This window comes from Aotus nancymaae, unplaced genomic scaffold (genome assembly GCF_030222135.1).
Source record: "Aotus nancymaae isolate 86718 unplaced genomic scaffold, 86718_ANA_hifiasm-v0.15.2.pri h1tg000015l_0, whole genome shotgun sequence".
Taxonomy (NCBI): domain Eukaryota; kingdom Metazoa; phylum Chordata; class Mammalia; order Primates; family Aotidae; genus Aotus; species Aotus nancymaae.
In genome coordinates, this window is record NW_026988426.1 from 2,885,089 (window position 1) to 2,996,753 (window position 111,665).

The 111,665-nt window shown below is 44.3% G+C and overlaps 4 protein-coding genes, 2 non-coding genes and 1 pseudogene across 15 annotated transcripts; 4 read left to right on the top strand and 3 right to left on the bottom strand.

Annotated features, from left to right (window-relative positions):
- Positions 1-3,104: 3,104 nt before the first annotated feature.
- Positions 3,105-49,884, bottom strand: PMS2 (PMS1 homolog 2, mismatch repair system component). Of its 8 annotated transcripts, none has more exons than XM_021671691.2 (15): positions 49,415-49,884; positions 46,214-46,353; positions 43,459-43,545; positions 42,872-42,974; positions 41,359-41,542; positions 37,599-37,766; positions 36,470-36,567; positions 34,691-34,790; positions 31,959-32,043; positions 29,496-29,651; positions 18,016-18,877; positions 14,364-14,531; positions 9,814-9,914; positions 9,074-9,243; positions 3,105-5,385 (listed from the first exon to the last, which is right to left on the bottom strand). In XM_021671691.2, the coding sequence occupies exons 1-15, from the start codon at positions 49,435-49,437 to the stop codon at positions 5,242-5,244; spliced, it is 2,589 nt and encodes an 862-aa protein (XP_021527366.2). In that variant the 5' UTR covers positions 49,438-49,884; the 3' UTR covers positions 3,105-5,241. The 8 variants fall into 8 exon arrangements, with proteins under 8 accessions (XP_021527366.2, XP_021527365.2, XP_064232512.1 ...); XM_021671690.2 differs by having other exon boundaries at positions 46,214-46,348; positions 49,415-49,596; XM_064376442.1 differs by lacking the exon at positions 49,415-49,884 and adding an exon at positions 46,961-47,107.
- LOC105719430 (cofilin-1-like) lies at positions 44,469-45,745 on the bottom strand (annotated as a pseudogene).
- On the top strand, positions 49,671-62,405 carry AIMP2 (aminoacyl tRNA synthetase complex interacting multifunctional protein 2). Of its 2 annotated transcripts, none has more exons than XM_064376448.1 (4): positions 49,671-49,914; positions 54,395-54,601; positions 56,987-57,218; positions 61,876-62,405. In XM_064376448.1, the coding sequence occupies exons 1-4, from the start codon at positions 49,780-49,782 to the stop codon at positions 62,262-62,264; spliced, it is 963 nt and encodes a 320-aa protein (XP_064232518.1). In that variant the 5' UTR covers positions 49,671-49,779; the 3' UTR covers positions 62,265-62,405. The 2 variants fall into 2 exon arrangements, with proteins under 2 accessions (XP_064232518.1, XP_064232519.1); XM_064376449.1 differs by having other exon boundaries at positions 49,671-49,794.
- Positions 55,794-55,929, top strand: LOC135275134 (small nucleolar RNA SNORA42/SNORA80 family). The gene has a single exon (XR_010342850.1). It is a non-coding gene; the product is annotated as a small nucleolar RNA SNORA42/SNORA80 family (small nucleolar RNA).
- EIF2AK1 (eukaryotic translation initiation factor 2 alpha kinase 1) lies at positions 62,401-101,920 on the bottom strand. 2 transcript variants are annotated; one of them, XM_064376447.1, is made up of 15 exons: positions 101,803-101,920; positions 96,750-96,908; positions 92,488-92,621; positions 91,408-91,445; positions 89,378-89,477; positions 88,471-88,551; positions 85,458-85,557; positions 84,410-84,467; positions 82,610-82,937; positions 79,592-79,703; positions 78,089-78,189; positions 69,909-70,023; positions 69,606-69,688; positions 67,396-67,629; positions 62,401-63,372 (listed from the first exon to the last, which is right to left on the bottom strand). In XM_064376447.1, the coding sequence occupies exons 1-15, from the start codon at positions 101,918-101,920 to the stop codon at positions 63,241-63,243; spliced, it is 1,893 nt and encodes a 630-aa protein (XP_064232517.1). In that variant the 3' UTR covers positions 62,401-63,240. The 2 variants fall into 2 exon arrangements, with proteins under 2 accessions (XP_064232517.1, XP_064232516.1); XM_064376446.1 differs by having other exon boundaries at positions 84,410-84,470.
- On the top strand, positions 71,296-76,866 carry ANKRD61 (ankyrin repeat domain 61). The gene is made up of 3 exons (XM_064376450.1): positions 71,296-71,511; positions 72,754-72,851; positions 75,760-76,866. Exons 1-3 carry the CDS (start codon positions 71,296-71,298, stop codon positions 76,703-76,705), a joined length of 1,260 nt encoding a protein of 419 aa, XP_064232520.1. The 3' UTR covers positions 76,706-76,866.
- Positions 100,362-100,469, top strand: LOC135275130 (U6 spliceosomal RNA). Its single transcript, XR_010342847.1, has one exon. It is a non-coding gene; the product is annotated as a U6 spliceosomal RNA (small nuclear RNA).
- Positions 101,921-111,665: the final 9,745 nt, after the last annotated feature.

Sequence of the window (111,665 nt, forward strand, 5' to 3'; positions counted from 1 at the left end):
TGGCCTCCTAAAGTGCTGGGATTACAGGTGTGAGCCACTGCACCTAATAAAAAAAAAAAATTTTTTTTTTTGAGACGGAATTTCGCTCTGTCGCTAGGCCTGAGTACAGTGGCTTGATCTCGGCTCACTGCAACCTCCGCCTCCCAGGTTCAAGTGATTCTCCTGACTCAGCCTCCCAGGTAGCTGGGACTAGAGGCATGCACCACCAGGCCCAGCTAATTTTTGTATTTTCATGTTGGCCAGGATGGTCTCAATCTCTTGACCTCATGATTTGCCTGCCTCAGCCTCCCAAAGTGCTGGGTTTACAGGTGTAAGCCACGGCTCCGGGCCAAAAATTTTTTCAGTTGGAACCATTGTCTAGCATTGTTTACTGAAAGGTAACTCTATCATGAAAAAGGATATGTAACCTCCCAGGTCTTGCATGTGGCCAGTTCACACCTTAAAAGCCCCTCTCTGGCCAGGTGCGGTGGCTCACATCTGTAATCTCAGCACTTTGGGAGGCCGAGGCGGGCGGATCGCGAGGTCAGGAGATGGAGACCATCCTGGCTTACAAGGTGGGTGAAACTCTGTCTCTAATAAAAATACAAAACATTAGCCGGGCATGGTGGCATATACCTGTAATCCCAGCTACTCAGGAGGTTGAGGCAGGAGAATCGCTTGAACCTGCGAGGTGGAGGTTGCAGTGAGCTGAGGTTGTGCCACTGCACTCTAGCCTAGGCAACAGAGCAAGACTCCACCTCAAAAAAAAAAAAAGCCTCTCTCCTTATAGGTTAGCATTATAAAATGTTCAAGAGCTGGATTCAGGCTCCTGCATTGTCCATTATCAACTCTATTTTTTGGTTTTCTTGTTTTTTGATATGGAGGTCTTTCTACATTTCGCCCAGGCTGGTCTCGAACTCCTGGCCTCAAGCAATCCTCCCACCTCCCTCCAAAGTGCTAAGATTGCAGGCATGTGCAGGCATGAGCCACTGAGCCCGGCCAAGTGCTGTGTTCTAAAGCAAGTTGCTTCACCTCCTCTGCCTCACATATCAAATAGGAATAACAGTACCTTGTCTCATAAGGATGAAATAGATGACACACAGAAAAATCCTTAATTACAGGACACAGAGCAAAGTCAATAAATGGAGTGATTATCTCATCCCTTTGCTGGGAGTTTCGCTCTTGTCACCCAGGTTGGAGTGCAATGGTGTGATCTTGGCTCACTGCAACCTCCATCTCCCAGGTTCAAGCAATTCTCCTGCCTCAGCCTCCAGAGTATCTGGGATTACAGACATGTGCCACCATGCCCAGCTAATGTTTGTATTTTTAGTAGAGACGGGGTTTCTCCATGTTAGTCAGGCTGGTCTCAAACTCCTGACCTCAGGTGATCCGCCCGCCTTGGCCTTCCAAAGTAGTGGGATTACAGGCGTGAGCCACTGCACCCAGCCTTGTGCCCTTTTTTTTTTTGAGATGGAGTCTTGCTTTGTTGCCCAGGCTGGGGTACAGTGGCATAATCTCAGCTCACCGCAATCTCTAGCTCCCAGGTTCAAGCGATTCTCCTGCCTCAGCCTCCCAAGTAGCTGGGACTACAGGTGTGTACCACCACGCCCAGCTAATTTTTCTATTTTTAGTAGACACAGGGGTTCACTATGTTGGCCAGGCTGGTCTCGAACTCCTGACCTCGTGATCTGCCTGCCTTGGCCTCCCAAAGTCCTGGGATCTGTTTTCAAACTTGAAATCATTGGTTTCCTACTCCCTCTAGCATTGCCTTTGATTGAGTGCCTCTCATATGCCAGACAAGCAAGGGATGGTGTCCTTGAGTTGTGTTTCCAGCACCTGTCTTTGCTTGTCTGGCATATGAGCTGTGGTGCAGTGTTTTCATGGCTTTCCAAAGCTGGCCCTGTGAAAGCGCCCTGGTCCATCAGGCAGGATGCATAGGTGAATCCTGGGTTGAAGGCAAGGTCTGGTTCCTTTTCGTGGGCCTTGGTGCAGTGGGCACTTCTGCCCTCTTCTGCTTGGATGGCATCCTCTGGACACCCCGCCCTCCAGCTCCACCCACCTCCAGCCTTTTCTCTTCCTCCATTATTTATTTATTTATTGAGACACGTCTCACTCTGTCACCCAGGCTGGAGTGCAGTGGCATAATCTCGGCTCACTGCAACCCCTGCCTCCGGGTTCAAGCGATTCTCATGTCTCAGCCTCCTGAGTAGCTGGAATTATAGGTATGCACCACCACACCTAGCTATGTTTTGCATTTTTAGTATAAATGGGGTTTCGCCATGTTGGCCAGGCTGGTCTCGAATTCCTGACCTAGGTCATCTGCCCGCATCGGCCTCCCAAAGTGCTGGGATTACTTACAGGCGTGGGCCACCGTACCCAGCCAAGCCTTCTCTCTTCCTTTAAACACTAACCTTACTCCTTCCCACTCCCTCGCTACCGTCTCAGCGAAGCGCCCCTGGGTCATCTAGCCCAAGCTGCTTTCACCTCTACATTTAGAGGGGCCTTTACTATAGGCTTTTTGGTCCTCTGTCAGTGAACTACAAATAAGTGAAGTATAAATCGAGCCAATTTCGTTTCTCAGTGCGTGTTTCCTAATGTTTCCTCTGTTTTCCCGGGCTTAAGGAGAGGCCGTGTTATCACGCGCGGCTGTGTCTACGACCAGCCCAGAATAATGGGCTCCCTGCACTGGTCTGCCCGACCTAGGCCCTCCTCGCCCATGACGCACATGCTCGGGTCCTGGGAGGCCGGGAAGGAGCAGGACTCGGTCGCCACGGCTGTTCCCGCGTATGCGTGACCGCGGCCTAGGGCGCTCACCTCGCTCCAGGAGCCCAGGGGCCTTGCCAGGCTCCAGCCGAGGTGTGGCAGGGCTCTCCGCGTCTCAGACTCGACTCGGGTCTCCAGGCAACCGTAGACGCCGCCTAGCCCATTGCGTGCATTTAAAGGGGCCGCGCACCAGCTCCAAGCAGGGTCCTGCCCTTGCTGGTCCTGAAGACCAGGGGGAAAGGATGGGTGCTGGCGGCACTAGGCCAGGGTTGTCCTAGCTCTGCTAACTGCTTCACCATAAAATAGGAATAACGCAGGCATTCGTTTTCCATTGCTGCCGTAAACAAATTACCATAAATTAGTGGCTTGAAACAACACAAATTTATTATCATACAGTCTGTAAATTAGTCTCCAGTGCTGGTTCCTTCCAGAGGCTCCGGGGGAGAATCCGTATCCTTGCCTTTTCCAGCTTTTCCAGAAGCGGTCCCCAACCTTTTTGGCACCAGAGACCCGTTTCGTGGAAGACAATTTTTCCACGGATGGGGGTAGGTGAGGGATGGTTTCGGGATGATTCAAGCACATTGCATTTATTGTGCACTTTATTTCTATTATTATTACACTGTAACATACAATTAAATAATTCCACAACTCACCATGTGGACTCCGTGGGAGCCCTGAGCTTGTTTTCCTGCAACTAGACAGTCTCATCTGGGGGTGATGGGAGACAGTGACAGATCATCAGGCCTCAGATTCTCATAAGGAGCACCCAACCTAGATCCCTCGCATGCGCAGTTCACAATAGGATTTGTGCTCCTATGAGAATCTAATGCCCACCACTTATCTGACAGGAGGCAGAGTTCAGGTGGTAATGCCAGCCATGGGAGTGGCTGTAAATACAGATGAAGCTTTGCTGGTTTGCCCACCACAACATGCTGTGCAGGCTGGTTCCTAACAGGCCATGGGCCAGTACTGGTCTGTGGCCGGGATGTTGGGACCCCTGTTCTAGAGGCTGCTTGCAATGTTGACTGGTGGTGCCTCCTTCCATCTCCAAAACCAGCAAGGCAGCCTCTCTCTGGCCAGCAGGGAAAGGTCTCCACCTTTGAAGGACTCACCCAATGGACTGGACTCAACCAGACAATCCAGGATAATCTCTGCATTGCAAGATCCTAACTCAGCCAGGCACAATGGCTCACGCCTGTAATGCCAACACTTTGGCAGGCTGAGATGGGCGGATCACCTGAGGTCAGGAGTTCAAGACCAGCCTGGCCAACATAGTGAAACCCTGTCTCTACTAAAAATACAAAAATTAGCCAGGTGTGATTGTGGGCAGCTGTAATCCCAGCTACTCGGGAGGCTGAAGTGGGAGAATCACTTGAATCTGGGAGGCAGACGCTGCAGTGAGCCGAGATCACACTATTGCACTGCAGCCTGGACAACAAAAGTAAAACTTCGTCTCAAAAAAAAAAAAAAAAAAAAAAAATCCTTCACTCAGTCACACCTGCAGAGTTCCTTGTGCCATGTGAGGCAGCGTGGTCACAGGTTCTAGAGATTAGGACACAGCTATCTTGGGGGCTGTTATCCTGCCACAGCTCCCAATCTGCAGAGTTCTTAAATGGGGTCCTGCAGACCACGCCGGCATGGTGCTGGCCACGATGACACAGTTACTACTGACTGCCTCTTCCATCTAAGGAATTCTAAACCAGGAATGGGAGCCCCATCGTCCTTGAAGACCACAGTCCAGGGAAGGGATAGGGTAGCAGGGGGAGTCACATTTGTCATCTCTCGGCCCCCAAAAGGGCATCTTCATTTCCATTTTTAGCCCAGTTCAAACAGGACAAGGTTCCATGAAAACTATCTGAAAAGACACACAGGTACATTTCCAGAACCATTCAAGGCCAGTAACTAGAATGTTCTACAGTTCACACCCTGAGGACACCAAATCACAGAATCAAATTGTGGGAAAATCAAACTCTTTTTGTTCCTCTGCAGGGACAGTACTTTGCTACCTTGGCCGCACAGAGGCATGTTTAAAAATAGTGACCCCTGTCCCATCCAGTTATTTTCTTCCAGCCGGGTAGAGAATCCCCTTGTTTAAAAATGTAATGTGAATCAGGGCTGAGAATCATGAACCCAAAAGGACCCTAATTTTAAATGTATGAAATTAAACAAGGATAAATTTAATTATCGTTAAGGGTTGAAAGTTATAGACTAAACTATGTCCAGCCAGAGCAGAGGCCTGAGTAACTTCCAAAGTGCTCTTGTTTTTATAACTGTGTTTTTGCCTGGACACACACACATACGAGCACATGAAAACCAGAAAACAATTTCTGCAAGCAATGCTCCATCTGGTTTGAAAAGGTTCTCAAGATCACTTTTAAATGGGTCTGATATGTATTTTTTTAAGTAGCAGGTTCATTTTAAAACATAAAAGGTTAAGATCCTGTCTTTCAAAACATAAAAATCTGCAATAAAACTGATAATTCCATCCAGTGACTAAGGTCAGTTCTGAGAAATGACACCCAGGTTGGCTATGTGTCTCATGGTTGGCCTTCCATGGGGACAGTTCCAGGGGTGATCCATCTCCCCCATGTGGGTGATCAGTTTCTTCATCTCGCTTGGGTTAAGAGCAGTCCCAATCATCACCTGAGTACGAGACACAATGGTTCAACGTTTTAACAGTTTCTTGATGTCAGAATGGCAGCTCTTCAGAAACAGTCTTCTCTAAAATAAGACTGGACAAGATTACAGCTCAAAAACCACCTTCCCTGAAAAACCTTCTCCTAGAGAAGCCTCCGTTCTAGACCTCAGCCCTCCACCTTTCTGTGAAATCCAGGCCCTTCGTGGCTCCTTCATGGTGGCACAGCTTCCACTCCAGACGCTGACCATATCTGTTCAGAACACAGCCACTCTCAGAGGCCACCGTGACCTCTCACCCTGGCAAGTGCAGCAGCCTCTGGCAGGCCTCCCTGCCCCACTGCGACCCCTCCAGCTGCTCTCTACTCAGCAGCCAGTGATTATTTTTAAAGGGCTATCAGGTCCCGTCATTCCACATCGCGGCTCTCCCCCCTCACCTGAATAAAGCCCCTTGTCCGTCCCCCGACTTGGTCCTCACTAGGCTGTGCCTGCACCCCACCTCTGAGCATGAACACCTCCCTTCCTCATCCCAGCTGCACCAACACTCCCTTCCTCTTGCACAGGTCCATCAAGCAAACACCTGCCTCTGGACTGTGGCACCCCTGGGACCCTCTCCCCGAGTAGGTGCAGATGTTACTCCCCGTCTGTTGGGCTCTGACCCACTGCCCATAGCACCAGCCCTGGCATGCTGGCTCTGTGCCATGGATCCTGACAGGGAGGAGAGGAGACAAGCCTGAAGGCTTCTGTCACCTTCCTTCCTCCTTCAGTACCCTGAGGGCCCGACACCTGCCAGGCACAGTCGGAGGGCTGGGGTGACAGCAGGGCTCCACCAGGTGGGAGAAGGACAGACCAGTCAACAGAGAACCAAGACAGGCAGCACCCAGGAGAGGTGACCTGCTCAGGTGTGGGGAGTGGGTGAAGGGTGAAAGTGGCGAACCCAGGTAGAGAGGAGAGCAGGGAGAAAAGGCATAAGGCAGGGAGGAGACTGGGTGGGGGAGGAACTAGAAGGCAGTTGCATGGCTGGAAGCATGGCAGGGAGGTGATGGGGCTGGAAGGGTGGGCAGGGAGTGACAGCACCAGAGACGCAGGAGTTGGCTAGGGTTGGAGGGAAGGAGCAGCCTGTGGCTCCCCAGGCCCCTGAGTCACACTAAAGACCCAAAACATCCAAACTGCCCGACTATGAGCTCAGCTCCACACTCTTACTCACAGACTTCAGGACTGGAAGGTCCATATTAGGTCTTTTTTTGTGGTGGGGAGACAGAGTCTGACTCTGTCTTCCAGGCCAGAGTGCAATGGTGTGATCTCGGCTCGCTGCAACCTCTGCCTCCCAGATTCAAGCAATTCTCCTGCCTCAGCCTCCTGAGTAGCTGGGATTATAGGCGCCTGCCACCATGCTCAGCTAATTTTTGTACTTTTAGTAGGGATAGGGTTTCACCATGTTGGCCAGGCTGGTTTCAAACTCCCAACCTCAGGTGATCAACCCACCTCTGCCTTCCAAAGTGCTGGGATTACAGGTGTGAGCCACCACGCCCAGCCCATATTAGGTCTTTATGAAAGAAACACTGTGGCTAGAAGTCAGATTCTGGGCCCTCTTCTAATTAAACTCTGCCCTTGAGTAATTTCATCTAATCTCATGGCTGTAAATTACACCTGAAGCTCACACAGCAGGCTCCGTCCCGCCCACTCCGCATGTGGCACCCAGCTGCTGCTCTCCCCAGCGGCTGCGCTCATGGCACCCCTTCCAGTCTATTCTCTCCCGTGGTTCCTGCCACACACAGCACAGACCCCCAGGGTCTAGGCATGACTGGCAACACTCTATGTGGCTGTCTGCTGGACGCCACTCTGCTCACTCCTATCTCCTCTCCAGGCACACAATCGGCCTCTGGCTTCACTCTTGCCACTTCCTCCACTTGGAAAATTCTTACCCAAGAGGGCTCCAGTCTATCTTTTTTTTTTTTTTTTTTTTTTAGAAAAGGTCTTACTCTGTCATCCAGGCTGGAGTACAGTTGTGTGATCTTGGCTCATTGCAACCCTGACCTCCCCGGCTCAGGTAATCTTCCCACCTCAGCCTCCTGAGTAGCTGGGACTACAGGCACATGCCACTACGCCTGGCTAATTTTTTAACTTTTTGTAGACATGGGGGTCTGCCTGTGTTGCCCAGGCTGGTCTCCAACTCCTGGCCTCAAGCAATCCTCCCACCTTGGCCTCCCGAAATGCTGGGATTATACACATGAGCCACCATGCCCAGCTTCCATCCCACCTTTTGAGTGGCAGCTGAGATGCCACCTGCCCAGATGCTGTTCCCTGACCACCATCTCACCTGTCTCACCTAGCCACATTTTTCTGTAGTCATTTCCTGTCCCAAAACACTGTCTGACTCTCTTGACTGTGCTCGCTGGCATCTAATGGGTGTCATTTATTTGTGGGGATGTCTATTTCTGCCTACTGTCAGCTCCACAGGGCAAGGGCTGCAGCTGCCATGTCACCTGTGTGTCCCCGACACCTGGAGCAGGGTGGGCCACACAGCAGGGACTCAAGGAGCATCCACTGGATAAAAAGGAATGGCATCCTGGCCTTTCCCAATGGCCAGCTGATACAGTCATTTTTTTTTTGGCTATCAGGCTAATCCCCACTGCAGGCATAACCACTGCTACCACCTTCCAACACCAACCCAAGCAGCGGCAGTGATGCCACATGCAATGACAACCACAACACCCCTGCTGCCTCGATGACTCTGCAGTATCTTGTCTAATGTCACCGAGTCCTGGAAGCAGCAAATCTTTATCTACCAATTACCCATAAGGTCCACAGACGAACAGGGTGCCTCAACCGCTCACTTAACTGGGGTCAACAAAGGCTCTAAGATAGAATACTGGCTGAGCATGGTGGCTCACACCTATAATTCCAGCACTTTGGGAGGCTGAGACAAGGAGCAAAAGAAGACCACGTTTCTACAAAAAATTTAAAAATTATCTGGGCATGGTGGTGCACCCCTGTAGTCACAATTGCTCAGAAGGCAAGGGCAGGAGAGTTGCTTGAGCCTGGGAGGTCAAGGCTGCAGTGAGCTGTGATTGTGCCACTACACTCTGGCCTGGGCAACAGACGGAGATCCTGTCTCAAAAAAAAAGAAAATACTGCTTAACAGAGGTAACAAAGAGCAATAATTATGAGTTCAAGGTCACAGAGAATGCAGACAACACAGATGCTCAGCTATGATGTTCTACGTAGTTCTCTGTGTAAAATGACCCCTGGCAATCATAAAGGCTTTTTTTTTTTTTTTAAGATGGAGTCTTGCTCTGTCACCAGCTGGAGTGCAGTGGCGTGATCTTGGCTCACTGTAACCTTCACCTCCTGGGTTCAAGCAATTCTCCTGCCTCAGCCTCCCAAGGCCTCAGCCTCCCAAGTACTCAGCCTCCCGAGTAGCTGGGACTACAGGCATGCACCACCACACCCAGCTAATTTTTGTATTTTTAGTAGAGATGGGTTTGACCATGTTAGCCAGGGTAGTCTCGATCTCTTGACCTCATGATCCACCCACCTAGGCCTCCCAAAATGCTGGGATTACAGGCATGACCCACTACACCTGGCCAATCATAAAGGCATTTAATAACTTTGACCAAATCAGGAGCTGAACTGAGACCTTCCTTAGACTTCGAGCTTGAGCAGCTGAGCTGACAGCCAGGCTTTCTTTACTTACGGATTTTCGACAGGCTCTGGAGGCAAACATCTGCTTGACTCGGGAAGGCCGGCACATGACCCCAGGGCTGTCACTTAGCATAAAGATCAGCTCATCTATGTCCTGGGGTCCGAATGTCCAGTTTTTACTAGTTGGCAAGGAAATCAGTTTAGCCCTTTGAGTGACTGGAGCTAAAAGAATACAATTTTGGGGGGAAAAAAAAAAAGAATACAATTTTGAAACAAATCCAATACTTGAGGAACACATTTCACTTGAAAGCTACTTATAACGATGAGTATCTGAAAGAGAGGACAGCCACAAAATGCTTTTTCATCTTTTATAAAATAAAAACACTGGTCTATATGACCTGAAAGATTATTCCCAGCTCTAAAACGACAAGAATCTATAGTTCTTATTTATTTATTTATTTATTTGAGATGGAGTTTCATACTTGTCACCCAGGCTAGAGTGCAGTGACATGATCTCACCTCACTGCAACTGCTGCCTCCCAGGTTCAAGCAATTCTCCCACCTCAGCCTCCCAAGTAGCTGGGATTACAGGCACCCGCCACCATGCCAGGGGCCTGCCACCATGCCCAGCTAATTTTTATATTTTCAGTAAAGATGGGGCTTCACCATGTTGGCCAGGCTGGTCTCAAACTCCTGACCTCAGGTGATCGGCCTGCCTTGGCCTCCCAAAGTGCTGAGATTACAGGCATGAGCCACTATACCCAGTCACTATAGTTTTAATTAATAACTTACCACTTTCATCGATAATAAAATCAAAGCCATTCTTTCTAAATATTTCCAGATTTTCTATCAGAATAGTTTCGTTAACAGCAGTTAAGTTGAGAGTCTGAGGTCTGAAAAACACAAAAATGATTCAAACCATATCCTGAAGTCAAACATTTAGCTATAAAGCAGAAATAAAATTAAAACAATACTATATTTTGAATTCATTCAAAATAACAACACTATTCAGCTAAGTGTCATAAAACTTCCTGAGAAGTTCCTTTAATCTTCTTTTTTTTTAAGTTCTTTTTAGAAGTTAAAGTAGCAACAGGCTGGGTGTGGTAGCTCACACCTGTAATTCCAGCACTTTAGGAGGCCGAGGCAGGCAGATCTCTTGAGGCCAGGAATTTGAGACCAGCATGGTCAACACAGCAAAACCCTGTCTATATTAAAAATACAAAAATTAGGCCAGGCGAGGTGGCAGCGCACGCCTGTAGTCCCGGGTACTTGGGAGGCTTAGGCAGGAGATTCACTTGAATCCAGGAGGCAGAAGTTGTAGTAAACCAAGATCATGCCATTATACTCCAGCCTGAGCAACATCGCAAGACTCTGTCTCAAAAAAAAAAAAAAAAAAAAATTAGCTGGATGTGGTGGCTCATGGCTGTGTCCCAGCTACTCAGGAGGCTGAGGCACTAGAATTGCTTGAACCCAGGAGGTGGAGGTTGCAGTGAGCTGAGATCGCACCACTGCACTCCAGCCTGGGCAACAGAACAAGACTATGTTTCAAACAAAAAAAAAAGTTAAAGTAGCTACAAAAGTAGTTTGCTTTTTCCTCAGCCGCCACCCCAATGACTCCATTTTTTTCTGAATCCTTTCCTTAAGGATAACAATATCACAAAAATGCTATTTTCCCTCCTTCTAATGGAGAATTTGAAACACTGGGTTAGGTCATTCCAGCATTTGTAAACAGAATGAACAGACAGCATTTATTTTGCTATCCTTCTCCTTCCTCTGCCTGTATTATATCTCCATCTTTCTCTCCTCTTGGATTTACAAGGGTGCTTTTTTTTTTTTTAAACTTTTTGCTATTTTTTCAAAAATAGCGACAGGGTCTCACTATGTTGCCCAGGCTGGTCTCCAATTCCTGGACTCAAGCGATCCTCCCACCTCGGCCTCCCAAAGTGCTGGGATTACAGGTGTGAGCCACTGCACCTGGTCCTGAGTGCTGGATAAGACAAACACTGCTAAAGGCAGGAGACAGCCGGTGAGCAAACATATGCTTGGTCCTGGAGCTAACAGATTACTGGGGAAGAAAGACATTGAGCAAATACTCAGGCAAGTCGATCATGATGACAAACGGCAGGAAGATCAGGAAGAAAACGCAGCCAGTGTCTTAAGTGAGACTTCACCCTGGGGTCAGGAAGTGACCTTTGAGCCGAGTCTGAGGATGAGTAGGAGTTAATCAAATAATGGGGGAGAAATGGGTGCAGGGTGCAGGACAAATGATCTAGGCAGAGATGACAATCTGTGTCAGGCCCTAGGGTGGACCGCTGATGTGTGCAGAGCCACACATAAAGGTATCCTTCATTCTGCTTAGTGGCCACATAGGGATTCCTCAGGCCACCAAGGGAAAAAGAAAAACAGCCCAAGAGGCTCAAGTACAGGAAACAAGGAGAAGAGGGATGGGAAAAGCTAAAGAGGTCAACAGGGCCACCCTATGCAGGGGCTGGCAGGGCAGGGTGGAATTGGGTCTTATCCTTTCAGCTTGAAGTGTGGTCCATCTAGAATCCAAAGTGGTCTGTGATTACCTGGGCCAACTTGAAATGTCATAGATGAAAGGTTATCTTTCCCACACGGCTAAAAAATACAAGGCCTCAACAGGCACAGTGGCTCACGCCTGCAATCCCAGCACTTTGGGAGGCCGAGGCGGGTGGTTCACCTGAGGTCAGGAGTTTGAGATCAGCCTGGCTAACATGGCAAAACCCCTTCTCTACTAAAAATACAAAAAAACACAAAAATGATTCAAACCATATCCTGAAGTCAAACATTTAGCTATAAAGCAGAAATAAAATTAAAACAGTACTATGTTTTGAATTCATTTCAAAATAGCAACACTAGTAACAACACTATTCAGCTAAGTGTCACAAAACTTCCTGAGAAGTTCCTTTTAATTTGCTTTTCCTAAAGTTTTTTTTTAGCAGTTAAAGCAGCTATAGGCCGGGCACAGTGGCTCATGCCTGCAATCCCAGAAGTTTAGGAGGCCGAGGCAAGCAGATCTCTTGAGGCCAGGAGTTTAGAAAAAGCACCCAGTGTCGTAAGTGAGACTTTACCCTGGGGTAAGGAAGTGACCTTTGAGCTGAGTCTGGGGATGAGTGGGAGTTAATCAGGTAATGGTGGCAGGCGCCTGTGATCTCAGCTACTCAGGTGGCTGAGGCACAACCATCACTTGAACCTGGGAGGCGGAGGTTGCAATGAGCCAAGATCGCACCACTTAATCACTCCAGCCCGGGCAAAAGAGTGAAACGCTGTCTCAAAGGAAAGAAAGAAAAAAAAAAACCAAGACTACTATTAAGAGGAACAGGGAAGGGATATCTCAGGATTGTAAAGTATCTTACCGTCTTTATTATTACCATTGACTCCTACTGAGAATAGAAACAATTCATGCATTCCACAGGAAAGAGAGTACTCAGTAAACTAGATAGGTTTTTCCAGCTGTTCAGTGGCACATTTCTATATGTGGGATATACTTGCTAAGATCTGAGTTTACTTCTCTACGTGGTTTAATTTTCCAGATAAAACTCCTCTTCTTATAACTTTGCTTAAGACAAGACTTTCGTTTTACATAATATACTATCACACCTGACCTTTGTAAAGTAGTCAGGGCAAAACATTCAGTTTGGCAGAGGAGAGAGAAATACAAAATTCTGCAGTGACTATCTTAAAATAATTTTTATATTTTATTTATTTATTTGTGAGACAGAATCTCACTGTCTCACTCTGTCACCCAGGCTGGAGTGCTGTGCAGTGGCACAATCATGGCAGCCTCAACCTCCTGGGCTCAAAAGATCCTCCCACCTCAGCCTTCCAAATAGCTGGGACCACAGGCATACACCGTCAAGTCTGGCTAAATATATATATATATATATATATATATATATATATATATATATCACACACACACACACATATATATACATACATATATGTGTATGTGTATATTTATATGTATGTGTATATATCTATGGCTCACTGCAACCTCCACCCCCTAGGTTCAAGTGATTCTCCTGCCTCAGCCTCCTGAAGAGTTGGGATTACAGGTGCATACCACCACAACTGGCTAATTTTTGTATTTTTAGTAGAGATGGGGTCTTACCATGTTGGTCACGCTGGTCTCAAACTCCTGACCTCGTGATTCATCTGCCTTGGCCTCCCAAAGTGCTGGGATTACAGGCGTGAGCCACCGTGCCCAGCAAATTTTTTTATTTTTTGTAGAGACAAGGTTTCACCATGATGTACAGGCTGGTCTCAAACTCCTAAGCTCAGTCGATCTGCCTGCCTCAGCCTCCCAAAGCTCTGGGATTACAGGCGTGTGCCCCTGCACCCAATCTGCAGTGACTATCTGACTGCTGATTGATTACTCTACTCTAAGTAAAGACTGGCGCACAGGCTGTGCTGTCTTTCTGAACACACATATTCCATACACTATCTGTACTAATACTCTGTACTATAAACTGCCCTCATGAAAAGGATCATCTGGCTCATCAGTGATCCACATTTTCAATAGCTAAAAAGGTTTGATACCTAGAGAACATGTTAACTGTGTGAACTTGGGCAAGTTACTCAGCCTCTCTGTGTATGCCTCAGTTTTATCACCTGTGGAATGGCGAAGGTAACAGTAACAACCTCATAGGTTTTTGAGGATTAAATGAACTAATACACACACATTATTTCAACAGTGTCTGGCAGATACTAGGCATTTAATAAATCCTATCACTATTATTATGTAAAAAGTATAAAAATCTGCTATATGAATACTTACAGAAAAATACATATATACATATACATATATATAGACACATATAAACTACTAGATTTTTTTTTTTTTGAGACAGAGCCTCACTCTGTCGCCCAGGCTGGAGTACAGTGGTGAGATCATGGCTCACTGCAACCTCCGTCTCCCGGGTTCAAGCAATTCTCCTACCTCGGCCTCCTGAGTAGCTGGAATTACAGGCATGTGCCGCCACACCCGGCTAATTTTTCTATATTTTTAGTAGAGATGGGGTTTTACCATGTTGGCCAGGCTGGTATCGAACTCCTGACCTCAGGTGATCCGCCTGCCTTGGTCTCCCAAAGTGCTGGGATTACAGGTGTGAGCCACCGTGCCCAGCCAACTATTAGATCTTTTTTATTTTTTACATCCCTCCTTCCTAGATCTCTTCTTTTTTAAAGTAGATACGAGGTCTCGCTATGTTGCCTAGGCTGGTCTCAAACTCCAGGCCTCTTGCGACCCTCCGGCCTCAGCCTCTGTTAGATCTGAAATTTGAGGGGGAATTTGGGAACTAACACTGAAAGGAACTCACGCTATAAGCCTCTGCCCCTGGAGCACGGTGTGCTGCTGCAGCATCTCAAAGTTATATTTCTCATCTGTAGCATGCTGGTCCACTATGAAGATATCCTCATTCAGTTTGGTTATAATAAATCCCAGGTTAAACTGGCCAATGATTTCCATTTCTGCAAACATCGATTTACTGCAGGTAGAAAATGTTAATTATGAGACATTTTACAAGATTATTTTCCTGATTTTGTTATGGAACACTGTAATAAAAAAAATACAAAACCATAAAATAAAGTCCCTAACCACCCTGCCTTCTAAAGATAGCATTAATTATTCACTCATCCAGGGTAGGCGTGGTGGCTCACATCTGCAATCCCAGCACTTTGGGAGGCCGAGGTGGATGGATCATGAGGTCAGGAGATGGAGATCATCCTGGCTAACACAGTGAAACCCGTCTCTACTAAAAATACAAAAAAAATTAGCCAGGCATTGTGGTACACTCCTGTAGTCCCAGCTACTCGTGAGGCTGAGGCAGAAGAATCACTTGAACTGGGAGGCAAAGGTTGTGATGAGTTGAGATCTCACCACTGCACTCCAGTCTGGGCAACAGAGCCAGACTCCGTCTCAAAAAAAAAAAAAAAATTATTCACTATCCAACTCTCTGGAGAAGACATCAGTTGCCACTGTTAAGAAATTAAATGAAATATATTATTCCAGACCCTTGTCTCTATATATAAATTTTTTAATTTTAAAAAACAAAAATGAAATCTTAATTCTCCATACTGTACTATCATCACATAACAAATCTGAGAGATGTTTTCAAATCTGTACACATAGATCTACTTCATTTTTTGTTTGTTTGTTTTTTAAGATGGAGTCTCGCTCTGTTGCTCAGGCTGGACTGCAGTGGTGCAGTCTCGGCTCACTGCAACCTCCGTCTCCCCGGCTCAAGCGATTCTCCTGCTTCAGCCTCCCAAATAGCTGGGACTATAGGCATATGCCACCATGCCCAGCTAATTTTTTTTATTTTTAGGAGAGATGAGGTTTCACCATGTTGTCCAGGCTGGTCTCCAACTCCTGACCTCAAGTGATCTACCTGTCCCGGCCTCCCAAAGTGCTGAGATTATAGGCGTAAGCCACGGCATCCGTCCTACTTCATTCTTTGTAATGGCCATATAGGAACTCATTGCATGGATGTACCATAATTTGTCTGACAAATTCTCTAAAAAAGGACATTTCGGTTGTCTCCAATTTCAATAGTACACACAAAGCTGCAACAAATACTTCTGTACATAAACCTACTCACCTGTGGGTATATTTCTGTGAGACAGACCCTAGAGTCAGGATTACATATGTACTTTCTGATGGGAAATCTGTGAAAATTCACACTCCTACCAACAGTGTCTAAGAGTACCTTTTTGCCAATGCTGGCTATCAATCCTTCTACTCTCTGCCAGGCCCACCATTGGGTCCTTTGCTGGGTGGCCTCAACACCTAATGCCATTAAACACTATCTTAATCAATCTGGACAAAAAATGGACACCACCCCTAACCTTCACATGAGAAATTGACACCGTAGTTCTCAGTCCCACACAATTAAACCTGGTGAAAATGGATTTTCCTCATTACCAGCACTGTGACTACAAGAAATGACTGTGAAAGCAGCCACGGACGTTCTCTGGGTCTCACCTGGTGGCCTGAGCTGAGGATGAAAGAAGCTGAGATTAGGCCGGGCACAGGGGCTCAGGCCTGTAATCGCAGCACTTTGGGAGGCTGAGGTGGGCGGATCATTTGAGGTTGAGATTTCAAGACCAACATGGTGAAACTCCATCTCTACTTAAAATACAAAAATTAGCCAGGCGTCGTGGTGGGTACCTGTACTTCCAGCTACTTGGGAGGCTAAGGCAGAAGAATCGCTTGAACCTAGGAGGCAGAAGTTGGAATGAGCTGAGATCATGCCACTGCACTCCAGTCTAGGTAAAAAAGCAAAACTCTTGTCTCAAAAATAAAAATAAAAAAAAAAAAAAAAAAGGAGCTGAGATTGTTGTTTCTTTCTATAAATGCTCCAGGAAGACCCAGTCCCATGCCTCCATGCTCATGATCACCACAATCAACCACAGGTGACAGTTTGGTGAACTGTAAGGCCTCTACATGCCATGGATTACTGAGCTCACATTTCCTACTGGCGAGGAGCTCAGTACAGAGCTCAAGTCCAAGTCATAACCAAACCAATCCCCAAATCCTATCTTTGAAAGTCTGTCTCCTGGTACCAATTCCATTACCAATTTTAACAGCTACAGCAACCTAAGAGGCTGACACGTTCTGACATGTCAAAGAACAATCAAGAGACAAAAACCACACCAGTGATTTTAACAGGGATTTTTTTTTTTTAAGACAGGGTCTTGCTCTGTCACCCAGGCTGGAGTGCAATGGCATGATCATAGCTCACTGCAGCCTCAAACTCCTGGGCTCAAGTGAGCCTCCTGCCTCAGCCTCCTGAGTAACTGGGACTATAGGCATGCAGCAATGTACTTGGCTAATCTTTTTTTTTTTTTTAAGAGATGGGGTCTCATTATATTGCCCAGGCTGGTCTCAAATTCCTAGCCTCAAGTGATTCTCCTACCTCAGCTTCCCAAAGTGCTGGGATTACAAGGTGTGAGCTACCATGGCAGGCCTGAAGAGGAAAAATGTATAATAAAGCATTACAAACTAGTAAAAGGTGGTTAACTACTATGCTAGGAAATACAGGAATGGAAAATGCTACTACCTCTAGAGAAGAGGGAGAGTGCTCACAAAAGAAACTCTTGTAAAAGGCCCCTACCCGCTCAGGTTGAGCTTCAGGCCTCCTTGGAGCAGGAGTGGCTGCAGCCTGCTGGATGGAGAGAAGCTGCCAGAGTGAGTGATGATGCAGGGACTCCCGCATCGCAGGAGGGAAGGAAAAGGACATCTCAGAAGCATGCCAGAAACCAGCACAAATCTCACCTCCCCTGGGGCTGATTCTAGGTTCTCCCAGGAACTGTCTGAATATGCCTTGGTTCCCAGAACATAGATCATCTTCTCAAAAGTTGGTGCTGGCCTAAAAGACCCAAGTCTTCCATGTTTTTGAAGTCTATGTGCTGCCACAGAGAACAGCATCTAGCTGGGCGCAGATCCTGGAATTTCAATAGGCACCACCGTGCCCAGCCAATTTTTTTGTAGGGATGGGGTCTCCCTATGTTGTCCAGGCTGATCTTGAACTCCTGGGATCAAGTGATCCTCCCTCCTTGGCTTGGCCTCCCAAAGTTCTGTGATTACAGGTGTGAGCCACTTGCACCCAGCTTCAAAATACTCTTAAGAAAAAACTACCTGGCCAAGTGCTGTGGCTCACACCTGTAATCTTAGCACTTTGGGAGGCAAGGGTGGGCAGATCACGAGGTCAGGAGTTCGAGATCAGCCTGGCCAACATGGTGAAACCCCTTTCTATCAAAAATACAAAAATTAGCCAGGCGTGGTGGTGCACACCTGTAATTCCAGCCACTCAGGAGGCGGAGGCAGGAGAATTGCTTGAACCTGGGAGGCAGAGGTTGCAGTGAGCTGAGATCACGCCACTGCACTCCAGCCTGAGTGACAGAGCAAGACTCCATCTCAAAAAATAAATAAATAAATAAAAATTAAAAATTAAAAAATTAAAACTTTACCTTATCTCTTTTCTTAGTTCATCTTCAGCTGCTTGATTTTCTCCAGGGCAAATCTTTGCCCTAAACTTCCTATAATTCTGTTCACCTTCACTTTGCTTTGCTTTATGATGAAACTGCTTTATTCGTTTAGTTAAAGAACTCATAGAAAAGTCCAGGGGCACAACTTTCTTATCAATTTTAACAGCTACATCAACCTGAGAGGCCGACACTTTCTGAGTATTTACTAACTTTTGACGAATGTCAGAATTTAAAGGAATTTCTTCTTTTTTAAAGCGCTTTGTGTTTGGGGATGCAAGATTAGGTGGCTGAGGCAAAACTCTAAATTTACATCCAGTATCTTCCTGGTTTAAATGGCAGTCCACATCTGAAAAAGGGTTGTCAGTTTCAGGCACTTTCTCACAAGAGTCCACAGATTCCTGTGAGCCCCTGTCCTCAGGGGAGCTGGCCACACACTCGCTGCTGTAGTAACTGCCTGTGTCTGGGATGCTGAACCCCTCTGAATCCACGGAAGCGCTGCCATGCCCAGAGTCCTTCTCCACCTCTGCTCTGTCTGCAGGGTCACTGGGTCCCTCACTGGAACTCACTGCCTCTTTCTGAGGTCCCAGGAAGCCTCTGTCAGAGATGGCATCTGAAGTGCTAAAAGATGGCATACCCCTTTTCTGCCCTGGAGAGCTCCTTCTTGGTTCTGGAGTCTTCAGGCTGTGAAACTTGTTCTCTGCTGTGTGATGAAGAGAAAAGGCCTCTCGCAGTCTGGAAATGGACACGTCCCTTTTTTCTTCTTGAGTCCTTGATGAAGGGGAATTATCCTGCTGTTCTGGCAGGGGCTTTTCCAAATCCGCAGCATGCATTTTCATTAAGTTACCTAAGTAAACATGAACGGAGAAGAGGGTCAGGGACTATCCTGAAATGGTTAGAGGATGTACTTATGTGAACAGACACTTCACAAAAGAGGAGAGCCACATGCTAATTAAACAGATGAACACAGTTCACTGTTCAAAATAAAACTATAATATCGGCTGGATGTGGTGGCTCACGCCTGTTATCCCAGCACTTTGGGAGGCCAAGGAAAGCGGATGGCATGAGGCCAGGAGTCTGAGACCAGTCTGGACAACATGGCAAAACCCCATTTCTACTAAAAATACAAAAATTAGCCAGTTGTGGTGGGGTACATCTGTAATCCCAGCTACTTGAAAGGCTGAGGCACAAGAATCCCTTTAGCCTGGGAAGTAGAGGTTGCAGTGAGCCAAGATGGCGGCACTGCACTCCAGCCTGGGCAAACAAGAGCGAAACTCTATCAAGCAATAGATTAGTCCAATGTGATGTTAGGAGTTCAGCAGAATGAATAGAATTTGAGATAGTTAGATGTGCAGCTTGAAGGGTTTCTTTTCTTTTCTTTTTTTTTTTTTTTTTGAAGCAGAGTCTTGTTTTGTCACCAGGCGCCAGGCTGGAGTGCAGTCACGATCTCGGCTCACTGCAACCTCCGCCTCCCAGGTTCAAGCAATTATCCTGCCTCTGCCTCACGAGTAGCTGGGACTACAGGCGCGTGCCACCACACCCAGCTAATTTTTGTACTTTTTTAGTAGAGACGGGGTTTCACCATGTTGGCCAGGATGGTCTCAATCTCTTGACCTCATGATCCGCCCACCTCGACCTCCCAAAGTGCTGGGATTACAGGCATGAGACACCGCGCCCGGCCACTTGAAGGGTTTCTTAATTGGTGGCTGCTTTTAGGCCAACTACGATGATAACACTTTTTACTCTCTGTAGAATGGTTGTTTCCTAGGGTCTAAAGAACTGTCCCTCTTTAGACTAACAGTTAACTTACAAGGATATTAACTAATTCTGTAGATAAGTTTAAAGTTGAACTAAGATTCTGTCTGGACAACCAGCTATCATCAGGCTTGGTAGGTTTGTCCCTACTACTCATAAATGTTCCCACTATTTTGCCACATAGATGGGTATGCTCTTTTAGCTAACCTTGAGTAGCTCATCTAGTTTCATAGGACTTGGCTATGGTTCTCTAGTTAACATATCATGCAGAAGGTAAAAGGGTTTGTCTTTGCTTTTTAATGCTTGATTTAGTTCTTTCATCTTTCCCTTATAGTACTATCTCTAATGCACCAGGGTGAGACTTTACGTTGCCTATACTTTTGTTTAAGGTAAATGGTTTGGTTAAGATAATTTGATAATATTTTTAGTGAGATTTAGGGTTAGAGTTGGCTCAATGTGATCAGGTCGTGATGAAATCTTCCAGGTGTAAGCTGGGTGCCTTAGGTTGAGCTACACTTTGGTTTGTCCAAGCACACTTTCCAGTATACTTATCATGTTAGAACTTATCTCCTCTATATGTGCGTATAGAATTTTTTAGTAGCAATAATTTCTTTCTTTTTTTTTTTTTTTTTTTGAGGCGGAGTTTCGCTGTTGTTACCCAGGCTGGAGTGCAATGGCGCGGTCTCGGCTCACTGCAACCTCCACCTCCTGGGTTCAAGCAATTCTCCTGCCTCAGTCTCCTGAGTAGCTGGGACTACAGGCGTGCGCCACCATGCCCAGCTAATTTTTTGTATTTTTAGTAGAGATGGGGTAGGGTTTCACCTTGTTGACCAGTATGGTCTCGATCTCTTGACCTCATGATCCACCTGCCTTGGCCTCCCAAAGTGCTGGGATTATAGGCGTGAGCCACTGCGCCCGGACAGTAGCAATAATTTCTAAAAGAACATTTGAGGAAGGTGACGGGCGGTGTGTGCATGCTTCATGGCCTTATTCGACAAAGCGCTCTGTTCTTGGTTTACTGCTAAATTCTCCTTGGGTCTTTAAATTTCATAAAGGTTATCACGAGATTTTCTAAGGGGTAGAAAATGTAGCCTACTTCTTGCCACCTCATGAGCTACACACCTTGACCTAACGTTATTATCTATATACTTATGCTTACTTTATGACCCTTTTAGGGTTTGCTGAAGATGGCGGTATATAGGCTGAGGGCAAGAGGTGGAGAGATGTATCGGGGTTTATTGATTATAGAACAGGCTCCTCCAGAGGGATATAAAGCACCGCCAAGTCCTTTGAGTTTTAAGCAGTTGCTTGACTTCAAGTATTGTAGTATTCTGGCAAATGGTTTTATTGATATAACTATTAGAGTTTAGGGCTAAGCACAGTGGGGTATCTAATCCCAGTTTGGGTCTTAGGTATTGTGTCTTCAGGGTACTAAAGCCACTTTCGTAATAGATTTTATTTCGGCTAGAGTTTTTTACAACTTAGATGGAGGTTAGCTTTATTGAGGGCAGACCTTAAACACTCTTTACGCTGAGTTCTATTAGCTTGGGTTAATTGTATGGCCGCGGTGGCTGGCATGAAATTGACCAACTCTATAGATTAGTATAGTTTACTTAAACCTTTGTTTATTGCTCAGTGTTTATCACTGCTGTTTCCCGTGGAGGTATGGCTGAGCAAAGTGTTTTGAGCTGCACTTAAGGGTGCCTGATACTTGCCCCTCTTGATCTGGGTGATCTAGAGTGCATTTTCACTAGGACGGGGGATGCTTGCATGTGTAATCTCACTAAAAGTTAACAAAAGGCCAGGACCAAACCTATTTGTTTATGGAGTTGTGTGTACCCATCTGGACATTTTCAGTGTCTTGCTTTGAACAGTTAAGCTACATTAACTGTGTAATATATAAATGTAAAGCTAAAAAATGGGAAGAAGGAAAATATAAGTAAATAACTGTATATGGTTCTGGGGGCTTAGGATATTAAAAATTGAATTGACAGAGGTTTGGTTAACAGTGCTATTTTTTTTTTTTTTTTTTGAGACGGAGTTTTGCTCTTGTTGTCCAGACTGGAGTGCAACGGCACGATCTTGTCTCATCGCAACCTCCACCTCCGGGGTTCAAGCGATTCTCCTGCCTCAGCCTCCCAAGTAGCTGGGATTACAGGCATGCGCCACCAAGTCCGACTAATTTTTTGTATTTTTAATACAGACAGGGTTTCTCCATGTTGGTCAGGCTGGTCTCGAACTCCAGACCTCAGGTGATCCACCCACCTCAGCCTCCCAAAGTGCTGGGATTGCAGGCGTGAGCCACCACACCTGGCCAAGAATGCTATTTAAAGTTAGGTTATGGTTGATTTAGAATATGAGACATGGGGTAGCACTTTAAGAAAGGTATATTTAAGGTGTTATTATAGTATTGGGATAGAAATTAGTTGTTGCATTTATTATACAAGATGGAGTTTTAATTTAGTAGGAGGGATTTAGGATTTTTAGGAAAATAACATCAATTGAGGGGTAGCTGTTGAGAGAGTTACAGCTAAAATATAATCTCTGGGTTTTGATTAGGTTGCATTTAGTATCTTGTTTTCAGGGTTTACGAGAGTACATTAATTTAGATTGAAGAAAAAAGTCAGAGATGGGAGGGGGGTTTGTGGATTTTTATCTGAAAGAAGTTGTTAAAAGTAGGCATACATGTGCTGGCATATGCACCTATTGGTTAATTACTATGTCCTACAGGCATGTATTAATTAACACCTTATGGTTGTAATGCTAGCTCGGAATATGCAACATAGGCGTGATTATTAACTGGTTTGGTAGGAATCACTCCCAATTTCATCTACAGCTGATTTGGAGGGGACCAGGCCTTCCACAATGTTGAGTAAGAGCATCCCCAAAAGATAAAAATACCAAATGCATGGCAGTGCTCCTGTGACTGATTAATAGGGTGATAGTCTCTGAACCATTGAGATGTCTTATTTAAGAGGAATGTATGGGCGATCTTAGTGTTATGGTCATGAGGTAAGAACCAGATGCCAGGTATAGTTTCACATTAGTCACCCTAAGCATTATGGGCCTGAAGTGAGGAGGATAACACACCCAAGCGGGATGATGATTTTTCTGGAGGTTGATAGATTAAGAGACCAAAATTTGGTAGGGGATAGTCATGTTGGCGAGAAATTCCTTGACTAGGATACGCTACATCCAGTGAACGACAATATGTACTATGTAACGTTAAGGAGGTCTAGTATGGGTCAATATCCATGTGGAGAAGGTCTAGATAATGTGGGCGGTAACAGTTGATGTGAAGATGTGTTAATTCATGCTTACATGCATGTTGGGGAAGTTTTTATGTACTTTCATAGGTAAATGTACTACGTACGAGTAAGCATGTGTAGTACTATGTATTATTCATGGGGACTAGCAGTAATGCACAAAGTACATAAAGGCACTAATGTATTAGTGGTAACTCATTAATACTAACATAATAGTTAAAATGCATCTAGAGAAAAGTTCAGGGAGTAGTTTAATTAGAATTTCAGCTTTAGGTGTCGACAGTGAAATGAGAACACTTTTTTCCTGAGTTGTCCTGGGGAAAGGATCTCCATTTCTGGTTTACAAGACCAGAGTATTGAATTATACTACAAGGACATTTTCACTTAAGTAATTTCTTTTTGATTAGGGTAGTAAGTGGTATGAGGGTAAGGATGGTAGAGAAATATATAATAGATGCGGTCTGTCTGATGACAATAAAAGGGTATTCGACTGGCTAACCTCCAATTCATGTAAGTGTAAGTAGGTCAGCTACTAGGATTCAGAATAAGCATTGACTTAATGGCAGGAATATTGTACTTTGTTGTTTAGGTATGTTAAGTACGGGAATAATTGCTAGAATAAGAACGGAAAATATGAGGGCTAGGACGCCTCCTAGTTTGTTGGGAATGGATCATAAGATTGCATATGCATACAAAAAATATCACTCTGGTTTAATGTGGGGTGGAGTATTGAGACGGTTAGCTAAAGTGTAATTATCTGGGCTGCTCAGGAGGTCAGGTGAAAACAGTACAGGCATTAGAAGGAAAAGGAGAAAAATTAAACATAGAATGTCTTCAGTTGTCTAGTAAGGGTGAAAAGTGATTTTGTCAGGGTCTGACAAAATCCCTGAAGGTTGTTAGATCCTGTTTCACACAGGAATAGAAGGTGAACAGTTGCTAGAGCTGCAATGATAAAAGGTAAGATGAGGCCAAGTGCGGTGGCTCAGACCTGTAATCCCAGCACTTTGGGAGGCTGAGGCAGGCGGATCATGAGGTCAAGAGATCGAGACCATCCTGACCGATATGGTGAAACTCCATCTCTACTAAAAAATACAAAAATTAGCTGGGCGTGGTGATGTGCACTTGTAGTCCCAGCTACTCAGGAGGCTGAGGTGGAAGAATCACTTGAACAGGAAGGCGGAGGGTGCAGTGAGCTGAGATTGCGCCACTGCACTCCAGCCTGGTGTCAGAGCGAGACTCCATCTCAAAAAAATAAAGAGAAAAAGGTAAGATGAAATGGAAAGCAAAAAATCATGTGAGGGTGCTTTGTCAACTGAGAATCCACCTCAGATTCGCTGCACAAGGTCAGATCCAATGTATGGGATGGCTGATAATAGGTCTGTAATTACTGTAGTGCCTCAGAATGATATTTGGCCTCGTGGGAGTACGTAGCCTATAAATGCTGTTGCTATGATTGTGAGTAGAAGAATAATATCAATATTTCCAGTTTCTAGAAATATAAATGATTCCTAATATAAGCCTCATCCAACGTGTAGGAAGAGGCAAATAAAAAATATCGAGGCACTGTTAGCATGGAAATATCGGACCATTCAGCCGTAGTACACATCTCGATTGATAAGAGCGATTGAAGAGAAGGCGGTTGAGGTGTCCGGTGTATAGTGCATGGCAAAAAATAGTCCTGTGATGATCTGAAGAATTAGGCAGGCACCGAGAAGTGAGCCGAAGTTTCATCATGTAGAAATGTTAGATGGTGTGGCAAGATCAATAAATAAGTGGTTAATATTTTTTGCTAATGGGTGTGTTTTGCAGGTATTGGTCATTAGTATCCTTACAGTTGAAATACAACAATGGTTTTTTATATCATTAGTCATGGTTATAGTCCACATGGGAATAATGACATATGCTATGTTTTTATTGTGTATTCTCTTGGTTATAGGATTTGCAGGCTTTTCTTTGAAGCCTTCTCCTATTTATGGAGGTCTAGGGTTAATTATCAGTGGTGCTGTGCGTTGTGGTATTGTTTTGAATTTTGGCGGGGCTTTCGTGGGGTTAATGGTCTGTTTGATTTATCTGTGTAGTATGATAATTGGTTTTTATTATACTGCAGCAATGGCTATTGAAGAATATCCTGAAACGTGAGGGTCAAGTATTGACATTTGAGGGGCTTTATTATTAGGATTATTAATGGAACTAGTGTTAGCTTGGTGGATAGTTGAATACAATGGAGTAGTAACCATGATTAATAGCGTGGGGAGTTGAATAATTTTTGAGGGGGAGGGGAGGGATTATTGCATGAGGATTCTGTAGGTGTGGCTGCTTTATACAGTCATGGATGTTGACGAGTGGTGGTTACTGGTTAACCATTATTTGTAAGTATTTATGTTGCAATTGAAATTACTCGGGGTAACAGGTTAGACAATCAATAGTAAAGTTAAAATAGGTGGAATTAAAAAAGAGAGGAAATAAAGTTTAAGCCTTTTTCAGTAGATGCAGTGATGGAGGCTGAAATTTGGGTTTGTGAAATCATTTTTGGTATATACTTTTCTAATCAAATTAGGTCTAGTAGAAGTGAAGCCATATTTTGATTTGTGGATAAGCTTGAGTCGGGGGGGTTGAACAGTGGGTTGTGGCTGGATAAAAACTAGCATGTTAGAGAAGTTGAATATGTGTAATAGGTGTTTAAGTTTGAGGTTATTAGTAATAAGATTAAGCTCTATTGCTAGCAAGAGGCCCAAGACGGTTACACCTAGGGCTGTGAGTTTAGGATGGAGTGGCATAGTTGTTTGAGGGGGTGAAGCAGGAATAATACTGTTGGTAATAAGAAGTCCAGCAAAGATGCTACTGATTGCTAGGCGGTTAATTGAGTTAATTAGGAATTGATTATTTTTGTTAATAATAATAAGGGTTATGAATCAGAGTTGTCCTATCTGAGAGCTGAGAGAAGAAGATAATGCAGCTACCCAGACAGCCGTCAAGTAGGTGGCAATGAGAGTGATAGGGCTCAGGCATTGACATATGACATTTGTCTCAAAAAAAAAAGAAAAACATGACAAGGGAGTTAAAATGCAGTCACTGTAGACTCTTCTAATCATATATCTTATATTACATCATCTGTTTACAATTGACAAAAAACTGGAGGTACCATTATAGCCAAAAAAAGACATTACTACATATTCCTCTGTGTGTTCATGCCTCTTTATAAACAGATGACCTTAAATCTGCAGCTACATACCTTCTAGTATGACACAACCTCTACCTAAAATAGGAGACTTGCTAGTCATGGTGGCTCACATCTGTATTTCCAGCACTTTACAAGGCTGAGGCGGGAGGACTATTTGAGCCCAGGAGTTTGAGACCGGCCTGGGCAACAAAGCAAGACCCTGTCTCTATAAAAACTTTTAAAAATTAGCCAGGTATGGTGGCACGTGCCTGTAGTCCCAGCTACTTGGGAGGCTGAGGCAGGAAGATGGCTTGAGCCCAGGAATTTGATGCTACAGTGAACTATGATGGCGCCACTGCAGTCCAGCCTGGATGACAGAGCAAGTCCCTGTCTCAATAAAAACATTAAATAATGACAAAACAGGAGAGAGATCCAAGATGGCTGATTACTAGCAATTCAGGATTGTAGCTCCCAGTGAAAGCGCAGAGAACGAGAGGATGCCACACTTCCAGACGAATTTTTGTTGCTCACGGACCAGGAGATTCCCAGCAGAGGAGCCCCATGGGTCGCCAGTGTGACTCTTGTGGCCGGCGCGGCAGTTTCGCTGGCACCTCGGCGCGGCAGTTCTTGGTGCAGAGTAAACGGGACTGGGTCCCCTTTTGGTCGACGTTTGGAGCTCCGGGAAGGCAGAGTCACCCATTCAGCTGATTGAAAAAGGGACTCAAGAGGGAAGCCAGACTGGAGATTCCCAAGCAGAAAAGCACCATGAATCTTAATGCCGCTGTTTTAGCCGGCGCAGTGGGTTGCTCAGATTCTGGCGCTGGGAATCAACAAGTTTGACATCCACTCAAAGACCTAATTTGAAAGTCAGTAATTACAAAGACGACAGGTGGATAAATTTACAATGATGGGAAGAAACCAGCATAAAAAGGCTGAGAATACCCAAAATCAGAATGCCTCTCCCTCTACAGGGGATCACAGTTCCTCATCAGCAGGGGAACAAGGCCTGATGGAGAACGAGTGCATTCCATTAACAGAACTAGGCTTCAGAAGGTGGATAATAAGAAACTTCTGTGAGTTAAAAGAACATGTTCTAGCCCAATGTAAAGAAACTAAGAACCTTGAAAAAAGGTTTGATGAAATCCTAATGAGAATAGACAATTTAGAGAGGAATATAAGTGAATTAATGGAACTGAAGAATATAATACGAGAACTCCGTAAAGAATGCACAGGTTTTAACGGTCAAATTGATCAAGCAGAAGAAAGGATATCAGAGGTCGAAGTATGAAATGAAATGAGAAGACAAGATTAGAGAAAAAAGAGTAAAAAGGAATGAGCAAAGTCTCCAAGAAATATGGAACTATGTGAAAAGACCTAATTTACGTTCGATAGGTGTACCTGAATGTTATGAAGAGAATGAATCCAAGCTGGAAAATATTCTTCAGGATATTATTCAGGAAAACTTTCCTAACCTAGTAAGGCAGGACAATACTCAACTCCAGGTAATACAGAGAACACCACAAAGATATTCCTAAAGTAGAGCAACCCCAAGACACATAATCGTTAGATTCACCAGGGTTGAAATAAAGGAGAAAATTCTAAGGGCAGCTAGAGAGAAAGGTCAGGTTACCCATAAAGGGAAGCCTATCAGACTCACAGCAGATCTTTCAGCAGAAAACCTACAAACTAGAAGAGAGTGGGGGTCAATATTCAATATCCTCAAAGAAAAGAATTTTCAACCCAGAATCTCATATCCAGCCAAACTAAGCTTAATAAATGAAGGAAAAATAAAATTTTTCGCAAACAAGCAAGCACTCAGAGATTTCATCACCACCAGGCCTGCTTTACAAGAGCTTCTGAAAGAAGCATTACACACAGAAAGAAACAACCAGTATCAGTCATTCCAAAAACATACCAAAAGGTAAAGAGTATCTCTATAATGAAGACTCTATATCAACTAATGGGCAAAATAGCCAGATAATATTAAATGACAATATTAAACTCACAAATACCAATATTAATTCTAAATTTAAATGGATTAAATGCCCCAATCAAAGACACAGACAGGCAAATCGAATAAAAAGTCAAAACTCATCTGTACGCTGTATCCAGATCCATCTCATAAGCTAGGACACACAAAGACTCAAAACAAAGGATTGGAGGAAGACTCACCAATCAAATGGCGAGGAAAAAAAAAACAACAAAAAAAAAACAGGAGTTGTAACTTTCGTCTCTGACAAAATAGACTTTAATAGTAACAAAGACTAAAAGAAATAAAGAAGGACATTACATAATGGTAAAAGGATCAATGCAACAACAGGAGTCAATGATCATAAATACATATGCAGTCAATATAGGCGCACCCAGATACATAAGACAAGTTCTTAATGACTTATAAAGAGACTTGGACTCCCACACAATAATAGCGGGAGACATTGACACCACATTGTTAGTATTTGATGGATCAACCAGATAGAAAATTAACAGGGACATCTATGATTAGAACTCAGACCTGGAACAAGTAAACTCAGTGAATATTTATAGAATTCTTCATCCCAGGTCCACAGAACATACATTTTTCTCAGTATCACATTACACCTATTTAGAAAGTGACCACATAATTGGAAGTAAATTACTCTTCAGCATTTGCATAGCATTTCACAGACTTAAATGAAATATTGGTTAGCTGTTTGTTTGTTATTTTCTTCCCTTATTCCTTCCTGTCTCCGCTGTTAAGCACAATTATCGGCATAAAAGAGGTTTTTAATACCTATTTTTAGATTGCATTCCAGCCTGGGCAATAGAGCAAGACTCCTGTTCTCTCTCCCCATTTCTCTTTCTCTTTCTTTCTTTCTTTAAAAAAAAAAAAAGACAAAATAATATAAGAGACTTTGTTTCACATCAAAAAACGTTTACAGGTTGGGTGTGGTGGCTCATGCCTGTAATCCCAGCACTGTGGGAGGCCGAGGTGGGCAGATCACCTGAGGCTGAGAGTTTGAGACCAGCCTGACTAACATGGAGAAACTCCATCTCTACTAAAAATACAAAATCAGCGAAGTGTGGTGGTGCATGCCTGTAATCCCAGCTACTTGGGAGGCTGAGGCAGGAGAATCGCTTGAACCTGGGAGGCGGAGGTTGCAGTGAGCCAAGATTGTGCCATTGTACTCCAGCCTGGGCAACAAGAGCGAAATTCCATCTCAAAAAAAAAAGTTTACCTTGGAAAAAATAAGGAAACACATTAGCTAAAAGCTTTAGAAGCTGGCTGTACACAGTACTTTTCTTACCTCCAATATCCAACAGTGGCTGCTGACTGACATTCAGCTTGTTGACATCACTATCAAACATTCCTATCAAAGAGGTCTTTAAAACTGCCAACAAAAGCTTTTCCTCTTGTAGTAAAATTTGCCTTTTATCTGGAGTAACATTGATATCAACACATTCTAAGGAAAAAAAGAAAACACATTTATTATGTTTACATTCACTTTCATTTTATTTATTATTATTATTCATTTTTTTCAGACAGGGTCTCACTCTGTTGCCCAGGATGGAGTGCAGTGGCACGATCTCAGCTCACTGCAACCTCTGCCTCCTGGGTTCAAGTGATTCTCCTGCCTCAGCCTCCAAAGTAGCTAGGATTACAGGCACGTGCCACCATGCTGGCTAATTTTTGTATTTTTTAATAGAGACTGGGGTTTCATCATGTTGGCCAGGCTGGTCTCAAACTCCTGACCTCAAGTGATCCCCCTGCCTTGGCCTCCCAAAGTGCTAGGATTACAGGCATGAGCCACTGCGCCCAGTCAAATTCACTTTTAACAATAGATATTTCCCCATCTATTATTTCATTCGCTTGTATCTATCAAAAGTACCATTAAAAATATTACAGTGTCCAGATTAAGAATCATAAGTTATAAAATCAGCTTTTTCAAATAAATGAGCAAAAGATAATTTTTCAACAGACAAAACATAGAAGGGCTTGAATAGGTAAACTGGAGAAAGAAAAGCAAACAAACACATAAAAATAACTTTAAGTATGCAAATTAAAATAAGATATTTTATCCCCTATTGAGTTTAGCTTAACAACTATATTCCTAGTACACTGTTGGTAGGCGTGTAAATTGATACGTCTAGAATACAACATAGAAAAGTCTTGGGCCGGGCGCCGTGGTTCATGACTGTAATCCCAGCACTTTGGGAGGCTGAGGCAGGCAGATCATCTGAGCTCAGGAGATTGAGACCATCCTGGCTAACAGGGTGAAACCCTGTCTCTACTAAAAAATTCAAAAAATTAGCTGGGCGTGGTGGCACTTACCTGAAGTCCCAGCTACTTGGGAGGCTGAGGGAGGAGAATTGCTTAAACCCAGGAGGCGGAGGTTGCAGTGAGCCGAGATCGTGCCACTGCACTCCAGCCTGGGCAACAGAGCGAGACTCCATCCCAAAAAAAAAAAAAGCCTTAAAATTATCATATTCACTAACCCAGTAATTCTACTTCTAGCAATTTATCTCAAGAATAATTGAAGATGCGGGCTAAGCGTGCTGGCTCACACCTGTAATCCAGCACTCTGGGAGGCTGAGGCAAACAGATCAGTTAAGGTCAGCAGTTTGAGACAAGCCTGGCCATAATGGCAAACCCCATCTCTACTAAAAATACAAAAAATTAGCTGGGCATGGAGGCAGGCACCTGTAATCCCTGCTACTCAGGAGGCTGAGATGGGAAAGTCACTTGAACCCAGGAGGCAGAGGTTGCAGTGAGCTGAGATGACACCACTGCACTCCAGCCTGGGAGACAGAGAGAGACTCTGTCTCAAAATTTAAAAAATTAAAAAATTAAAGAAATAAAGATGTAGATAATGATTTAATTATACGAACAGTATTTATAATTTCCAAAAACTAAAAACAACTTATATTTTGAAAAATTTAAAAATTAAAATACCAAAGTATAACCATGCATTGGAATATAATTCACCTATTAAAATCACATTTCTGATTAATTTTTAATAACATGGAAAAGAAAACATTCACATCTAAGAACAAAGAGCAGAATACAAAATTATTTCCTCATCTCAAAGAATATGAGAGAGAGAGGAGAGAAGATATTTCTTAGGGTATGTGCATATGTATTTCTAAGTACCTAGAAAAAATACTGAATGTCAATAAACCAGAATTTCAACAATCAGAAAATTCTATATGAAATGAATTATTTCTGAAATTAGGAAGAACATTTAGTCTACTTTCTCCCTTGGTTGACATAAAAAAAGTTACATTGTCCTAATAATACAGTTAACATAGTTTCAAGTAGAAAGCGGGAACTCTGTTTAAAAAAATAAAATTACGGCCGGGCACAGTGGCTCATGCCTGTAATCCTAGCACTTTGGGAGGCTGAGGCGGACGAATCACCAGGTCAGGAGTTTCAGACCAGCATGGCCAACATGGTGAAACCCTATCTCTACTCAAAATACAAAAAATTAGCTGGGCATGGTGGCGAGTGCCTGAAATCCCAGCTACTTAAGAGGATGAGGCAGAGGAATCACTTGAACCCGGGAGGCAGAGGTTGCAGTGAGCTGAGATTCATGCCACTGCACTCCAGGCTGGGGGGCCGTGCAAGACTCCGACTCAAAAAAAAAAAACAAAAAAAAAAATTACATGGCCATAAATCGTTATCTCATTCCGATCATAGCAGAGCTTTATAATTTCATTTTCTTCTTTGAGGCATTAGTCACTAGTTGTACTGAAATGCCAGTGGAACTTACCTGCATCAACAGAAATGTTAAGAACAACAAATGGATATTGATTTCGATTATACATGTGGTAGACCTCATTCACAAGTCTGGAGACCTGCACAAAATACAAAGAACAGAAAAGAATAAACGAGAAATGTTCCCAGCCCCCAACATCCTAACAACATGCTATTCTAACCAACTAGCATGTTCTTAGAAAGGGATACTTTTTTTTTCTTTGGAGACAAGGTCTCGCCTTATCATAGGCTGGAGTGCAGAGGAGCAATCACGGCTCACTGCAGCCTCAACTTCCTAGGCTCAAGTGATCCTCCTGCCTCAGCCTCCAGAGTAGCTGGGATTACAGGCACACGTCACCATGACTCGCTAATTTTTGTATTTTTAGTAGAGACAGAGACAGGGTTTCACCACATTGGTCAGGCTGGTCTTGAATTCCTGACCTTAGTTGATCCACCCACCTCAGCCTCCCAAAGTGTTAGGATTACAAGGGTGAGCCACCGTGTCTGGCCTAAGGATACTTTTCTTTTCTTTTTTTTTTTTCTTGAGATGGAGTTTCGCTCTTGTTGCCCAGGCTGGAGTGCAATGGCACGATCTGGGCTCACTGCAACCTCTACCTCCCAGGTTCAAGCAATTCTCCTGCCTCAGCCTCCGGAGTAGCTGGGATTACAGGCATGCACCACCACACCTGGCTAATTTTGTATTTTTAGTAAAGACAGGGTTTCTCCACACTGGTCAGGCTGGTCTCGAACTCCCTATCTCAGGTGATCCACCTGCCTCAGCCTCTCAAAGTGCTGGTATTTGATTATAGGCGTGAGCCACTACGTGTGGCTATGATACATTTTTTAACAGCTTTTACTGAGCTATGACTGACATGGAATAAACTATACATATTTAAAGTGTGCAATTTAATAAGTTTTGACATATATACACAAACATCTGTGAAACTATCCCCACAATCAAGATAATAAATATATCCATCACCAAAAGTTTCCTCACACCCCTCAAAGTGATATTTCTAATCATGGATTCCTAAAACTAAATCTTTTTCCAACCTAAAGTCGCTCTACAAGAAATTTTAGTGAAACGCAGGCACAACTTAAATGTTCATAAAACACATTCAATGTACATAGAAACATATTTGTGACATATGTCATTAGAAATAAAACAAAATATCACATTAATTGTTATAATTAATAAATATTAATCAATCACAATATAGGTTACAAAATTTAGAAACTGAACCACATCTGGCAGATTACAAGTGAACTCTAAACTCTCATTGAAAAACAGAAAATAGGCCAGGCATGGTGGCTCACGCCTGTAATCCCAGCACTTTGGGGGGCTAAGGCGAGTGGATCATGAGGTCAGGAGTTCAAGACCAGCCTGGCCAACATAGTGAAACCCCGTCTCTACTAAAAATACAAAAATTAGCTGGGCATGGTGGTTCGTGCCTATAGTCCCAGCTACTCAGGAGGCTGAGACAGGAGAATCACTTGAACCTGGGAGGCAGAGGTTGCAGTGAGCCAAGATCATGCCACTACACTCCAGCCTGGGTGACAGAGTAAGACTCCATCTCAGGAAAAAAAAAAAAAAGAAAACCAGAAAATATTACTGAGGTACAATGTTGTGTTGCTAAGTTGCAAACTCAAAAAACCCATGTAACCAAATCAAAATGATCAGTTTAAATTTGAGGCAGAAGTAATCCAAGCCCTTATTTTCCTAGGAAAGTAGAAAGAAGAAAGAGAAAATACAGAAACCCATAGAAAATACAGAAACCATGTAATCAGTCTATACTGAAAGATGACACAGAATGTTATAAAATGTTTAATTTCTTCAAATAACTATAGTTTTTACAATAATAAATATACTGGTAATTAATATGTGTTTATATATTTATATATAAATAAAAACAACACATATAATGTATATATACACATAAGAACATACATATATGAAATTTTAAAAAGTGTACACAGATAAATGCTCCTTGACTTATGATAGGGTTATATGCTGATAAACCCATAAACTGAAAATATTTTATGTCAAAAATGCATTTGTGATAACCTAACCTATGGAATGTCCTATCTTAGTCTTGCCTCAGAATACTTACATTAGTCTATAGGTAGGCAAAATAAAACACTTATTTTATAATAAAATGTTGAATATCTTCTGTAATTTATTGGATACTATACTGAAAAACAATGGTTACACAGGTACTTAAAGTACGGTATCTATCGCATAAATAACTTGCACAACATGGTAAAGTGGTAGAAAAATCTTTTTTTTTTTTTTTACCCAGGCTGGAGTGCAATGTCGACTCAGTAACCTCCACCTGCCAGGTACAAGTGATCCTCCTGCCTCAACCTCCTAAGTAGCTGAGATTACAGGTGTAAGCCACCACACCTGGCTATTTTTTTTTTTTTTTGTATTTTAATAGAGACAGGATTTCGTCATGTTGGCCAGGCTAGTCTTGAGTTTCCGGCCTCAAGTAATCCACTCGCCTCAACCTCCCAAAGTGCTGGGATTACAGGCATGAGCCACTGTGCCCAGCCAGAAAAATCTTCAGTTGAAACCACTTAAGTTGGGGACCATCTGTAGTAGACTTCTGTAAATGCCCAAAATAAGGTAATGTTACAGCCACATTTCTCAAAGTCCCAAATTCCATATAAACTGCCTGTATCAGAAAAAAAAGTTGTCAATGAAAAGTCAAAGGCATAAAGAATCAAATACAAAAAACTTTTAAATACCTTTGCTGGGTCACAAGGCCGCCGATTGATAAAGAAAAACTGTCGGTCTGTTGAACTCCTTCCAACTCCATGTGTGCATTGTGAAATGAAACCTGAGATGCTATTCAATAGTAATACGGTAAGGGCAGGATTCCAGAGTGAAAAGAATTAGAAATACAATCACATGGCACATTCTTAAAGTGAAACGAAAACAAAACACCAGGTGACATGCTGATAAGTATCACTACTGCAGTTCATGGGTACCTATGCTCCAAATCTTTATGCATTATCAAAGAACCAGACCTTCTGTAATGCTCTAGAGCTCCTACAGTCAACCAATGCACCACAGGTGATGCAGTGTGTCCAAAACTGATGTATTGCAGCTCTCTTATCACCTTCCTGATAAATCCTTGGCCTCCATAAAAGGAGTGGGTCTCATTCAAATGCATTCTCAGAACCCCGATACTGCCAACCCGGTTTATCAGTGAAGTCTAACCACCTGTGCTCAGGATTTTGCCCGTACTCCCTCCCCTTTCAAAATCTCCTGGATAGCAAACTTATATCTCATGTCTTGGTAAAGTGCTTGTTTCACATGAGATCCACCCCAGGGATACTGGCATTTCCAGAAGAACACCACCTTCACATAAAGACATAAAGCTCCATGTTTACAATTTCAGCCATAAGCCAAAAGCAAGTGATGGAAGAGTAAGAAATATAAATCTAAAAACAAAAAAAAAAACAAACAAAGAGATCTTAGGCTGGGCACAGTGGTTCATCCCTGTAATCCCAGCACTTTGGGAAGCTGAGGCAGGCGGACCACCTGAGGTAAGGAGTTCGAGACCAGCCTGGGCAACATGGCAAAACCTCATCTCCAATAAAAATACAAAAAAATTAGCCAGGTATGGTGTGCACACTTGTAATCCCAGCTACTCTGGAGGCTGAGGCAGGAGAATCGCTTGAACCCAGGAGGCAGAGGTTGCAGTGAACCAACATCACACGCCACTGCACTCTAGCCTGGGCAACAGAGTGGGACACTGTCTCAAAATAAAGAAAAGAAAGAAGAAATACAGATCTTTACAGAACCAATCCTATTTATGGAAGTGTCTATTTTCTTATACTAAAAGTAATGATGCTGAACTGCCTTCACTAGATGCCAGAAAAGTCAAAATCATTTAAAATTATAAAACAATTTAAAAGCTAGTCTAACTAAATAGAGCCTTAAGGAAGACTAACTCAACAGGAAACCACCTGAAATGTACCAGTTACCCAGAACATGGTGAATTAAGTAACTGAGTCCTTTGTATAAATCATCTTTCTTAGCAATAGCACTGCTCACAGTTTTATAAAAGACATAACCAATTACTAGCCCTGGCCAGGCATGATGCCTCACATCTATAATCCCAGCACTTTGGGACACCAAGGTAAGCAGATCACCTGAGGTCAGGAGTTTGAGACCAGCCTGGCCAACATGGTAAAACCCCATCTCTACTAAAAATACAAAATTAGCCAGGTGTGGTGGTGCATGCCTGTAATCCCAGCTACTCAGGGACTGAGGCAGGAGAAATGCTTGAGCTGGGGAGGCAGAGGTTGCAGTGAGCCAAGATTGTGCCATTGCACTCCAGCCTGGGCAACAGAGCAAGGCTCCATCTCTTAAAAAAAAAAAAAAAAATCCCAGAACCTAAAGTAAAATTAAAAAAAGAAAAAAGAAAAAGAAACGATTACCCCTAAAATCACTATCTTTAAAAAAAAAACAACTCTCAAAACATTCAATTGTAGTTCTCTTGCCAGCAATCTACTTACTAAAACAGATTATGCAGAGCATCCGAACAGCTCAAACCGTACTCTTCACACACGGAGTCACTAGGGGGCAGCTGAACAAAAGGAATGAGGCTTTGCAACTAAAAAGAAAAAAAAAATTCAGTTACTTCCTATAAAGACAGACTGAACGTACTTGTTTTCCTTCCTAGTCAAGCTACCCACCTTACAAGTGCAAAAAAATTCAAGGAATCTTTTTTTTGTTTTGATTTTTGAGACAGGGTCTCTCTCTCTTGCCCAGGCTGGAATGCAGTGGCTCAATCACAGCTCACTGTAGTGTCAAACTCCTGGGTTCAAGCAATCCTCCTGCCTCAGCCTCCCGAGTGAGTAGCTGGGACTACAGGTGCACACCACCATAACTAGCTAATGTTTTTAATTTTTATTTTTGTAGACATGGGGTCTTGCCTTGTTATACAGGCTGATCTTAAATTCCTGGGCTCAAGCAGTTCTCCTACCTCAAAATTGTTGGCCCAGTGGTTCAAACACATAATCCCAGCACTGTCTTCTCCCAAAGTACTGGGATTACATGAATGAGCCATCAGGACACCACTTTTGATTTTACAACATGAGAAAGATGAAACAAGTACCTACTTATTCATAACCTACACATTGCCCACAGAGTGAAAAGATGCAGTATATGAGTGTCTCTGGAAGAATGAAAAACTTTCAGCTTTCGAACATTAATTTTTGTGATAGGTACTTTAAAAATTGATTCTTAGTCTAGGTGCAATGGGTCATGCCTATAATCCTAGCATTTTGGGAGGCCGAGGCAGGTGGATCACTTGAGGTGAGGAGTTCGAGACCAGCCTGGCCAACATGGTAAAACCCCGTCTCTACTAAAAATACAAAAAATTAGGTGGGCCTGGTGGCACGTGCCTGTAATCCCAGCTACTCAGGAGGCTGAGGCAGGAGAATCACTTCAAATTGGGAGGCAGAGTTTGCAGTGAGCCGAGATGGTGCTACACTCCAGCCTGGTCAACAGAGCAACACTCCATCTCAAAAAAAAAAAAAATCAATTCTTAGATTTTATTCTCCATTCTACTGGAAAGGACAATGGAAACCCGCCCTAATCACTAGAGCAGTAAGAAGTGTTTAAGTAACCGGCCATCACTACCTGCTTCTGCCCAAACACAGAGCCGATATTTTCCTTTATGCTGGGGCTTCCACCTGTGCATACCACAGGCTGTCGTTTTCCTTGTCCAAGCTGATTGGTGCAACTGACACGGATGCCTGCTGAAATTATACAGTATGCATGTAAGACCTGGACCATTCTGGCATACTCCTGTTTAAAAAACACAAACACAATATTCTACATTACTTTCATATTACAGGAATTACACAGCTCAAGTTATAACATCCAAAGCAAAGTTCTCACATCACCTCACAAATGAAGGGAAGTACTGTTGACAGAATGATCTGCAAAGAGGTATCTTCCTACATTCTATGGAAAGCAATGCAGAGCTTTTGCCTCCTGGTCTCAATTCTCTAACTTGCCAACATGCTATGTGTCCTGGTAAAACAATTGAAAAATACAGCCTGTAATCCCAGCCACTCAGGAGGCTGAGGGCAGGAGAACTGCTTGAGACCAGAGTTCAAGACCAGCCTGGGCAACACAGCAAGACCCTGTCTCTACAAAAATTAAAAAAAAAACTAGCCAGGCGTGGCAGTGCCTGCCTTTAGTCACAGCTACTCAGGAGGCTGAGGTAGGAGGATCGCTTGAGCCCAGGAGTTTGAGGCTGCAGTGAGCCACAATCACACCACTGTGCTCCAGCTTGGGTGACAGAGCAAGGCCCCATCTCTAAAAATGAAAATTAAAAAACTGAAACATACATTCTGTTTGATTTTATAATCTCTCCTTTTGAATTGTGTCTTTGTATAATAGAAAGACTGGCACAAGCATTTTGGTGTACAGAGATACAAAAATGTTCACTGAATCAATCTCTATGAAAAATCAGAAACAACCTAAACAAGCATCATCAAGGAGTTAATTAACTACAGTATACCCATATCGCAGCAGAATGACAAAAAATAAGGCAGTGTGTACTGACTGAAAAAGACAATCACAATATGCTAAGTAGAAGTCAGTTACAGGACCAGGCATGATGGTTCACGGCTATAATCCCAGCACTTTGGGAGGCTGAAGTGGGAAGGTGGCTTGAGCCCGGGAGTTTGAAACCAGCCTAGGGAACACAGAAGGACCCATTTCTTTACAAAAAAATACAAAAATTGGCTGGGCATGGTAGCACGGGTTTGGAGTCTCAGCTACTTGGGAGGCTGAGGTGGGAGGATCCACTGAGCCTGGGAGATCAAGGCTGCAGTAAGTTGAGATTGTGCCAGTACATTCCAGCCTGGGTGAAAAAGCAAGACCCTATCTCAATTAAAACAAACAAAACAAAACAAAACAAAACAAAAAACAAAAAACAGCTGGGCGCAGTGGCTCATGCCTGTAATCCTAGCACTTTGGGAGGCCAAGGTGAGCAGATCACCTGAGGTTGGGAGTTCGGGACCAGCCTGACCATCATGGAGAAAGCCTGTCTCTACTAAAAATACAAAATTAGTCGGGCATGGTGGCGCATGCCTGTAATCCCAGCTACTTGGGAGGCTGAGGCAGGAGAATCACTTGAACCCGGGAAGTAAAGGTTGCAGCCTGAGCAACAAGAGCGAAACTCTGACTCAAAAAAAATAAAAATTTAAATTAAAAAAAATTTTTTTTCAACCACATACAATTCTGTATTACTTGCATGCTGTACATTCTATATTACTTGCTTTCATTATATTAATTTATGAATTTATCTTGAAAATTATTCCAACAGTTATAAACACATGAATTTAAAAGGAGTCTGAACAGATATACAAACTGTAAATGATAGTTATCTCTGACAAAAAGTTCTACATTCCTATATTTTGCTAAGGCACATTTTTTTTGACCATAAGATGCAAAAAAAGGTAAGTTCTATTTTAAAAATTAAAAATTATGAAAAAATGTAATAAAGTTAAAATTAGCAGCCAGGCGCAGTGGCTCACGCCTGTAATCCCACCACTTTGGGAGGCTGAGGCAGGCGGATCACTTAAGGTCAGGGGTTCAAGACCAGCCTGGCCAACATCGGGAAACCCCCGTCTCTACTAAAAATACAAAAATTAGCTGGGTGTGGTGGCATGCACCTGTAATCTCAGCTACTTGGAGGGCTGAGGCAGGAGAATCACTTGAACCTGGGAGGCATAGATTGCAGTGAGCACCACTGCACTCCAGCCTGAAGGACAGAGTGAGAAGGCTCCGTCTAAAAAAAGAAAGTTAAAATTAGCACCAATTGCTTTACAAGTAAAAAAAGTTTTAAGCAGCATATGTTTAGGTAACTTTTTAGATTATAAAAAATACACGCACAAAATGAAAAAGCAAAAAGAAGACAGCAAAAAGTGCATGAGATCTCACATCCAAGGATAACCACTGAGAACATGAAAGTGTTGACTCTTCCAGCCTTCATACCATACACATTTAGGCCTGTTGCCTTGTTTTTATAAAACTGTAATCATATAATACAGTTTTTTAATCTGCTTTTTAAAGATAACAATTATACATTTAGCTGTTTCATTTGCATTCAAATTCATAAGGGTTACAATAACTCATTTCTCAGAAAATCAAGATAAATATTCTTATTAAAATAGAAGTATGTAAGTCCAGGCGCAGTGGCTCACACTTGTAATCCTAGCACTTTGGGAGGCTGAGGTGGGCGGATCACCTGAGGTCAGCAGCTCAAGACCAGCCTGGCCAGCCTGGACAACATGGGGAAACCTCATCTCTACTAAAAATACAAAAATTAGCCAGGCATGGTGGCGCATGCCTGTAATCCCAGCTACTTGGGAGGCTGAGGCAGGAAGATCGCCTGAACCTGGGAGGCAGAGGTTGCAGTGAAAAGAGATCGCGCCACTGCACTCCATCCTGGGGGACAAAGAGAGATTCTGTCTCTAAAAAATACAAAATAAATAAATAAATATATATGTATATATATATTTTTCCAGACAGGGTACCACTCTGTCTACCAGTCTGGAGTGCAGAGGTGACATCATAGTTCACTGCAGCCTTGAGTTCCTGGGCTCAAGTGATCCTCCCACTTCAGCTTCCCAAGTAGCTGGAACTACAGGTACATGCCACCATGCCCAGTAAAATTTTTAATTTTTTTTGTTTTTTTGAGACACAGCCTTGCTCTGTCGCTAGGTTGGAGTACGGTGGCATGATCTCTGCTCACTGCAACCTCTCCCTCCTGGGTTCAAACAATTCCCTGCCTCAGCCTCCAGAGTAGCTGGGACTACAGGCACAGGGCACCACACCTGGCTAATTTTTTTATATTTTTGTAGAGACAGGGTTTTACAACATTGGCCTGGATGACCTCGAACTCCTGACCTCATGATCCGCCTGCCTCGGCCTTCCAAAGTGCTGGGATTATGAGTGTGAGACACCATGCCAGGCCTTTTTAAAATTTTTCATAGAGACAGGGACTCACTGTGTTGCCCAGGCTTAATCAACACTATGTGATGAAAAGGAAAAACGTAAATCATCCTAAAGTTAAGTCTTTAATGGAAAGACGAAAATAAAGCATTTTTCTTTTATTTATTTATTTATTTATTTATTTTGATTTATTTTTTTTAAGATGGGGTTTCACCATGATGGCCAGGCTGGTCTTGAACTCCTGACCTCAGGTGATCCACCCACTTCGGCCTCCCAAAGTGCTAGGATTACAGGCATGAGCCACCACGCCCGGCAGCATTTTTCAATAAATTATGAGAAGAAAATCAACTGAAGAAGAAACATCTTTAGTAAATCTTTTGCTCATGTATAGTAATCAATACTCTCGAAAACCAGGATTAATTTACTGTACCTTCTTAATATTCCTTTGAAATTCCTTATGGCGCACAGGTAGTGTATAAAATAACTGCTGCACGCTGACTGTGGTCCCTCTGGGGCGGGGATAGGGGGTTTTCTGGATGATTTTCCCGTTGTGATCAAACACCAGTCGAGTCCCAACCTTCACCGATGCATGGCAGGTAGAAATAGTGACATTGCTGTGAGAGAATACCAGGGACGGTGGGTTCAGTTAGAGACCCATGATGCTGGACACTGACTACTCTTTTCTTCACTTGCTTTTCTCTCAAAACTTTCTTAAAAAGCTGATGATCCTCGAGGTGGGTGGATCGAGGTCAGGAGTTCGAGACCATCCTGGCCAACATGGTAAAACCCCATCTCTACTAAAAATACAAAAATTAGCCGGGAGTGGTGGCGCAAATCTGTAATCCCAGCTACTCAGGAGGCAGAGGCAGGAGAATTGCTTGAGCTTGGAACTCAGAGAGTGGGTAGGAGTTGCAGTGAGCTGAGATTGCACCATTGTACTCCAGCCTAGGCGACAGACCAAGACTCCATCTCACAAAAATAAAGAAAAACAAAAATGCTGATGATCCCTTTGAGATAATCAAGATCTAAACAGTTGAGGACTCATCATAAAACCTAAGGTTTGGCATCTAAAAGATAGTGAGACAGAGAGGGCTAAACATGCTTTGTTTTGATAAAAGTTTTGATTTTGTTTTTCAGCTTGAACTGCAAAACGATAAATGATCTCAAGATTTATTTATTCACAAATAGAGATTTCTGTTTTGTTACTACTCTTGGATCAAAATTTTTTAAAAGAATCCAAAAGATATTATAATTAAAATGTATATGTAGGACAGTGTGCGGTGGCTCATGCCTGTAATCCCATCCCTTTGGGAGGCCGAGGCGGACAGATCACTTGAGGCCAGGAGTTCAAGACCAGCCTAGCCAACATGGCGAAACCCCATCTCTACTAAAAATACAAAAATTAGCCAGGCGTGGTGGCGCACACCTATAGTCTCGGCTCCTCAGGAGGCTGAGGCACAAGAACCACTTGAACCTGGGAAGCAGAGACTGCAGTGAGCTGAGACTGTGCCACTGCACTCCAGCCTGGGCGACAGAGAAAAAAGAAATATATATATATATATATATATATATATGTAATTATTTACAAAAATTTAGAATCAATGATATAATTATATAGTGCTTTGGCGAAATGTTTCCCTAAAAGTTGATAATGAAAACTAATGTAACTATCATTTATTAATCTGTATGTTATGTTAAAATTGAGAAGTTACTGTTTTAATAAGGGAAAAAAATTTTTTGTACAATACTAGTTGCTTCATTTCATTCATTTATTGCTGACATTTCAGAAGTATTATGACTTAGATCGGCAGTGAGACAAAACAGAATTCAGAAGTTAGAAGCTGAGACACTGAGACACAGAACTGTAAACAGTAATGATCCTAATTACTTTTCAGAGAGGTTTTTTTTAAGGGTCAAGTGAATGGATAAAAATATTGCATCACCTCAGTGCACAAAGTGAGCTCAGAGCTTCCCCCCGAAAGCCAAAAGTTTCGACCTGAGTTAGGTCAGCAAAGTCCTGAATCTTCGATGTGTAATGTTTCAGAGCTGAAAGAGAGTATAAAGTAAGGACCACAATATCTCAAGTGCTATAGCAACGAATATACATGCTATCTACCACAGTAAGTGACTTTAAAAAACTGTTTTTGCGCCGGGCGCGGTGGCTCAAGCCTGTAATCCCAGCACTTTGGGAGGCCGAGGCGGGTGGATCACGAGGTCAAGAGATCGAGACCATCCTGGTCAACATTGTGAAACCCCGTCTCTACTAATACAAAAAAATTAGCTGGGCACGGTGGCGCGTGCCTGTAATCCCAGCTACTCAGGAGGCTGAGGCAGGAGAATTGCCTGAACCCAGGAGGCGGAGGCTGCGGTGAGCCGAGATCGCGCCATTGCACTCCAGCCTGGGTAACAAGAGCGAGACTCCGTCTCAAAAAAAAAAAAACTGTTTTTGCGTTTCCCAAGAGGTGCTACTAAAAATGCTGAGACATCTGGCCCAATTATTTTATAATAGGATTAGAAAAAGTCAACTTACTTAAGCCTTCGAAGTTTTCTTCTTCTACCCCACATCCATTGTCTGAAACTTCAATGAGATCCACTCCATAGTCCTTAAGCTTTAGATCTAAAAAGTTCAAAATATTTACGTATTTCTTCAAGATTGACTCATGCTAAAAGTTTTTATATTGATATAATAACATAGTGCATTTTTTTTTTTAGATGGAGTCTTGCTCTGTCACCAGGCTGGAGTGCAGTGGCACAATCTCAGCTTACTGCAACTTCCACCTCCCAGGTTCAAGCAATTCCCATGCCCCAGCCTCCAGAATAGCTGGGACTACAGGCATGCACCTCCACACCCCCACTAATTTTTTTTTTTTTTTTAGTAGAGACGGGATTTCAGCATGTTGGCCAAGATGTTCTCAATCTCTTGACATCATGATCCACCCGCCTCAGCCTCCCAAAGTGCTGGGATTACAGGCGTGAGCCACTGCACCTGGCCCATGTAATGCAAATTTAAGAGTTGTAACGATAGCTGTAGTTAAACGTACTAGTGTCATTTTGTATATTTCATTTTTTTTTAAAGTCCTTTCTGGTTATTTCCTAGCCCAGACTAAATAGTTCAGTTTTTTCGTTCTGTCCTCTTTTTTCTGCCCCCTAGGGCTAGTCGAGTGAAGCAGTTGCAGTGGAGAAGGAACAAAAAGAATCTGTAACTGGTTGTGATCAATTAGTTGTACACCATCACATTTGGACCAGAATTTTCTTTTGAAAGAAATTATGTTAATATAGCCATTAAAGAGAACAGGTTCTAGAATCAGATTTCCTGGATCCTATTTGATTAGCTTTATCATCTCAAAAAAAAAAAAAAAAAGAAAAAGAAAATTTCCTGTCCCTTAATTTCCTCATTTGTAAAATAGAGATAATGATCACTTCTAGCTCATAGTTATTCTGCAGATTAACGATTTTTTGTTTTTTATTTTATTATTTTCTTTTTATTTATTTTTGAAATGTAGTCTCGCTCTGTCACCCAGGCTGGAGTGCAGTGGCATGATCTTGGCTCACTGCAATCTCCAATTCCCAGGTTCAAGCGATTCTCCTGCCTCAGCCTCCTGAATAGTTGAGATTACAGGCATGCACCACCACAGCTGGCTAATTTTTGTATTTTTCGTAGAGACATGGTTTCACCATGTTGGTTAGGCCAGTCTCAAACTCCTGACCTCAAATGGTCAGCCCACCTCAGCCTCCCAACGTGCTGGGATTCCAGACATGAGCCACCACTCCAGGCCTATTTTATTTATTTTCTTTTTATTGTCTTTTTTTTTTTAATCGAAGGTCCCTTAGTGGTCCTGCTTCCATGAGTAGCAGTGACCAGGGGAAAAGGGAGAGAAAGCAGCTGGCACAGGGAGGGGTCATCTCCACAACATTCCATTTATACACAGGACTAAACAGACAAGCACAGAGTCACTATTGCGGTTAGAAGTTGGCAGCATGGGAAGGGGGAGGAACAAGTGGGGACTGGGGATGTTGTTAAAAAAAAATACAGGCTCCCCCTACAACTGGGGGACCTGAGGGGAACTTGGTCTGCTTCAATCTAAGAAGAATCAGAAGATCAAAAGCAGTTTGGGAAGGCTAGAACCATTAGGGATGGAGGGAGGAGAAAAATCCAGGGGGTGGGGGGGTCTGTTTGGCAACTGGGTTGAAGGGATTGCCCTCCCCCTGCTGGGATCCCCCCAGCCCCTCTGGTCTGGCAGGAAGGGGGCAGCCTGCAACCCCCAAGGGCAGGTGTGGGGCTGCCAGATGCTCCAGGCAGAGGGCCAGAAGGGGCTCACAAAGGCTTGCCCTCCAGGGAGATGACGGCACTGCCTCCCAGCTTCTCTGCCAGGGTGCAGCAGTCCTTGACCTCCTCTTAGCAGTTTGCTTGCAATTCATGCTTGATCCCTGTCAGCTTCTTCTTGATGGCGTCCTTGGAGCTGGCATAGATCATTTTGCTCTTAAAGGGCACAGACTCAGAAGCCCAGAAGATAAAACACCAGGTCCTCCTTCTTGCTCTCCTTGGTCTCGTAGGTTGCAACATAAAGGGTGCAGCGGCAGTCCTTATCTGGCAGCATCTTGACAAAGGTGGCATAGGGGTCGTTGACAGTTTGGCCCACATCGCCCGCCAGGATCTCCTTGCCCTCCTCCAGGATGATGTTCTTCTTGTCCTCACTCAGGCAGAAGAGCACAGCCTTCTTGCACTTCTTCACCTCCTCCGGCGTTGAAGACTTACGCACCTTCATGTCATTGAACACCTTGATGACACCATCAGAGAGAGCCACACCAGAGGCCATGTTTCCGGAAGCGAAAAGGAGAGGGCAAGGAAAGCCGCAGAAGAAGAGAGCACTGCAGCCGCTGCCGGGACCCGACTCTATTTATTTTTTTAGTAGCAACGAGGTCTCACTATGTTGGCCAAGTTGATCTTGAACTCTTGGCCTCAAGCAATCCTCCCACCTCGGCCTCTCAAAGGGCAAGGATTACAGGTGTGAGACACCACACCCAGCTATTCTACAGCTTAAATCAGATATTTCTGCGTAATTCTTAGCAAAACACCTGCCTGGCACACCATAAGAACACAATAAAAGCTGTTATTATTACTACCTAGCTAAGTACTAGGCACATAATGGGTGCTAACTTTAACTTAAAAATAATAATTTATTACTACATCAATACTTGATTGTCTTCTTTCAATAACAAATGTTTCTTGAATATAACAACATATGCTGATTATTTCTTGTGGCTGAAAACTCTCCCAAACTTACCAATATTAGTGGCACCAGCATCCAGACTGTTTTCTACTAACTCCTTCACTGCAGTGCTTAGACTCAGTACCACCTGCCCAGAGCAAATCTGGTGGACTGACTTCCGATCGATAGGTCTGATGGCCTTAGCAGGTTCTGTACTAAAGAAATCAGTTACAAGAAACAAAGCAAGTATTCAGCTATATATTTTCATCCTGATTTTAACTGTGGGAACTGACTCAACACTGTAAATAGTTTATGGGTCAAATCTATTCATTTATTGTATTAACAAATGCATTTATTTATTTATTATTTATTTATTTTGAGACGGAGTCTCACGCTGTCACCCAGGCTGCAGTGCAGTGGTGCAATCTTGGCTCACCACAACCTCCCTCACCTGGGTTCAAGCAATTCTCCTGCCTCAGCCTCCTGAGTATCTAGGATTACAGGCACCTGCCACCTGGCCCAGCTAATTTTTGTAGTTTTTAGTAGAAATGAGGTTTCACCATCTTGGCCAGGCTGGTCATGAACTCCTGACCTTGTGATCCACCCACCTCAGCCTCTCAAAGTGCTCGGTATTACAGGCATGAGCCACCAGGCCTGACCAACAAATACATTTATATATCCAGAAATAGAAACATTGTTTTACAATCCTTAAACATGTACCCAAAATAATTCTGGAGAGACACTTCAAATTCAACAGATACTTACTATCTAATTATACTAGGACCCACATGGAGAAAATACACATTGTATCCCTCAAATTACCAAAATCTTTGGCAACAATGGTGTCTTCTTTCTTGAAAAGTGAAAGCATGACCAGGTGTGGTGTCACATGCCTGTAATCCCAGCACTTTGGGAGGCTGAGGCGGGTGGATCATTTGAGGTCAGGAGTTCGAGACCAGCCTTGCCAACATGGGTAAACACCATCTCTACTAAAAATACAAAAAATTAGCCAGGCGTGGTGGTAGATGCCTGTAATCCCAGCTACTCCAGAGGCTGAGGCAGGAGAATCGCTTGAACCTAGGAGGCCGAGATTACAGTGAGCCAAGATTGCATGTTGCACTCCAGCCTGGGCGACAAGCGAAACGCCACCAAAAAAAAAAAAAAAAAAAAAAGTGAAAGCAACATTTCCACATAATTCGAAAAACCATGAGTATGCTGAGAGTATGCTGGGAAATACACAGTGTCTGAGTCAAAATCATCTCAGAAATTGCATACCAGTTATGTAACTATTCCTATACATATTCCTGTGTAGTTGTCTTTGATACCCCACCCCAAATTCAAGCTGCCAGCTGCTGTTTCAGCAAAGACCCTCAAAGTTCTTGCCGTACTAGCTTTAAGAGTTTTTACAACGGTTTTATCTCCCCTTACTCCCTGCTCCAATCCATCCTCTACCACCACAGCTATTTTTGAAATCACAAATCTGGTCAAATAAATTTTCTGCTTAAAAATTTACTAGTGCCCCACTTCCTACTATATGAAATTTAAAATCTACTCATCACTGGGCCTAAAACTAATCTCTCTAATCCTTTCCCTTCATCAAGTCCTCTGCATTATTTTTTTATTACTTTTTTTTTTTTTTTTTGAGACAGTGTCTCGCTCTGTTGCCCAGGCCAGAGTGCAGTGGCACGATCTCTGCTCACTGCAACCTCCACCTCCCAGGTTCAAGCGATTCTCCTGCCTCAGCCTCCCAAGTAGCTGGGATTACAGGCGCCCACCATGACACACAGCTAATTTTTGTATTTTTAGTAGAGATGGGGTTTCACCATGTTGAACAGGCTGGTCTCGAACTCCTGACCTCAGGTGATCCGCCCACCTCAGCCTCCCAAAGTGTTGGGATTACAGGCATGTGCCACCACACTTGGTCATGCTTTTGCTTTTCAAGAAACACCATTGTTGCCAAAGATTTGGGTAATTTGTAATTTGAGGGATACAATAAAAAATGTAGGGGCCATCCCCTACATTTTTAGCACAGTGACTATTTCCTGAACATCATAAGTGCTTTTAGACACCACAGTGTATAAGCAGGTCTCTCTAAACTGCTCTCCCCTTCCTCCTCTGCCCAACCAACGTCTGCTCATTCAAAGAATGTATCCCGTGTGTTCATTTACTTAGCAATTTCCAGTAAACAGTTTAATTGATAACTTGGTAAGAGAAGGCAGGAAATCTCCATGAAAGGAAAATCGCTGGGTATTTCCTCCAGCATCTAACACATCATAGACCTTCAATAAATCCTTGTGAAATAAACCTCTTTACTCTTCATTCTACCTAAGAATCTCACCTAAGTTTGTCTACCATGTGAAAACTGCAGATGACCTCACAGAAAATGGAAAGCATCTCTAAAAATAAGTTTATTTGGCAACACACCACAGGCTACAGGTCTGCTTCTGGTATTTATTCTGAGGAGGGAGTGCATTTAGATACAGACCACACATTTATTTAAATGTCTCAAAACATTTAAATGTAGTTACATAAATATATCTAATATATTTGAAATACAGGGAGCAAATTCGTGTTTACAAATCTGACATGGAATCCATCTGTGCTAGCCAAGATTCGGTGCAGCTCACCAGCCAGAAATCACATACCCTAACAGGCACTGCATTTTTTAAAACTGCGCGGCTATGCAAATTAGAATGTGTCTGGACGCTGCACCTCCCCCAGAATAACCTCAATTAAAAAAAAAAAAAAAAAGCTAGGCATGGTGCATCACGTCTTTAATTCCAGAACTTTGATAGGCCGAGGCGGGCAGATTGCTTGAGCTCAGGAGTTGGAGATCAGCCTGGGCAACACTGCGAGAGCCCCGTCTCTACAATAATAATAATAATAATAATAATAAAATTAAATAAAATAATATAAAAATAAAAGGGGAGAGAAAACAGGGAGAAAGAAAATGCAGTCTATGGGGATTTCACTATCCAGCTCCAAGTCCACGGCCCTCTGATGAGAAGTAGGCAGGGCCTGCCTGGGACAGGCCGAACCCAACTCCTCACGGGGCAGAATCTTTTGCCCGCAGCCCAGAGCCCGGAGGAGTTCGCCGGGCCTCAAGGCGCATCCAAAGGGCGCCGAGTGGCGGGGGCGCTAAGGACGTCGCTCCGGGGCCTCCACACGGCGGCCTCGCCACGCGCCTCGGCCATGTTCCCCCTATTTCCAGGGAAGCTGGAACGCCGTGGGTCTCAAGGAGGGCGCGCGCGAGGGGAGACCGCGAGCCCCGCTCACCTCGAGCCCTCAGCTCGCTCCATGGATGCAACAACCGATCCGCCTCGGGGACTGGGAAAGTTCTCTTCAGGGCTCCCACAGGCGCCCCGCCTCCTGGCCTCCCATTGGCTGCTTTCGACATTGTGCTCCACCCTTCCCGGGCGGGGCAGCAAACTACTTCCCGTCTCTCCTTCTCGTCTATTGGCTCTGTCAAAGGTCGAGTGCGTGGCGTCAAAGAACCTGGGCCAATCAGAGCACCCCGGACTGCGTTTTCCCGAACGCCCGCAGCAGGGTCAGAAAGGAGGTGGCCACCGTCAGTCGTGGCCTCTGACGGTTTCTGAACGTTGGTTTCTGGCAGCGCCACTCCCTCTTGCTTTGGTTCCGCGATGCCTATGTACCAGGTAAAGCCCTATCACGGGGGCGGCGCGCCTCTCCGTGTGGAGCTTCCCACCTGCATGTACCGGCTCCCCAACTTGCACAGCAGGAGCGGCGGCTCTGCGCCGGGCGCAGGCCACGTGCAGGTAGGAGCGCGGGGTGGGGCTGCCCAGTGCGCAGGCGCGGCGGCCGACTGCTGGCCGGAGTTTCCCCAGTCCTGAGCGAGTGCGTCCCATCCGGTTCGCGGCCCCACCTGGCCTCTGTGCCGGACGGCCTGGGACTCACTCACACTTTTGTCCTTTAAAGATCTATCCAGGCCGGGCTCCGTGGCTCACGCCTGTAATCCCAGCACTTTGGGAGGCAGAGGCGGGCGGATCTCCAGAGGCCAAGAGTTCGAGATCAGCCTGACCAACATGGTGAAACCTCATCTCTACTAAAAATATAAAAATTAGCCCGGCGTGGTGGCGGGCGCCTGTAATCCCAGCTACTCCGGAGGCTGAGGCAGGAGACTCCCTTGAACCTAGGAAGGCGGGGTTTGCAGTGAGCCACGATTGCGACCCTGCACTCCATCCTGGGCAACGACGAGAACAAAACTCCATTTCAAAAAAAAAAAAAGATCTATCCAGGCCGGGCGCGGTGATTCATGCCTGGAATCCCAGCACTTTCGGAGACCGAGGTGGGAGGATCGCTTGACCCCTGAGAGTTTGAGATCTGCCTGAGCAACATAGCAAGACCCCTGTCTCTATTTTTAAAATGTTCTAATTAAAATAAAAATCTATCCTTATTTTTTCTTTTTTTCATATATGGCTGCTTAAACTTTTTAGTTCAGAGATTCTACCCTCTGAAAAGTGAATAGCACATAAATGCTCATTTTGAGGAATTATAAAGCGAACCCCAGCGTCACCACGGCCCAGGTTGACACATGTCACTGCTCCATTCTTTCCACTTAAACCTTTGCCCTGGAGGTCTTGATTTTTATGATAATTATATCCTGCTTGTCTTATTATTTTGTCAACTAAGTATGTGTCCCTAAACAATATAGTCTGTTTTTATTTTGTTTTGTTTTTTATACGGAGTCTCACTCTGTCACCCAGGCTGGAGTACAGTGGCGTGATCTCCGTTCACTGCAACCTCCACTTCCCAAGTCAGTTCTCCTGCTTCAGCCTCCTGAGTAGCTGCGATTACAGGTGGCGTCCATTGCACCCAGCTAATTTTTGTATTTTTAGTAGAGATGGGTTTCAGGCTGACCTTAAGCGATCCACCCACCTTGACCTCCCAAAGTGGGAGACAGGTGTGAGCCACTGCACCCGGCCCCTAAACAATATAGTCTTAATATAGGTAAGCATGCAGTATATATTCTGATGTGTCTGGCTTTTTTTTTTTTCTAATGTAGAGATGGGGGTCTCACTACATCTCTAAATAAAAGGTGGTTATGGAGATCCAAGGTGATCTCAATCTCCTGGCCTCAATCGACCCTCTAACCCCAGCCTCCCAAAGTCCTGGGGTTACAAACAGGAGCCCTGGGTGCCCAGCCCTGGCTTCTATTTTGTAGACATGATTTTAAGAGTCATTTTATTGTAACAATGGAAGTATTCACCTTCTCTATAGTATACTGTTCCGTTGCATGACTCTGCACCATATACTTACCATTCTACTTGCTCAGGGACACTGGATTGCTTTCCGTTTTAACCTGCTATGAATGATTCTGCAGTGAATACTCTTATACAGAGGAGCAGGCATGGGATATGTACTAATGAATGAGACTTCTGGCTTAGGGGCCAGTCTGGCTTCCACTTTGCTAAATTTTTTTCCAAAGTAGTTATACTGGTTTATGCTCTCACCGGCAGGGTAGAAGACTCTGTGATGTTTGCACCCTTCCCAAAGCTGGTGGGTGTGGTGTGGTATTCTAAGGTAGTTTCAATTTGGGTTTCTCCAGACTTCTCTAAGTTGAGGACCTTTTTTCATGTTCACTGGCTGCTGTGATTTCCCTTTTGTAATGTACCTGCTCAAATCTTTCAGTCTTTTCTGATGGCAAACATACATCCCATGTTTCCAGCAGGAGAAATGGGTTGTCTATTCTGACACAAGATGGGTGAATCGGTAACTTTTCTGGTCTGTTTTCCCACTGCTTTTTTTTTTTTTTGGAGACGGGAGTCTTACTCTTGCCCAGGCTGGAGTACAATGGCATAGTCTCGGCTCTCGGCCTCCTGGGTTCAAGTGATTCTCCTGCCTCAGCTTCCCGAGTAGCTGGGATTACAGGCATGTACCACCATGCCCTGCTAATTTTGCATATTTTGTATTGTTAATAGAGACAGGGTTTCTCCATGTTTGGCCAGGCTGGGCTTGAACTCCCGAACTCAGGTGATCTGCCCGCCTCAGCCTCCCAAAGTGCTGGGATTACAGGTGTGAGCCGCCTTGCCTGGCCTCCCACTGCTTGTTTTCCTTCCGTTTTCTTTAATGGCTTTCTGCCTAGATCAGGAGGAAGCGACTGTCCTTCCTCCTGAAACCAGTAACACAACTGTTATTTCAGTACAGAGCTAAGACAGAAATAGCGGACATGGTTCAGTGGTCCCTGCCTTGGAAACAAGCCCAGTACTCCTTCAACTACACAGTCCCATGAGACCAGAAAGACAACCCAGGTTGGAGAATGTCACCTCTCACTGAAGACCAAGTTTTGCAGGGTTTTTTGGTTGGTTGGTTTTGTCTCTGCTGCCTAACTTCCTTTGGGCTCTTATTTGTGAACTTAGAAGACATGTAATCTCACTTTTCTAGCAATTTCTCTAGGAGATGATAACAATGTGGACAGACAAATAATTAGCAGTAAAACATCTTTGCCAGGTGCGGGGGCTCACGCCTGTAATCCCGGCACTTTGGGAGACCAAGGCAGGAGGATCACTTGAACCTAGGATTTAAAAGCCAAACTGGGCAACACAGTGAAACCCCATCTTTACAAAAAGTACAAAAATTAGCCAGGTGTGGTGGCATGAGCTGATAGTCCCAGCTACAAAGGAGGCTGAGGTGGGAGGATCACTTGAGCCCAGGAAGTCAGGGTTGCATTGAGCTGTGATCGTGCCACTGCACCCAGCATGGGCAACAGAGTGAAACCCTGTCTCAAAAAAAAAAGGCGGGTGCAGTGGCTCACAGCTGTAATCCTAGCACTTTGGGAGGCCGAGGCGGGCAGATCACCTGAGGTCAGGAGTTCAAGACCAGCCTGACCAATATGGAGAAACCCCGTCGCTACTAAAAATATAAAAATTTAGCTGGGCGTGGTGGTGCATGCCTGTAATCCCAGATACTTGGGAGGCTGAGGCAGGAGAATCACTTGCACCTGGGAGACAGAGGTTTCGGTGAGCTGAGGCCACGTCATTGCACTCCAGCCTGGGCAACAAGAGTGAAACTCTGTCTCAAAAAAAAAGGAAACAAGCAATCAAGCATCTCCAGGGTAAATGAGAGCAACATGAAGAATAAGCTGCTTATAAATACATATAAATTAAATTGATAAAAACAGTATACCACATCACAATCCAGTCCCAGCAAGGAAAACAACAGGCCAACATTAGAAGGTACCAATGACATAAAACAGATCTTGAACATTTTATTATTCAGATCACAAAGGACTAGATCAAGCTGCACTCAGAGCTTCTAAATCACAAGCCATGTTACTCAAACAGTGCTTCAGACATTCTTCATTCCTGACCGAGTTTTTTGTTTTTGTTTTTGAGGTGGAGTCTCTCTCTGTCACTTAGGCTGTAGTGCAGTGGTGCGATCTCGACTCTGCAACCTCTGCCTCCTGAGTTCAAGTGATTCTCCTGCCTCAGCCTCTCGAGTAGCTGGGATTACAGGTGCTCACCGCCATGCCCAGCTAATTTTTGTATTTTTAGTAGAGATGGGGTTTCACCATGTTGGCTAGGCTGGTCTTGAACCCCTGACCTCGAGTGATCTGCCCCTCTCGGCCTCCCAAACTGCTGGGATTACAGGCATGAGCCACTGCCCCTGGCCTTGACTGAGCTTTGAATCCAGCTGATGCATTTTTGGCCCTATTGGAGCAGACATCCTACTGTCATTTGTAAAAATTAGCAAGCTTACACACAAACAAGATTGGAAATATGACTCAAGACTTACCATTAAGTAACAGAATATTACACAGGTAGTAGCCCTCCGTGTCATACATCTTGCTTTCAAACTTATTTTCAGTCAGCACCTGATAATTTTTTTTTTTTTTTTTTTTTTGAAATGGCATCTTGTTCTGTCACCTGACTGGAGTGCAGTGGTGCATTCTTGGCCCACTGTAACTTCTGCCTCCTGGGCTCAAATGATTCCTCTGCCTCAGCCTCCTGAGTAGCTGGGACTACAGGCGCATGACATCTAGCCCGGCTAATTTTTATTGTATTTTAGTAGAAACAGGGTTTCACCACGTTGGCCAGGATGGTCTCCATTCCTGACCTCGTGATCCGCCTGCCTCAGCCTCCCAAAGTGCTAGGATTACAGGCTTGTATGACCGCACCCAGCCCATAATGTCTTCTTTTAAAGGGTGGGAGGCTTGGTGAATGCATGGCAAATGATCAAATTTAAACAACACTGGTCTGATGGGAGAGGAAATGAACATTTGGCTGTTGGTTTGTTTAGGAAGAGCCTAACCCGTCTCTGCAAGCTCTTGAGTTCCGCCAAGATGATATTTTAAAACGTTTGTATGAGTTGAAAGCTGCAGTTGATGGTCTCTCCAAGATGATTCAGACACCAGACGCAGACTTGGATGTAACCAACATAATCCAAGCTGATGAGCCCACAACTTTAACCACCAATGCGCTGGACTTGAATTCAGTGCTTGGGAAGGTAAGTTGTTTTGAAAACTGAAACATCATTGTGTGCTGGGTGGTTAGTGTAGGGAAATTGTGCTACTGTGATTAATGCTTTGGCTTTCTAGTTTCCAAAGGCAGAGCAAAAAGCATGTTCATGTTTTTTCTTCTCTAATTGAGTGTTCCTTTGCACAGAACAGATTCCCAAGGCAGGAGTGAAGTCAGAACAAGCTCTAAAGCCTCTTAACTTCTCAGGCGGACTAGAGGACAGGGAGGATCTGTAGGCAGAGGAGGAGTCAAAAGAGTTACAGCCTCTGCCAGTCCAGGCATGGGTCCAGCAGCCTCCAAGCCCTGGAAGAACAGATCTCAGCTTGTTTGCTCAGTGTTCCCCAGAGGTTGAGCAGGGCAACCCAGATTCTCTTTGATAGTAGGCGGACTTTCAGAACCGTGGCTGCCCAAGCACAAAAATCCTAGCAATCCTTTTGAAATGCATGGCTTAGGCCAGTCACAGTCTCATATTTCAAATGCCTTTTGCTTGAATTCAGTTTGCTGTATTACAAGTAAGTTGCATCAGCCAGCTCTCATGATTGACGTTTACAGGCTCCAGCTAATTTAGGGGAGAATCTGACATGCAAAGAAAGACAATCTCATTTGTTACAACAAAGTGGTATTTATTTGAGGGTGCAAAAGCATTTGTCCCAAGCATCCCTACCAATAGCCTACTCTAGAATTGGTGATAGAATAGCACTTAAAGACCTAAAAAATGCAAGCATTGTTGTGGGGTCTTTCCCAGGGCTGGGGTGTTTTGGTAACCTCAGTACCTTCTGCATTCACATATTCCTTCCCCTGCTCCTTCATCCAGCCAGTACTTGGCATGCACTGAGGACTCAGATGAGACAAACCAGGCCCTCAGGGAGCCCAAGCCTAGCAGATGAGTTGTCGAGTACAAGAGGCTATGACAGTGGATTATTGGGGTACTGGGAGGCTTCTCAGAGCACGTGGTGCTCCGGATAAATTCTGATACCTCAGATGGCCCAGCATCAAGTAATACAATATGTTCAGGGACCTGCAAGGCATTCCGTGTAGCCTGACGTGTGGGACATTGGTCAGGAATGGCAGACAGTGGACAGAAAGCCAAGGAGTTTAGCCATGAGTGTTCACATCAGTGCATTCATTATTAAGAGTGATAGCATAGAAGAAATAAAGTCTTTATCTAAAAAGGCTGTCATGCATGGGTTTGGATTTATGGCAAGCCCACCCCCCTGGACCTGTCATAGTGCCCCATGCCAGAGCAAACCGTGGCCTCGAACCATTGCCTGGCCTCTGTACCCATGGGCCACTGGCACTGAAGTGGGTTGCACAGAGGGAGAAAACAAGGCTAATCAGTCCCGGCACTTCAGTTAATCCCTAGTATTTTAGAATCTCCCCACCCCTCACCACCAATGAGATCTTGAGCAAGACCCCTTCTTTTTTTTTTTTTTGAGACAGAGTCTCTCTTTCACCCAGGCTGGAGTGCAGGGGCACGATCTTGGCTCACTGCAACCTTTGCCTCCTAGTTCAAGCAATTCCCTTGCCTCAGCCTCCTAAGTAGCTGGGATTATAGGCACCTGCCACCACACCTGGCTAATTTTTGTATTTTAGTAGAGACAGGGTTTCACCATGTTGGCCAGGATGGTCTCAATCTCCTGACCTTGTGATCTGCCTGCCTCAGCCTCCCAAAGTGCTGGAATTATAGGTGTGAGTCACCTCGCCCGGCCAGCCAAGACCCCTTCTTTTAAGGGGTTCTTCATGGAAACATCTTAATGAACACAAATTGTCCGTGGTCAGGTGTTGGAAAAGATTCAGTAGCTGGAATAATTGCAGGTAAAAGGGACAAACAGAAACTATCATTCCCAGGCCAGGAGTTCGAGAACAGCCTGGGCAACATAGCAAAACCCCATCTCTACTAAAAATTAAAAAAATAAAAATTAACCAGGCATGGTGGCAGGCCCCTGAACCCAGCCACTCAGGAAGCTGAGGCAGGAGAATTGCTTGAACCTGGGAGGCAGAGGTGGCAGTGAGCAGAGATCATGCCACTGCACTCCAGCCTGGGCAACAGAGCAAGACTCCATCTCAAAAAGAAAAAAAAGTTTCATTCCTGATAATGTTGTTTTATTTGACAGTGAAGTCAACTTTTTATTTGTTGGGGGTAAGGGGGTGGAGTCAGCTCATATCCCAGCTTCACTCCATCCTGAGCGAGTGACCTTGGATAAGTTACTGGCTGTTGGATAAGTTACGGCTATAACGTGGAGATGATGCTAGTGCCTTCTTCATGGAAGTGGAGGAGTCAGAGAACCCTGGTTAGGCTCTTAGACTCGCACCCGGCACAGTGGCGCACGCTCCAATTACTGTTACTCGCTACACTGTCTCGGTCTTTCCCCAGGATTATGGGGCACTGAAAGACATCGTGATCAACGCGAACCCGGCCTCCCCTCCCCTCTCCCTGCTGGTGCTGCACAGGCTGCTCTGTGAGCACTTCAGGGTTCTGGCCACAGTGCACACGCACTCATCAGTCAAGAGTGTGCCTGAAAACCTGCTCAAGTGCTTTGGAGAACAGAATCCAAAACAGCCCCGCCAAGACTATCAGCTGGGATTCACTTTAATTTGGAAGAATGGTAAGTAGATGGGACTGAGTTCTGACCCTTGAACACCACGAGTTTGACCTCCATGGGTCCACTAAAATCTGGATTTTTTTTTTTTTACGTGAGACGAAGTGTCACTCTGTGGCCTCAACTCACTGCAACCTCTGCCTCCCAGGTTCAAGCGATTCTCCTACCTCAGCTTCCCAAGTAGCTGAGATTACAGGTGTGCACCACCATGCCCAGCTAACTTTTTTTGTATTTTTTTGGTCAGGCTGGTCTTGAACTCCATCTAACCTCGTGAGCCACCACCCCCGGCCTTGTGGATTTTTTTCAGTAAATACCTTGGAAAATTTTTTGGAGATCTGCAACAGTTGAAAAAACTGGCAGATAAACCACGTAGCCTAGAAATATCAAAACAAATAAGAAGCGTTGATGCATAAAATATTTACATACTAGTCTATTTTATCATTTGCTACCACAAAATGTACACAAATCTATTACAAAAGTTAAAATGCATCAAAACTTACACACTTACTATACATAGCACCACTTGCAGTTGAGAGAAATGTAAACAAACGTGAAGATGAGCATGGAATCCCAACTGCATAAAATTCACTATAGAACATACTGTACTGCTGTAATAATTTCACAGCCGCCTCAAGTGTGGGGTGTATCTGCTTCAAACACCATGTGATGCTAATCATCTCTGTGTGAGCAGTTCATTCATCTCTCCAGGAGATTGCACGTTGCAGTAAAAAGTGATCTCTTCAGGTTCTTGGGTATTTTTTGTGATGTTTTGGGTATTTTTCATGGTGCATTGCCATTAACCTTGACTAACACTGTGGGGCATTTACAAAGTGTCTCTTGTGATACGGAGAGTGCTCCCAAGAAGCAGAGAAAAGTCATGATATTACATGAAAAAGTTGAATTGCTTGGTATATACCGGAGATCTGCAGCTGCCACTTCAAGATAAATGAATTCAGTATAAGAACCATTGTTTAAAACAAGGGAAATTCAGCCGGGTGCAGTGGCTCACACCTGTAATCCTAGCACTTTGGGAGGCCAAGGCAGGTGGATCATGAGGTCAAGAGATTGAGACCATCCTGGCCAAGATGGTGAAACCCCATCTCTACTAAAATAGAAAAATTAGCTGGGCATGGTGGCACGCGCCTGTAGTCCCAGCTACTTAGGAGGCTGAGGCAGGAGAATCGCTTGAACCTGGGGGGCAGAAGTTGTAGTGAGCTGAGACTGTAACACCACAGTCTAGGACAGAGCAAGACTCTGTCTCAAAAAAAAAGCGGGGGAGGGAATTCATGAAGGCATCACTATAGCTACACCAACAGGTATAAAAACCTTGCACTTTTTGCAAAATACCTATTCACCTCTTATTGAAAATGCAGCTTTTGGCTGGGTGCAGTGGCTCACCCCTGTATTCCCAGCACTTTGGGAGGCTGAGGCAGGTGGATCACCTGAGGTCAGGAGTTCAAGACCAGCCTGATCAATATGGTGAAACCCTGTCTCTACTAAAAACACAAAAATTAGCCAGGTGTGGTGGCCTTCTCCTGTAGTACCAGCTACTTGGGAGGCTGAGACAGGAGAATTGCTTGAACCCAGGAGGCAGAGGTTGCAGTGAACCGAGACTGCGCCACTGCACTCCAGCCTGGGCTACAGAGTGAGACTCCATCTCAAAAAAAAAAAGAAAAGAAAATGCAGCTTTTCTGTGGGGTGCAGGATTACTGTTAGGAAGGCATACCTATAGACTCTCATATGATTTGAGAAAAAGGAAAATCATTACATGACAACTTGAAGCCAAAGGAAGGTGAAAGATCTAAAGCTGGAGAGTTTAATGCCAGCAAAAGATGGTTTGATAATTTTAGGAAGAGGTTTGGCTTTTAAAAATGTCAAGATAATAGGAGAAGCAGCTTCCACCAACCAAGAGGTAGCAGACAAGTTCCCAGATGCCATTAAGACAATCGTGGAGTGAAAGGATCTGTGTTGACAGGTTTTTAATGCAGACAAAACTGCCCTCATCTGGGGTGGGGGGGAAAAACACAAAGGGCATTTATCAGTAAAGAAGAGTGAGCCCCAGGATTGAAGGCAGGGAAGGCTAGGCTAATCCTCCTGTTTTGTGCAGGGAGCACTCTTACCTATAAAGCTGCTAACACCCGAGACTTAACGGGAAAAGATAAACATAGCCGCTAGTCTTTTGATTGTACAACGTCTGGACAAGAACCCTTTTTGTGGATTAATTCCATTGATGCCCGTAAGGGACACCTTTTAACATTCTTCAGTGCTCAGCCACTCAGAACCCTGAGTTAACACCAACGGTGTCAAAGTGGTCTACTTGTTCATAACACAATGTCACTATTTCAGCCTCTAGATCAGAAAGTCTTAAGAACCTTTGACGCTCATTACACACAGTACTCTATGAAATAACTGTAAGTGCTATGAAAGAGAACCCTGGCCAGGCGTGTTGGCACAAGCCTGTAACTCCAGCTACTCGGGAGTCTGAGGCAGAATTGCTTGAACCCCGGAGGCAGAGGTTGGGGTGAGCCTGGATCACGCCACTGAACTCCAGCCTGGGTGACAGAGCGAGACTACGTCTCAAAAAAAAAGAGAACCCTGATAGAACATCATGAAGAGTCTGGAAGGAGAGTCTGGAAGGATTATATCATTTAAGAGGCCATCATTGTATAAAAAGCTGTGAAAGCCATCACAGTGAAACAGTGAATTTGTGCCGGAGAAACCTGTGTCCAGATGTGCATGACTTCATAGGATTTACAACAGTCAATCAGGGAAACTAGTCTGGGTGTGGTGGCTCACGCCTGTAATCCCAGCACTTTGGGAGGCCAAGGTGGGTGGATACTTGAGGTCAGGAGTCAGAAACCACCCTGAACAACAAGGTGAAACTCCATCTGTTATTATTTTAAAAATAAATAAATAAATCAAGGAAACCATGAAACAGATCATAGATAGGGCAAAAGTGGGTGGTGAAGAGTTTCAGGATCCAGATCTTGGAGAAATTCAAGGGCTAACAGACACTGCACAGAGGAACTGACAGAAGACAACTTAATGGAGAGAAGTGCTTCCAGACCAGTGCCAGACAGTGAGGAAGAAGACCTAGAAGCAGCAGGGCTAGAAAACAGATTTCCATTAGACCGTCTGAGAGAGGGGTTCTGATCACTCAGGGCTGCTTTTGACTTTTTATGACCTGGAGTCTTCTATGATACAAGCACTGAAACTAAAGCAAACGGTAGAAGGATTCATACTGCATAGAACTATTTTTAGAGATATTAAAAAGCAAAAGGTCAAATTATGATGTGTTTCCCTAAAGTTACATCGACTATGCTTGCCTCTCCTCCTTTCCTGCCTCCCCTTCCACCTCTTCCACCTCTGCCACCCAAGACAGCAAGACCAACCCCTCTTCCTCAGTGGTGATGATCCACTTCAACATAATGAATAGTAAATTCATTATCTTTTTCCTTTTAAGAGGCAGGATATTGCTCTGTCACCCAGGCTGGAGTGCAGTGGTGTGATCATAGCTCACCACAGCCTCAACCTTCTGGGCTCAGGTGATCCTCCTACCTCAGCCTCCCAAGCAGCAGGGACTACAGGTGTGAGCCACCATGCCCAGCATCCTTATTGTTTTCTTAACATAAGTTTATCGTAAGAGTATAGCTTATAATATACAGACTAAACAAAACATGTGTTAATCAACTGTCATGGGTAAGGCTTCCCATCAGTAGTAAGCTATTAGTTAAGTTCTGAAGGAGTAAAAAGTTTTAGGTGGATTTTCACCTGCATAGCAGTGGGGCGCAGTGGCCTAACCCTCACATTGTTCAAGGGTCAACTGTACTATATGATATGTGCAACATGGTTTTGATAAGAGGCAGCAAGGGGTTAGGACATTCTGTAGCATACAGGCCATACAGCAATTTGCATCAGGTCAAATCTTCTAAGTCTAGAAAGCCTGTGGGGTTGTTGGAGAGGAAGAGCAGAGATGAAGCAACATGAAGATGCCCTTGTTCCTCTGCAAAATGTAGGGTTTCTGAGTGAGACACAGCTCAAGGGGGAATTGTGAGCCGTCAGAGGAAGGGGGTTGTCCAACCAGGCAAAGCAAGGAAGTCATGACTGTCCACCATCTTTCCCTCACATTCTAGAACTTACCATCATAGGGACACCAAAGTTACCTTCTCATATGGCCATATAAAGGTGGATGTCATATATTCACTATCCCATGGATGTATGCCTCTTCTGGTTATGTTTTTATGGAGGGAAGTGAGCTCATATCATTCATCCAGTGGTACCTTAACTGCCCTCAGCTTCACATAAGGGGAGCAATTATGAGGACTGAGAGCCTGGGAGATGCAACTCTTGGGTTTCCAGTCCTCAGCCCCTAGATCCTTAGGCAACAGGGATTGGAGCAGGTGGTCTGAGGTGCCTTCTAGCTTCAGAACTGTCATCAAATACCAGGAATGGCTCTTTGGTTACTTTTTAACAACATAGTTTGCACTTAAACCCTTTTCAGTATTAAGCATCTTGGAGACAGACTGAAAATGTGATGTTCTTGGAACCACCCTTTCCCGTGTCATCAGTTGTGGTTTTAGTGACTGTCCCCTTCCACACTGTGCAGGTACTTCCCTCAGGGCTACTCCTGTGATGTTACCTGGTGTGTGCTTTTTCTTTTCAGTGCCGAAGACTCAGATGAAATTCAGCGTCCAGACGATGTGCCCCATCGAAGGAGAAGGGAACGTTGCCCGTTTCTTGTTCTCTCTGTTTGGCCAGAAGCATAATGCTGTCAACGCAACTCTCATAGATAGCTGGGTAGATATTGCCATTTTTCAGTTACAAGAGGGAAGCAGTAAAGAAAAAGCCGCTGTTTTTCGCTCCATGAACTCTGCTCTTGGGAAGAGCCTGTGGCTCGCTGGGAATGAACTCACTGTAGCAGATGTGGTGCTGTGGTCTGTACTCCAGCAGACCGGAAGCTGCAGTGTGACAGTGCCAGCCAACGTGCAGAGGTGGATGAGGTCTTGTGAAAACCTGGCTCCTTTTAACACAGCCCTCAAGCTCCTTAAGTGAATTTCCATAACTGATTTTAAAGGGTTTAGATCTTAAGAATGGTGCTGTTTCATGCCTATTACCAGTTAAGGGACTTGTATTAAGATTCAAGGTCTTTTTATTTAGACCAGTTTTAAGTGTCAATAAAAGCATCATGTAATTTGTGGTTCTCATTTTATTTAAAATTCAGCAAAATCATGTGCCATCTACCATAATGACTGCCAACTCTATGACAAACCCTTTCTGGGATTCAAAAACCAATTCAGCTTGCTGCCCCTGAGAGATGTAATTGGCTAGGGAGTTGGGACAGGGCAGGGCAAAGGTGAGAAAGACATCTGAGCTGCCTTGAGATCATCTGGGGTGAGGAGTACAAAGTTTTGCAAGGGTGTGGTTTTGGGATGACAGTAAGTTGAAGGCGGAGAGAACAGATAAAAAGGTTGGAAGTTGCACACTGTATACTGTTAAGAAGTTGTGTTTTATCTTAGAGGCAGCAGCAGATTTGGAGCCAAGGAATGAAATGGTCAGGCGTCCTTCTGGTAATTAACATAGGTGGCAGCGTGAAGAGGGTAGGAAGACTGGCAGCTGTCAAAACTGGAACAGTCCAGTGAGTATATGCAGGCTTGGGCTTGGGCAGTGACGGGGGCAGGGAGCACAGGTCAATTTCCGCAGTAGAACCTTCTAAAGGAAGACCAGAGAGAGGGTCAACAGAGTTGAAAAGAGAAAGTAATTGAGGATGAGGTCAAAGTTTTTGGTTTCAGAGACTAGGCATATGGTAATATTTAGGTAGGAAATTGAGGAAAAGAAGCTGGTGGGGCAGAAAGGGAAGGAGCAGGAGCTTGGGGCACTCTTGCATCTTTAATAAATCTTGTAAAGGCTTACTAAATACAACTAAGAATTATATCAACTATACTCTAACAAAGATTAAAAATTTACATTCCAGTTAACTACCTTAAAGGTTTAAGTCCACTTTCATCCTACAGATACAGCCTGAGGAAGGCTAGACAGGTACGCCCCCATCCTTTCCATCATCCCTCACCCCTTTGTCTTGAGAAAGGAGGTTTAGCTGCTTCTTTAGTTCTGCAATTTCTTTTTCTTGCTCTATTATCTTCATCTGTAGGGTGAGGTTAACCTGTAAGGAGAAAATTTTAAACTCTATTAAAATAACTTACTACTTTTTTTTTTTTTTTTTTGAGCACTCTTGCTATTGCCCGGTCTGGAGTACAGTAGCAGGATCTGGAATCATTGCAACCTCTGCCTCCCAGGTTCAAGCTATTCTCATGCCTCAGCCACCCGAGTAGCTGGGACTACAGACGGTCTTCACCAAGCCCAGCTAATTTTTTATTTTTAGTAGAGATGGAGTTTTGCCATGTTGGCCAGGCTGGTCTCAAATTCATAACCTCAAGTGATGCACCCACCTTGACCTCCCAAAGTGCTAGGATTACAGCTGTGAGCCACCACACCTGGCCAAGGTTTCATTTTATAGAAAAAACTTTTGCAAGATAGTAGAAATCCTTACCACAAATACGTCTCCAATAGCTATCTTAACTGGGCATTAGAAAATCCCCTTCATATGTGAAGATAAATGTTTGTTTGTTTTTGTTTTTTTAGAGATGGGGTTTCACTGTGTTGGCCAGGCTCGTCTTGAACTCCTGACTTTGTGATCCGCCCGCCTCGGCCTCCAAAGTGCTGGGATTACAAGCATGCGCCACCGCGCCCAGCCATGAAGATAAATGTTTACACTTGATTTTAAGAACCACATTTGTGGCCAGGCCTGGTGACTCACTCCTGTATTTCCAGCACTTTGGGAGGCTAAGGTGGGCAGATCACCTGAGGTCAGGAGCTCGAGAACAGCCTGACCAACGTGGCAAAACCCCTTCTCTACTAAAAGTACCAAAAGTAGCCAGGCACGGTGGCTCATACCTGTAATCTCAGCACTTTGGGAGGATGAGGCGGGCAGATCACGAGGTCAAGAGATCAAGACCATCCTGGCCAACATGGTGAAACCCCGTCTCTACTAAAAATATAGAAAAATTAGCTGGGCGTGGTGGCGCACGCCTGTAGTCCCAGCTACTCAGGAGGTTGAGGCAGGAGAATTGCTTGAACCCGGGAGGCGGAGGTTGCAGTGAGCTGAGATCGCACCACTGCACTCCAGCCTGGTACCTGGAGACAGCAAGACTCTGTCTCAAAAAAAAAAAAAAAAGTAGCCAGGTGTTGTGGTGAGCACCTGTAATCCCAGCTACTAGAGATGCTGAGGCAGGAGAATCACCTGAACACAGGAAGTGGAGGTTGCAGTGAGCCAAGATTACGCCACTGTACTCTAGCCTGGGTGACAGAGCGAGACTCCGTCTCAAAAAAAAAGAAAAACCACATCTATTACTTTCAAACACTTTCAAAAAGAGAAAAGTACCACACCTACCTGTTTTTACCATTTAACAAAATTCAGTCTTGCTTGACAATAAGCCTTAAATAGAAGATAAATCAACTATCTGATTATTTTAAACAATCACTAGAAGTGGTTCCCCAACTAGTATACATCAGAATCACTTTAAAGTTTCATTACAGTACAGGATGCAGCCCCATCTCCTCCCTAAATTTCTCTTTTTTAATAGGTCAGGGGACTGAAGGGTCTGAGAATTCTATGATGTTCCCAGGTGATTTTATGCTGCTGTTCTGGAAACTACACTTTGAGAACCGCTGCGTTCATGCAATGCTGCTCAAAGACTGTGAATGTCAGTCATTTGGGAAATCTTGTGGAAATACAGATCTGCTCACTATGTCGGGGGCAGAGCTCCCAGGTCATGCCAATGTAGCACATCTGAGGATGGTACTTTGAGTAGCAAAGCACTAAAGAATCGGAGTGTATCTTGAATTAGGCTTTTATTAAATCTTAGAAAGTTTCTAGAGGAATAGAATGGATGAATCACCTGTGGTTTCCAGCATGTGCTCAGAGACTACATGGCACTCTAAGGACAAGTCAGGAAGGAGAAAGGGAAGGGGGCGGCTCTGGGGCAATACCACATTGCAGGACTGAAAGCCAGAACTGGCCGGGCGCAGTGGTTCACGCCTGTAATCCCAGCACTTTGGGAGGCCGAGGCGGGTGGATCACGAAGTCAAGAGATCGAGACCATCCTGGTCAACATGGTGAAACCCCGTGTCTACTAAAACTACAAAAAATTAGCTGGGCATGGTGGCGTGTGCCTGTAATCCCAGGTACTCAGGAGGCTGAGGCAGGAGAATTGCCTGAACCCAGGAGGCAGAGGTTGCGGTGAGCCGAGATCGCGCCATTGCACTCCAGCCTGGGTAACGAGCGAAACTCCGTCTCAAAAAAAAAAGAAAGAAAGCCAGAACCATGCTGTTGAAAGCTGAAAGCCCTTACATTGGCTAAGGCAATTTCTACTGTCATGGTTACATCTCCAACTCACCATTAGAATTACTGCTGCCTTTTACACTTCAGTATGCAGCTCTTTTTACTATTAGGTACTTTCCTTTTTTTTTTGAGATGGAGTCTCTCGCTGTGTCACCTAGGCTGGAGTGCAATGGCACGATCTCAGCTCACTGCAACCTCTACCTCCCAGGTTCAAGCGATTCTCCTGCCTCAGCCTCCCAAGTAGTTGGGATTACAGGCATGTGCCACTGCGCCCAGCTAATTTTTTGTATTTTTAGTAGAGACGGCGTTTCACCATGTTGGCCAGGATCGTCTCGATCTCCTGACCTCATGTCCGCCCCCCTCGGTCTCCCAAAGTGTTGGTATTACAGGTGTGAGCCACCGCACCCAGACACTTGTAGGTACATTCACAATAAGAGGTTATACATCATAGCTGGAAGAAAGAGCAAAATAAAACCCTTTCACTGACTTAGCAAGATGAGGCTAGAAACTGAAGCTGATAACTCTTAGAGTAGACAGGTAGTAGGGAGTCAACCTGCTTACGTGGACAATGAGTATGAGTGTGCTACTGATACTCAACCTAGTGCTTGATACAGTCAGGGAACTCTGAGAATGGGTTTAAATATTTTGTTTGCACCAATAGGAGTCTAAGCTCAACTATTCACTGAAACAGGATTCACTATTTATTTATTTTGAGTTGGAGTCTCACTGTCACCAGTGGAGTGCAGTGGTGTGATCTCAGCTCACTGCAACCTCTACCTCCTGGGTTCAAGCAATTCTCCTGCCTCAGCCGCCCCAGGAGCTGGGATTACAGGTATGAACCACTACACCCGGCTAATTTTTGTACTTTTAGTAGACATGGGGTTTCACCATGTTACCAGACTAGCCTCGAACTCCTGACCTCAAGTGATCCTCTCACCTCAGCCTCCCAAAGTGCTGGAATTACAGGCCCGAGCCACCCTGCCTGGCCAGGATTCACAATTTAAACAAATTCTATTTTAAGCTTCATATTTTTCTCAGCATTAAAAACAAACAACAAAAAAAATCATGGATAGAAACCATGTCCAGGGCAGCAGCTGCAGCCAGACCCCCAAGCCAGGCCAGCCCCACCTCTCCCAGGTGGTCCGCAGTGGCTGTGTACTCTGCAGGGACAGGGGCAGTCCCCCTGGGGCATGCTCTTGAGCACTACCCAGGGAGGTGCCAGGATAATCTACAATCTGAAATTCCCGAAAACAGTGCTAAACTGACCAGTGACCAAAATACCCTTGAGGGACCAGCCCACCATTTCGGGGGTCACCAGCCCTGCCAGTGATGAGCCCCCGATAGACAACCAAACAGCCCAGAACAGCAGGCAGGTGGTTTAAGAGTCAGTTTGACATGGACATTTAAAGGCCCAGCCATCAGAAGGAGCATTCCCTGTGGGCCCTTCAGGCCTTTCTGGGAAGCAGTCACACCCACCCGGCCTCAGGAAGCTTTCCTACCCTGCGGTTGGTCCCCAGCCCTCTGCTCCTCTTTGTGAACACAAAAAGATCCCTCCTGTGCCTGCTGAGGCCAGAGCTGCTACCCCAAGGGGAGTGAGTCCTGCGAGCATCCTCTGCAGCTGAGTGCCAGGAAGTGGACGAGAACAAACAGCCTCCCTCCCAACTCCAGAACCATCATCTGGCTCTTCCAGCCCCATCCTCCGGGAGCACAACCCACCCCTTCCTTCCCCAAGAGAGGAAATAAAAACCACCTTCACTCCAGGACCAAGAAAAAAACAGCACATACATTTCCAGAATTTTGGAAAAGTTCGCTCTGCAGCAGCTGAATAGCAGATGGTCTCTGTGATGAGTTCCTTCTTGTTAAGTGCTGGATATACTTGGCTTGCACTGGACACCTTTTACTGAGGGATTCCGGCAGCTGACCAGTTCTTAAACCTGTTAGAACTTCTGCTCGCTCCATTTCTGTTCCAAATGGCTGAAAGAGTTCTAGCAGGATCACACCCAAGCTGTACATATCTGACTAGAAAAAGAAAAAAAGGGGCAACTCAGTAGTGAAATCGAGTTAAAAGAACATTTCCATTTCTGTGTTCCACCCTCCCAAACAGGAGAGGGTTTCTCAGAATGAGGATATATAGTCACCCACAAGGAGGAGCAGAGCAGGATGGCTCATCAGTGACAGGGACTTTCACAACCCCAAAAAGGGGCATCCGTGGGCAGGCAGAATGAATGGTCAGGTGGAGGCCAGGAATAATCTCCCCACCCACAACAGTCACAACCATACAACTCTCTTCAGCACCCCCTAATAATCCAGGCCTGACCCAAGCAGAGTGACGTGAGCTCACGCCTGCTAGTGCCAGCTGTGGGGGAGCCAAAGAGGGTTGCAGGTTCTCCTCTGGTCTCACCTCTGCCTCCAGTCGTACTTACCAAGTGTTCTCAGTGACACGTAACTGTATAAAATCTGCACTACTACTCCTAAAAACAGATTTTTTAGGAAGGTCTTCACTAGACAAGATTTTAGGGGCAGTCATTATTTTTTCTGACAGCTCTTTCTCAATCATTAAAAAGCTTGATGAGCCATCAAAAGGAAGAAAATCCATTTGAAAAATGGATTTTAGTCTAGGCACGGTGGCTCACACCTGTAATCCCAGCACTTTGGGAGCCTGAGGTGGGTGGATCACTTGAGGTCAGGAGTTCGAGACCAGCCTGGCCAACATGGTGAAACCTTGTCTCTACTAAAAATACAAAAATTAGCTGGGTGTGGTGGTGCATGCCTGTAATCCCGGCTGCTCGGGAGGCTGAGGCAGGAGAACTGCATAAACCCAGGAGGTGGAGGCTGCAGTGAGCTGAGATCGCGCCACTGCACTCCAGCCTGGGTAACAAAGCAAAACTCCATTTCAAATAAGAAAAGAAAAGAAAAATGGATGTTAGCATTTCTTCAAGGAACAATGGTGATTCAAACTTTACAGCATCTTCATTCTACTTCAAGGGGAGTCAAGGGGCAGGCTTCCCTGTGGCATTTATTTACCAGAGCTTGAAAAAAAATAATTAGAAGGAAAGGCTGAAAATAGGCTTCCATGAATTCTAGCTTCCTGAGGTGAAGAGTGGTGTTTTAAAGGGAAAACTCATTTCAAAAACAAACAATTTAGGCCAAGCACAATGGTTCATGCCTGTAATCCTAGCACTTTGGGAGGTCAAGGGAGGAGAATCACTTGAGGCCAGACGTTTGAGACCAACCTGGACAAAGCAAGACCCCATCTCTACAAATAAACAAAATTTTTTTAATTAACTGGGTGTGGTGGCACAACTCTTGTAGTCCCAGCTACATGGGAGGCTGAGGTGGGAGGATCACTTGAGCCCAGGAGTTGGAGGCTACCATGAGCTATGACGACAACACTGCAATCCAGACTGGGCAACAGAGCAAGACCTTGTCTCAAAAACAACAAATGAACAAACAAAATAATTTGTGACACCTGTGGATTTTGCAATGGTAAAGTAGGCAACGCAGATTCCACTGAAAAGTAAGGCTTCTTCTTAGGGCAGTTTGATCCAGTTAATAATCTACAGTACTCAGTTATCTCCAAAAACATCTCCATGATAGAACTTCTACATTTCATTGTACTGGTTTTTTTTTTTTTCCTCCTTTTTTTGAGATGGAGTTTTGCTCTTGTCATTCCAGGCTCAAGTGGAACGGTATGATCTCGGCTCACTGCAACCTCCGCCTCCTAGATTCAAACGATTCTCGTGCCTCAGTCTCCAAAGTAGCTGGGACTATAGGTGTGCGCCACCATGCCCAGCTAATTTTTGTATTTTTAGTAGAGATGGGCTTTACCATGTTGGCCAGGCTGGTCTTGAACACCTGACCTCAGGTGATCCATCCACCTCGGCCTCCCAAAGTACTGATTACAGGCATGAGCCACGGCGCCTAGTCTTGTACTGTTTGTTATTTACGACTGAAGAGTCAAGTTGAATGAAAGGGCAGAAAGCAACAAATACTACCTTGGCATCATACTCAGATCCTTCCAACTGTTCAGGTGAAGCGTACAGACAAGTACCCACTCTGGACGTATGTGTTGGTGTTCCTATCATTTCAAAAGCCACATATTAAACATTGCAGTTGTAGCACTGTCAACATTAAAGAACATTTACTATGAGCAAGCAGTGCAGCTCCTCGGGGAACAAGGTTGCTTTTTATCTTTATCTTACCTTTGCTATTAAATCTTTATGATTCTCTTTAAATACTAACATGTGCAACCATGTATTTTGCTTATGCAAACAAAACAAAACAAAACAAAATCTTACTCTTCCCGTTCCTACTGGTCCAGTCTGTGTTCTTCTGTAGGATGTCTGTGCAGGCCAGACCAAAGTCTCCTATTTTTACTTGCTGATCAGGGCCATGAAGAAAAATATTTCTTGGCTATCAACAAAAAAAACAAGTCAACTCTTTGGCTTTCTTAAAACAAATAGTAAAAACCTGTAAATGTTAAGTGTTTTGAACTCAGGAGCAAGCAGAGGAATAGTTCCCAAATTCACCTGCATGTTAGAATCATCCAGGAATTTAAAAAATCTCAACATCCAGCAGGGTGCAGTGGCTCATGCCTGTAATCCCAGCACTTTGGGAGGCTGAGGCAGGCAAATCACCTGAGGTCAGGAGTTTGAGACAAGCATGGCCAACATGGTGAAACCCCATCTCTACTAAAAATACAAAATTAGGCGGGTATGGTGGCACATGCCTGTAACCCCAGCTACTACTAGGGAGGCTGAGGCAGGAGAATCACTTGAATCTGGGAGGTGGAGGTTGCAGTGGGCCGAGATCGCACCACTGCACTCCAGCTTGGTGACAGAGCAAGACTCCATCTTAAAAAGAAAAAAAACCTTAGGCAACTTCAGGGAAGATTTTAACCCCATAGTACCGACCAGTGAGGAACTAGAGGAGGGACTTGCGTGCTAGAAGATAAATTACCTGTTGTAACTGCCCTTTTTGTACCTGCCTACCAGACACCTGATCTTGCTAGACTGCTATTAAAGTCTCACTTTCACTGTTCTTTGTGCCTCTAAGTCCATTCTTTGGGTTTGGATGGATGAGCATGTTTCTCACACTATGAAAAAACTTTTTGATATTTTTTAGAAGCTCCCAGATAACTCATATATATTAGCCAGGGTTGGGAACTAATAGATCACACTAAATGGCTTTATTTAAGCAACTAGTGCAGACCCAAAATGTCTCCCAAACTATTCCTATGCCAGTGAAAAACTGAATCTGTAATGGGGAAAGAGAAGATTCTATTATAGTAAAAAACCAAAAAATAACTTAGGTTAAAAGTTTTCTTAAACATAATAATTTTAGCTTTTTATTTTAATGTAGAAATTCCTCTGTTTTAGCTTTGATCACTGTTTGAACTATGCTTGAATTGGAGAGCTATCAGAAATAAAGGTGTAAGATGATAGTTTAGATATGTTTTTACAATTGAGTAGAAAACCCAAAAATTGCTAACATTTGACATTATATATGATCAAGGAACAAAGACTGGACGTTTGGTTACAAAATTTGATGGACTATGTTCACAGATACAATTCTCAATAAATTCTAGAACAGTTCTAGAACTAAACTGAAAGAATCATCATAAAGAGACTGAAACTGACCAATTCCATAACAACATTTTCCCCTAAGTCTTATTAAGGCTTTCCCATGGGGAATGTAACCAGGAAAAGAAGCAGAGACCTGGTGGTTGACAGTCCCAAGTCCCTGGAAGATGGCCCATCCATAGCACTTCACTTGAAACTCTATGAAGCCATCATGGGCGAAGACTGCGCTACCATTGAGGCACTGTTGAGAAATCACCCCATCAACCAGCCCATCACCATTCTGCCCGACTCCACCAGCAACAGATTACTTCTGAGCCAGGTACCCTCTTTTCTGCTCAGTCACTTCTGGGAAAAAGTCAGTCTGCTAAGAAAGGAGCATGATCTAATGCTGGTGAATCCACTAAGCTCACAGCCCTTATGAAGCATGACTCCAGCTCACTCCACACACACAGCAATGCTCCCGAAAGCCTGCTAAGCCTCCCCTATACATGTCACACACAAACCAACAGGAGAACATACCAGATCTTGTGTGGCTAGAAGACCATTCATGTCATCTCTCAAACATACCCACGGTGATAACCTCCATGTGGTCAAATTAGTTTTTCCCTTTTGTGGCCGGGCATGGTGGCTCACATCTGTAATCCCAGCATTTTGGGAGGCCAAGGTGGGTGGATCACCTGAGGTCAGGAGTTCGAAACCAGCCTGGCCAACATGGCGAAACCCCATCTCTACTAAAAATACACAAGTTAGCTGGGCATGGTGACAGAAGCCTATAATCCCAGCTATTTGAGAGGCTGAGGCAGAAGAATCGCTTGAACCCAGGAGGCGGAGGTTGCAATGAGCCAAGATCACACCACTGTACTCCAGCTGGATGACAGAGTGAGACTCCGTCTCAAAAACAAACAAACAAACAAACAAAAATTCGTTTTTCCCTTTTTAATATATATATTTTCATTTTCTAAATTTTTATACAATGATTATTACCTTTACAATTAAAATTTTTTTTCAAAAAGGAAATCACCCTCTCTTGTACCTTACTATCTTATCTTGCAGCACCAGTGTAAAACCACTACTTATATGTGTGTATTTTAAGCACTGGCACAAACAGCTCTGCTAATCATAGACAGAACATATGCTGTGTTACATTTGAAAATCCTTAAGATTCAGGTTTTACAGCTGACAATACAACGCCGCACCTACTTGTCCATCACCCTGTGGGTTACTTTAAGGACTAAATGACTTCATAGCAAGTGCCATTAATATCACACCACAGGCTCTTCAGAAGAATCAACTTTCAAAAACTTCCAAAGCTTTTGAGTATTATTTCTGGTGCCTCAGTAAATGTGCATTTCTGTAAAATACAGATTTTATAACATGGAATTAACTGAGTTTTGACCATTTAAAACAGGCATTAGAAAAGGAAATTTTCAATGCACATACCAGAAAAATAGTGACCCAGTAAGACACTAAGTAAATGTATTGCCTTTGAAATGGCAAGCTAACACAAATATGGCAAGCTGACACTAGTATTATTTTTAACTACAAGGGCCACCCTCCGAAGCATGCAGAGTCCATCATCCCCATCCATCTGGCTGCCGAGCACCACAATGCCCAGAGTTTGCGCTGCCTCTTACAGCATGGCGCTGACCCGGAAGTCAGGTAAGTTAACTCCACTGGCACCGACAATCATTTCTTTCTTTCTTTCCTTTTTCCTTTCCTTCCTTTCTTTCCTTTCCTTCCTTCTTTCTCTCTTTTTTTTTTGAGGCAGGGTCTCACTCTGTCACTGGAGTACAGTGGCACAATCTCAGCTCACTGTAACCTCCACTGCCCGGGTTCAAGAGATTCTCCCACCTCAGCCTCCGAAGTAGCTAGGATTATAGGTGTGCACCACCACACCCGGCTAACTTTTGTATTTCTACTAGAGACAGGGTTTCGCCATGTTGGCCAGGCTGGTCTCGAACTCCTGGCCTCAAGTGATCCACTCACCTCAGCCTCTTGAAGTGCTGGGATTACAGGATTGAGCCACCACACCCGGCCTCACCAGCAATCATTTCTAAGTGAGGATATACGTGATACAGATTTTTTTCAGTTCATACATTTTTTTCCATTTATGTCTGAACTTGTTCGTTCTTCAAGGCGATAGACTACACATTATCATGTTATGAATGAACCAATGTCTTTGTAGATGAGATACTCTGAAAAACTGGGATACGCTGGGCACGGTACCATGCCTGTAATCCTAGCACTTTGGGAGGCCGAGGCGGGCAGATCACAAGGTCAGGAGTTCGAGACCAACCTGACCAACATGGTGAAACCCCAGCTCTACTAAAAATACAAAAAATTAGCCAGGCGTGGTGGTGTGTGCCTATAATCCCAGCTACTCGGGAGGCTGAGGGAGGAGAATCGCTTGAACCTGGGAGTCAGAGGCTGCAATGAGCCAAGACTGTGCCATTGCACTCCAGCCTGGGCAACAGAGTGAGACTCCATCTCAAAAAAAAAAAAAAAAACAACAAAAAATACTGGGAATAATGCAACATCACAAACAGTTTGCCAAATTAATGCACATTCTGAGGATTAAGTGCTCAATGGTGGCAATGTGGGGAATGCATTAAGTCCTTGTCATGGCCCTGAGTAATAAGTTAAATCACCAAAGTTAGGTGTGAAAAATAAAATATAAATAGACAATGGATTTTCTTGTTTATTACACTCCACTAGAAGGTAAGCAGCATGAAAGAGAAGTTCATCTTGTGTACCACTGTATCTCCACCACCTCAACCACAAAATGCCTAACACTTAGTAAGTGCCCAGTAATACTATCTGAATGAATGAAAGAATTAAGTAGTATAAAAATAATAGAACTTTGGCCAGGAGTGGTGGCTCACACCTGTAATCCCAGCACTTTGAGAGGCCGAGGCAGCCAGATCACGAGGTCAAGAGAATGAGACCATCCTGGTCAACAGGGTGAAACCATGTCTCTACTAAAAATACAAAAATTAGCTGGGCGTGGTGGCATGCGCCTGTAGTCCCAGCTACTCAGGAAGCTGAGGCAGGAGAACTGCTTGAACCCGGGAGGCGGAGGTTGCAGGTTGAGGAGCCAAGATCACGCCATTGCACTCCAGCCTGGGCAAGAAGAGCGTAACTCCGTCTCAAAATAATAATAATAATAATAATAGAACTTCTTGCCCCAAATCCTTACCTTGCTCCAGAAGAACCCACCTGACCTGTCTTGCTCTCAGCTTGTCCCTGAGCACCCCACCTAGCTCTGCAAGTCCTCTTGAAGTCCCTTCCACATCTGGACCATCACAGACTCACCCCGTTCTCTTCAGGGGACCCTTTCCTACCCTGCATACCACATGTGCCGTGTGAAGCTTCCACACCTCTCTAGAACTCAGCCTGCTTCCAGTATTTACTGAGCTGTTCCATTGTTTCTTGTCTATCTTCCCTACTAGAGTAGACTGTAAGCCCCACAGAGGCAGGGGCCACATGCTGTTTCACCACATTCCCAGCCTAGGGCCTCACGCTAAACAAATATACATGCACTAAAATCACTTTATAATTTCAGTAGAGCAGTTAGATTTACATAATAAACCTTCCCTTTTCTCTGCCAAAACAAAGGAATTCTCAGGGCCAGGCTCGTTTGCTCACACCTGAATCCCATCACTTTGGGAGGCTGAGGTGGGCGGATCATGTGAGGTCAGCAGTAGAGACCAGCCTGACCAATATGGTGAAAACCTGTCTCTACTAAAAATACAAAAATTAGCTGGGCATAGTGGCAGGCGCCTGTAGTCCCAGCTACTCGGGAGCCTGAGATAGAATTGCTTGAACCTGGTAGGTGGAGGTTGCAGTGAGCAGAGATTGTGCCACTGTACTCCAGCCTGGATGACAGAGCGAGACTCTGTCTCAAAAAAAAAAAAAAAGGAATTCTTGGAAGCACTTCTGAGATGAGGGCCAAGTTGTAAAATGCTCATTCCACCTGGCTTGGAGCAAGGAATCAACTTCAGAATCTACAGGTCTTCAGATTCAACCTTCATCACCTCTTCTGCTCCCTATACACTCATGCATAAAAATGTTGGGTAGGAAAGCAGAAACAGAACCAGTAAGAATGGAGTCAACAGGAGTTCGGGCCTTTATGGCTCACTTCTATGGCAAAAACAGATCCCACTCAAGTCCACACAATGTCATGGGACGCCTACCAACCCAGACCAGCACTGTGCCAGGTGCCGGGATACAGAAATCACTAAGATAAAGCTTTGAAGGGACTGCAGCACAGTTAAAATAGGCTGCTCCAAGAAGCTGGGCCTCCTTCATGTCATTGTCAAAAAGTGAAAAGAATTTTTCAAAAAAAAAAAAAAATTATATATATAAAAAAACAGAAGCTAGCCCCACCATGTAGTGATGCATCCCATCACATCCCCCCAAAAACCCTGGGATAGCCTGAAAACTACCCAGCATCCTAAGGTAATTAAAGGGTATTACTTTAAATACTGGCTTCTTAAAGCATTAACTGTTCACGTAGAGCCATTCCCACCATGAATTCAGTGTAACGTGTAATCAATACCCATTCTAGGGACAACAGGGGCCTCACCACACTCAATTTACTGCTACTGCACTGGCCAGTCACTTCCACCTCGTGGGCAAAACCAGGCAGCAGAATCCAAAGGTTCCTGACAGACATTCAGAATAACGCCATCACGTGTCTCCGCACCTTGTGTGAGCATGGAGCTCAAGTTAACACTCTGGTGGAAATCAGCAACAATCAGTTACCACTCCACCAGGCCATCCCATACGGTTGCAATCCAGTTCTCTCCATTTTGGCCCAAAACGGTGCCGATGTCAATGCTATTAATGAAGTCAGCATGACACCCCTTCACATGGCCGCATACATGCTGAATAAGGAGACGATGGAAACACTCATTGCCTATGGAGCAAACGTCAACTGTGCTCTCTCTTCCACGGGGAACATGGCCCTGAAGCTGGCAGTGCGCACTGCGTCAAGCAAAGCAGGCCGACTACTCGGGGCGGGGGTCAGCTGCATCCGTCTGCTACTCACTCACGGAGCCAAAGTCAACGCCCAGGACTACAAAGGCCAAACAGCAATCCACGAGGCATGCTTTGGAGGCAGAGAGCCAATAATTGATCTTTTGCTTGAATTTGAAGCAAATATTAATATTTTAACAAAAAACGGGGAATCTCCTATTTACATGTACCTTCAGCGCAGTTTCAATATAAGACACACAGCACTTCTGTCCAGGCTTCTTAATCGCACTTATCCTCTGAGAATGACCAATAACCAAGGAATTCTACCTGCAGGAATCATGCTACCAGAATTCCGCTTCTTAAGGGACACCCTAATAAAGCAATCGCAAAAACCTTTATCCCTACAGGATATCTGCAAAAGAAACATCCGGAATATTTATGGTGAGAAATACAAACAACACTTGAAGCAACTTCTCCCAGTGAAGATATGGAATTCTGTCTACTGTTGGTACGACTCAGTGTACCTCTTGAAATAAGACCTCCAATTTCACAGCAGCAGGGAATGTCAGTCACTCAAACTGCATTTTCTGGCTAGACATGTACCAGAAAATGCTTAACCTATCACCCTTTACAACCCAAATGTACACACTACTGGTTCCTAAACATTTTCCAAAAAATAAAGTGATTTGCCTATTAACATTTTTGTTCCTAGATTTTTTTTTCTCTCTAACCTGTGTCAAAGGAGTTCCTAGGTTTTTTTTCATGCCCATGACTTAACTTCTGGCTGGACAGTAAGCAAATTAATTTAAATCTCTTTAGCCAAAGAAACAAATATATTTTCTCTCTTTCTTGATAGGTTTTTGTGGATAAAAATCAAATAGTCATTATATACTTTTTTTAAACAGCAAAAACAAAAATCCCATTTTGTTAAACTTTAACATGAACAATTACAGAAATAGTTTATCTCTAAGACTGAAAAAACAAATGAGCATTCCTGCTAACGCTAAGTACCTTTAGCACCACTGATTATATGAGTACTCAGAGCACACTTAGTACCTGAAAAAAAGTACTCAACAGAGGATTTTCAAATGTCCAAAAATTACTGCTTTAAATTCAACTTACAGCCAAGTGCAGTGGCTCACACCTGTAACCCCAGCACTTTGGGAGGTTGGGATGGGAGGATCACTTGAGACCAGGAACTCAAGACCAGCCTGGGCAACATAGACAAACTCCATCTTTACAAAAAAAAATTAAAAATTAGCTGGGCATGGTAGCACACGCCTGTAGTCTCAGCTACTAGGGAGGCTGAGGTAGGAGGATCGCTTGAGCTTGGGAGTTGGAGGCTGTAGTGAGCTGTGATCGTGCCACTGCACTCCGGCATGGGTGACAGAGTGAGACCCTATCTCAAACAAACAAACAAAAAATTCAACCTAATGTTTTTATACTCTGAAGCTACGGAACAATGATTTATCTAACAGGAATTATAATCTCCTAAGTAAATGAGGTAGGACATGTCATCTTAATTCAGTGAACCAACATCAAGTATTCCCTGTTACAAAGCTACCACTGCTTATTTATTTTTATTTTTCTATTTTTTGAGATGGAGTCTCACTTTTGTTGACCAGGCTGGAGTGCAGTCTTGTGATCTCGGCTCATTGCAGCCTACACCACCTGGGTTCAAGCGATTCTCCTGCCTCAGCCTCCTGAGTAGCTGGGATTACAGGCATGTGCTACCACGCCTGGCTATTTTTGTATTTTTAGTAGAGACAGGGTTTCTCCATGTGGGTCAGGCTAGTCTTGATCTCCCAACCTCAGGTGATCCACCAACGTCGGCCTCCCAAAGTCCTGGGATTTCAGGCCTGAACCACCTCGCATGGTCAGCTACCACTGCTTTCTACGATTTCATCATCCCCACTTACCTTCAGATCTCTGTGCACAATTCCCATGTTATGTATGTAAAACACACCTTCTACCAATTCTTGAAAAATTTTTGTTGCAACATTGGCCATAATGTAAGGACCTTGAAGTAAAAAAAAAAAAAAAAGTTTTATTTCTCTTATTTTTTTACTCATTACATTAGCATCTAAATATTAATGTCGTTCTAAATACATTAACATCAGACACTTAAGAACATTCAGATTTTCAACAAAGTCAATGTTGCTGAATGGTCTAAAACCTAGAAATAAGCAAGAAGGCCTCCTCAGCTAGCAAAGAAACCATCACAAACCAGCACTCAACAGTTGATGGACTTTGTCAACCAGAAAGAAAGTACCTCTAACTTCACTCAAAGCCCTCCCTTGTATTATAATAACTTTTTAAATAATTCTCAGGTATCAGGCAACTAGATTCAATAGTTTAAGTCCCCTTCAACCCCTGACATTTTGGGATTTAATACTAATAAATCTGGTATCCTACCCCACAGCAGATTAAAGACATGGTTACAAATAATGGAGTAAGAAAAAAGATAAAATATGTTAGCTCCAGGAGCAAGATTCAATCATCTGGAAAGCCTCACTTTCCAAAAATGATACAGCATATTGCCCCAAAAAATGTAAATAAATTAATTCATCTCTTAAATTGATGACATAAAAAATATATATATATATATGATGACATAAGTGAATTTAGAGGATGCAGAGGTTTTATAGGACTAACACAAAAATTGATAAAGAAAAAAGTCTGGAGGCCAGGCGCGGTGGCTCACGCCTGTAATTCCAGCACTTTGGGAGGCAAAGGCGGGCGGATCACCTGAGGTCAGGAGTTCGAGAGCAGCCTGCCCAACATGGAGAAATCCTGTCTCTACTAAAAATACAAAAACTTAGCTGAGTGTGGTGGTGCATGCCTGTAATCCCAGCTACTCAGGAGGCTGAGGCAGGAGAATCACATGAATCCTGGAGGCAGAGGTTGTGGTGAGCCGAGTTCACGCCATTGCACTCCAGCCTAGGCAACAAGAGTGACACTCCGTTTCAAAAAAAAAAAAGAAAGAAAAAGGAAAAAGTCTGGCCAGATGCAGAGGCTCATGCCTATAATCTCAGGTCTTTGGGAAGCGAGGATAGGAGGATTGCTTGAGATCAGGAGTTGGAGACCAGCCTGGGCAGGATAATGAAACCTCGTTTCTACAATTTTTTTTTTTTTTAAATCAGCCAGACATGGTGGCATACACCTGTAGTCCCAGCTACTCAGGAGGCTGAGGTTGGAGGATCACTTGAGCCAGAGAGGCCAAGGATACACTAAGCAGTGAGCATACCACTGCACTCCTGCCTGAGTGACAAAAAGAGTGAGGCTGTCTCAAAAAAATAAAATAAAGTGAATAAAAAATACAAATGAAAATAAAGCATTGGAGGCAACTCCTATATGAGATGGGGAGGAGGTGACTTGGTCTATTTCCCGGCCCAGCATGTGCAGACCCAGATGGTACTCACAGGCAGACTCGTCCACACACTCCCGGCCCCGCTTGTTTCTCTCGGTTATCCAATCCCACAGCGAGAGCTCGCACAGCTGCATCTGGATGTGCAGCATCAGGTGGTACTGTGCCTAGGAGAGGACGTAGTGCTGGCTCCCATCTTTGCACAATTCACTCACATTATTCATTTAACCAACAAATATTTATCTGCCTATTCTGGGCCAAGAGAATGGGCCTCTAGGGAAGTCATTTAACCACTATGAACTTCCCTTTGCAAGACGGAACTGCTGAGGACACAGGCCCACCCAAGAAGCCCAGAGTCTAATGAAAGCAACAGATAAGCAGAGCAATAATTAAAACGGGGTTGTAAGCAGGGCGAGGTGGCTCACACCTGTAATCCCAGCACTTTGGGAGGCTGAGGCAGGAGGATCACAAAGTCAAGAGTTCAAGACCAGCCTGACTAACATGATGAAACCCCGTCTCTACTAAAAATACAAAAATTAGCCAGGTGTGATGGCGTGTGCCTGTAATCTCAGCTACTTAGGAGGCTGAGGCAGGAGAATCACTTGAACGGGAGGCGAAGGTTGCAGTGAGCCAAGACTGCACCACTGCACTCCAGCCTGGGTGACAGAACAATGCTCCGTCTCAAAAAAATAAAAAAGAAGAAAAAAGCGGGTATTGTAATACCAGCAGAAGTGGGGGTCGGGCTGAAGTCAAGCAGAGGTCCAGTGGCAGAAACTCTCAACTTTAACCCTTAGAAACTGGTCCTGAGACTGGTCTGCTCACTATATAAATAGTTTTTTTTTTATTTTTGAGACCGAGTCTCACTCTGTCACCAGGGTGGAGTGAGTGGCGAGATCTCGTGGAGTGCAGTGGCGAGATCTCGGCTCACTGCAACCTCCAACTTCCTGGTTCAAGCGATTCTCCTGCCTCAGCCTCCTGAGTAGCTGGGATTATAGGCACACGCCACCACACCAGGTACTTTTTGTATTTTTAGTAAAGTCTGGGTTTTACCACGTTGGCCAAGATAGTCTCGATCTCCTGACCTTGTGATCTGCCCACCTTGGCTTTCCAAAGTGCTGGAATTACAGGTGTGAGCCACGCCCAGCCCTACATAAACAGTTTTTAAAGCTAAGCGAAAGCATCAAAGAATGTCTGTATGGTATTCTACTACTCTGTATACTTTACTACCAAGTATATATACTTTGTCTGGCTTCACGTCGTAATTAACTAATAACTTACTCAATAAAAAGTTAAGCAAGCATTAAGCTTACTGTAGCACACTGTATATACCATCTGATTTAGGCATTTAGGAAAATTTTCTAAATAAAATGCAGAGAAATGAAACTATTCTGATTAGAAGTCCCCCAAACTGAAGTCCTCCAGATTCAAGTGAAAGTGTTCAAAGTTTTGTGTTTCATAAAAAAACAGGTTCGGTCGGGTGCAGTGGCTCATCTCCGTAATCCCAGCACTTTGGGAGGCCAAGGAGGGTGCATCACCTCAGGTTGGGAGTTCAAGACCAGCCTGGCCAACATGGTAAAACCTCATCTCTACTAAAAATACAAAAAAATTAGCCAGGTGTAGTGGTGGGCTCATTGCAACCTGTAATCCCAGCTACTTGGGAGGCTGAGGCAGGAGAATCACTTGAACCCAGGAGGCAGAGGTTGCAGTGAGCCAAGATCATGCCACTGCACTCCAGCCTAGGTGACAAGGGTGAGACTTTGTCTCAAAAAAAAAAACAATGAAAAAAAGCACAGGCTCAGAATCACATATTCCTTGACAAAAATTAATTCTGCACTGTGTCTATGTAGATGATATATACAGTTTTATAATCCTAACAAGACAGATTATGTGTAGACCCTGTTAATTTTCATGTTTTTTTTTTTTTTTTTTTTTTGAGACGGAGTCTCACTCTTGTTGCCTAGGCTAAAGTGCAGTGGCATGATCTTGGCCCACTACAACCTCCACCTGCCGGGTTCAAGTAATTATCCTGCCTCAGCCTCCTGAGTAGCTGTGTGGAGGCGCACACCACCACTCCCAGCTAAGTTTTGTATTTTTAGTAGATGGGGTTTCACCATGTTGCCCAGGCTGGTCTTGAACTCCTGACCTCAGGTGATCCACCCTCCTCAGCCTCCCAAAGTGCTGAGATTACAGGCGTGAGCTACTACACTTGGCCTAATGTTCATGATTTTTTGTTGTTGTTGTTGTTTTGAGACGGAGTCTCACTCTGTTGCCAGGCTGGAGTATAGTGGCACAATCTCAGCTCACTGCAACCTCCACCTCCTGGGTTCAAGCGATTCTCCTGCCTCAGCCTCCTGAGTAGCTGGGACTACAGGTGTGTGCCACCATGCCCGGCTAATTTTTGTATTTTTTTTTTTTTTAGTAGAAACAGGGTTTCACCATGTTGCCCAGGATGGTCTCGATCTCTTGACCTTGTGATCCACCCACCTCGGCCTCCCAAAGTGCTGGAATTACAGGCGTGAGCCACCGCACCCAGCATATGTTCTTAATATTACTACTTAAAATACTGGTGAAAGCATGGTGGTGGTGTGACCAGGGAAGGGAAGGGAAGTCTAACCCTCAAGAAGAGCATCCTGAATACTAAACTAAAATAAATTTTAAAATGAAAAAGAATATCCGGAATACTGACCTGGTAATCCTACTGGGACTCATCTAAAGTCATGCTGCAAAATCTTTTTGCATAAATTTATCTTTACAGCACTATGCTATCATACAACAGAATAAGAGTGTGAGTGAGGCCTCCAACTCTGGGGTACACACCCGAGATAATCTAGAGCTGCAAATGGCCAGGTGGGGGAGGCAGGAAAAGGATGAGTAAGAGTTACCTAAGTGGAGGAGGCAGAACCGAATACAAAGGCCACATGGCAAGGAGAACATGGCTAATACAAGAGACTGGATGCAGGGCAGAAGAGCAGGAGCCAAGAGAGGGAAGGCGGAAGGCCACACACCTGCACAGTCCCCAATACAATTACTGCTGACAAACATCAAATGAGAAGGGTCTAGAAAAGTAATCTACCTCTGTCTGACCCAAAACATTGACATTTTCTTCAGAAGATTCCTCAGTAGATGTGAAACTCTCCTCCAGGTGGGAATTACGCCTGAGTGGCAGCTGCTTTTCCACAATCAAACTGGTAGACAAAGCAGCCAAGCCATTTTCCTGGAGCTCCGGGGTCAACTCAAATTCACCATTGTCTCTTATGACTAAATTGTTGGTATAGTTCACCAGCTTGTTATTCTGGTTTTCAGTGTCAGACTCTCCAAAGGATTTTTCTTTTTCTGGGGCGGGCTCAGCAAAGATAATGGATGAGCTGCTACTTTCATCATTTTTAACTCCATCTTGGTCTCTGAAAAAAAAAATAGTAAAGACAAAAGTCAATGGGCCAAGGGCAGTGACTCATGCCTGTAATCTCAGCACTTCGGGAGGCCAAGGCAGGTAGATCACTTAAGGTCAGGAGTTTGAAACCAGCCTAGCCAACATGGTGAAACCCCATCTCAACTAAAAATACAAAAATCAGCCAGGCGTGGTGGCATACATCTATATTCCCAGCTACTGGGGAAGTTGAGGCAGGAGAATGACTTCAACCCAAGAGGTGGAGACTGCAGTGACCTGAGATCGTGCCACTGTACTCCAGCCTGGGCGAAAGAGCGAGACCTTGTCTCAATAAAAAAAATAAAAAATAGGCCGGGTGCGGTGGCTCACGCCTGTAATCCCAGAACTTTGGGAAGCCAGGTTAGGCAGATCACTAGAGTTCAGGAGTTCCAGACCAGCCTGGCCAACATGGCAAAACCCCTATCTCTACTAAAAATACAAAAAATTAGCCAGGCATGGTGGTACAGGCCTGTAATCCCAGCTACTCGGGACGCTAAGGCAGGAGAATCACTTGAACCCGGGAGGCAGAGGTTGCAGTGAGCTGAGATAGTGCCACTGCACTCCAATCTGGGCGACAGAGCAAGATTCCATCTCAAAAAATAAAATGAAGTAATTAAAAATAAAATTAAAATTTAGAAAATTAAAAAGTCAATGTAAAAAAAGATCCAGAGTAACTCAACTGTTCCTTCAAGCCTACATTAATCTTATTGATTAACTTTTGATAAATATGGCATGAAATTTGTCTAACAGCAACATTTATTTAAAATACTGACAGGACAGGAGCTCAAGACAAGACTGGGCAACTGAGTGAGACCCCCATCGCTACTAAAAATTTTAAAAATTAGCCAGGCACGGTGGTGCAGACTGAGATCTCAGCTATTCAGGAGGCTGAAGCGGGAGGATCCCTTAGAAAGGTATTTGAAGCTGCAGTCAACTACAATCATGCTACTTCACTCCAGCCTGGGAGAAAATACTGACAGGAAATATCTGAGAGGAAGAAATAACAACATTTTGTAATGAAAATAAGTAAAGTCTAAAATATTCCTCCTGAGCTCCTTGTAGCAAAAGGCAAAGACCAGCCCAATGCAGGCCAGGCACAGTGGCTCACGCCTATAATCCCAGCACTTTGGGAGGCTGAGGTGGGTGGATCACAAGGTCAGGAGATCAAGACCATCCTGGCTAACAAAGTGAAACCCCGTCTCTACTAAAATTACAAAAATTAGCCGGGCATGGTGACGGGTCCCTATAGTCCCAGCTACTTGAGAGGCTGAGGCAGGAGAATTGCTTGAACCCGGGAGGTGGAGGTTACAGTAAGCCAAGATCACGCCACTATACTCCAGCCTGGGCGACAGACAACTACAGCTCAAATAAAAAAAAAAAGACAGCCCAATGCAGGTGACAAGAGGTAATGTCCTAACATGTAAAGGGACACACCAGTTTACATACCTGTCCTCTTCCTGGTCAGAGAGCACTTCCAGAGATGGCAACTCAATGGCAGCTCTGTCTGCTGAACAAAAACAAACAACAAAAATCTTCAAACAGCCCAGTTTTTCAATTTGTAGTCAAAGGCAGAGTTAAAATATACAAATAGTATCAAATGAGACTACAAGTCTAAAAATGTTATGACCTTCTTGCAAAATACAAAAAGTTTATTCAAATGGCACATGTTAGGCAAGCTAAAAACAAAGCCATGCAACTATACTAGGGGTTGGCAAACATTACAGAGAACTTGATAGTAAATATTTCGGGTTTTAGGGCCCTCTGGGACCCTGCTGTTAACTGATCAATTCTGTAATGATATAAAAGCAGTCATGGGCCCAGTGGTTCACACCTGTAATCCCAACTCTTTGGGAGGCCAAGGCTCAAGGATCACTTGAGCTCAGATATTTGAGAATAGCCTGGATAATACAGTGAGACTCCTCATCTCTATTTTTGAAAGAAAATTAAATTTAAATTTAAAAAGCAGCCATAGACAATAAATAAATGAATATGCCTGTGTTCTAATAAACTTAATTTATTGACATTAAAATTTTAGGCCAGGCACAGAGGTTCATGCCTGTAGTTCCAGCACTTTGGGAGACCAAGGCAGGTGGATCACTTGAGGTCAGGAGTTTGAGACCAGCCTGGGCAACATGGTGAAACCCTGTCTCTACTAAAAATACAAAAATTAGCCAGGTGTGGTGGCAGGCACCTATAATCCCAGCTACTTGGGAGGCTGAGGCAGGAGAATCACTTAAGCCCAGGAGGCGGAGGTTGCAGTGAGCCAAGATTGTACCACTACACTCCAGCCTGGGAGACAGAACAAGACTCTGCCTCAAAAAAAAAAAAAAATTAATTTCACATAATTTTCATAAAATCTTTTTATTTTAACTATATAAAAAATGTAAAAACCATTCTCAGCTTGTGGTATGTACAAAAACAAGGGCAGGCCAGATTTGGTCCACAGGCTGAAGTCTGCAAATGCTTCAACTCCATATCATTAAAAACAGCTTACCTCGTGGCTGAATCACATGAACATGTTCTATCCATGCAGTGTGATAGCCAACGATATTAGGGTGCTGAAGACCTGCCAGCACCTTCACTTCCCGTAGGACCTAAAAAAGACATGGAATTAGATCTGCCTTTTGCTGATAACTTGTTAAATGTTTATGAAGTCAAATACTTCTTTTTCCAGAGCAAAATACAGACTCACAATGGTGTGAAGACATCACAATTTTGACATACTTTGAATTTTGATCTTTTCCCCAGCTTGCAAAATGCAGTACATGAGATACGTGGTATTTTATTATAAAATAGACTTGTGCTAGATGCTTCTGTCCAACTATTGAGTAATGTGAGTGTTCAGAGCACATTTAAGGTAGGAAGGCTAAGCTACAATGTTTGGTCAGCTATATATATTAAAATGCATTTCCAACTTACAATATTTTCAATTTAGGAGGGTTTATCAGGACATAATCCCAATATAAGACAAGGATATCTGAAATTTGAAAACTCCTCTGGACTGGGCACGGTGTCTCACACCTATAATCCCAGCACTTTTGGAGGCCGAGGCAGGTGGAATTTGAGATCACCCAAGGCAACACGGTGAAAGTCTGCCTCTACTAAAAATCCAAAAAGTAACTGGGTGTAGTGGCATGAGCCTCTAGTGCCAGCTACTTGGGAGGCTGAGACAGGAGAATGGCTTGAGCCCCAGACACAAAGGTTGCAGTGAGCCAAGATTCAGCCACTGCACTCCAGCTCGGGCTACAGAGTGAGACTCCATCTGAAAAAAAAAACAAAACAAAAAAAACTCCTCTGTTCAAGAGGTGTTTTTAAACATAGTTTAAACATTTAAACTATGCTAAAATAATGGAAATTTTTTTTTTTTGAGACAGACTATTGGCTCCGTTGCCCAAGCTGGAGTACAGTGGTGCAATCTTGGCTCACTGAAACCTCTGTCGGCTGGGTTCGATTCTCATGCCTCAGCCTCTCGAGTAGCCGGGATTACAAGTATGCACCACCACACCCGGCTAATTTTTGTGTTTTCAGTAGAGACAGGGTTTCACCATGTGGGCCAGGCTGGTCTCGCACTGCTGGCCTCAAGATATCTGCCTGTCTCAGCCTCCCAAAGTGCTGGGATTACAGGCGTAAGCCACTGTGCCTGGTCAAAATAATGGAAATATTTTTGAGAGACAAATGGCAATTGTTATAGCAACTAAATAACATATTTATATAGCACTGTATACTTTTTATAGCCCCCTTATCACCATTCTCTCTTCTGATTCCTACCCCAGTCCTGCACGGTAAGTAAAATCACTACTGTCACTACTATTTCAGGGCAGGTGACAGAAGTGGCTCAGAGGACTGGGCAACTTGTCCAGAACCACACAGCATGTCATGGAGAAGACGAACTGGAATTGGGCTTATGATTTTTCATAACTAGCTATATTATATATCAATTACTTATTTTAAAAAATTAATTTCCCCAAAAATTACCCTGAAATGTGGTCTGAAGTGCCTATAAAAAATTACATCAAATAACAATATAAGCCAGGTACAGAGGCTCATGCTAGTAATTCTAGTAATTTGAGAAGCCAAGACTGGAGGGTTGATTGGGCCCAGAAATTCAAGACAAGCCTGGGCAACACAGTGAGACCCTGTCTATAAAAAGGTTAAAAACTGGCTGGGCACAGTGGTTCACGCCTATAACCCTAGCACTTTGGGAGGCCAAAGCAGGGGGATCACCTAAGTTCAAGAGTTCGAGACCAGGCTGACCAACATGGAGAAACCCCATCTTTACTAAAAATACAAAATTAGCCAGGCATAGTGGCATATGTCTGTAATCCCAGCTACTCAGGAGGCTGAGGCAGGAGAATCCTTGAACCTGGGAGGCGGAGGTTGTGGTGAGCCAAGACTGCGTCACTGCACTCCAGCCTGGGCAACAAGAGTGAAACTCCATCTCAAAAAAAAGGTTTAAAAATTAGTGGGATGTGATGGCACACACCTGTAGTCCCAGCTACTTGAGAGGCTGAGGTGGGAGGATTGCTTGAACCCAGGAGGTTGAGGTAGCAGTGAGCCATGATCACACCACTGCACTCCAGCCTGGGCAACAGGGTAAAACTCTGTCTCAAAAAAAAAAAAAAATGTAGGGGCAGGCCTGCAATCCCAGCACTTTGGGAAGCCAAGGCTGGAAGATCACTTGAGACAGTGAGTTCCAGCCTGGGTGAGAGAGCAAGACATTTAAAAATTATAATAATAATTTAACAGTCACAGTGGCTCATTCCTGTAATCCTACCACTTTGGGAGGCCGAGGCAGGTGGATCACCTGAGGTTAGGAGTTTGAGACCAGCCTGGCCAACTTGGCAAAACCCCATCTCTACTAAAAATATAAAAATTAGCCAGGCACGGTAGCGCGTGCCTGCAGTCCCAGCTACTCCGGAGGCTAAGGTGGGAGGATTGCTTGAGCCCAGGAGTTCTAGGCTGTAGTGTGCTATGCTATTCGGGTGTCTGCACTAAGTTTGGCATCAATATGGTGACCTCCTGGGAGCAGAGGACCACCAGGTTGCCTAAGGAGGAGTGAACCAGCCCAGGTCAGAAATGGAGCAGGTCAAAACTCCCGTGCTGATTAGCATTGGGATGGCCTGTGAACAGCCACTGCACCCCAGCCTGGGCAACATAGCAATACCCTGTCTCTTAAAAAAAAAAAAAAATTAGCCAGGCATGGTGGCAGGCACCTATAATCCCAGCTACTTGGGAGACAAGAGAATTGCCTGAACCTGGGGGGTGGTGGTTGCAGTGAGCTGAGATCACATGACTTCACTCCAGCCTGGGTGAAAGAGCGAAACTCCATCTCAATAATGATAATAATAATAATAATTTAGTTTTGGTACTTTACTGTAACCCTATCCCTAGTAAACTGGAAATCCACACCACCTACTTTTGCCAAATATACACATATACACATATTGCTCTTACAAAAATAACTAAATACACAATTATTCAAAATAAGTAATTTCTAAAAATCATACCTTCATGCAATCTGTTTTAGTTGCACCCTTAATCAGGATTTTTTTAATTGCATAATACTGACCATCTAATTTATTCCTGACCTGAAAAGTAGAAGAAAAGACAAAGTATATTGTGTCATTAAATTTTAACTGAAAAAAGAAGTTATTTTAATCTGAGCTTAGACAATCCAAACTAGCCAAAGAGTTAAAATATAGCTAGAGACATGTCTCCTTACTATGTTCAGGAAAGTCAGCCAGACTAAGAGCTTTTCAGATATCGTTAGGAGTCTAGCTCCTATGAAGCCCCAGGTTGGGCATGTTAGCAAAAGGTCTATGTAAGCTCAAAACACAGTAGCACAACTTTTTTTACTAACAGACTTTTAATTAAAATTAACTATAGATCAAAAATCCAAAGTTTCCAAAATCCATGTAAACAACCGACACGGTTAGAAAAAAATTACAACCTGCCCACTTCCCTGCAAATGACAAATCTTAATGAAAAGTAAATATACATGATGTTTTTTGGAATTTTCCTTTGAGTACTTCATATAATAATAATGAAAACAGGCAGGGCACAATGGCTCATGCCTGTAATCCCAGCACTTCAGGAGGCCAAGGCGGGCAGATCATGAGGTCAGGAGATTGAGACCATCCTGGTCAACATGATGAAACCCGTCTCTACCAAAAATACAAAAATTAGCTGGTGTAGTAACGCATGCCTGTAATTCCAGCTACTCAGGAGGCTGAAGACGGAGAATCGCTTGAACCAGGGAGTCAGAGGTTGCAATGAGCCAAGACTGCGCCACTGCACTCCAGCCTGGCGACAGTGAGACTGTCTCAGAATGAATGAATAAATAAATAATGAAAACAATGTCTGAAAATACAATTATTTAAGGTAGTAGGTCAAAACAAGTATGTGGAAGACAACCTTGTATACTCTTCCGTATCCACCTTTTCCTAAGATGGCAAGTTCTTCAAATTCATTTATGTAACGTGAAGTTTGTGCTTCAAAGGCTACTTCCCTTGATCTAAAAGTTAAATACAAATAATCAATATTAAAACATAAGAGAATCAAAATGTTCTAGGATACTTCATGCTCACTGGATTACTAACCTCACAAACCTCATTTATAACAAGTTGTGCTGATTTGGAAAGGATGGGATTAAATGAAATTTTTCATCCCTATGAAGAAAACACTGGCTCAGGAGATCAAAAGTGTAATAAAAACAGCAAGGGGGTTATGACACTTCTTTCAAGTGTTTTGCCAGTCACTGGTACCCCAAGTAGAAATTATTATCAATGTAGTACAGCAGAAATCCTAAGAATGACTAACAGCCAGCAGTTGGTTAGCTAGCTAAGCTCAGTAATAAATTTACTGAAATTTCTTTTTTATTTCTTTTTCTTCTAAGAAAGGGTCTTGCTATGTTGCCCAGCCTATATAGCAGTGGCTCTTCACAGGTGTGATCCTGCTACTGAGCAGCACAAGATACTGGCCGGCTCTGTTTCCAAGCTGGCTAGTTCACTCCTCCTTAGGCAACCTGGTGGTCCCTTGCTCCCAGGAGGTCAAGGCCACCATACTGATGCCAAACTTACTGCAGATACCAGACTGGCATAGTGCACTACAGCCCAAGACTTTTGAGCTCAACCACTCCTCTTGCCTAAGCCTCCCAAGTAGCTGAGACTACAGGCATGCACCACCACATGCAGTTACTTGAATTTCTTAATGATGCAGACCAGTTTAGATTTTTTTTTTAATGTAGAGTGCTTTATTTTTGTCAAGATATAATTCACATACTATCAAATTCACCTCTCTCAAGTGTACAATTCAGTGGATTTTAGTACACAGAGATGTGCAACCATCATCACTATCTAATTTCAGAATATTTTCATCACACCCAAAATAAACCCTGTATCCATTAGCTTTCACCCCTCATCATTCCCTTACCCCACTCCCTGAAAACCACTATTTACTTTACATCTCTATGGATTCACCTACTCTGGACGTTTCATATAAATGGAACCACACAATATGTGGCCTTTTGTGACTGGCTGCTTTTACTCAGGATGTTTTCAAGGTTCATCCACATTGCGGCGTGAATCAGTACTTCATTCTTTTTTTTTTTTTTTTCTTTTTTTTGAGACAGAGTCTCGCTCTGTTGCCCAGGCTGGAGGGCAGTGGCATGATCTTGGCTCGCTGCAACCTCCGTCTCCTGGGTTCAAGTGATTCTCCAGCCTCAGCCTCCCGAGTAGCTGGGACTACAGGCGTGAGCCACTGTGCCCGGCCTCATTCCTTTCAATAGCTTAATAACACTTTCTTGCGGGGATAGACCACATGTTTATGTATTCATGACCTGATGAATACTTAAGTCATACCAGCTAGATTTTAAACTAGTATTTAAACTAGCCAAAATTCAATGGTCTCCTAACAGACTGGGTATCAGGAATCTGAATTAAGAGTGTGCCCACTGGGCGCAGTGGCTCATGCCTGTAATCCCAGCGCTGTGGGAGGCTGAGATGGGTGGATCACAAGGTCAGGAGTTCAAGACCAGCCTGGCCAAGACTAAAAATATAAAAAAATTAGCTGGGCATGGTGACGGGTGCCTATAATCCCAGCCACTCCGGAGGCTGAGGCAGAGAATTGCTTGAACCCAGGAGACGGAGGTTGCAGTGAGCTGAGACTGCACCACTGCACTCCAGCCTAGGCAACAGAGTGAGACTCCTGTCTCAAAAAAAAAAAAAAAAGTGTGCCCATGCAATCCACGATTAATGGAAGGGAGGCAGAGGATCAAAGAGGAGGGAATAATAAGCAAAGCAAATCTTGGAGCAGTACTTAATTGCTGAGAATAAAGTTTTTAATGTTCATAAACAACCCTAACAATATGTTTTGACCTCAAAACCAGTATTTTCTTCATTTTGATCTCTTTTCAATAATCTGCATAATCAAGTTTTAACACATACCTGATTTTCTGGATATGAGAAATATCCTCACAAGGATCCTACAATTAGAAAAATGTTTTTAAAAAGCATTTTGAAAACTTGCATGGAATAAAGAATCTATCAAAATTCAACATCACATTAACAGCCCCAGTGCACAAACAACATTTTTAAAGCCACTGGCTTTTTCACTATTACTTAAGAGTTTACAACTGACAATATTTCAAAGGTAAGAATTTACCAGGAAGCAGACGAGGCTGACATCACCTTCAAAATCCATGCAGGAGCTGCCCACCCCTCCTGTCTGCCCCACCTCTCTGGTGTGTATGGTGGCACCTGGCCCCCTGCTTCTGCCTGTGCCCTCCAGTCCATTCTCAACACTGCAGCCGGTGGGACCCTGCTAAAATCTAAGGCAGATTGTGTCACTCCTCTGATCAAAATCCTGCACCACCTCCCATCTTACTAAGTAAAAAACAGAAATTAGGCTGGGAGCAATGGCTCATGCCTGTAATCCCAGCACTTTGGGAGGCCGAGGCGGGCGCATCATGAGGTCAGGAGTTTGAGACGAGCCTGGCCAACATGGTGAAACCCCTTTTCTACTAAAAATACAAAAATTAGCTGGGCATGGTGGCACGTGCCTGTAATCCCAGCTACTTGGAAGGCTGAGGCAGGAGAATCACTTGAACCTGGGAGGCGAAGGTTGTAGTGAGCCAAGATTTCGCCACTGCACTATAGCCTGGGCAACAGAGAGGGAGACTCTGTCTCAAAAAACAAAACAAAACAAAAACCCATAAATTAAAATGGTCTCAAGATCCCAGTCCATCTGTCCCCTCTACCTTGCCTCTCCTCTCTATTTTTTTTTTTGTAAGGCAAGTTCTTACTCTCACTCTGTCGCTCAGGCTAGCGCACAGTGGCACAATCATGGCTCACTGCAGCCTTGAACTCCTGGCCTCAAACAATCCCCACCTCAGCCTCCTAAAGTACTGGATTATAGGCATGAGCCACTACGCCTGGCCCTCAGAATTTCACAGTGCTTGAAAATACCATTCTCTTGAAATTAAAGTATATTTCTATCATACCCAAAGTATGTTTCTTAAGGCTTACCTGACGAACTCTCTCTTTAGCAGACCTCATTAAGTGAGTAATAGCTCTGTTGTGATGTAGTCTCAATGAGCTAAACTCATCACTACAAGTGAAAGAAGACAGCAGCCCCATTTTGATAAAGGTCTGGCAAAGTACTACAAAAAGAATACGAAAAACTATTATTAGAAACATCTTCAATAAAATGGCAATTTTAAAGCATACACAGAGAATAAAGTGTAATAATAGCAATATACACAAAAACCTCAATAGGTTTTTTACTATATTTATAAACACAATAAACTAGGAAAATGTTCTCTAGAATACCTTAAAGAATTTCTTTTTTTTTTTTGAGACAGAGTCTCAGCTCACTGTAACCTCCACCTCCCAGGTTCAAGCGATTCTCTGGCCTCAACCTCCCAAGTGGCTAGGATTACAGGCTTGTGCCACCATGCCCAGCTAATTTTTGTATTTGTAGTAGAGACAAGGTTTCACCATGTTGGCAGGCTGGTCTCGAATTCCTGACCTCAAGTGATCTGCCCATCTCCACCTCCCAAAGTGCTTTGATTACAGGCATGAGCCACCACAACCAGCCCTTAGAGAAAAATTTTTTTTTTTTTTTTTTTTGAGACGGAGTTCCGCTCTTGTTACCCAGGCTGGAGTGCAATGGCGCGATCTCGGCTCACCGCAACCTCCGCCTCCTGGGTTCAGGCAATTCTCCTGCCTCAGCCTCCTCTGTAGCTGGTATTACAGGCACGCACCACCATGCCCAGCTAATTTTTTGTAGTTTTAGTAGAGACGGGGTTTCACCATGTTGACCAGGATGGTCTCGATCTCTTGACCTCGTGATCCACCCGCCTCAGCCTCCCAAAGTGCTGGGATTACAGGTGTGAGCCACCGCGCCCGGCCCGATATGCTTTTTTTTTAAGGCAGAATCTCGCTTTGTTGCCCAGGCTGGAGGGCAATGGCTTGATCTCAGCTCACTGCAACCTCCACCTCCTGAGTTCAAGCGATTTTCCTGCCTCAGCCTCTTGAGTAGCTGGGATTACAAGCACCCACCACCATGCCCAGCTAATGTTTTCTTTTTTTTTTTTTTGAGGCACAGTCTCATCCTATTGGCCAGGCTGGAGTGCAGTGTTGCCATCTTGGCTCACTGCAACCTCCACCTCCTGGGTTCAAGTCATTCTTATGCCTCAGCCTCCCAAGTAGCCAGGATTACAGGTGCCTGCCACCATGCCTGGCTAATTTTTGTATTTTTTAGTAGAGATGGGGTTTCACCATGTTGGCCAGGCTGTTCTCAAACTCCTGACCTCAAGTGATCCACCCACCTTGGTCTCCCAAAGTGCTGGGATTATAGGTGTGAGCCACCATGCCTGGCTGAGAATATTCTTTCTGCATCAAAAAGTCTACATTTATAAAAGCCAAATTTGTTGCTTAAAAAAAAAAGAAAGAAAACTCTCCAAATGGAGATTATCAACTCACTAATCACATCAAAAACATTTATTTAAATAACCTTATTTTAAAATTCAGTCATCTAAACGGACTATATATGAGGAATTCAAAATTATCTTAAAATCAGTAAAAGTCACAAGATTGCTTTAATGATGAGCAAGATTACAGTATTAAAGTTATTCTAATCTGCTTCTCTATTTGATGGGACTAATACAATAATCCCCAGGCACCAACACTTCGGAACCCAAGGAACACACTTCCTTCTGTTCACCCACCTCCCACCACATATGCCACTGCTTGGAATGCAGAGCATAATATTTGCTTTATTCAAGAAATAGTAAATGTACAATGTACAAATATTTGTACCATTTTTCATGTCCCATCAAGTTTATCAAAATAATGTATCTTTAACTAAAAACGAATTCAGTTTTAAGACCACATAAAAGTACCTATAAATTTGAGACTGTTTTAGTAAAAAAGAACCTCAGAGGGCTGAGCACAGTGACTCACACCTGTAATCCCAGTACTTTGGAGGCCGAGGTTGGTGGATTATGAGGTCAGGAGACAGAGACCAACCTGACCAACATGATGAAATCCCTTCTCCACTAAGAAAACAAAAATTAGCCTGTAATCCCAGCTACTCAGGAGCCTGAGGCAGAAGAATTGCTTGAATCCAGGAAGCAGAGGTTGCAGTGAGCCAAGATCACACCACTGCACTCCAGCCTGGGCGACAGAGCAAGATTGTCTCCAGAAAAAAAAAAAAAAAAAGAGAACCTCAGAATCTCAGGCTGGAACTATTCTTTTTTTTCTCTAGAGGCAGAGTGTTACTATGTCACCCAGGCTGGAGTGTAGTGGCTACTCACAGGCGTGATCACAGCACACTGCAGCCTTGAACTCCTAGGTTTGAATAATCCTCTCACTTCAGCCTCCCAAGTAGCTGGGATTACAGGCACATGCCACCATACCCAACTTGTGGCCAGAACTATTAAAGAGGCTACAATGGTCTCAGTCAATAAGCTAAACCATAAATATCATAACCTATATTTCTACTAACTTTTGTGCTCAAGTTTCTCATATAAGTACCCTACAGCAGGTATAAAAATAAACATTTTCAACAACACAATGTGTGGCTGGCTCCAGTTCTCTGGTCAAGAACTGGTTCAGAATGAGTTCACGTGATTTTGTTTTACCTGCTCACCAGCTACACAACAGATCTTCAAAAATTCTATGAATTTGCCAGGCGCAGTAGCTCACACCTGTAATCCCAGAACTTTGGGAGGCCAAGACATGTAGATCACCAGGTCAGCAGTTCAGGACGGCCTGACCAACATGGTGAAGCCTCATCTCTACTAAAAATACAAAAATTAGCCAGGCATGGTGGCATGTGCCTGTAATCCCAGCTACTCAGGAGGCTGAGGCAGGAGAATCACTTGAACCCAGGAGGCAGAGGTTGCAGTGAGCAGAGATGGCACGACTGCACTCTAGTCTGGGTGACAGAGCAAGACTCCATCTTAAAGAAAAAAAAAATTGTATGCATTATCATATTATAGATGCAAAAGAACTATCTTTCATTTATTCAATTTTATGCAATTATGGGATCCACAGTGATTATATTCATAAGGAATTACTCAAAGGAAAATATAAGCTGAATTGAAGTGGGAACATCATTCATATTTATTTCACTCCAATTTTTGTATACCAGCTGCTTTTCAGACTCATAGCATTAAACAACATACTTTTATTAATTTTGTATTCTGTGAGTACATAGTAGGTGTATATATTTATGGGGGTACATAAGAATATTTTGATACACACATGTGATGTGTAATAATCACATCAGGATAAATGGGGTATCCACCATCTAAAGCATTTATCCTTTCTTTGTATTACAAACAATCCAATTATACTCTTATTTTCTTTTTCTTTTTTTCTTTTGAGACGGAATTTCGCTCTTGTTGCCTAGGCTGGAGTGCAGTGGCATAATCTCAGCCATGATCTCGGCTTACCACAACCTCCACCTCCTGGGTTCAAGCCATTCTCCTACCTCAGCCTCCCAAGTAGCTGAGATTACAGGTGTGTGCCATCATGCCCAGCTAAATTTGTACTCTTTTAGTACAGACGGGGTTTCACCACGTTGGTCAGGCTGGTCTTGAACTCCTGACCTTAAGTGATCCACCCGTCTTGGCCCCCCAAAGTGCTGGGATTACAAGTGTGAGCCACTGTGCCCGGCCGTCTTTTTGTTACTTTTAAATGTACGGTAAATTATTGTTGACTGTAGTCACCCTGCTGTGCTATCAAATAATAGATCCGATTCATTCTAACTGTATTTTTGTACCCATTAACCATCCTCCTCTACCCCCCCACTATCTTTCCCAGCCTCTGGTGACCATCATTCTACTCTATCTCCATTAGTTTAATTGTTTTAATTTTTAGCTCCCACAAATAAGTGAGGATGGCAGCATAGTCTTTTTTTCTTTTTTACGAGCTTACTTTATTTATTTATTTATTTTTGAGACAGAATCTCACTCAGTCACCCAGGCTGGAGTGCAGTGGCATGATCTCAGCTCACTGCAACATCCACCTCCTGGTTCAAGAGATTTTCCTGCCCCAGCCTCCCGAGTAGCTGGGATTACAGGCACCTGCCACAACACCCAGCTAATTTCTGTATTTTAAGTAGAGACAGGGTTTCACCATGTTGGCCAGGATGATCTCGAATTCCTGACCTCAGGTGATCCGTCCACCTCGGCCTCCCAAAGTGCTGGGATTACAGGCCTGAGTCACAGAGCCCAGCCTTCACAAGCTTTATTTAGCAAGATTAATATATTCTTACTTACACTTAAACACCTGTCTTGAACGAAGTGGGTTTGGTTCATGCACATGGCTCAAGTGCTCCAGCAAAGAAACAAGCAAAAGTTGGTTGGCAACTGCAAAAGGAAAGGTTGGCTGTTGTAGAGGTTCTTTTAACACCTGGAGTTCTGCTGGAACATCAGATTCTAAAAATTAAAAAAGAAAATACATTTAAATTAATGGTAAACCTGTCTCATAATGACAAAATGGGGTTTCACGATGTTGGTCAGGCTGGTCTCAAACTCCTGACCGCAAGTGATCCACCCATCTCCGGCCCCCAAAGTGCTGGGATTACAGGGGTGAGCCACTGTGCCCGGCCATCTTTTTATTTTTAAATGTACAGTAAACGATTGTTGACTGTAGTCACCCTGCTGAGCTATCAAATAATAGATCTGATTCATTCTAACTGTATTTTTGTACCCATTAATCCTCCTCCCCTACCCCCCCACTATCTTTCCCAGCCTCTGGTGACCATCATTCTACTCTATTTCCATCAGTTTAATTGTTTTAATTTTTAGAGTATACTCTAATTAATGAAGCACAAACTATTTAAATGTAAGCACACAAAAACCAAAGAAGAGTCATGCTGAGTTGGGTTAATTAAGAAAGACTTTCTGGAAGTGACTCTGGAGTTGAATCCTGGAAGCTGGAGGATCAGCAGAAAGATGCCATGAGACAGAGGAGAAACAGTTTTCTGATGTGTCTGACGGTAGAAATAAATAAATATGCAAGGAAGTAGGACTAGAATAGCTTCCTTCCTTTGAGAAGACCCAGGCACAAAGAAAGAAGTTAGCTGGGGCCAGGCACAGTGGTTCACGCCTGTAATTCCAGCACTTTGGGAAGTCGAGGAGGCTGGATCACCTGATGTCGGGAGTTCAAGACCAGCCTGACCAACCCTGTCTCTACTAAAAATACAAAATTAGCTGGGCATGGTGGCGCATGCCTGTAATCCCAGCTACTCATGAGGCTGAGGCAGGAGAATTGCTTGAACCCAGGAGGCGGAGGTTGCAGAGAGCCAAGATCATGCCACTGTACTCCAGCCTGGGCAACAAGAGCAAAACTCTGTAAAAAAGAAAGAAAAGGAAGGAAAGGAAGGAAAGGAGGGGAAGGGAGGGAGGGAGGGAGGGAGGGAGGGAGGGAGGGAGGGAGGGAGGGAGGGAGTTGAGCAGAGGAGAGAGGGAAAGATAGGAAAAACTGAAACTTTTCTCGATGAGCATGTGCTAGTATGTACAATGTACATATGCAATCTCCTTCAATCCTCACAAATTAATATAAGGTAAGTGTTCATCCCCATTTTACAGATGAAAACACTGATTTCAGAGAGACTGAGGAACCAGTGAACCAGGCAGATCAGACTGACATCCAAGCCCATCCTCTGCACTGTTTGCGACCAGGCAGACAGACGAGTTGGCACCAAGGCTGAAGGTCCTAAATTCTCACTTACTGTTTATTTAAGACATTATTAAACAAGTAAAAAAAAAAAAATTGGGCGCAGTGGCTCACATTTGTAATTCCAGCACTTTGAGAGGCCAAGGCAGGCGGATCATCTGAGGTCAGGAGTTCAAGACAAGCCTGGACAACACGGTGAAACCCCATCTCTACTAAAAGTACAAAAATTAGCTGGGCATGGTGGCACGCACCTGTGACCCCAGCTACTCAGGAGGCTGAGGCAGGAGACTTCCTTGAACCCATGAGGTGGAGGTTTCATTATGCAGAGATTGCACCACTGCAGCCCAGCCTGGGCGACAGAGCCAAACTCCATTTAATAAACAAACAAACTGCCAAAAATGTTAAAGTTACATTTAGGTTTTGAATTTTCTGACTCTGCCATTAACCGGCAGAATGACTTATTCAATCATACAGATCACCTAATTTTTAGCTATTCCATTTTTACATCTAGTGAAAAATGATCAGGTGGAATTCTAGTGTTCTAAAATTTTTAAAAAAATAAAAAAGAAAATGGGCCAGGGGTGGTGACTCATGCCTGTAATCTTAGCACTTTGAAAAGGCAAGCCATGAGAATTGCTTGAGCCCAGGAGTCCAAAACCAGCCTGGGTAACATACTGAGACCCTGTCTCTACAAAGAAAAAACACAAAAAATTCGCTGGGCATGGTTGCGCGCAACTGTAGACCCAGCTACTTGGGAGGCGGAGAAGGGAAGATAGCTTGAGCCTGAGAAAACAAGGCTGCATTGAGCTCTGATCACACCACTGCACTGGGTGACAGAGCGAGATTCTGTCTCTAAAAAAATGTTTTAAACACAAACTGTGTCTGGACATTCTGGGAGAAAAAGGCCATGCATCAGCACAACAGTATTATCGGTAACCCAGGAAAGGAAAAATTTTTAAAGCTTATCTAAGATCACTCCCTTCAAGAATAATCTTTAGTTTGCAGAAACCCTTATCACAATGTTACAGAAAAGGCACACTTGCATGTTTACAGTTGGGACTTTTCCTATGACATAACACTTTCCATATTATTAAGCTATCACATACCACCTTAAATGTGAGGGGAAAGTTGTTTGTCCATTAAAAAATCGTTAAAATTTTTTTGTTTTTCTTTCAATGAGATGGGAGTTTCCTTCTTGTTGCCCAGGCTAGAGTGCAATAGCGTGATCTTGGCTCACCACAACCTCCGCCTCCCAGGTTCAAGCGATTCTCCTGCCTCAGCCTCATGAGTAGCTGGGATTACAGGCATGCACCACCATGCTGGGCTGGCTAATTTTGTATTTTTAGTAGAGATGGGGTTTCTCCATGTTGGTCAGGCTGGTCTCAAACTCCCAACCTCGGGTGATCTGCCCACCTCAGCCTCCCAAAGTGCTGGGATTACAGGCGTGAGCCACCACACCAAGTAACTTTTTTTCTTTTAATAGCCTATTTGAATTACCACCACACTCTGCTCTTGCTTCTCTTTATGGTCAAAAATTATAGGCTTGACTGGGCACAGTGGCTCACGCCTATAATTCCAGCACTTTGGGAGGCTGAGGCAGGAGGATCTGTTGAGCCCAGTTTAAGATCAGACGGCAGCAAAACAAAATCCCATCTCTTTAAATAAATAAATAAATTGGCCAGGCACAGTGGCTCACACCTGTAATCCCAACACTTTGGGAGGCCAAGGCGGGCGGATCACGAGGTCAGGAGTTCGAGACCAGCCTGACCAACGTGGTGAAATCCCATCTCTACTAAAAATACAAAAAAAAAATTAGCCAGGCATGATGGCACATGCCTGTAATACCAGGTACTCCGGAGGCTGAGGCAGGAGAACAGGTGGAACCCAGGAGGTGGAGGCTGTAGTGAGCTGAGATCATGCCACTGTACTCCAGCCTGGGCAACTGAGTGAGACTCGGTCTCAAAAAAAAAAAAAATTATAGGTTGTGTTAAGGCTAAAAGTGCAACAACATTTCCACGTATTTATTCCATTTGAATCAATCAAAACCATTTCAACTTAGTTTGCACCTTTATTTTTTCTCATATGCTTTCTCTTACAGGAACAATTTGCACCTTTAAATCAACTGCAACATATTTGTTTTGTTTCATGCTTCAAATCAATGTGTATTCTCATTCTATAGAACTACCATATAGTTAAAACCTCCCTGAATCATGTTCAATGCAGCAGCACATATACTAAAAACTAGAATAATACAGAGAAGATTGGCGTGGCTCCCGCACAAGGATGAAACACAAATTCCTGAAGCATTCCATTAAAAAACAAAAAAAATCCCTGAATCAATTTTTTTTTTTTTTTTTTTTTTTTTTTGGAGATTTAGTCTTCCTCTGTTTCCTAGGCTAGAGTGTAGTGGTGTGATCTCGGCTCACTGCAACCTCCGTCTCCTGGGTTCAAGTGATTCTCCTGCCTCAGTCTTGCAAGTAGCTGGGATTACAGGTGCCTGCCACCACACCCAGCTAATTTTTGTATTTTTAGTAGAGACGGGGTTTCATCACGTTGACCAGGCTAGTATTGAACTCCTGACCTCAGGTGATCCACCCGCCATAGCCTCCCAAAATCCTGGGATTACAGGCATGAGCCACCCCGATCAGTCAATGTATTCATTCTTGATAGCATGATTTTTAATATTGCCGAAGCACCTGGCAGCAACTAAAGACTCTATTTCACTTTCATCAAAATTGTGGACACTTTTACCTAGAGTCAATGTTTTAAGCATCTCCTACTCTAGGCTAAGTAATTTAGCTACCCTACTTCTCCTAGTAACCAAACGCCTCAAGAAAACTTGGGCGCTAGGAGTGGTGGCTCACATCTGTAATCCCAGCACTTTGGGAGGCCAAGGCGGAAGAATAGATTGAGGCCAGGCCTTCCAGACCAGCCTGGGGAACACAGGAAGACCCCATCTCTACAAAAAAAAAATCAAAACATTAGGCCGGCATGGTGGTGTGCACCTGTGGTCCCAGTACTCGGGACGCTGAGGCTAGAGGATTACTTGAGCCCAGGAGTTGAAGGCTGCAGTGAGCTATGATTGTGCCACTGCGCTCCAGCCTGGGTGACCAGAGCACGATGTCTCAAAAAAACAAACAAAAAACCTTGGGCCTTTTTATTCTCTAAACCAAAGAAGCTGATTTATTTCCATGCTGCCTCACTACGAAAAATCTTTAGTTCTCCCATTAAAGAAGCAAAAGACAAAAGTTACAAATTACAACTCTCAACCCAAACTATTCAGCGCAGTTTGCGAAGTCTCATTGCATTAATGAACGGAGATCGTTCTCAATGAATGACAAAAACACAAGGTTTGGGGGCAGGACGGTGGCCTCAGGGATGACCCCAGCCATCCGAAGGCCTCAGTCCCCAGAGAGAAAACCAAGCTGCAGAAATGTAATCAAAGGAGCGAGAAGCGGACGTTCTTTTCAATAAATATTTACCTTACCCCGATGGCCCGCCCGCCGCCCCACCCCCGGCTGGCTCGCCGGTTCAAGCCCGGAGGCAGCCAAATTTGCCCGGGTCTTGAGGCAAACCTCGGGACCCCCTGGACCGCCCAGAAACGCAGGTGGACGGAGACAGCAGAGCGGACGCCGTATTCCGGTCCCTCACCATCATATTTGGGGTCCGGGCCCTCGGCGGGAAAGTCAATAGCCGGCGGCGCAGCCACAGCTCCTGCCCCGTCGCCCTCCTCTTCGCGCTCGTGGGCCCTGGAGCTGCCCCCCTGCATCGCCGGCAGCGCGCAAGCCGCAGCCCACCCCGCTGGCCCGCCCAGCACCGCCACACTCCGCTCCTGCAGCTAGCGGGGTCCGACCCGGAAGTAACCCCTAGCCAAGCGGAAAACCAGCCCGGGACAAGCGCGCACCTTAATAGGAGGCGGGGAACCTGGAGCAGACTCCGCCCCTTTCTTTTTCAGACTGGAATTGCTGGGCGTGTCCGGCGCGGGCGCACTCCCAGCGCATGCGCCCTGGTGGGCTCGTCGTCCGGCGGCGGGATTTCAGCAACGCCCAAGTGAACCCTGGCCTTTCTCTCAGCTGCCCAGAAGGGTCTTGGCACTCATGTCTCACGCCAAGACTCTGGTGTCAGAGTAAGAATCAGGTGTCTGCAGAGACTAATCGAAATATATTTACCTTTTGCGGGTACAGTAATGACTTTGGTCATTTGTTTTCCAGGAAAAAAAAGCATTTTCAAGCTGTGTTGATGACAACTGAACCTGTTGGTCAACTGTTAAGCCACAAAAAAACGGGAAATGCCAGCGAGATTCCAAAGTGCAAAGTGAATTCAACCTAACAGAAATTCCTCTTAGAATTTACAACTGAAGTATTTTCTTTTTTTCTTTCTTTTTTTTTTTTTTTTTTTTTTCCCATAAAGAGGAGGTTTCACCATGATGGCCAGGCTGGTGTTGAACTCCTGACCTCAGGTGATCCACCCACCTCGGCCTCCCAAAGTGCTAGGATTACAGGCGTGAGCTACCACGCCTGGCCTGAAATGTTTTCTTAAAACACACACACACACACACACACACACACACACACTTTTAGGTTCAGGAGTACATGTGCAGGTTAGTTTTCCAACCTAAAACCCCCCAGCCCTGGCCACACTGCATCCACTAGGCTATTCTCCTGCCTCAGCCTCCCAAGTAGCTGGGATCACAGGTGTGTGCCACCACGCCCAGCTAATTTTTTGTATTTTCAGTAGAGCCGGGGGTTTCACCGTGTTGGCCAGGCTGGTTTCAAACCACTATGATTTGAAGCCCTCAGATTCAAAAATCCATCCTAGGCGGGCTGTGGTGAATCACACCTGTAATCCCAGCACTTTGTGATCTGGAGGTCAAGGCCCAGATCACCTGAGGTCAGGAGTTCAAGACCAGCCAGGCCAACAGGGTGAAACCCCGTCTCTACTAAAAATACAAAAATGAGCTGCGCGTGGTGGCACCTGCCTGTAGTCCCAGCTACTCTGCAGGCTGAAGCAGGAGAATCGCTTGAACCTGGAAGGTGCAGGTTGCAGTGAGCTGAGATTACACCACTGCACTCTAGCCTGGACGACAGAAGGAGACTCCATCAAAAGCAAGGAGGGAAGGAGGGAGGGAGAGAGGAAAGGAAGGAGGGAAGGAAGGGAGGGAGGGAGGGAGGGAGGGAGGAAGGATCAATCCACCCTATTTGACCTCTGGAGGTGTCCCTGATCCAGTGGAGGTTGCAGTGAGCTGAAACTGCACCACTGCACTCCAACCTGGGCAACAGAAGGAGACTCCATCAGAAGGAAAGAAGGAAGGAAGGGAGGGAGGAAGGGAGGTTGTTTCCCCCCTATTTGACCTCTGGAGGTGTCCCTGATCCATCCTAGGCTACAGAAGGAGACTCCAGGGAGAGAACAGGAGAGGAGGGGAGGGGAGAGGAGAGGAGGAAGGAAGGTGATGACTTGGTCACCAGGATAATACTGTTGAAAATTATCCTTATTTGTCATGGAACAGCTACAGCTAGAATCAAAATCGCTCCGATTTTGGACCTTAACCACAGCACGATGTGTAAAAATGGCATCATTTAAGAATTTTATTTGAACTTGTTTTTCATAGACAGTCATGCTTAGATGCATTCAGCTTGGTTGAGGCAATTAAAGGTGTGGTTCTCTTAAACAGCAACTCAAAGTATTGTAAAAATAAATTTAAAAAAAAAGAAAAATAAAAAATAAATAAAGGTATAGTTCTCCAGTTAGGTTAGATTACAATGCATGATGGTTCACCTCTGTAATCCCAGCACTTTGGGAAGCCGACGCAGGTGGATCATCTGAGGTCAGGACTTTGAAACCAGCCTGGCCAACATGGTGAAACCCATGCCTCTACTAAAAATACAAAAAGTTAGCCAGGCGTGGTGGCCCACACCTGTAGTCCCAGCTACTTGGGAGGCTGAGGCAGGAGAATCACTGGAACCCAGGAGGCTGAGCTTGTAGTAAGCTGAGATCGCATCACTGCACTCCAGCCTTGGCAACAGAGCGGGACTCTGACTCAAAAACAAACAAACAAACAAAAAACAGAGATGTTCCTTCCCGTGCCTTGCTGATATTCTACAAGAACACAGCTCTTCCGAAGCGTGTTTTGTCTATATGTATTCACAGCTTTAAAAATACTAATACTGGCACTTTGGGAGGCCGAGGCAGGCAGATCATGAGGTCAAGAGATGGAGATCATCCTGACCAACATGGTGAAACCCTGTCTCTACTAAAAAAAAAAAAAAAAATACAAAAATTAGCTGGACATGGTGATGTACACCTGTATTCCCAGCTACTCAGGAGGCTCAGGCAGGAGAATCGCTTGAACCCAGGAGGAAGAGGTTGCAGTGAGCTGAGATCGTACCACTGTACTCTAGCCTGGGTGACAGAGCAAGACTCCGTCTCAAAACAACAACAACAACAAAAACTAATACTTTTTTTCTTCAACAATTCCACGGTCAGAAATTTATCGTAAGTTAAAAGTTAAGAATGAGAAAAACGACATCGTTTAAAAGTTATTGATTGAAATGATGGTTATAACACCGAAACAAGAAGACAAGATAATTGGCTAATTTTTTTCCTTTTTTTTTTTTAAGATGAGGTTTCGGCCGGGCGTGGTGGCTCACGCCTGTAATCCAAGCACTTTGGAGGCCAAGGTGAGCGGATCACCTGAGGTCGAGAGTTCAAGACCAGCCTGACCAACATGGTGAAACCCCATCTTAAAAAAAAGAAAAAAAAAAAGATGAGGTTTCACCATGTTGGTCAGGCTGGTCTTGAACTCTGGACCTCAGGTGATCCGCTCGCCTTGGCCTCCAAAGTGCTTGGATTACAGGCGTGAGCCACCACACCCGGCCGATAATTGGCTAAATTAATGACAAATATTCACCGGGCCCGGTGGCTCACACCTGTAATCCCAGCACTTTAGGAGGCTGAGGCAGGCAGATTGCCTGAGATCAGGAGTTTGAGACCAGCCTGGTCAACATGGTGAAACCCCATCTCTACTAAAAATAGAAAAAAAATTATCTGGGCATGGTGGCAGGCACCTGTAATCCCAGCTACTCTGGAGGCTGAGGCTGGAGAATCGCTTGAACCTGGGAGGCAGAGGTTGCAGTGAGCCAAGATCGCACCACTACACTCCAGCCTGGGCAACAAGAGTGAAATTCTGTCTCAAAAAAATAATAATAATAATGATAAACATTCATACAATGGCATACTTTGCTGGCATTAAATATGTTAGCATGGGCCAGGCAAGGTGGCTCACACCTGTAATCCCAGCACTTTGGGAGGTTGAAGCAGGAGGATTGCTTGAGGCCAGGAGTTCAAGACCAGCCTTGGCAATGTAGTGAGACCTCCTCTCTATAGCTTAATAATAATAATAATAATAATAATAGGGTGGTGGTGGTGGTAAAATAATAATAATAATAATATTGGTATGCAATATCTGGTTCTCACCATTTTCCACCATCACTGGAAATGCCCAGTGTTACTGAAGGCATAGAGAAAAAAGCAACCTACTCTATACAGTAAATGGAAGCAAATTTTCTAGAAGGCAATGTGCAATTCATAGTAAAGCTTTTAAATAGCTGGATGTGGTGGCTCACACCTGTAATTCCAGCACTTTGGGAGGCCAAGGCAGGTAGATCACAAGGTCAGGATTTCAAGACCAGCCTGGCCAAGATGGTGAAACCCTGTCTCTACTAAAAAATACAAAAATTAGTTGGGCATGGTGGCATATGCCTGTAATCCTAGCTACTCAGGAGGCTGACGCAGAAGAAATGCTTGAACCCAGAAGGTGGAGGTTGCAGTGAGCCGAGATTGTGCCAATGTATTCCAGCCTGGGCAACAGAGTGAGACTCTGTTTCAAAAAAAAAAAAAAAAGCTTTTAAATAGTCGTCTGGTTTGAGCTACATATAGAAATATATCCAAAGGAAATAATCAGAATGACAAAAAAAAGATGAATCTATGAGAATGTTCAGGCCGGGCACGATGGCTCACATCTGCAATCCCAGCACTTTGGGAAGCCAAGGCGGGCGGATCACAAGTTCAAGACATTGAGACCATCCTGGCCAACATGGTGAAACTCCGTCTCTACTACTAATACAAAAATTAGCTGGGCATAGTGGCACATGCCTGTAGTCTCAGCTATTCAGGTGGCTGAGGCAGGAGAATTGCTTGAACCCCGGAGGTGGAGGTTGCAGTGAGCTGAGATCACACCACTGTACTCCAGCCTGGCTACCGAGTGAGACTCCATCTCAAAAAAAAAAAAAAAAGGAAAGAATAAATGTTCATTAAACTATAGTTTATAATAGAAGAACAATACAATAAATCCAAAATCAAAATAGAAGACCAGTTAGACTACATCCATAAAATGAGAAATGGTATGCAGCTAGTACAAAAATTGAAAAAGTCAGTGCAGTAGCTCATGCCTGTAATCCCAGCACTTTAGGAGGCCAAGGCGGGCAGATTACGAGGACAGGAGATTGAGACCATCCTGGCTAACACGGTGAAACCCCATCTCTACTAAAAATACAAAAAATTACCTGGGCATGGTGGTGCGTGCCTGTAGTCCCAGCTACTCAGGAGGCTGAGGAGAAGTTCTTCAGTAGTTCTTTTTCTTTTCTTTCTGAAGACATAGTCTCCCTCTGTTACGCAGGCTGGAGTGCAGTGGCACAATCTCAATCACTGCAACTTCCGCCTCCCAGGTTCAAGCAATTCTTCTGCCTCGGCCTCCCAAGTAGCTGGGACTACAGGTGTGCACCACCATGCCCGGCTAATTTTTTTTTTTAGAGGGAGTCTCAGTCTGTATCCCAGGCTGGAGTGCAGTGGCGCAATCTTGGCTCATTGCAACCTCTACCTCCCAGGTCCCAGTTCAAGCAATTATCCTGCCTCGGCCTCCTGAGGAGCTGGGATTACAGGAGCATACCACCACACCCAGCTAATTTTTGTGTTTTTAGTACAGACAGGGTTTCATCATGTTGGACAGGCTGGTCTTGAACTCCTGACATTGTGATCTGCTGGCCTCAGCCTCCCAAAGTGCTAGGATTACAGGCATGAGCCACCGCCCCTAGCTTACACCCAGCTAATTTTTGTATTTTTAGTAGAGACGGGTTTCACCATATTAGCCAGGCAGATCTCGAACTCCTGACCTCATGATCCTCCCACCTCGGCCTCCCAAAATGCTGAGATTACAGGCATGAGCCACCATGCCCGGCCAATTGTCTTTAAGCAATACAATACCGCATTTCAGCTTACAATATTAAACATACAGTTAAACAAAGAGGAACCCCAAATGACCAATAAGATAGAAAATCTGCACAAGTTTTCATTAGCTACAAGTAAATGCAAGTTAAACAATGAAATACCGTTTCAAATTATATTTGCAAATTTAAACTTTCTCCTGTCGAGTGAGGATACAAAAAAATAGAAACTATCATACCTTGGTAATGAGCAGTTTAGCAATGTTGAATAAAGTCAAATGGTTGATGAAGATTCTCTCCTTGACTTCTCTCTAGTCAGGCCCCCCCTGATTTCTCAGCTAGGCCCTGATTTTGGAGTTCACATGTTCATCTTTGTATTGTCCAATTTTTAAAAGAATCCTAGTAAGTCGCTTTAGCCTGAATCCCTCATTCTCAATATCTGATCATCCTCTATAACTGGTTGGGATCCTCCTCCCCTAACAACCCGCAGGTGATGTCTGGTCACCCTGGCCTGCTTTCAGCAAGAATTCTATTAGGTGGATTTAGCCCTTACCCCTGATATTGCCTTGTGGTAATTTTCCATGCACTGACCACCCCCTGCCAACACACACACTCTTATTCTTGGCTACAGATTCTCACTTTTCCTGTTGTATTTGGAGTTGAATCTGATCTCCTCCCCAACTACAAAATGCCATTGTAGTGCCCCTCTGGTACAGCTTGGCTGTGTGTCATGTTGAAATGTGAACCCATAAATACTTTTGTTTCTAGTTGAGAAGGCCACTGGGAAGTGGACTTTGCAAACAAGTGAATACCTAACACCTGTATGCTTCAACAAAAAAAAAAAAGAAAATGAAATGTGAACCTCAATGTTGGAGGTGGGGACTGTCGGGAGGTGCTGGACATGTGGGCGGATCCCTCATGAATGGCTTGGTGCCATCCTCTTGGTGATGAGCGAGTTCTCACTCTATGAGTTCATATTGTTTAGAAAGGAGTCTGAGGCCAGGCATGGTGGCTCACGCCTGTAACCTCAGCACTTTGGGAAGCTGAAGCAAGCAGATCATTTGAGGTCAGGAGTTTGAGACCAGCCTGGCCAATATAGTGAAGCCCAGTCTCTACTAAAAATACAAAAATTAGCAGGGTGTCATGGTGGGCACCTATAGACCAAGCTAATCAGGAGGCTGAGGCAGGAGAATCACTTGAACCTGGGAGGCGGAGGTTGCAGTGAGCGGAGATGTGCACCACTGCACTTCAGCCTGGGTAACAGAGGGAGACCCTGTCTCAAAAAATAAAATAAAACAGGCTGGGCACCTGGCTCACACCTGTAATCCAAGCACTTTGGGAGGCCAAGGCAGGTGGATCACCTGAGGTCAGGAGTTCAATACCAGCCTAGCCAATGTGGTGAAACCCCATCTCAACTAAAATTGCAAAAATTGGCCAGGTGTGGTGGCTGACACCTGTAATCCCAGCACTTTGGGAGGCTGAGGCAGGCAGATCACAAGGTCAGGAGATTGAGATCATCTTGGCTAACATGGTAAAACCCTGTGTCTACTAAAATAAAAAAAAATTAGCTGGGTGTGGTGGCGGGCACCTGTAGTGCCAGCTACTCGGGAGGATGAGGCAGAAGAATCTCTTGAATGCGGGAGGCGGAAGTTGCAGTGAGTGGAGATCAAGCCACTGCATTCCAGCCTGACAACAGAGCAAGACTCTGTCTCAAAAAAAAAAATTACAAAAATTAGCTGGGTGTGGTGGCACCTGCCTGTAATCCCAGCTACTCGAGAGTCCAAGGCAGGAGAATTGCTTGAAACTTGAAACTGGGAGGGGGACGGGTTGCAGTAAGCCTAGATCATGCCACTGCATTCCAGCCTGGGTGACAGAGGGAGATCCGTCTCAAAATAAATACATAAATAAAATTTTAAAAATAAAATAAAAAGTAGTCAGGTGCCTCCCTTCACTCTTTCTTGCTTCCTCTCTGGCCATGTGACACACCTGCTTCAACTTTGCCTCCAGCCATGAATGGAAGCTTCCTGAGGTCTCACCAGAAGCAGACGTTGGCACCATGTTTTCGTACAGCCTGCAGAACTATGACCCAAATAAATCTCTTTTCTTTATAAGTTACCCAGTCTCAGGTTTTTGGGTGTGTGTGTGTGTTTGAGATAGAATCTCACTCTCTGTTGCCCAGGCTGGAGTGCAATGGTGCAATCTTGGCTCACTGCCATCTCTGCCTTCTGGGTTCAAGCAATTCTCCTGCCTCAGCCTCCAGAGTAGCTGGGATTACAGGCATGTGCCAGCATGCCCGGCTAGGTTTTGTATTTTTAGTAGAGATGGGGTTTCACCATGTTGGCCAGGTTGGTCTCAAACTCCTGACCTAAAGTTATCCACCCACTTCAGCCTCCCAGAGTGCTGGGATTATAGGCATGAGCCACCCTGCCTGGCCTCAGGTATTTATTTATAGCCACATGAACAGACCAACACACTCTGCCTTGAATAAGGTCAGCCCTACCATGTTGTGTTTTTTTTTAAGATGAAGTCTTGGTTTGTTGCGCAGGCTGGAGTACAGTGGCACAATCTCGGCTTGCTGCAACCTCCAACTCCTGGATTCAAGTGATTCTCCTGCCTCAGCCTCCTGAGAAGCTGGGACTACAGGCACCCACCACCACGTCCAGCTAATTTTTTTTTTTTTTTTTTTTTTTGAGACAGAGTCTTGCTCTGTCGCCAGGCACCAGGCTGGAGTGTAGTGGCGCCATCTCAGCTCACTGCAATCTACACCTCCCAGGTTCAAGCAACTCTCCTGCCTCAGCCTCCTGAGTAGCTGGGACTACAGGTGCACACCACCACGCCCAGCTAATTTTTGTATTTTTTTAGTAGAGATGGGGTTTCACCATGTTGGCCAGGATGGTCTTGATCTCTTGACCTCGTAATCCGCCCGCCTCAGCCTCCCAAAGTGCTGGGATTACAGGCGTGAGCCACTGCGCCCGGCCTAATTTTTGTATTTTTTAGTAGAGATGGGGTTTCACCATACTGGCCAGGATAGTCTCAATCTCCTGACTTATGATCTACCCACCTCAGCCTCCCAAAGGGCTGGGAGTACAGGCATGAGTCCGCGCCTGGCCAGCCCTACCATGTTTAAGAAGTGTTATGAGTAATTTTTTTTTTTAGATGGAGTCTTGCTGTTGTCACCAAGGCTGGAGTGCAATGACGAAATTTCGGCTCACTGCAACCTCCACCTCCCGGATTCTAGCAATTCTTCTCCCTCAGCCTCCTGAGTAGCTGCGATTATAGGCGCCCACCACCACACCTGGCTAATTTTTGTATTTTTAGTAGAGACAGGTTTCACCATGTTGCCAGGCTGGTGTCGAACTCCTGATCTCAGGTGATCCACCCACCTTGGCCTCCCAAAGTGCTGGGAATTACAGGTGTGAGCCACCGCACCTGGCCAAATAATATTTTTTTTTAGATGGGAGTCTCACTTTGTCACCCAGGCTGGAGTGCAGTAGTGACATCTCGGCTCACTGCAGCCTCAACTTCCCAAGCTCAGGTGATCCTTCCACTTTAGCCTCCCAGGTAGCTGGGACCACTGGCATGTGCCACTATGCCCAGCCAATTTTTTGTATTTTTGGTAAAGACAGGTTTCACCATCTTGCCCAGGCTGGTCTCAAACTTCAGAGCTCAAGCAATCTGCCCACCTTGGCCTCCCAAAGTGCTTGGATTAAGGCATAAGCCAACGTACTTGGCCTATTATTAACTTTTTATGTTAACATGTTGCATACCCGTAACCCAGTAAGCCCCTTCTAGGTTCCTTTTGAACACTCTTATATGTGTCCATAGATATTATATAAGCCTGTTTATTGCAACATTGTTTATAATAGCAAATTGGAAAAAAACTAATACACACTAGGGAAATAGGTAAATGTGTTATGTATTAAAACAAATATTGCCGGGCGCGGTGGCTCACGCCTGTAATCCCAGCACTTTGGGAGGCCGAGGCGGGTGGATCACGAGGTCAAGAGATCGAGACCATCTTGGTCAACATGGTGAAACCCTGTCTCTACTAAAAATACAAAAAAATTAGCTGGGCATGGTGGCGCGTGCCTGTAATCCCAGCTACTCAGGAGGCTGAGGCAGGAGAATTGCCTGAACCCAGGAGGCGGAGGTTGCGGTGAGCCGAGATCGCGCCATTGCACTCCAGACTGGGTAACAAGAGCGAAACTCCGTCTCAAAAAAAGGAAAAAAAAAAACAAAAAAAACAAATATTAAGTCAGTAAGGTGGCTCACACTTGTAATCCCAGCACTTCCAGA

Bases quoted from the DNA above. Each gene is read 5' to 3' on its own strand.
- PMS2 (XM_021671690.2), bottom strand. From the start codon at position 49,535: ATGTCGAAAGCAGCCAATGGGAGGCCAGGAGGCGGGGCGCCTGTGGGA. The intron at 46,349-49,414 runs GTGAGCGGGGCT...TCTTTAGTACAG, and splicing joins GAGCGAGCTGAGGGCTCGAG to AACCTGCTAAGGCCATCAGA. The intron at 9,244-9,813 runs GTAAGTTATTAA...GTATTCTTTTAG, and splicing joins TTTTATTATCGATGAAAGTG to CTCCAGTCACTCAAAGGGCT.
- AIMP2 (XM_064376448.1), top strand. From the start codon at position 49,780: ATGCCTATGTACCAGGTAAAGCCCTATCACGGGGGCGGCGCGCCTCTC. The intron at 49,915-54,394 runs GTAGGAGCGCGG...TGGTTTGTTTAG, and splicing joins CGGGCGCAGGCCACGTGCAG to GAAGAGCCTAACCCGTCTCT. The intron at 57,219-61,875 runs GTAAGTAGATGG...TTTTCTTTTCAG, and splicing joins CACTTTAATTTGGAAGAATG to TGCCGAAGACTCAGATGAAA.
- ANKRD61 (XM_064376450.1), top strand. From the start codon at position 71,296: ATGGGGAATGTAACCAGGAAAAGAAGCAGAGACCTGGTGGTTGACAGT. The intron at 71,512-72,753 runs GTACCCTCTTTT...CACCCTCCGAAG, and splicing joins ACAGATTACTTCTGAGCCAG to CATGCAGAGTCCATCATCCC. The intron at 72,852-75,759 runs GTAAGTTAACTC...TACCCATTCTAG, and splicing joins GGCGCTGACCCGGAAGTCAG to GGACAACAGGGGCCTCACCA.
- EIF2AK1 (XM_064376446.1), bottom strand. From the start codon at position 101,920: ATGCAGGGGGGCAGCTCCAGGGCCCACGAGCGCGAAGAGGAGGGCGAC. The intron at 85,558-88,470 runs GTATGATTTTTA...TGTCTTTTTTAG, and splicing joins CTAAAACAGATTGCATGAAG to GTCCTACGGGAAGTGAAGGT. The intron at 69,689-69,908 runs GTAAGATTTTGT...TTGAAATGATAG, and splicing joins GACCAGTAGGAACGGGAAGA to GAACACCAACACATACGTCC.